The sequence below is a fragment of the Pogonomyrmex barbatus genome, unplaced genomic scaffold (genome assembly GCF_055798465.1).
Source record: "Pogonomyrmex barbatus isolate J1 unplaced genomic scaffold, ASM5579846v1 scaffold14, whole genome shotgun sequence".
In the NCBI taxonomy this organism is placed as follows: domain Eukaryota; kingdom Metazoa; phylum Arthropoda; class Insecta; order Hymenoptera; family Formicidae; genus Pogonomyrmex; species Pogonomyrmex barbatus.
In genome coordinates, this window is record NW_028297110.1 from 7579530 (window position 1) to 7723708 (window position 144179).

At 37.7% G+C, this 144179-nt stretch overlaps 3 protein-coding genes and 1 pseudogene across 11 annotated transcripts in view; 2 read left to right on the forward strand and 2 right to left on the reverse strand.

The window, feature by feature from the left end:
• Positions 1-13608: 13608 nt before the first annotated feature.
• On the reverse strand, positions 13609-15703 carry LOC148937468 (uncharacterized; annotated as a pseudogene).
• Positions 15704-25150: 9447 nt separating this feature from the next.
• Positions 25151-30912, forward strand: LOC105431950 (GTP-binding protein 2). Of its 2 annotated transcripts, none has more exons than XM_011646483.3 (7): positions 25151-25383; positions 26598-26876; positions 26951-27241; positions 27393-27653; positions 27763-28156; positions 28329-28614; positions 28924-30912. In XM_011646483.3, the coding sequence occupies exons 2-7, from the start codon at positions 26600-26602 to the stop codon at positions 29206-29208; spliced, it is 1794 nt and encodes a 597-aa protein (XP_011644785.2). In that variant the 5' UTR covers positions 25151-25383; positions 26598-26599; the 3' UTR covers positions 29209-30912. The 2 variants fall into 2 exon arrangements, with proteins under 2 accessions (XP_011644785.2, XP_088929386.1); XM_089073260.1 differs by lacking the exon at positions 25151-25383 and adding an exon at positions 25487-25734.
• Positions 30913-32008: 1096 nt separating this feature from the next.
• Positions 32009-115118, reverse strand: gukh (NHS actin remodeling regulator GUK-holder). 2 transcript variants are annotated; one of them, XM_089073258.1, is made up of 11 exons: positions 114271-115118; positions 53954-54204; positions 51536-51702; positions 50679-50879; positions 49120-49806; positions 48345-48792; positions 46964-47858; positions 46402-46695; positions 36020-36671; positions 35193-35718; positions 32009-34961 (listed from the first exon to the last, which is right to left on the reverse strand). In XM_089073258.1, the coding sequence occupies exons 1-11, from the start codon at positions 114557-114559 to the stop codon at positions 34125-34127; spliced, it is 5247 nt and encodes a 1748-aa protein (XP_088929384.1). In that variant the 5' UTR covers positions 114560-115118; the 3' UTR covers positions 32009-34124. The 2 variants fall into 2 exon arrangements, with proteins under 2 accessions (XP_088929384.1, XP_088929385.1); XM_089073259.1 differs by lacking the exon at positions 46402-46695.
• Positions 115119-119956: 4838 nt separating this feature from the next.
• Positions 119957-144179, forward strand: part of LOC148937469 (forkhead box protein O-like) — a 78970-nt gene continuing 54747 nt past the window's right edge. Inside the window, exons 1-2 of one of the 7 annotated variants that reach the window (XM_089073244.1) lie at positions 119957-120330; positions 121134-122204. In XM_089073244.1, the coding sequence (XP_088929370.1) occupies positions 121737-122204 (468 nt within the window). In that variant the 5' untranslated portion in view covers positions 119957-120330; positions 121134-121736. Of the gene's footprint in view, positions 122205-129746; positions 138526-144179 lie in introns of those variants that run through there. The other 6 variants (XM_089073245.1, XM_089073246.1, XM_089073243.1 and 3 more) reach the window with 6 other exon arrangements.

A 144179-nucleotide genomic window follows, 5' to 3' on the forward strand; every position in this document is an offset into this window, starting at 1 on the left:
GTGTTGTACGTGAACATCGCGTATGGAATCCATTCATCCCAGTTGGTTTGATCCTCATTTATATAATGCCTTAAGTATTCAATCAGAGTCCTGTGCGATCTCTCCAGGGCTCCGTTGCTTTCAGGATGGTACGCGGTTGTTTGAATTTTCGTTATTTTTAAGAGGGTGCATACATCCTTGAACATTTCACTGACGAAATTCGTTCCTTGATCTGTCAGTACTGTCTCCGGTATTCCGAATTCGCATATTATTTTTGTGGTGAACTCTTTGGCAATCGTGTTTGCTTCCTGATCTGATATCGGTATTGCCTTACTAAATTTTGTTAAGTCGTCTTGAAATGTTAGTAGGTATTTATTTCCTTTCCTGGTGACCGTGAGTGGTCCTACGATGTCCAGGGCGCATTTTTGAAACGGTCTTTCTGCCGTGTCGGTCAGTACTAGAGGCATTTTGGTTTTCTTGCTTAGTTTGTTTTTCTGGCAGTATTCACATTTGGCGATGTATTCTTCCACATCTCGTATTAGTCCGTGCCAATTGTGCATTAGTCGTATTCGATTTACGGTACGTGTTACGCCTTGATGTCCGCCGAGGGGGGCATTATGATATTCGTACATTATTTGCTCCTTGTCTTCTTTGTTATATTCGCGTTCTTCCTTGTCGCGCTCGATGCTGTTTATCTGTGTGTCAGGCGCGATCGGGTTTCTGCTGAGCGCGTCAGCATTTGTATTGCCTTTACCTGCCTTGTGTATCACCTCATAGTCATACTCTTCTAATTTGAGCCTCCATCTGATTAATCGTGAACCAGGATCTGTTATACTAAATAGCCAGATCAATGGCTTGTGATCTGTAATTATTTGAAATTTTGTTCCATAGAGGTATGGTCGAAAATGTTTGACGGCCCATACTATGGCTAGCAATTCTTTCTCCGTTGTATTGTAGTTTTGTTCCGCTTTATTTAGAATTCTGCTTGCGTATGCAATTGGTCGATCTTGGCCTACTGGCCCTTGCGACAATACTGCTCCGATGGCATATCCGGATGCGTCTGTCGTTACTATAAATTGTTTAGTGAAGTCCGGATAAGCTAGAACTGGTGTGGTCGTTAATTTTTCTTTTAATGTTTCGAATGCGTTTTGTTGTTCCGCTGTCCAAACGAACTTCTCATTCTTTTTTGTTAGTTTTGTCAGGGGTTTTGCTATCTTCGAAAAATTCTCAATGAATCTTCTATAATATCCGGCTAATCCTATGAAGGATTGCACATCTTTTACCCGTTTTGGTATTGGAAAGTTTGCTACGGCCGTTATTTTCGCAGGATCTGGTATTATACCGTTTTCGGAGATAATGTGTCCTAAGTATGTCACTTCCTTTCTTAAGAATTCACATTTATTCGGTTGTAGTTTCAGATTGTAGTTTCTCAGTTTTTTGAACACTTCAATTAGTCTTTTGTTATGCTCTTTCAAATTTGGTCCATATATTACGATATCATCTAGATAGACTAGGCATTTGAGGCCTTGTAATCCGGTTAATACGGAATTCATAAGTCTCTGGAATGTTGCGGGCGCATTTTTTAGTCCAAAAGGCATTCTATTAAATTCGTAGTGCCCGTAAGGTGTGGAGAATGCCGTTTTTTGTTTGTGTTCCTCATGCATGGGGATTTGATGGTATCCCGATGCTAAATCCAATGTTGTAAAATATTTCGCGTTTCCTAGTTGATCTAGTATGTCAGTGATATTCGGGAGCGGGAAAGAATCGCCGATTGTTAAGTCATTTAATTTCCGAAAGTCCACAACTATTCGTAATTTTCGCTCTCCAGATGCGTCTATTTTCTTTGGTACTACTAGTAAGGGTGCGTTCCACTGACTCGTGCTGGGACGGATTATCTCGTCGTCCAGCATTTTCGCTATCTGTTTATTTACTTCTGCCTTGTGCTTCTCTGGTAATCTGTATGGTCGGACATTCACCGGCGCGCTATCTGCTCGCGTATTTATTTCATGTGCTACTGCATTAGTGTACGATAGGCGATCGTTTTCTAGGTGGAAGATATCACAGAAATCTTCGCAAATCTGGTGCAAGGTTTTCTTTTCCTCATTATTTAAATGCTCGGTTCGCATTTGTCTGTGCAATTTTTCTTTACGAGCTTGAATGGGCTCGTCGCTTGTTTCGTTATTTGACACCTCCATGGTATACATGTGTGCGGCGTCTTTTGTCCTTATCTCGTCCACCGTGACTAGCGGCGTTGTTATCTCCACTGATTCTCCTGTGGTGTTTATCACACTTATTGGACATACGTTTTCTTCCGGTATGACCAAACAATTTCCTATGAAGATTCCGGGTTTGGTTTCGACTGCATTTACTATTCCAATGCTATTCCTATCGGTTATTGCCTGAATTATGGTTTCACTGCGAGGCGTTAGCATGGTTTTCTTGTACGGATAGAGTTTGAAAGTTGTGTTGCCAATACGGACTTGTTTTTTCCCATGATCGCATTTCGCTTGTTGTTTATTCAAAAAGTCTAGTCCCAGTATCCCTTCATAATTTATTGGGAAGTCATCTCTTACCACGTACATAGTGTGCCGTATCTCTCGGTCTCCTAGCGTTATCGTTGCTCTTATCTTTCCGAGTGTGTGTATCTTGTGGCCCGTAACTCCGGTTAGGGCTAAACGTTCTTCGCGCATTAGTGTGTCTCCCTTTAGATTTCCCACTTTTATTAATGTCAAAGTGGCGCCTGTATCGAGGAGGAAACTTGTTTTTCCCTTTCTTGTCTCTCGCATCGGCAGGGTAATCAAGTCTAACGTGGCGTTTGTGTGAGGCGTATTCACCTGTGTCACTTGATGCTCGCGTACGGTTCGCGTTATCTTTGTTCTCGGTTTCTCTTCTTCTTCGTCGTCGCTACTGCTTGTGAACGATAGGTCATCGCTCTCCCTTTGCTGCTTATTCTTTTTCATTATTACAGCGGTATTTATTTGTCGCTCTTTTTCATTATCCTGTCTCGTGCGTCTCGGTTGCCCCTTTCTCGGGCGGCCATTCAGTGACCAGCATTCGTCGCGCTTATGACCTGCCTTTTTGCAGTACGAGCAGTATTTCTCAATATTATTTACGTTCGTCGGTCGTTCAGCTCGCGGTAGCGGATATTTATTTATGTATCGGCTTGAACGACAGTCGCGCGCCAAATGTCCTAGCCTACCGCATTTGTGGCACTCCAGTTTTTGATTGCGGTTTCTATACGGTTCTTGGTTGCTTCTAGCTTTCTCGTTATTATACATTTTTATAGGTTGGCTACCTTTTAATTTTTCTTCGGCTGTCGCGCCTAGCATCGCGGCTGTTAAATTCGTATAGTTCCTGGATCGTACTATTGTTTGTATCTCGTCGCGTAATCCTAGTTGGAAATTTTCTAGGGCTAATTCTTGTATCGTATCTAGGATTGCCTTTCGTTGTTCCGCGGTGTGCTCGCGTCCTTCTACCATAGATTGGTAGAGTTCCATGGCTAGTTTGTCAACGCGGAGTCCGTATTCTCGCGCGCTTTCCCCGGGTTTTTGACGGGTTATATTAAACTCTCGCTGAATGTGCGTAGTGCTACGCTTTGCCAAATAGCACATTTCGATCTCGCGCTTCAGTTGCATGAACGTGCGTATATCCCTTGTTTGGAAATCGTGCATGGCTTTCCCTGTTAGTTTCGTGCACAGGATCGCTTTTAATAATGATTTTTCGTCGGCAGGATTTATTTCGCTCATCGCGTACGTGCTTGCATTTAAAAATTTTTGAACTTGGTTCCGCGATGATCCGTCCATTTCCGGAATCATATCGCGGGCTTCTTTCAATTTCATAAACGTATGTGCGGGATCTCGCGAATTTCGGACATCGTCTCGTGTACGCCCGTATGTCATTTCTATCGGTTCGTCATTTTCTGCACTCCGATCGTAATTAACGACTTCTAGTTGGCTTATGCGGCCCTGTAGTGCTCGCATGCCTTCTATCAATTCGACCAACATTGCATCTCGCGCGTCGTGCGAAGATTCCGCCGGGTCAGGTTTCCAGTGCGCCTGGCTTAAAGTGGCTCTCATCCTTTTTACTTCGTCGTCCAATTCTTTGTTTACTACTTGTTCTTCCGCGATCGATTTTAACGGTGTGCCCGAGGGTTGATTTGCCATTTCCGCTGAATTTATGTTTCGTGAAGCGGTGTAAAATTCGGTTGGATCGAACACGCTACTATCGTAAGATGTCAATGAGAATTCTCCGCGGCTAGGATTACTTGCGTTTGTGCCGTCGCTATGGTCAGATCTTGCGTCTGTTGGTTGCAATAGAGCGTCGTCGCGTCTCTCACTACTCGGTAGTAGGCTATTATCTATGTCACTAAGCGAAAACACGTGTTCAATTACAATGTTCGGATGTAATTCCGGTTGACTCGTCAGACTATCGTCAGAATAATAATTACTTAAATCGCGGCGTACGTTATCGCGCGGATCGCGTGAATTTTCCGTCTGCTCAAGGCTCGGAGGGCTCGGGCTGAGCGCTCGGCTGGCTGACGCACTATGTAACCACGACGTGTTTCTTTGGGCAGGAGTTTGGTTAACTCCCTCGTTCGACATCTACCTACACGCTTCTCTCGCTATCTAATGCGCTTGGCTTATTTTTCTATGACTTACATTACGCTCGCAATTCGCATGTTTGTGACGCGGCGCTGGCTGTTGCGGTAGGTCGTGGCTTCTCCGGTGTCACTGATATGCTCTGCGTTGTGGCTCTACCGTGGCTCTTTCTCACTGTGGGGATGTCGACTTCTTTTCCGGCCTTTTCCTTGAATTCCGATCGTTTGTTCCTTCCAGATGACTGGGAAACGATCCCACCGCTGCGAAACGATCCCACCGCTGCCACCAGATATGTTGTGCGGGTCGTTTCGAAGGATCGGTCCAGGAGTCGGCGGGGAGGAAGCACTCACCACTTTATAATTTATTTTAATAAATTTTATTAAAACTCAATACAGTTTGTCTTTTCTAATTCGAACCGCGACAGACGGGACGGCACGCGGATCTCGACGAGTCCTCTCCTCATATCGGTCTCCCGTTTTTATCCTGTTCCGGGCGGCCGGTCCTTGTCGTGTCATCAACATGTTCGTCAGCGTTCATGGTATATTTCTGGGTCGCGCGGCGGTTTTCGACGTAAGGGCCGCGCAACTCGGTTAACAGTTGCTTCACGTCGAACGATTTCACAATATTTGCGCGATTAGCACGGTAGCGTTGGTAATCGCTACCGCTTGGTATAATAATAATTTATCGAATAAAGTATCGCTTGCCGCAATCCGCTTTGTCAGCGGTGGGCGCGATTGCATTCTCGGCGCTCGCGACATCCCTCCCCCTGTGATGGAAGGGAACCATGGAGGTTCGGCTTTCATGTGTCCCTTACTTGGCGCTCGCGGCATCCCTCCCCCCCTTCGATGGAAGGTGATCTTACTTGTTAGTTTACATATGTTGTCGCGTGACTGTAATATAATCGTGTGCTTATGACTAATATAACATAGCATCGTCGCGGCGCCTCTGTGCGGTCTCGCTTTTCTTCTGCTTTTTATTTTTGTTTTTGTTTATGCGCCATGTTATTAATCCTATTATAGTTATTATTACTACGCAGGTGCCTGTTCCCATAGAGTATACAGTGTATTTATTTTTGAGTAAATTATAATCGCTATCTTCTAGAGTTTCTCTTATTTCTTCTAGACTTATGCTTAACTTGGTTAAATCTACGGGGTTCTTAATTATTTGTCGTAACGTGTCGGTTTTCGCTAGCTTGTTCTTATCGGTGTCCTTATTTTTTATTTCTAATGTTATATTGTATTCGGGGAGGTAGTTTTGAATATATTTTATTCCCTCAATTTTTCGTGTTTTTAATATTACATTTGGTGTGATTAGCTTGCAATTATCTTTTAGCTTTATTTTTCCGGTTTCTTTTAATATAATTTTCTCTTCTATTTGCTTTTCGCACTTAATGCTAATTTCTTGCTTGTGTGCCGTGGAGTAGAGCTACGCTTGCTCCTCCGTCAATGCTATCCACAACGGTGTGTTAGATATCATATGATTCTTTTCGCAGTAATTGAGCTGTCCCGGTGTATGTGTATATATTTGCACCTCGCATGGCGCTGTTGTTTCCGCATAATATGTCGCGAAGTTCTGTTCGCATGTGTATGTGTTTGCTTCTCGTATGCAGCGTTCTAACTCTACTTCCTCTAGTAATTTGTAGTGGTGATTCTCCTTATCTATAGCTAGCAAGGGATGGTTTATTTTTATGTAGGCGAATACATTCGCATGATCGTGTACTGGTAGCGGTATTGCTTTAACTAATTTAAATGTAGGGTATGCTACTACCGGAAATCGCAAGATTGTGTATATGTATGGACCATCTGAATATGCGCTAAAAGTGATGTATGTGTGTATGGTCTGCCAGTGCTCAATCTGGATTTTAAAAGGAAAGTGTAATCCCATTTGTAATTGTGTAGCCGCTTCTTTGAGGGCTGTTATTATATGTTTGATGGGTAGTAGTCGTGTCGGTATCATTCCGTTTTTCCCGTATGTCAGGTAGTCTATTACATTTTCCGTGTCCTTCGTTAAATCGTTCATTATCGTTGTCAGGATTAGTAAGTGTTCGTCTACGTCTGCCTGTAGTGTTGACTCGGTCAATCGTTGTTCTAGTCGTTTTGTCGCACTCATTATCAGATTTTCATTATAATTTAGAGTATTTTCTAATTCGTCCAAGTGCGCTATTGTGGCGTTGATTACTTTTATTTGGTTTGCTACTGCGTGCTGCAGTACCTTGCCGTTTGTTCGTAACGTTTGCAGTTGTTCGTCTATTAGTTTCTGATCGTCGGCGTCCATCGTTCCGAATAATATTTTGCTGACCGACCCGATCGCATCTAGCAGTCCTCGTCGTTTGTCAGTCGTTTTGTATAGCGTTTCTACTTGTGTCAACAGCGTGATCAGTTTGGTGTTTTTTCTTTCTATTATCCTCATAATGTTTCGGCAACCTAACTGTGCGTTGCCTATTACTTTTCGGCACTGTATTTCGGTTTCCTCCATATAGTCTTGCAATTGCTGATGTCTGATCTCTAATTCTTTTGCGCTCAATTTTATCACTAATTTCCATGCCGATTCAGCCTGTCTCAGCTGACCGATTTCCTCATAGTAGATTCCTGGCTGGTGTGAGAACAATTCCCAGTCAAGATTATGCTGAGAGTCAGGTGTCGCTTGTCCTGCTCTTCTCCACATAAGGAGCATCCTGCAAGTTTAGGTTCAAGTTACTTTTCCGTGAATCCTCGTCGTGCATTTTTTATGCGCTACGTTTAATATTATAAATTGTTCAGTCTGCCGTCGACCGTGGTCTATCGCACGTCGTGGGTGGTTTTTTTGTTTATCAAGTGTTTTTCATCGTATTTTCCGTCATGCAGTGCACTAGGTGCGGGCGGGAACATGTTCCGATAATGTGAGTGTGTAGTGAGTGTGTGCGGCGGTCATACCGTCTGGCGGCCCTACGGGTTGCTGTAAGGATGTCGTCCAGGTGGCCGACTACGGTCGTCTGGACGGGGGAGCGTCGTCCCTGTCCTCAAACGTGCGTGGAGAGGTCTCCTGTGCCCCCTCAACCCGCCTGCGAGGAGCTCTACCCCCGCGACCCGTTGCGGGTGCGGGTTTGTGTTGCCACCAGGCAACGGTTCGTCGCTGTCCTTCGTGACTGGTGAGTCCTGTATATATATATATATATTTTTTTTTTTTTTTTTTTTTTTTCTAATCTATGCTATCTTTGTGATTATTATCTTTATTTTACTGCTTTTGCTTTTTGCTTGTTGCGGGTAATTATTCGTATGCGTTGTTTGCTAATCTTCGATGAATAATTTGAGTCGGTTCGCGTGCACCGTTGTAATTTTTCGTTTCTGTTTAATCCTGTAATTGACATCAGAGGTTTTCTCGATTATCTGATATGGGCCTATCCATGGTGCTTCCAATTTCTTCGATCGTCCTCTGCGCACTGCTTCGTCATGCAGGAGGACCTTATCTCCTACTTTGAAAATTTTAGTATTCGTATTTTTATCTGTATAGTTTTTTGCCTTTTGTTTTGCTTCGCGAATATGTTCTTTTGCTACTTTCTGTGTGGCTCTGAGTCGTTCTCTTAATTCTTGCGCGTAGTTATCGTATGTGTAATATGGTTTCGGCGGCGCTGCCAGGGCTGTAGGTAATGTTGCTTGGTGCCCGTACATCAATTCGAAAGGTGTATAGCCCGTTGCTGTATGCGGTGTTGTGTTGTACGTGAACATCGCGTATGGAATCCATTCATCCCAGTTGGTTTGATCCTCATTTATATAATGCCTTAAGTATTCAATCAGAGTCCTGTGCGATCTCTCCAGGGCTCCGTTGCTTTCAGGATGGTACGCGGTTGTTTGAATTTTCGTTATTTTTAAGAGGGTGCATACATCCTTGAACATTTCACTGACGAAATTCGTTCCTTGATCTGTCAGTACTGTCTCCGGTATTCCGAATTCGCATATTATTTTTGTGGTGAACTCTTTGGCAATCGTGTTTGCTTCCTGATCTGATATCGGTATTGCCTTACTAAATTTTGTTAAGTCGTCTTGAAATGTTAGTAGGTATTTATTTCCTTTCCTGGTGACCGTGAGTGGTCCTACGATGTCCAGGGCGCATTTTTGAAACGGTCTTTCTGCCGTGTCGGTCAGTACTAGAGGCATTTTGGTTTTCTTGCTTAGTTTGTTTTTCTGGCAGTATTCACATTTGGCGATGTATTCTTCCACATCTCGTATTAGTCCGTGCCAATTGTGCATTAGTCGTATTCGATTTACGGTACGTGTTACGCCTTGATGTCCGCCGAGGGGGGCATTATGATATTCGTACATTATTTGCTCCTTGTCTTCTTTGTTATATTCGCGTTCTTCCTTGTCGCGCTCGATGCTGTTTATCTGTGTGTCAGGCGCGATCGGGTTTCTGCTGAGCGCGTCAGCATTTGTATTGCCTTTACCTGCCTTGTGTATCACCTCATAGTCATACTCTTCTAATTTGAGCCTCCATCTGATTAATCGTGAACCAGGATCTGTTATACTAAATAGCCAGATCAATGGCTTGTGATCTGTAATTATTTGAAATTTTGTTCCATAGAGGTATGGTCGAAAATGTTTGACGGCCCATACTATGGCTAGCAATTCTTTCTCCGTTGTATTGTAGTTTTGTTCCGCTTTATTTAGAATTCTGCTTGCGTATGCAATTGGTCGATCTTGGCCTACTGGCCCTTGCGACAATACTGCTCCGATGGCATATCCGGATGCGTCTGTCGTTACTATAAATTGTTTAGTGAAGTCCGGATAAGCTAGAACTGGTGTGGTCGTTAATTTTTCTTTTAATGTTTCGAATGCGTTTTGTTGTTCCGCTGTCCAAACGAACTTCTCATTCTTTTTTGTTAGTTTTGTCAGGGGTTTTGCTATCTTCGAAAAATTCTCAATGAATCTTCTATAATATCCGGCTAATCCTATGAAGGATTGCACATCTTTTACCCGTTTTGGTATTGGAAAGTTTGCTACGGCCGTTATTTTCGCAGGATCTGGTATTATACCGTTTTCGGAGATAATGTGTCCTAAGTATGTCACTTCCTTTCTTAAGAATTCACATTTATTCGGTTGTAGTTTCAGATTGTAGTTTCTCAGTTTTTTGAACACTTCAATTAGTCTTTTGTTATGCTCTTTCAAATTTGGTCCATATATTACGATATCATCTAGATAGACTAGGCATTTGAGGCCTTGTAATCCGGTTAATACGGAATTCATAAGTCTCTGGAATGTTGCGGGCGCATTTTTTAGTCCAAAAGGCATTCTATTAAATTCGTAGTGCCCGTAAGGTGTGGAGAATGCTGTTTTTTGTTTGTGTTCCTCATGCATGGGGATTTGATGGTATCCCGATGCTAAATCCAATGTTGTAAAATATTTCGCGTTTCCTAGTTGATCTAGTATGTCAGTGATATTCGGGAGCGGGAAAGAATCGCCGATTGTTAAGTCATTTAATTTCCGAAAGTCCACAACTATTCGTAATTTTCGCTCTCCAGATGCGTCTATTTTCTTTGGTACTACTAGTAAGGGTGCGTTCCACTGACTCGTGCTGGGACGGATTATCTCGTCGTCCAGCATTTTCGCTATCTGTTTATTTACTTCTGCCTTGTGCTTCTCTGGTAATCTGTATGGTCGGACATTCACCGGCGCGCTATCTGCTCGCGTATTTATTTCATGTGCTACTGCATTAGTGTACGATAGGCGATCGTTTTCTAGGTGGAAGATATCACAGAAATCTTCGCAAATCTGGTGCAAGGTTTTCTTTTCCTCATTATTTAAATGCTCGGTTCGCATTTGTCTGTGCAATTTTTCTTTACGAGCTTGAATGGGCTCGTCGCTTGTTTCGTTATTTGACACCTCCATGGTATACATGTGTGCGGCGTCTTTTGTCCTTATCTCGTCCACCGTGACTAGCGGCGTTGTTATCTCCACTGATTCTCCTGTGGTGTTTATCACACTTATTGGACATACGTTTTCTTCCGGTATGACCAAACAATTTCCTATGAAGATTCCGGGTTTGGTTTCGACTGCATTTACTATTCCAATGCTATTCCTATCGGTTATTGCCTGAATTATGGTTTCACTGCGAGGCGTTAGCATGGTTTTCTTGTACGGATAGAGTTTGAAAGTTGTGTTGCCAATACGGACTTGTTTTTTCCCATGATCGCATTTCGCTTGTTGTTTATTCAAAAAGTCTAGTCCCAGTATCCCTTCATAATTTATTGGGAAGTCATCTCTTACCACGTACATAGTGTGCCGTATCTCTCGGTCTCCTAGCGTTATCGTTGCTCTTATCTTTCCGAGTGTGTGTATCTTGTGGCCCGTAACTCCGGTTAGGGCTAAACGTTCTTCGCGCATTAGTGTGTCTCCCTTTAGATTTCCCACTTTTATTAATGTCAAAGTGGCGCCTGTATCGAGGAGGAAACTTGTTTTTCCCTTTCTTGTCTCTCGCATCGGCAGGGTAATCAAGTCTAACGTGGCGTTTGTGTGAGGCGTATTCACCTGTGTCACTTGATGCTCGCGTACGGTTCGCGTTATCTTTGTTCTCGGTTTCTCTTCTTCTTCGTCGTCGCTACTGCTTGTGAACGATAGGTCATCGCTCTCCCTTTGCTGCTTATTCTTTTTCATTATTACAGCGGTATTTATTTGTCGCTCTTTTTCATTATCCTGTCTCGTGCGTCTCGGTTGCCCCTTTCTCGGGCGGCCATTCAGTGACCAGCATTCGTCGCGCTTATGACCTGCCTTTTTGCAGTACGAGCAGTATTTCTCAATATTATTTACGTTCGTCGGTCGTTCAGCTCGCGGTAGCGGATATTTATTTATGTATCGGCTTGAACGACAGTCGCGCGCCAAATGTCCTAGCCTACCGCATTTGTGGCACTCCAGTTTTTGATTGCGGTTTCTATACGGTTCTTGGTTGCTTCTAGCTTTCTCGTTATTATACATTTTTATAGGTTGGCTACCTTTTAATTTTTCTTCGGCTGTCGCGCCTAGCATCGCGGCTGTTAAATTCGTATAGTTCCTGGATCGTACTATTGTTTGTATCTCGTCGCGTAATCCTAGTTGGAAATTTTCTAGGGCTAATTCTTGTATCGTATCTAGGATTGCCTTTCGTTGTTCCGCGGTGTGCTCGCGTCCTTCTACCATAGATTGGTAGAGTTCCATGGCTAGTTTGTCAACGCGGAGTCCGTATTCTCGCGCGCTTTCCCCGGGTTTTTGACGGGTTATATTAAACTCTCGCTGAATGTGCGTAGTGCTACGCTTTGCCAAATAGCACATTTCGATCTCGCGCTTCAGTTGCATGAACGTGCGTATATCCCTTGTTTGGAAATCGTGCATGGCTTTCCCTGTTAGTTTCGTGCACAGGATCGCTTTTAATAATGATTTTTCGTCGGCAGGATTTATTTCGCTCATCGCGTACGTGCTTGCATTTAAAAATTTTTGAACTTGGTTCCGCGATGATCCGTCCATTTCCGGAATCATATCGCGGGCTTCTTTCAATTTCATAAACGTATGTGCGGGATCTCGCGAATTTCGGACATCGTCTCGTGTACGCCCGTATGTCATTTCTATCGGTTCGTCATTTTCTGCACTCCGATCGTAATTAACGACTTCTAGTTGGCTTATGCGGCCCTGTAGTGCTCGCATGCCTTCTATCAATTCGACCAACATTGCATCTCGCGCGTCGTGCGAAGATTCCGCCGGGTCAGGTTTCCAGTGCGCCTGGCTTAAAGTGGCTCTCATCCTTTTTACTTCGTCGTCCAATTCTTTGTTTACTACTTGTTCTTCCGCGATCGATTTTAACGGTGTGCCCGAGGGTTGATTTGCCATTTCCGCTGAATTTATGTTTCGTGAAGCGGTGTAAAATTCGGTTGGATCGAACACGCTACTATCGTAAGATGTCAATGAGAATTCTCCGCGGCTAGGATTACTTGCGTTTGTGCCATCGCTATGGTCAGATCTTGCGTCTGTTGGTTGCAATAGAGCGTCGTCGCGTCTCTCACTACTCGGTAGTAGGCTATTATCTATGTCACTAAGCGAAAACACGTGTTCAATTACAATGTTCGGATGTAATTCCGGTTGACTCGTCAGACTATCGTCAGAATAATAATTACTTAAATCGCGGCATACGTTATCGCGCGGATCGCGTGAATTTTCCGTCTGCTCAAGGCTCGGAGGGCTCGGGCTGAGCGCTCGGCTGGCTGACGCACTATGTAACCACGACGTGTTTCTTTGGGCAGGAGTTTGGTTAACTCCCTCGTTCGACATCTACCTACACGCTTCTCTCGCTATCTAATGCGCTTGGCTTATTTTTCTATGACTTACATTACGCTCGCAATTCGCATGTTTGTGACGCGGCGCTGGCTGTTGCGGTAGGTCGTGGCTTCTCCGGTGTCACTGATATGCTCTGCGTTGTGGCTCTACCGTGGCTCTTTCTCACTGTGGGGATGTCGACTTCTTTTCCGGCCTTTTCCTTGAATTCCGATCGTTTGTTCCTTCCAGATGACTGGGAAACGATCCCACCGCTGCGAAACGATCCCACCGCTGCCACCAGATATGTTGTGCGGGTCGTTTCGAAGGATCGGTCCAGGAGTCGGCGGGGAGGAAGCACTCACCACTTTATAATTTATTTTAATAAATTTTATTAAAACTCAATACAGTTTGTCTTTTCTAATTCGAACCGCGACAGACGGGACGGCACGCGGATCTCGACGAGTCCTCTCCTCATATCGGTCTCCCGTTTTTATCCTGTTCCGGGCGGCCGGTCCTTGTCGTGTCATCAACATGTTCGTCAGCGTTCATGGTATATTTCTGGGTCGCGCGGCGGTTTTCCACGTAAGGGCCGCGCAACTCGGTTAACAGTTGCTTCACGTCGAACGATTTCACAATATTTGCGCGATTAGCACGGTAGCGTTGGTAATCGCTACCGCTTGGTATAATAATAATTTATCGAATAAAGTATCGCTTGCCGCAATCCGCTTTGTCAGCGGTGGGCGCGATTGCATTCTCGGCGCTCGCGACATCCCTCCCCCTGTGATGGAAGGGAACCATGGAGGTTCGGCTTTCATGTGTCCCTTACTTGGCGCTCGCGGCATCCCTCCCCCCCTTCGATGGAAGGTGATCTTACTTGTTAGTTTACATATGTTGTCGCGTGACTGTAATATAATCGTGTGCTTATGACTAATATAACATAGCATCGTCGCGGCGCCTCTGTGCGGTCTCGCTTTTCTTCTGCTTTTTATTTTTGTTTTTGTTTATGCGCCATGTTATTAATCCTATTATAGTTATTATTACTACGCAGGTGCCTGTTCCCATAGAGTATACAGTGTATTTATTTTTGAGTAAATTATAATCGCTATCTTCTAGAGTTTCTCTTATTTCTTCTAGACTTATGCTTAACTTGGTTAAATCTACGGGGTTCTTAATTATTTGTCGTAACGTGTCGGTTTTCGCTAGCTTGTTCTTATCGGTGTCCTTATTTTTTATTTCTAATGTTATATTGTATTCGGGGAGGTAGTTTTGAATATATTTTATTCCCTCAATTTTTCGTGTTTTTAATATTACATTTGGTGTGATTAGCTTGCAATTATCTTTTAGCTTTATTTTTCCGGTTTCTTTTAATATAATTTTCTCTTCTATTTGCTTTTCGCACTTAATGCTAATTTCTTGCTTGTGTGCCGTGGAGTAGAGCTACGCTTGCTCCTCCGTCAATGCTATCCACAACGGTGTGTTAGATATCATATGATTCTTTTCGCAGTAATTGAGCTGTCCCGGTGTATGTGTATATATTTGCACCTCGCATGGCGCTGTTGTTTCCGCATAATATGTCGCGAAGTTCTGTTCGCATGTGTATGTGTTTGCTTCTCGTATGCAGCGTTCTAACTCTACTTCCTCTAGTAATTTGTAGTGGTGATTCTCCTTATCTATAGCTAGCAAGGGATGGTTTATTTTTATGTAGGCGAATACATTCGCATGATCGTGTACTGGTAGCGGTATTGCTTTAACTAATTTAAATGTAGGGTATGCTACTACCGGAAATCGCAAGATTGTGTATATGTATGGACCATCTGAATATGCGCTAAAAGTGATGTATGTGTGTATGGTCTGCCAGTGCTCAATCTGGATTTTAAAAGGAAAGTGTAATCCCATTTGTAATTGTGTAGCCGCTTCTTTGAGGGCTGTTATTATATGTTTGATGGGTAGTAGTCGTGTCGGTATCATTCCGTTTTTCCCGTATGTCAGGTAGTCTATTACATTTTCCGTGTCCTTCGTTAAATCGTTCATTATCGTTGTCAGGATTAGTAAGTGTTCGTCTACGTCTGCCTGTAGTGTTGACTCGGTCAATCGTTGTTCTAGTCGTTTTGTCGCACTCATTATCAGATTTTCATTATAATTTAGAGTATTTTCTAATTCGTCCAAGTGCGCTATTGTGTGGCGTTGATTACTTTTATTTGGTTTGCTACTGCGTGCTGCAGTACCTTGCCGTTTGTTCGTAACGTTTGCAGTTGTTCGTCTATTAGTTTCTGATCGTCGGCGTCCATCGTTCCGAATAATATTTTGCTGACCGACCCGATCGCATCTAGCAGTCCTCGTCGTTTGTCAGTCGTTTTGTATAGCGTTTCTACTTGTGTCAACAGCGTGATCAGTTTGGTGTTTTTTCTTTCTATTATCCTCATAATGTTTCGGCAACCTAACTGTGCGTTGCCTATTACTTTTCGGCACTGTATTTCGGTTTCCTCCATATAGTCTTGCAATTGCTGATGTCTGATCTCTAATTCTTTTGCGCTCAATTTTATCACTAATTTCCATGCCGATTCAGCCTGTCTCAGCTGACCGATTTCCTCGTAGTAGATTCCTGGCTGGTGTGAGAACAATTCCCAGTCAAGATTATGCTGAGAGTCAGGTGTCGCTTGTCCTGCTCTTCTCCACATAAGGAGCATCCTGCAAGTTTAGGTTCAGGTTACTTTTCCGTGAATCCTCGTCGTGCATTTTTTATGCGCTACGTTTAATATTATAAATTGTTCAGTCTGCCGTCGACCGTGGTCTATCGCACGTCGTGGGTGGTTTTTTTGTTTATCAAGTGTTTTTCATCGTATTTTCCGTCATGCAGTGCACTAGGTGCGGGCGGGAACATGTTCCGATAATGTGAGTGTGTAGTGAGTGTGTGCGGCGGTCATACCGTCTGGCGGCCCTACGGGTTGCTGTAAGGATGTCGTCCAGGTGGCCGACTACGGTCGTCTGGACGGGGGAGCGTCGTCCCTGTCCTCAAACGTGCGTGGAGAGGTCTCCTGTGCCCCCTCAACCCGCCTGCGAGGAGCTCTACCCCCGCGACCCGTTGCGGGTGCGGGTTTGTGTTGCCACCAGGCAACGGTTCGTCGCTGTCCTTCGTGACTGGTGAGTCCTGTATATATATATATATATTTTTTTTTTTTTTTTTTTTTTTTTCTAATCTATGCTATCTTTGTGATTATTATCTTTATTTTACTGCTTTTGCTTTTTGCTTGTTGCGGGTAATTATTCGTATGCGTTGTTTGCTAATCTTCGATGAATAATTTGAGTCGGTTCGCGTGCACCGTTGTAATTTTTCGTTTCTGTTTAATCCTGTAATTGACATCAGAGGTTTTCTCGATTATCTGATATGGGCCTATCCATGGTGCTTCCAATTTCTTCGATCGTCCTCTGCGCACTGCTTCGTCATGCAGGAGGACCTTATCTCCTACTTTGAAAATTTTAGTATTCGTATTTTTATCTGTATAGTTTTTTGCCTTTTGTTTTGCTTCGCGAATATGTTCTTTTGCTACTTTCTGTGTGGCTCTGAGTCGTTCTCTTAATTCTTGCGCGTAGTTATCGTATGTGTAATATGGTTTCGGCGGCGCTGCCAGGGCTGTAGGTAATGTTGCTTGGTGCCCGTACATCAATTCGAAAGGTGTATAGCCCGTTGCTGTATGCGGTGTTGTGTTGTACGTGAACATCGCGTATGGAATCCATTCATCCCAGTTGGTTTGATCCTCATTTATATAATGCCTTAAGTATTCAATCAGAGTCCTGTGCGATCTCTCCAGGGCTCCGTTGCTTTCAGGATGGTACGCGGTTGTTTGAATTTTCGTTATTTTTAAGAGGGTGCATACATCCTTGAACATTTCACTGACGAAATTCGTTCCTTGATCTGTCAGTACTGTCTCCGGTATTCCGAATTCGCATATTATTTTTGTGGTGAACTCTTTGGCAATCGTGTTTGCTTCCTGATCTGATATCGGTATTGCCTTACTAAATTTTGTTAAGTCGTCTTGAAATGTTAGTAGGTATTTATTTCCTTTCCTGGTGACCGTGAGTGGTCCTACGATGTCCAGGGCGCATTTTTGAAACGGTCTTTCTGCCGTGTCGGTCAGTACTAGAGGCATTTTGGTTTTCTTGCTTAGTTTGTTTTTCTGGCAGTATTCACATTTGGCGATGTATTCTTCCACATCTCGTATTAGTCCGTGCCAATTGTGCATTAGTCGTATTCGATTTACGGTACGTGTTACGCCTTGATGTCCGCCGAGGGGGGCATTATGATATTCGTACATTATTTGCTCCTTGTCTTCTTTGTTATATTCGCGTTCTTCCTTGTCGCGCTCGATGCTGTTTATCTGTGTGTCAGGCGCGATCGGGTTTCTGCTGAGCGCGTCAGCATTTGTATTGCCTTTACCTGCCTTGTGTATCACCTCATAGTCATACTCTTCTAATTTGAGCCTCCATCTGATTAATCGTGAACCAGGATCTGTTATACTAAATAGCCAGATCAATGGCTTGTGATCTGTAATTATTTGAAATTTTATTCCATAGAGGTATGGTCGAAAATGTTTGACGGCCCATACTATGGCTAGCAATTCTTTCTCCGTTGTATTGTAGTTTTGTTCCGCTTTATTTAGAATTCTGCTTGCGTATGCAATTGGTCGATCTTGGCCTACTGGCCCTTGCGACAATACTGCTCCGATGGCATATCCGGATGCGTCTGTCGTTACTATAAATTGTTTAGTGAAGTCCGGATAAGCTAGAACTGGTGTGGTCGTTAATTTTTCTTTTAATGTTTCGAATGCGTTTTGTTGTTCCGCTGTCCAAACGAACTTCTCATTCTTTTTTGTTAGTTTTGTCAGGGGTTTTGCTATCTTCGAAAAATTCTCAATGAATCTTCTATAATATCCGGCTAATCCTATGAAGGATTGCACATCTTTTACCCGTTTTGGTATTGGAAAGTTTGCTACGGCCGTTATTTTCGCAGGATCTGGTATTATACCGTTTTCGGAGATAATGTGTCCTAAGTATGTCACTTCCTTTCTTAAGAATTCACATTTATTCGGTTGTAGTTTCAGATTGTAGTTTCTCAGTTTTTTGAACACTTCAATTAGTCTTTTGTTATGCTCTTTCAAATTTGGTCCATATATTACGATATCATCTAGATAGACTAGGCATTTGAGGCCTTGTAATCCGGTTAATACGGAATTCATAAGTCTCTGGAATGTTGCGGGCGCATTTTTTAGTCCAAAAGGCATTCTATTAAATTCGTAGTGCCCGTAAGGTGTGGAGAATGCTGTTTTTTGTTTGTGTTCCTCATGCATGGGGATTTGATGGTATCCCGATGCTAAATCCAATGTTGTAAAATATTTCGCGTTTCCTAGTTGATCTAGTATGTCAGTGATATTCGGGAGCGGGAAAGAATCGCCGATTGTTAAGTCATTTAATTTCCGAAAGTCCACAACTATTCGTAATTTTCGCTCTCCAGATGCGTCTATTTTCTTTGGTACTACTAGTAAGGGTGCGTTCCACTGACTCGTGCTGGGACGGATTATCTCGTCGTCCAGCATTTTCGCTATCTGTTTACTTCTGCCTTGTGCTTCTCTGGTAATCTGTATGGTCGGACATTCACCGGCGCGCTATCTGCTCGCGTATTTATTTCATGTGCTACTGCATTAGTGTACGATAGGCGATCGTTTTCTAGGTGGAAGATATCACAGAAATCTTCGCAAATCTGGTGCAAGGTTTTCTTTTCCTCATTATTTAAATGCTCGGTTCGCATTTGTCTGTGCAATTTTTCTTTACGAGCTTGAATGGGCTCGTCGCTTGTTTCGTTATTTGACACCTCCATGGTATACATGTGTGCGGCGTCTTTTGTCCTTATCTCGTCCACCGTGACTAGCGGCGTTGTTATCTCCACTGATTCTCCTGTGGTGTTTATCACACTTATTGGACATACGTTTACTTCCGGTATGACCAAACAATTTCCTATGAAGATTCTGGGTTTGGTTTCGACTGCATTTACTATTCCAATGCTATTCCTATCGGTTATTGCCTGAATTATGGTTTCACTGCGAGGCGTTAGCATGGTTTTCTTGTACGGATAGAGTTTGAAAGTTGTGTTGCCAATACGGACTTGTTTTTTCCCATGATCGCATTTCGCTTGTTGTTTATTCAAAAAGTCTAGTCCCAGTATCCCTTCATAATTTATTGGGAAGTCATCTCTTACCACGTACATAGTGTGCCGTATCTCTCGGTCTCCTAGCGTTATCGTTGCTCTTATCTTTCCGAGTGTGTGTATCTTGTGGCCCGTAACTCCGGTTAGGGCTAAACGTTCTTCGCGCATTAGTGTGTCTCCCTTTAGATTTCCCACTTTTATTAATGTCAAAGTGGCGCCTGTATCGAGGAGGAAACTTGTTTTTCCCTTTCTTGTCTCTCGCATCGGCAGGGTAATCAAGTCTAACGTGGCGTTTGTGTGAGGCGTATTCACCTGTGTCACTTGATGCTCGCGTACGGTTCGCGTTATCTTTGTTCTCGGTTTCTCTTCTTCTTCGTCGTCGCCACTGCTTGTGAACGATAGGTCATCGCTCTCCCTTTGCTGCTTATTCTTTTTCATTATTACAGCGGTATTTATTTGTCGCTCTTTTTCATTATCCTGTCTCGTGCGTCTCGGTTGCCCCTTTCTCGGGCGGCCATTCAGTGATCAGCATTCGTCGCGCTTATGACCTGCCTTTTTGCAGTACGAGCAGTATTTCTCAATATTATTTACGTTCGTCGGTCGTTCGGCTCGCGGTAGCGGATATTTATTTATGTATCGGCTTGAACGACAGTCGCGCGCCAAATGTCCTAGCCTACCGCATTTGTGGCACTCCAGTTTTTGATTGCGGTTTCTATACGGTTCTTGGTTGCTTCTAGCTTTCTCGTTATTATACATTTTTATAGGTTGGCTACCTTTTAATTTTTCTTCGGCTGTCGCGCCTAGCATCGCGGCTGTTAAATTCGTATAGTTCCTGGATCGTACTATTGTTTGTATCTCGTCGCGTAATCCTAGTTGGAAATTTTCTAGGGCTAATTCTTGTATCGTATCTAGGATTGCCTTTCGTTGTTCCGCGGTGTGCTCGCGTCCTTCTACCATAGATTGGTAGAGTTCCATGGCTAGTTTGTCAACGCGGAGTCCGTATTCTCGCGCGCTTTCCCCGGGTTTTTGACGGGTTATATTAAACTCTCGCTGAATGTGCGTAGTGCTACGCTTTGCCAAATAGCACATTTCGATCTCGCGCTTCAGTTGCATGAACGTGCGTATATCCCTTGTTTGGAAATCGTGCATGACTTTCCCTGTTAGTTTCGTGCACAGGATCGCTTTTAATAATGATTTTTCGTCGGCAGGATTTATTTCGCTCATCGCGTACGTGCTTGCATTTAAAAATTTTTGAACTTGGTTCCGCGATGATCCGTCCATTTCCGGAATCATATCGCGGGCTTCTTTCAATTTCATAAACGTATGTGCGGGATCTCGCGAATTTCGGACATCGTCTCGTGTACGCCCGTATGTCATTTCTATCGGTTCGTCATTTTCTGCACTCCGATCGTAATTAACGACTTCTAGTTGGCTTATGCGGCCCTGTAGTGCTCGCATGCCTTCTATCAATTCGACCAACATTGCATCTCGCGCGTCGTGCGAAGATTCCGCCGGGTCAGGTTTCCAGTGCGCCTGGCTTAAAGTGGCTCTCATCCTTTTTACTTCGTCGTCCAATTCTTTGTTTACTACTTGTTCTTCCGCGATCGATTTTAACGGTGTGCCCGAGGGTTGATTTGCCATTTCCGCTGAATTTATGTTTCGTGAAGCGGTGTAAAATTCGGTTGGATCGAACACGCTACTATCGTAAGATGTCAATGAGAATTCTCCGCGGCTAGGATTACTTGCGTTTGTGCCGTCGCTATGGTCAGATCTTGCGTCTGTTGGTTGCAATAGAGCGTCGTCGCGTCTCTCACTACTCGGTAGTAGGCTATTATCTATGTCACTAAGCGAAAACACGCGTTCAATTACAATGTTCGGATGTAATTCCGGTTGACTCGTCAGACTATCGTCAGAATAATAATTACTTAAATCGCGGCGTACGTTATCGCGCGGATCGCGTGAATTTTCCGTCTGCTCAAGGCTCGGAGGGCTCGGGCTGAGCGCTCGGCTGGCTGACGCACTATGTAGCCACGATGTGTTTCTTTGGGCAGGAGTTTGGTTAACTCCCTCGTTCGACATCTACCTACACGCTTCTCTCGCTATCTAATGCGCTTGGCTTATTTTTCTATGACTTACATTACGCTCGCAATTCGCATGTTTGTGACGCGGCGCTGGCTGTTGCGGTAGGTCGTGGCTTCTCCGGTGTCACTGATATGCTCTGCGTTGTGGCTCTACCGTGGCTCTTTCTCACTGCGGGGATGTCGACTTCTTTTCCGGCCTTTTCCTTGAATTCCGATCGTTTGTTCCTTCCAGATGACTGGGTATAGCTGCGAAACGATCCCACCGCTGCCACCAGATATGTTGTGCGGGTCGTTTCGAAGGATCGGTCCAGGAGTCGGCGGGGAGGAAGCACTCACCACTTTATAATTTATTTTAATAAATTTTATTAAAACTCAATACAGTTTGTCTTTTCTAATTCGAACCGCGACAGACGGGACGGCACGCGGATCTCGACGAGTCCTCTCCTCATATCGGTCTCCCGTTTTTATCCTGTTCCGGGCGGCCGGTCCTTGTCGTGTCATCAACATGTTCGTCAGCGTTCATGGTATATTTCTGGGTCGCGCGGCGGTTTTCCACGTAAGGGCCGCGCAACTCGGTTAACAGTTGCTTCACGTCGAACGATTTCACAATATTTGCGCGATTAGCACGGTAGCGTTGGTAATCGCTACCGCTTGGTATAATAATAATTTATCGAATAAAGTATCGCTTGCCGCAATCCGCTTTGTCAGCGGTGGGCGCGATTGCATTCTCGGCGCTCGCGACAATATATATATATATATATATATCCTATATAATTATATATATTTATATGTATATATAGATTTATGTATATTTATATATATTCTTGCATAAAAAATTTTTACTAGAAATACACTTAAGCAATTAAATAACATTGAATTTAATACCATAACTGTTACAATTATTTTTTTCAGTAACGAATACATAACGATTTTTTATTTTTTTCATAATTATCATTTTGTTTGGATAATGAGAAATAACATAATGATAAAAAATAATATAGATATAATAAAAATATTTTAAATAAAATTATTTATTATTAAATTATAAATATGTGTATTGTGGATTATGAAAAATATAATAGTAAATTATAAAATTAATATTGTATAAGATAACTGTTGAAATTTTAACAGCTATGCAAACCATGGTATAAGGAGACAAGGTGTGCTCGTTAGGTAAACCCAATTTAGATCCTATTGCGCAGATGTGGCGTTGGAACAAGTCACCTTCCATATTGGAAAATAAACAAATTTGTGACTACGTGACATGTGATTTGATAATAGAGAATTTAATAATTATTAATAATAATAGTCACAATAGTGGTTCTCAATTAAATAAATTCAATAATTCCTTATTATACTACATTTTGAATATCGCAAGAAAAATGTTGATTGGCTGATATACTAATATGGCCGGCTACTTGTTCCACCATCCTCGTTGATCCATCTTCATTTTTATGCACACCTTGGGTGCGTTCCTTTATTCACTCCGAGTGCTCATGCTATGACGTAATGGAAATATACTGCGAGTATCGTTCCGTTTTAGTTTCGTGCGCTTTCTAACTGCTTCAAGATTATAAAACGGAACACAGTTGCAGATATGTAGTTTTCAACAGAGACATAATAGACTCAGCATTAGCTATATATATCAGTCCTTGGCAGAACGGTGCGAGAAGCAAAATATAAGGGAAGTTTTTTCTTTCTCTCTGCGCAGATAAGATGCGCGATGATCTATTGACAGGTTATATGATAATCGTGATGGATAGTTATATCGTTCTTTATAGCTTTACTCTATTAAAATTTTTTTTCTCGTATTCAATAAACTTAAAAATATATTATTTCATTTTAAATACAAATATATTGCTATGAATATCAGATGATTCTTGAGTAGGCCATTTTTATTTGTCAATAATGCGCGCGCAGTAAAGGACAGATATTTCCCGATATTTCGCCTCTCTCACCGTTCTGCCAAACCCAACTGATGGTATAGAAGAGTATATGATATGCGGAATCTATGTTATATGTCTATGGTTTTCAAGCTCCAACTGAAAATGCTGGCATATGTAATATTAAAAAAAATATTATTTTATTATATATATTAAATATAATATATATATATATAAAATAATTAATAATAATAAAAAAATTAATAATAATATTAATATCAATAATAATAATAATAATAATAATAATAATAATAATAATAATAATAATAATAATAATAAAATAATTAATAATAATAAATAATTTCATAATATTATATATCATAATAATTTCATTATATTATATTATTTCATATTATACGCTTTATTTTCTTCAGCATCAATCAAAGTTATTTCAGTCTCCATGGAAGCAGCCATCTTTATGCTCTAACTGCTTTACCTCGCTGGTTGCAGTAGCCGCAACAGAAAGTACGTCAAAATCAATGACGTCATAGAATTCAAGGCAGTATTTTCGGAGTGCACTACTCTCTATATCGGAACGCTATTCGTAGTACTGACAATACTCGGAGTGAATAAAGGAACGCATTCCTTGTTTCTTTACACCAGGGGTCGGCAAGTGGGCACTGCTCACGGGCGCCCAATGCCCGCGGGCAACAATCGAGCGTGCTGGGGCTAGCGTTAGTGTCGGTCCACAATAAGTGATTTAAGCTTTAAAAAGTAAGAAATTGATCAATTATAATCGAATATGAAAAGAATACTCGACTATGATTAGTCAATTTCTTACGGCTTAAAGATTAAATACTTATTGTGGACCGACACTTAGGCGGCTAGGCGCAATAAAGTGAGGAGAGGGGATAGCAGGAACGTCTGTTCATTGAACGTGCTGTTCAAAGAATAAAAAAATATTGTGTTGCACAAATTCAGATCCAGAATTAGCATAAATTAATATCTATCTATATTTTAAATAAACAATTCTTACAATAATATTAAATAAACAACTATATAACATTTTATAACATTTAATTAGTATTTGATTCATATTTTTCCGATATTATATACGATATATCAGGTGTTATCGTTTTAACTTAAACGAATTATTGCAAAATTCAAATGTGAATCTGTTAACTTCGCGTAATTGCGATTTATTTAATTTCATAATAGAAAATAATTATTCACATAAATATGTAGAACCGAACATACTTATTATTTTTGCAGCACAAGCATGTAATCGAGGAAAATGTTCTTGAGATATATATGAATAAAATTGTACGATGTCAGTCATTGTATAAAAACAATTTTTAAGAGCAGTGTCACATTTTAAATCTATTAATTCTAATTGTATGCGAGAACAATATTAATATCAACAGTAAAAGGTGTCATAAAAATAAATAAGTCTTCTTCTAAAACATGCATTTCCCTAAACCGACAATCAAATTCATTATAATAATTGAAATGAATTTATATATTCTTCATTTCTATTGCTTATCTTGAATATGCATGGCAACAGATAATAAATTTGAAAAATGCAACAACTATCGAGATTGAAATTGATTGATCCATAAATTAAGTTTCATTTGGAAATGCGGAACTTTATTCCAAGATACTAAAAATATTAGATACGCTCCTGAGATGTGCACAACGGGCGGACACTCGTGGGCGCTCGTGCCCAATTTTAATGTTTTGCCGACCCCTGTTTTACACCATGATGCAAACTTTCATAAGTAACTTTCATAAAGTAGTTTTTTAATCGGAGCTTATCGGTGATTGAACTGATAGACATTAAAAGAGACATTTTTCACAAATACATCCACGAAACATCCAAATCAATATATCGCTTCAGGATTATTAAATATCTCTTTCGAATTTAATATTTATAATATAATAAAATATAACAAAGGCTCTCGATTTAGTACTGAAAATTTATAATATATGTAATCTGAACTATATATTTTTGGTACTGGCAGTGAATGTCGAAATGCAGCCTTAAATAGGAAGATTTGTATTTTATAAACAGAGTTGGTGTCCCTAGGGGAAAAATACAATTCTCTTATTGGACAATAGAACATTTCATTTTGACTGGTGGCTTCGGTCGTTCGTGGAACAAGTTTCTATGTTTCGTTCATGATCAGCCAGAATATGACAGACAGTTTGTGACCTAATTGCATAGAGGACGGAGAAAAAGAAGAGGCTGGCAGTAAAGTGTTGACACTTTTATCATGCCCCGCGACTTGTATGGCACTGCTAACTTAAACGCACGATTCCGACTGGATGATCTCGATTTTTGAACCTGGAACCTGGAACCTGGAACTTGGAATCAGGAATCAGAAAGATGCGGTAAGAGATTATACATTTCTGACGTATGAAAAGTTACTTCTCGCGAGTCCTTTCTTTTATTCGCTGTCACTTTTACTTTCGAAACAGCTGTTCGTCAACACGGCCAATTGATTTTATTTTCTCTCTCAAAATCGACGAACCCTGCGCCTCATCTGCATGCCTTATCTGCATTGATACTGGCACTGTGTTTGTTCTAGCGCAGTGTATCGTAATATAACATGTACCTACATCTGTCAGATCTCTCGATGCAGGCATATATCTATATATGTATATATACACACACATACACACATCTGTATTTACGCGGGCATCTCCGAAAGTACGTCATTTTCTGAAGAAGCACTGACAAAAGTAATGTTTAATAAACTTTCCTTACTGATAAGACTTAATAGATGAAAAAAAATAATGACGATTATCTTTTTTTAAAAAAAAAATAGTGATAAATTCTTTCCCTTTTGGAGATTGCATCATCTTTTGCGAAGAAATTTGTGACAGGAGTTTATTTTAAATATTTTAAATTTAGTCCAATAAGAAGTTTAGTTTAAAGCAGAAAATTGTTTTTGAAAGTTTCTTATTTCTCTTGATATTTTTATCAAGAATAAAGATGGAAAATAATTTTAAAATTCAAGTCGCGAATTGCATAATTGTGATGCGATTTCTATTTCATATGATGTCACATTGTGTAATGTGACAAGATTTCATGCCTATTTCCTATTTATTCTCTCTCGAAGATCACATTATTTGTTCTGAAGAAAAGTTTGTGATAAGAATTCACTCAAAGTTCAGTCTAATAAGAAGTCCAGTTTAAAGCAAACTTTATTTTGGAGATGAAAGTTTTTCTATTTCGATATTTTTATTAAGGAATAGATAGAATAAAAAATTTTCAAAAGTTTTTGAAAATTTAAATTGTGAGTTGTGAGATTGTATAATTGTGATGCAATTTCTATTTTATGTGATGTTATGCTGTATAATATGTTACATTGTGTAATATGAAATAATTTCATGCTTCCTATTTACATAATCATATTAATTTTTTTTAATATATTTGTTGAATATTCATGTTTATAAATAATAAATTTATAGAAATAATGTATATAAAATTAAGAACAATAGAAATATTTTTTGAATTTATTATATACATATTTTTTAATTTTTTAATTTTTAATTTTTAATTTTTTTTTTATAAAAATGATAATTATGATTAACCATTGCAGATATGGAGTCATTTTTACAACTTTTTGATCCACAAAACGATAAGGATCTGAGGAAAAGGCAATGGGTTGATTCTGAGAATGAAGGAAATGGATTATCAGACTGCGAGACTTCTAGTGCTGATGAGGATCAAGAAGACCGACTACCACCTGAACCAGAACAAGGAAACATAGAGTACAAATTAAAATTGATAAATCCATCTAGTCAACGTTTTGAACATCTTGTCACCCAGATGAAATGGAGGCTAAGAGAAGGACATGGAGAAGCGATTTATCAAATTGGTATAAATAAATTACAATTGCAATTTTACAATAATTCCTTTTTGCTTATTTCTCAATACATCATACGTATGTAGGAGTGGAGGATAATGGACGATTGGCGGGTTTAACAAAAGAGGAAATGAAAGCGTCCTTAAAGACGCTGAAGGACATGGCTTCCAGACTAGGTGCTACTATAAGAGTATTACGCGAGCGAATAGCCACGAGTAAAACCTTAACATTGCAAAATAATAATAAGGAGGAGAAGAAAGTCGCTGAAGTACTGGTAAAAAAATTACGGAAAGACGACAGAGAGGACCAGGATAGTATTATAGACTTGAGACTGGCGGTCACCGGAGCGCAGGATGCTGGAAAGTCGACTCTCTTAGGTGAGAGGATTAGCAGAGGATATTTAAGGTAGAGAAATGACACTGACAGTCTACATTATATTTTGCTATTTGACTGCCCGCGGTCTACCTTATATACATGTATCGAAAATATAATTATGAAGATTGTAAGTGAATCTCGATGTATACGTAGGAGTACTGACGCAGGGTGAGTTGGATAATGGAAGAGGTAGAGCAAGACTCAACATGTTACGTCATCTGCATGAAATAAAGACTGGTCGTACATCTTCGATATCCCATGAAATTATTGGATTTGATAGTGCAGGTCACGTTTTGAATTACGCTGAAATGGCAACAGCAGAAGAGATATGCGAACACGCGTCGAAGGTTGTTACGTTCATTGACTTAGCTGGACATCGGAAATACCTGAGGACGACGGTACTTGGACTTACGGGTATATAGCTTTTAAATTTTCGATCATTATATTACATAATAAACGATTTTCTCATAATTGAAGGCTAAATATAATAAATCATTATTTGGGAATATTTATATTTTCTTAGGATATTCGCCCCATCATGTTATGCTAGTAATAGCACCGCCTTTGAACGATGCGTCACAGGAACACATGGCTCTCTGTTTAGCGTTAAAACTTCCATTCTTTATTGTCGTAAATAAAATCGATTTGGGATTTTGCGACATGTCTGAAACGCTAGCTCAACTCGGAAACGCTATGGTGACGCAAGGTTATCCCAAGCAATTAGTACTGTTCAGCAATAACGATATACCGTCATGGGACTACACATCCGATGTGATACCAGTATTTAGTGTTAGTTGCGTTACCGGTGACGGTCTAGAAGATTTGACTATATTTATAAAAAATTTGGCACCTTACGAGATGAATTCGATCGACTCGGATCCAGAATCCTGTCTATTTCAAATTGACGAAACATTTAGGTATGTACAATTAGTTTCTGTATATTTTTTAAATATTTTACGACTAAAGCTAACATAATGAATTTTTTATAGTTTATGAATAATTATTAATTTCTATATATTTAATATTTTATAGAAGAATTTTTATAAATGTTTCATAAACAATAGAAAAAAAATATTTTATTTTATATAGGGTAGCAGGTTTAACACAACCAGTTTTAGGAGGGTTACTTGTTAAAGGGGCAATTGCACCGGGTACTCGTTTATTAGTAGGACCTTTGCCGGATGGAGAATTTAGTCCAGTGAAAGTAGTTAGTCTGCATCGTAATAAAGCTCCGTGTTGTTTAGTTAGAGCGTCTCAGAGTGCCAGTCTGACTCTAGCACCACCGACGAATCGTAGCCCTCCCCTACCACATCTTCGTCCGGGGATGGTTTTAGTCTCTTTACGGGATCGACCGCACGCAACACACTTCTTTCAGGTGTGTAGAGAAATTTTGAACATATAGAACATATAGAACACATATAGAACATATAGAACAACTAGTAACTTTGAATATTTTTATTGTTAATAGACAGCAAGAATTCATATTCAAATTCATATTTTGATCAATTCAAGAAACATCTATGAGTCTATTATAAACAAACTTATACTTATATTTTTATTTATATTTATATTTATATTTTATTTTACTTATATTTTTCTACATGTTTTTTTTTGTGATCTTTTCTAAAATACAAATTTTATTTCCTGTCAATGAGAATATATAAGAGTTAATATTATGTTTCAGGCAACTGTATTAATATTATATCACGCAACCGCGATATTCCCCGGGTTTCAAACGACGGTACACGTGGGCAATGTGAGACAGACTTGCGTTATTGAGGGAATAATGGATGCAAATGACAGAGGGTTGCAGACGAATGACACCGCTTCTGTGTTGTTTAGATTCGTCAGTCATCCAGAATATCTCTCTGTCGGGATGCGACTTTTATTCAGAGAGGGACGTACTAAGGGGATTGGCAAGATCACGCAAATCTTTCCCATGATTAGGTCGCAGAACTCGATCAAGTGAAAGAAATTATGACCCAATGTAAAATAATATCAGAAATATGCCATTTTCAAAGAATTTATGTATATGAAATTTTAAAAAAGAAGGACAAATGCAATGAAATGAATATTTTATAAAAGTAGAATATCTCTGACATTGGCAGTGTATTAATATAGTTCTTTTTCTTCATTTATATACGTTGCTCAAAATAATTAGAGAATCACTTTTTAGGATATAGTTTCTTAACTTTCTACAAAATATTTATAACGAATTTTGAAAATTGATTTTTTTTTATAATTATATCTTGATTTTCATTAAATGTATTTATATAAATCAGAGGATTTTTAGTTTGGACCTATTTCATTGTTGATGCTTATTTTCTTTTAAAACTCTTACAAAAGAATTTTGCTCACTATCTGAGTATATCAGATGTGTGTAAAGAAATGCATATTTCATATTTCTCTAAATTGTTTACTATATATGTTGAAATTGTAATTCCTCTGAATAATATCAATCAACTGGAATTTTTCTTTTTCCGAATAATTTTTCATTAATAATTATAAAAAAAAATATATAATATAAAATTAGTAAAAGTTATATTGATTTTACACACACACACACACACACACACACACACACACACACACACACACACACACACACACATATATATATATATAATCAATATAGTTACTAATTTTATATTTTGTGCGTGTGTGCGTGCGTGCGCGCGCGCGCACATACACTTGTGTGTGTATATGTATTATATGTATATATGTATAATGAATGTTCTTGTGAATGAAGTATTATATACTTGTTTACACGCATCTGATAGCTTATTGCTAAGAAACGAACGAAAAGAGATTTGTATGAGCGTTAACAATAATTTCGATTCGAAATGTAATTAAATTCCAACTTCAATGTAAATGTGTTTATAATCTTAGTTTCTTTTATCATCAATAAATTTGATGTAATCTATAGGATTGCTTAAAAGTGATTTCGTTTTGTTTTGAGCAGTGTATTAACATATTACAAAGAAAGAATTTAGTTTCGTGTGTTACAAAAATAGTTAGGAATTTAATTAGGATATATCTAAAATAGTCGAAAGAAATAATCGAGATGTTTTAGTATGGAAGCATAGTTAGGAAATTTTGTTTTTGGTTCATAGATATTCTCTATTGTTTTGTGCAATATATTGACGTCTCAAAAAAAGAAATTATTTATTTTCTGTGTGTTGTAGAAGAAATTAAAGATTTTGAATATATCTAAAAAAAAAAAGAAAAAAACAAAATAAGCTATACGTTTTTGTACAAGAGCGTAGTTTATTGGTCCGGAGAAAAGTTATATATAGCAGATCTACGTAAGGATAAAACTGTTTTCAGAATGATCTTCTTTTGCTGCTGTATATATCTCTGAAACATATAACATATTAAAACATGTATAGAAAAAGTATATGTAAACATTATAACGCGTACCTTAAAAAAAAAATGTAATGGTTGTATCGTTTTAATTATTTAAATAATAATTATTAGTATATATATATATATTATATATATTATAATTATGAGTATCGTAAAAAACCGGGATTTGTGTAAAAATTTTTAATCAATGATCCCGGAAAAGAACTTTCTTTCGTTATATGCTTTATTATAAGTTTTGATGATAAACAATATCGGATATAAATTTGATATATGACAATTTTATTTATTAAAAACTTTCTGCACAATTTTTTATGTATACTCTGTACAAATTACTTTGACTTTCGGGTTTCAAACTCGATATTCAAAAAGCAGCATTACTTAGAAAAGTACGAATATATATATATATATATATATATATATATATATATACGTACAAAAATTTCGATTAAAAAGAAGTCTTATCATTGAAGATAGCTGATCTTATTTATAGATTTTTATGATTATCAATCGAGAAAGTATTTGTTAGAAAATTTTGATGTTATATTTTATTTCCAAGTCATAACACAAAACACCTGTTTATTGTGTGTGTGTGTGTGTGTGTGTGTGTGTGTGTGTGTGTGTGTGGGGGGGGGGGGGGTGTACATATCAAAATTTTCTAACAAATAGTTTCCTGATTGATAATCATGAAAATCTATAAATAAGGCCAGCTGTCTTTAATGATAAGACTTTTTTTTAATCGAAATTTTTGTACATCATTCATCTTTCCTTTTTTTTTCTCTCTGTATTAGAAAGAAAAAGAAGAAAAATAGTATAAGATATTTAACTAAAAAAACAGGCTCAACATTTGTGATAAAATTAAGAACTTTTGAAATACGACGATTTAAATCCGACTAATTACGGGTTGCGTCCGACCGCGTTCGTCAGTCGCGCGTAGTTCAATAGTACTTTAATTCAGTTAATCGATATTGAAAGATTATTCGGCGACGATCCGATATTTTCGCGTACCATATATCTCAGCCACATCGTAAAAGAGATAAATGCATAATCTTTCGATTAATTAATTTCGGAGATTGAAAACGTTCTAATTGGATTTTAAAAAAATCAGTATAAAATGTATTCCAGGAGAGATGCCTTCTTCCGTAGCATCTTTTAAAAAATAACGACTGCGAGACACAGATGCAGTTGAACGAAAATATAATTTTTGCTACGCTTATTTAATAATAATAATAATAATAATAATAATAATAATTAAATTCTGAGAATGTTTTTCTATGATATAAAATTTGTTGTTCAGCGTTAGCGACATTACCACACTCTTTTTCATTAACTCGTCACTTTTGAAAATTGTGACAAGTTAATTGCATGCGCAAAGCATGAGGTGCGACGAGGACAACTTCATGAAATTGGTTCATGAAATATTTTCGTTTATTCTGAGCAAAGTACAAAACACGTTTTCAGCTTAAGATCTAGTGGGTTACATTTGCAAAATTACTTCCATCCCTTGCGCGATCGTGAGTAATCGGTAAATGCATCATTGACAATCGCTTGACGCAACTTGAAATAATTTAATTAAGGCAACTCTGTTGTGTTATGCTATATATATCATTCTCATCCTCGCGTACATATATTTTTGTATATTTATTCCATTCGCCATTCGATAATCGTACAAAACCGATTCGATAAGTTACATACGTGATTAACGGCACTTTTCCGCCCAAAAAATCTCCAAAACGAGGTGTGTGTGTATATATGTATGTATGTATATATATATATATATGTTTTTTTTTTAGTTTATTTTATATATATGTATATACTAAATTCTATCCCGACTAGACTAGCAAGCGATCGAGACTTAAAATCGGTTTACGATTACGCTGCGTACGACTTATGTACAATTTTCGTCGAAGTGAACTTAGAGTAAGAATTGGGCTGTTGTCGAACTCCACAAATAAATTAATATCTTACTATTAAATTCCCGATTTGGCTATCCAGGTCTGCTAATACACAAGCCTTATCACGAGCCTCGCACGGCAAACAATAAATCGTACGCTCAGCTAAAATTTTTATCTTCATTTTTTTAAATAAAAGAAATTTATGACAAGATGATTCAGTATCCAATATTAATAATCCAAGAATAATTATTTTGCCAACAATTCTGAGAATTTTAATAATAATTCCACGATCAACCCATTCGACTTTTATAATGAGCGATTCATGATTTGTCGTGCTTAATTTTCACGCGCCGCTACTACGTTCTTCTTAATTCTCGTGAAATAAATTAATAATACATACATACCCCAAGTGATTAAAATACTTATTTCGATTTGAATGAAGGTACGATAAGAGTCTTATTAAGTTATGAAAGAACTTCAGTTAGATTCGCGAATGCGAAAATTCACTGCATCAATAACGCAAAAAATGTATCGCATTTATATCGTTTATATTTAAAAATTTATTGAGACGAGATTATAGTATTAATTTCATCTTTTTTGTTTTAAGAATTTTTGATCGTCGTGATCGCGTGTGAGAAAATTGTTTTCTTCATTATGAAAACGATTGCTCATCGTAGCATAAAAAATAAGAAAATATTGAATATATTGTATCTATACATATTAACTCGAGACTAAACTGGTAATATTATACACACGTGAAACGCTTCCTTATAAAACGATTATATGAAATAGGCACTCGATTGAGATTAGCGTCGAGAATATCCTATTTATATTGCTTATTACTCGATTGAATTATGTACATGAGATTTAACAGAGTTATTTGAATTACGTAACATAACGTTACGTGCCATCAAATCCATTTTATATTTGATCGATAAAGTGTGATTAATAGTTAGATCGAAACGACGTTTTCGCGCCGAACGTTTTTGTTTACTTTATGCAAGAAGTCTTGCAATACACTAAATAATACTAATTTCCCCATCGTTATCATATCACGATAATAAATTATTGTCTCTTAGCAGCTACAAGCTGCAATTACGGCAAAATATTCAATTTGAACCGGTCATGATTAAATACATCGCGTAAAATGCCGAGTAGATTCAAATGTTCGCGAAACTTATCCTTGCTATTAACTCTTCATTAATGTGTTAGATAAGATATTGTTATAGAGAAAATTCCAACTTGCGTTAGCTTGTTTTCTCGATGAAAAATTGTAGAAAAATTGTAGAAAAAAATTGGGAACGGTATTTATAACACAATTAAGATATTACGCAGTTTTTACAGACATAATCGTAATATATATATATATATATATATATATATATATATATATATATATATATATATGTACATATATGTATATTTAAATCAGTTTTAATATTTAACATATTTAACAAACTTGTATATAAATATTTTATCTACAATTTATTATATAATTTATTAAGGTGTCGCTATTTTTTTTTCTTAAATAGAGCAAATATATACATTATGCATCACAATAATGAAGAGCTAAATTCTTATACGCTTCTGCAAGGCTGTTGTTTCTGAATATCGATATATTTACGAATCACAGAGCGGTTTCGAGGGTAGGAGCACTCGGGCTGCGCTCGGGCGGTGCAACGTTTTGCGTCACCGCGTGTCGCGGAGATTCCGATCGCGCTCTGAACCTCTTGCTGAAATAGAGATTTTGCGACGGGTTAGTGCTCGTTGGTGTGCTGGCCAGGAACTGAGCTCTCGCCAGTTGGTTACTGATCCTCCTTGACTCGAGAGCACTCACGGGATCCTGACTTTTGGATTCGACCGAGCCCTTCGAATACCGTATCGTCGTACTGACGATATCGTTTCGAGGTATCAAGAACGAATCCTGGTTGGTTATTGCAGGATCGTTAGATATGTTTGTGATTAATTCTCGTATTTGGTTGTTTTGATTCAGCGATTTGATCGCAGGATCGATGTTATGAAATTCGTTCATTAATGTCTTGTCTGTCGTTAATCTATCATTGTTGATTTTGTCCTTGTGATCGGTAGCATGCAAGTGATTTGGTAAATCGCTGCAAAGATCTAGCTGTCGTCTGGAATTCATTCTTGAAAGATGTATTGGAGATGTATTTTCCGGTGAGGGCTTCATAGCCTTCTCCTCCGCCGCGGTATCCTCGATTATGGTGGACGAAAGGACGTCGGTTCTTGGAGTTTGGAATCTCCAGACTGAGCGTGGACTCAAAACTTTGGCTAAAGGACTCTGATGAGCGTTGGGCGACGATTGCTGTTGCTGTTGACACTGATGGCGCGATAGTTTTAGCTGTTCTGCAGCCGATAATCGCATGGGATTAGCTTTTACACTCTGTTGAAGAAGCAAACGTTTGAAATCCATCCGCGATGTAGGCGACTGCACCGTAGTCGGTATCTGAAATGGATTGAGCAAAATTAATGACAGAAATGAATTATAGCAAAATTTTTAAACGTAAAATTGTTTTTTAAATTAGAGATATTAATTTATGTTATTAAATCAAATAAACAAGTGTTTATTCTTTAATTTTAAATAAAATAACAAAAAGATGATGGCCAATTTTTTTGTTTGATAGAATTGAATACGATTTGTCTTTATATTTCTGATTTTCGTTATCAGTGCAATTACCTCTGAAGAAACTTTTTGAGATTCCGGACTCCAACTGTGCCTGGTGCCAGCCGGTGTCTTCAACAAGGAATTCATCGATCCATACGGCGACACATTCTCATTGTCATTCTCATTTAGCTTGATATTGAGTCTTTTTTTAGATTTATGAATCGCGGCGAATAGCTCTTCGTTGGACATGGTACTTTTGGTAGGCGACAGGACCAAATTGGTCGGTGTCGTCCTACCGGAAGAAGTCTGGATAGGAGTGCTTCTACCTGAGGAGCTACTCGTCGGTATCGGTGACGAGCAATTATTGCCGCCGGCGGTGGTCAGAGCTAGACGTTCCGCCACAGTTGGCATCGATCGTCCGTAATGGTTGGTGGGAGTGGACGACTTGAAACCATTTCCATAACCGCCGTGGCCGATCGGCGAAATTGGATTATTCCTCAAAATGTCCGCGTTAGGAGACTTTATAAGAGGATCGTTGGCAGGAGAAGATGCGAAGAATCGATAGCCGAGTGCAGCTAGATTTAGAGGCGTTGCGAACCTGCATAAGACAATAAAGCATTTGAAATATGAGGAATAATAATTATCGCAATAGATTAGATGATTTATTTTTAAATGATTTATCTTTTTTTTATCGGTCTTGATATAATAAAGATAAAGATTTTAATAACTAGTACGACCAATTATGATATTATGATATTGACAATAATTTTATTAATTTTTAATCTTCTGACACATGCATGCTAAATAATTTACATCTTAATTGATTTAAGAGTGAAATTGTGTAACAAAAAAAGATTTGACTCTTCTATTTTTCCATTAATTCTTCTTGCGATTCTTACCTATTTCTGACATCCACGACCGATTGTGGTTGACTCTGCACGAATCTGCTTTTTGTCTCTGCTTGTTCTAAATTTCTTCTCTCCGCATCTATATGAGGAATATGTTGAACTTGTTCCATTTTCTCCACGATCGTGACTTTCTGTTGACCCTGTTTCGCTAGCATATGCATGCTGCTGAGAGAACCACGTCCTAGGCCTCTGGTGATGTCCGGTGTAACGCTACGAGGTGGTTCGATCTCTCGTTGAGGCCTTCTCGTCGGCAGCGTGTAAAACTGCTGTTGATTAATATCTCTGGTCGGCGAACAGAGTTGCTGGTTTCTCGCATTGTGCATATGCACCGTCTGATAGTTGCAAGTTCGTTGCTGATACTCGTAGTTCGACATCTTTTGCTGATCGAGGAGATTTCTGCGATTGTCATATTGCTGGATATTTCGATGAACATCATAGATATCTTGCTTTTGATCCTGCCCAATCGGTTGCTCATTTTCGGAATAGGTTCGCAGATTTGGTAGTTTCGTATCTTTTAAGATCTTTTCTTGATATTTCTGCGACTTTTGCCGATCTTCGGGCTTCGGTGGGGCAATATAGGGTGGTGGTTGAACGATCGCCTGAGGTGGTATGGATTCCGGAGGTAAAGTCAATAAAGTATTGTCTGTAACAATTAAAAAAATGTCTTTATATGTTTTGTAGGTAATAAAATGATAATAAATATTCTTAGATTAGTACAATCATTTTCCTTAGATTGATAAAATTCCATATGGAAATTATTGTCTTCTAAATAATCTTTGAATATGAATTTTTTGAAAGTTTGTTAGATTTTAAATCATGCCTATAATATGTTACAATTGTGATAAACTTTACTATACTATAATACTATACTATACTATAATATTTATCTCTTACTGCATTACAATTGTTTAGAGATATTATGATTAGAAATCACATAAGAGAAAGATTTATATGGTTATGAATCTTATGTGTTAAGTACAGTATGTGTTATGTACAGACTTAAATATATGTTAAAATTAAAAATATTTACATGAAGATTATTATTAAAATTGCAATTGATTAGCTAAAGCAAAGCGACCACATTGCAAAAGCACACAAACACAAACATGCAGCGAACAAAAACATATGAATGTCATTATACAGCGCACGAGTCTGTCAATTTTTATATGAGCTATTTAATTTAGTAAATTAAATTTTAATATTCAATTAAAAAATTAATCAAGTATTTAATAAAATTGAATAAAATTTGCTAAGATAATATATCACGTTTAATATATTAAGTCACATATACAGATTTTATATTTTAAGATATTTTATATAAAACTTACATAATGTGCAATTTAATATATTTTAAAGGAAGATATTCAAGAATTATTAAATTATTATTTACAAAAAATTACGTTTATCTTTATATCAAACTTGTGCTCAATACCTACCAAAATTAAAAAAAAAAAAACATACTCACCAAGTACATGGAGCATGGAACTATGATATGTGGGTGAATTACTAGTGAGGGGTGCCACACGCGCATGAGGTGCATTTTTTTTCTAAAACTATATAGTAGCCACATATAGAAATAAAAATAAAACAAAAAATAATAAACAAAAAAAACAGGCGGGAACTTAGGATGGTGCAATATTTACAATCTCAAAGGTGCGTATGATGTGCACATGGGAGATGAGACGATAGAGAAAAAGACAGAGAAAAAAAATGACAAAATGCAAATGCTTTCCAAAAAGAATAACGTCTATTCATATACATTTCTAAATTGTTAAAATGACATCGTTTCGTCGGCAATAGTAATATTTTAATTTTTATGTACAAGACAGGATGCGATGGCGCATCGGATGAACTAGGAGAAAGAAAAATGTACATGTCTATAATAATAAACGTATGCTTACGAAACGGCGGGTGTAGGTCTCTTAACGTTCTACACATATATACACATACGGTACACGCTGATAGCGCATGCTCCTCTGCCCAGGTTGTAAGTACGTCCTCGTGATATTAGTTGCAAGCTGATTAATTAACGCTGCTACGTCAGAGTAACACCGTGCGGCGGTAAAATGCGACTCGAGTCCCGTTGCTCCGCGATTTCAATTAACGCGTATGCAACACGTTTTACGACCGGTGTACTATTATCCCGCATACTATTATCCTTCAAGTAAGCGGCACGAAATCGCGTACATATACGATGCTATCGCGCTAACTAAACGCTAGCGAGGTCGACGTGATAACTATCGTGTAGATTATAGGCGCGGCATATACCTATTACAAGAACGGCATTATATCGTCAATAAGGGAAGTAATCGTTTCGAACACGTTAATCCTCCGTGAAATTTGCTTAATATTCTCTAAAATGCAATTTTGTTACATCGAAATAATCCATTTCCACATTCCATTGCGGATTAAATTTCTGTCACAATCTGATATCGTATATCGATGTATATTGTGACAAAAGTTTAATGATGTATTACTAATCTTAAAAAAACTAAAAAATCTAAAAAAAACTTTCAACAAAACATATACATTTTTAGCAACCAAGATCCTGCTTGCCGAGAAATTGGCTGATTCTTTCAGTTGTTTTATTAACATGTCCTCCTCCTCAGTCCTATTTTGCTCGTGTCCGAGCGTGGTGATCTCTCTCTCTCTGTCTCTCTCTCTCTCTCTCTCTCTCTCTCTCTCTCTCTCTCTCTCTCTCTCTCTCTCTCTCTTCCTCTCTCATATACCTGTGGTGCACACGATGATTATATGATGATTATACACAGGTATATGGGACCTACAGTTTAACGCTGAACGCTTTCGAACGGTAAATTCTTGGTAGAGAGACATGCTGCTCATGTGACAAAGTTACTCTCGATGGTTTGCTATTGCCAATGTAAATATTTTGGCTCTGCCGGGAATCGAACCCGGGATCTCTGACATAATAGACCAATGCGCTGTCTACTATGCCACGCTTGCTCTCGGCACATGTACTATTAACATGTACTCGGCGTATATTAATGTAATATCTATTTTTTTCAATACCTTTCACGATCGCAAAAAACGATCGTATAAATGGCAAACACGATGTCACCCTGATTGAGACCCACAGTTGCAGCTAAGGTGGTCTATGTACCCACAGTTAGTTCTTGTTAGTTAGTGGTAGACGCTACTTACAACGAGAGGCGAGCACGCATCTCGAGCAAACATGCGATACTGCAAGTTAAGGCACATTTATGAGGGTTTCACAAGCATGCCGGAACACAAATTGTCCTTATCTCGTTTATAGGAGACGACGGTTGTTCATCAGGATATTTAATAGTGATCAACTAATCATCAGACGTGAAAATCCTAACACATTTTCAATCGGATGGACGGTTAATTTTGTGTCATCAAATTACCAAGTCATCATAAATCAATTACATTTCAAGTAAAACATAATATTTATATATGATTTAGAGTAACAAATATAATAACAAATATATATCATATCTAAAGCTCAAGAATAATTTTAATGGAAATTTTTTTAAATTTCACAGTAATTTCTAATTATAATAATAGGCGAAAGATAATTAGCAAAATGTAAAGGTAACTTAGATATAAAAATATGATTTTCGTATCATTTATATGCAGATGAAGGTCAATAACTTAATTTTACACGAAGTGCTGTTTATCTACCAATGGTGAATAGAGTACAAGGGAAATTAAGGACATCGTAACTCCGTTACATTCACGCTTATTACATTCACGCTTATTACATTCACGCATACATCATACATGACGCGTACGCATCAAAAGCATGATTTTCTCTTACTGCTATCAACGCGAAAGAAATCACGTTCATACGTCATTGTGATCATTATTTTCTACCCTCGTTCTGGACTTATCGCTCGCAAAGGCGAAATAAAGAGCGAGCTGCGACGAATTACGCATTTATCGCGAATAGATAGCAATTTTATAGGCTATGACTAATCCTTTCTTGATCTTTTCACAGATTTATTTTCATGGTATATGATTTATTTATGCTGCGTCGCAAGAAACAGTCGCAGAAGCTGCGCAAATCAACAACGATAACAGACTCATTAACTTCATCGTGAGAATCGTCATAACTGCTTCTAGCGACGCAACAAAATATTTTTATGTGCGTAAAATAAACAATAACATTAATAAAATACGGATATTATTGGTAGCAAACACAATTTGGTATAATTCCTCATCAGAGAATATGCTGGTAATAAATATAGTTACTATAAATATACGACAGATTGAACCTTGTTTAAATTGGCTATATAAGAAACATGTTGCTGTATATTTCCTCAATAAGATGACTTAGTGCTCGTTCCATGTAAAAGCCAAAAATCGAAATAACATAAATTATTTATGTTTTGTGTCACTGGCCATACGCGTTATGATTATACAAATGAATGCAGGTTAATGTAATATTTTCAATTAAACAGCTAATTATATATTCAATTAAACAGCTAATTATATAAATTATATTTAAACTTAATATTTTGCGTATATAATTACACTTGTCTTTAACATAAATAACGTAAAAATCGTGCTTACAGCCGATTTCGCAACGATGTATACTTATTTGTATCGCATCGGCACGATTTCTTTGTACATCTAAATTGGACGGATTTGTTCTTGTTACATCTCGCACTTCAGCATATATATTATATTCTGCAACTGAAAATAATTAACGAGAAGATAAAGATTATCTGCATACTGTGGAATCAAATTCGATGCCAAGAAATTTACGCGTGTTCTCTCTCTCTCTCTCTCTCTCTCTCAACAACACAAATTATCTGCGAGTTAACCATTATTGAATTTCACTTACGATTTTACGCAATAGTTTCGCTCATTTCAAGGTCTTCAAAAATTTCAAGGCATCACAGGTCGTCCAAGACTTTGATTATCATACAGTTTTTTTTATCTCGTCCGATGTATATATATATACATATATATATATATGCGCGTTGATTGACAACAACGCGCTAATATTATTGTTTATACATTTTGGAAGATCATGTACGTTACGCGTCTTGAATAAAAGTCCGCTTTTGTGATAAGCACGCATGCGGCGCGCGATTTGTTGTGCATTCGTTCGTCAAGTTGGAACTATCGCAACAGGAGCAAATTACTGGCGAGAATCGACTTTTTCATCCCTCTCATTTTTTCTTTAAAAATCTCTTGTTTTCAATATACGATACTTTCCACTGAAATTCTTTGCTTTTCGCTGTCTCTCTCTCTCTCTCTCTCTCTCTCTCTCTCTCTCTCTCTCTCTCTCTCTCTCTTTCTCTCTCTCTCTGTCTATATAAAATTTCTTTATAATCATGCGCCAGTTTTGCAATACCGATAACAACGCGCGGTCACTCACGCGATGCCGACACTTGATGCTCTTCAATGATGTCACTGTCATAATCACGGACAGACAAATTAATGTTCCATTTGCCTATTTGTGTTTCAAACATTTAATGAAATAGAGATAGCGCATCGATAGCGCAAAAAGAGAAAAGAAAAAATAATTTTGTCGCCGTAAAATATCTTAATTTTTTTTCTACATAAAAAGAGAAAATAAATCGGAAATATAATGAATATAAATATAACATATAATAAAATTTATTCTCTAATATATACGAAAATTAAAAATTATTAGCCAAAGATATATGCTTAAAATTTATTATGACTGTTATGAAAGTATTATAGTATAAAATTTTTAACAAATGTTATTTAAAATATATTATAAATATGTTATTTAAAATATTTCCAAGTCCAAAATCTGACAAATCTATAGCGTCTCAAAATAGAATTTGTATAAAAAAATGATTTGTATATCAGTGAATATTTTTTTCGTATGTTCAAAATTATCAGCTTATGTAACGGATATAAATAAACCTTTTTTGCACGAGTTTCGCGTTATTATACAAAATATTTTGGCTTCAAGATTAACGTATTTAAAGAGGAAATAATCAAGTTCGGAGCAAACATATACAACACGCATATGTATACGATAACATTTCCTCTCTAATTACAAGCGATTGATTTAAACTGTCGTCAGAGAAAATTTAGGGAAATTTCCAAAACGACAGAAACTTGTCGGCACAAAGAATAAAGCATAATCGAATCGACATGTTAATAAAAATATAAAGATGTATTCATAAATTTCAATCTCTTCTTCATATTTATGATACAACAACTTTAATCTAGATGTCACAACAAATTTATTTATCAAGTTTATTATTTCTCTATAGATAAGTAAAATTAAAAACTTTATTAAACATAAAAATTTATTATTTAAGAATGAATTCTCAAATCTTTATACATTTATTAATTATTTGAAGTTAAACAATTTTATTTTTCAATTCAACAATTTTATTAATCAATTTTAAACATTATTTGGAGTAATGCAATTAAAATGATATTTATAATAAATTGAAGCACTATGACAAATTATATTTCCAGGTAGAAAATTTTCTTCAAATATAAAAAAAAAAAATGAAAAATTGAAGACAACTCTAATGATAGTGACAAATTGGACTGGAGTTAAATTTGCAATTTATAAGGATACATCTTATATTTAAATGCAAATGCAAATTGCAAATTAATGATTGTGAAGCGACGCGATATTTTTTAATATCTTTTGATATTTAACTTACGAGGGGGTCGCCTGGTCGCGATGAAGAGCAGATGTCTCGCCAGCATGTTGAAGCGTTGCCCGGCGACTGATCGAGCCGGGAATCGTGAATCGACTTACGACCGCGCTGCTCCGTCTATCAGTAGTATTGCTTCGGCGACTGTCTGTCTAGCGACAAGGTTTCCTCCTCGTTTTTATACCGATAATGTATCTTATCATCGCGCCACATTAAAAATCCGATTTCGTTCTGTATTCGAATCATCCGATTAATATACTTGTGAAGCTTTCAAAGACTTTCCGAAAGTGATTTCCTCGAACTCACGGGTCGTCACAATTCATGGACAGTCGAGAGTTTAAGGATAACAATCACAAAAAATAAAAGAAAAAAACCAATGATCTAGGAAGAACGTGATTAGACGCGATAATGATTTAAAGAGATGTGATTTCGCATGTTTGTGAGAATACAAGTTGATTTTCTGCGAAAACCCATTTTATTAATTGGAATCGCGATTTCCGGAATAGATCGAGACGAGAGAGGCGAACTTTACGGACGAAGAACGAACGGTTCTGCGATTTGTTCGACCGAATCAAAGCACACTGAAAGCGTCGGGGCGCGTACGAAAGTATTTCAATCCTCGCGGTGGGGATTTTTGTTTATCGACACCCCGGCCATTATCGTGCCGGGATAAATATCACGTCTGATGCAATTCGCGTTGCTTGTTGAGCCAGCGGCTAATGACGCTGATAAGGGTTAACAAAGTGACTATTTAACTGAGAACTTCGTGGGAGTTTTCCAGTGGCTTGCTAAAGCGGAAGATTGCTTTACTCGCCACCCTAATGCGATAATTTCCTGTTTCCCCCGGCCAGACAAAGTTTCAGACGTTTGGCAATTTAATGTTATTTTATTTAATCTAGATCGAGTAATACGAATATAAGTTTAATTAATTAGTTCTAATCCAGTGCAATCGGTTCATTCAATTTTGGATATTAAGACTCCGATTTTAAAGAAGATTATTATATTATTTTTAATATTTTCAATGTTTTTTTTTTAACTTTACGCATGACAACTATAAATAAAAAAATCTTGAAAGTTTATCGTACATGAAAAATACAAAGTTTGGGAAGAACAAGTTTGTTCAATAAAAGAAGATATAAAAATTAATTGTTATCGGCCATCCTATTAATTTACTTTTTTTATATACACTCTCGAATGTATTCGGCTTATCGATAAAACTAACGAGCTCTAAAATATTCCGCCTATAAGAACGGAATATTGTCATTAGATAATAAAACTTTGGATTTATCTCCTCATAAGTATTAAACACACCGCGGGGATCGTCGGCCGACTCGCAGCTGGAAAGATCGGACACGAGTGTCAGATAAGAGAAAACGTGACCGGTATGCGTGTTTCTCTGTCTTATAGCTTTGTTTGTATGTGAAAAAAATTGATCGATCTCGCTCTCGTGACCGTCGAACTGTTCGTTCGCTGGTCTCTGCTCCCGTCGATTCGCGAGAATGACACTGTCCCGATGATTCCGACTTTTACGTAACGCGTTGCAATCCGCTGCGCGCCGATATCTCCCTTGCGACTTCTCGCTCCAATTATATCTGATTAGACCTTGATGATTCCTGCCCATCATCCGATCTATTTTATGCGATGATCTTACCATTATTTATTTAACGTCGAGATATCAAAGTCTCAATGCATCAAAACCATTCTCCGCAGAATTATCGCGCCGGCAAGAACTCCGCCAGCAAAAATTCCGATTTTCGAGAAATCGCGATTTTTGTTGCACAAAAGCTTAGAATCTTTTCAGTCTTGAGAAAGCATATTCTATTTTAAAATAATTTTAACTTGTTCTTCAAAGCATTCTCTTTGAAGACATTGTTTTACAAATGTTGAAATAAAATAGAAATGTTAAGAAATATAAAAATCTTTCTTTGGAGAGAAAAAAAATATTAATTTTAAAATTAATAAAAATCTTGCTTTATAAAAACAAATTATGTCCTGTTATAATCTTTTTTAATTTTGACTTTTTAAATGTCAATCAACAATTACTAAGATTTAAAAACACAATTTAATTGTAAATTATTTTTCAAGACAATTTTGTATTTATATATTTGTATTTATAATATTTTTATGACTCACTTACTGAGCACACAATTATTAATTACTAATACTATCGAGAAAAATGTCTGGTTGAATTTCTGGTTGAAAAGGGACAAATCCAAATTTTCTGCTTAAATCTATTAAAATTTTAGTTGAGATAACCGGATTTCTAATTGATATAATCAGAATCTTCTGATTTGTCCACTTTCAACCAAACATTTTTCTCAGTATACAATTAGAAGTATTCTCATTAAAAAAAAAAAAACAGAAAATCTTCCGAAAAATATTCTAGTACAGATGCACTCGATGCCTTTGACCATAAGATATTTTATCACGTATTATCACTCTTCAAGCATGTAATGATATGGTTATTCTCGATGGAACCCACGTCCATCTATTTTTCTAATCGTGACCCGGCTTATGTCAGAACTTGCAGTCACACGCATTATCTCATCATTCCCGCTTCTTATCGGCATTGCAAAACTAAGGTTGTCGCTTCGCATACTAATGCAATATTCTTTATCAAATCTCAAATGCCATTAGTGGAATATTTAGACATATCTTAGTCACGTCCAGATCCAGAATTTTTATAGAATTATTATTAATATTGATAAGATGAAAGGATCTCATTTTAAATATTGTAATTTTTGTATTAGTATTATTTTGATAATTAAAGAGACATTCTTTACCAGATTTCTGTGTCGGTACTAGAATATTTGAGTACCTTAGCTGGTTCGAGGTCCAAAGCCCTCGGTCTAGGACTAGTCGGCATCGATTGGATAGAGGCCATCAGATTGTTATTGAAAATTACGTTGTTATTAATTCGCGGTTCCGGAATAATAGAAACCGTCTCAGGATAATTGATTCTCTCTCTCAATAATTCCTCCTGTAATTCTTCGGAGGGCGTCCTACAAATTTTTGATGATTTCTCTTGATTACTCGCGGAGAACTTTTTGATAAACATGATCGGACTGTTTGCCATGCGATAACTTTCGCTACGTTTCACCTTGCGATCCACTCTGCCGCTATGTATCGAATCAGAATTTTTTGCGGTTTGATTATCTAATTCCGTGCAATCGATAGTCGTATTCTTGTCGCTGATATCGCAATCATTGAGCGCTGTATTAGCCTCGACTGTACTTTGACCATCGGAATTAGGCTTTTTCCTACAAAAGTTTGGAGTATCGAGGTCCGAAACTAAGAGCTTCCTACATAACTTGGGCGTGTTCCCGGTTGCTTTCAAGATCTTTGGATAGAGGCCTGACTTTTCAAAGTGTAATCGTGAGTTCGCGGAATTAAGACTAACAGGATTATGATTGATCTTGGACGAAGCTATCGCGCGAACGCTCGTCTCGACAGCATCGCCGTTAATTATCGGCGGATGATTCTCGTCGCGGTCGAGTTTGCGCTTCGCTTGCCTGTCTATCGCCTGCGAGCCCTGGCAGATTCTGGCTTTGTCTACGGGTCTCTCCCCCGGCTCTTGGAGCTTGTTGCTCGGTGCTAAAGCGAGAGTCGGATTGCCGGAAGACTGCTGTCTAGATTCGTCCTTAGAGTGTGACGGAGCGGTTACGGTGCGTGATGTCTCTAATCTACCGGTGCGGCCAGTGCAATCGCGGTGCTCGTCAGTGCTGGACGTCTTACCTTCGTCGCCTTGCACGTTGACGTAAGCCCCGCGGACCTGTCTGTGAGGACTGATCGGACTCGTGGGACTGACCACGGTTGCTGGCGTGCGCACGTAATCCGGACTGATGGCGCGATCCGGACTTCGCGCCGCCCGAATGATTAGCTTGCCCAACTGAGGCGATGTCGGCGGGATGGTTCTGATGTTTGATGCATCCACCGTGTCGACGCTCTTTGTGACAGCGCGGATGTTCGGCATAGCGCGATGAAGTAACGGCGATGGACTTGGTGATATGCCTTCCCTCACGAAAGGACCTGAATATTGTGTCGTATAAAAACCCGAGTTTTTTTTGCAATGCAAGAATCAATTAAAGACTACCGGGGTCTGATAATTGACTTTGTCATTTGATCAGTTTCATTTCCTCTAAGTGATTGAAATTTATTGATTGCAACCAAAAAGTGATACTATTCACTTTGCCAAATTGGGACTCATGTGGAAAACAAATTTGCATTGTCATCGCGTTAATCAAAAAGGCAATGTTAAATATTTAATCTAAATAATAATAAATAATAATCAACATACCTGGATTAAATGTGGTATGCGCTCCCTTTCTTCTCTTCAAACTGTCAGACGAGTAAACGACTTTGCCTTCAGAATCTAGGGTGACTCGAGCACCCTGCCGTTTTCTTTCTAATGATGAATCTGGTTTCTTCGGCAATTCGCTCAAACTCACATACTCTGCATCTTTCTTGAAGATATCGGAATTGGCGTAGGTGACGGTAGGTTGGACGGTAGTCATGCCCGATGACGATGACGATGACGATGACGACGACGATGACGAGGGTGGATCCGCGGGGCGTTTGTCGTTGTTGTTTCTCACGTCGGCTATGGTCACATAGTCGCCGGAGTCTGCATTCGACAGTTCCTGCACAGCACCGTTCTTCGTTGCGTGCTTCTTGCCCGGAAGCACGCCGCGAAGTTTGTCCAGGACTCCGCTCAATGGACTGATTTTAATCGATAACGATGATTGGCCTATCGTAATCGATCTGTCGTTATTGGTGGCTGCTGGCAACACTTGCACAGTGGCGTACAGGTTCTTGTCTTGGCCGTTGATCACCTCCATCTTGGAAGTGCCAACGGTAGCAGACATCAGCACCGACCTGCCGCTCTGAAGTTCAGTTCTCCTTGTCGACTCGTTCGTTTTCTTCTCGTTTTGCTCTGTCTCTCTTGCGTGTTCATCGTCAGACACCGGTGGCGTGATCACGCACATTGAAGGAATCCGACTGGTCGTGATCGCTGTTTTCGAACGAATTCTCTCGATTCTCTCGCAACCTTCCAAATCGCTGGATTCCGAGTACTCAAACTCAGAGCAAGAACGGCCGGTACAGGCTGGACTCGAAGCAGATTCAACGGGAGATGAAGATGTGTTATGACCGCTGTCGGGCGATTCTCCGCCGTTTTGATTTTGACCGTGAACCTAGAAAATTAATTGATACAATGAAGATATCAAATACAGATGTTTACAGATGTTTAACAATGTAACAACTTTTTACAAATAGTAAAGTTTGTTAAAGTAATGTTTAATAATTCTATTAATTGCTAAAAATTAATTTTTATTATAATATTATAAATATTTTATAGAGAGAAGTTAATGCTAGTTTTTTAAATAAAAAGTAAGTTTTAAAAACTCACTTATTTTGAAAGCTAGAGAAATGAAAGTTAATTAAAATCTAGTATTTGTATATACCCATAAGATACTGGCATCGTATTATAAAAAATTAATATATTCATCGTTCATCATCATTGATCATTTTCTCGCTTAAAATTTAGATATTTATTCTAGTTTATCTTTAACTTATTCTATTCTTTCCATACTTTTCCAAAATAAATAAATATTCAGTTTAATTGCCAATTTCATTCTACTATTTCTTATCACAGTGAGAATATTAAAGCTTGAATTTACCATAGCAACAACCGTGAGGCTAGATTTGCGTTCAGGAGGCAGTGGGGCCATAAGCGCGGTGCAAACCGTTCCAGCCGAGCTGGTCGTCGTAGAAGTCGATCCTCTACCAAATAATTCGTATTCATTTTCGATAATTGGCGAGATAGGATCCGAACTGATATCGTTGGTTTTGGTCAAAGGATTCTGGGGCATGAGTTCCTCCTCTCTAAGAGTTTTCAGGCCTGAATCCATATGAAACGAAGTATAATATCCCTCAGTGTCACAAGAGTACACTGATGATGTTTCACCGTCATCGGAAAAGGGCACCACAGTGATGTCCTGAATAATGTCCGGTGTTAAAGTGCCCTCAGAGGTTACTGAGGATGAGGCTGAGGTGTCCCTTCCCTTGAGTCGCCTCATATGACTTAGAGAAGTAGAAGACGTGCCGATCGAAGCTGTCGTTGTGGATCTGAAATAATATATTCCAATATTAAATAAATTTTTCTTTAGAATAGTTTCTTTTTAATCTCTAGTTCAAAAAATTTGGATAAATTTCAGTTTCCTGGAATGATTAAAATTTAATTGAATTTCATCCTAAGATTAAATAATTTCTTTTTAAAATTATATCATATTCTGTAACATCATCTAGAATTCATCTTAAAGATATTATAATTCCCATTAAATTATTGATCATGTTAAAAAATATATAATTCGTCGTACAGTCAGTAAAGTTTAAAAAGATTTCAAGATGTTCCCTTAACATTGAGACAATCTCTATTCCGTTTCTTCCTCTTACCTGGGCTGATGCGTGGTAGTGGTGGTCTCGCTGCCGATGCTAGCCCTTCCGCTCTCGGACGAGGCGCTCCAGTTTCCGGAGCTCGAATGCGGTGCATCGTCGCGGTTACTGCCCTTCCGTCGTTCTCGCCTCTGGGCGGCGCTCTCGCGCAATTTCACGCTCGGCTGTTTATTGTCTGTACTCGGTACCGATACCGGTATGCTGGCCGTGCTCTTGCCACTCGAACTCGATGAGCTCGGCTTCCTCTCGTGCGATTTGTCCCTCCTGCGCTTCGTAGTCACCGTCTCATAGATATTAATCTCCTCAGGCGATCTCGTCTGCCCTTGAACCTGCTCGCTTCTCTCCGCGTTGATTACCGTCGGTTCCTGCTGCTGCTGTTGTTGCCGCTGCTGCCGCTGCTGCTGCTGCTGCTGCTGCTGCTGCTGCTGCTGCTGTTGCTGCTGCTGCTGCTGCTGCTGCTGCTGCTGCTGCTGCTGCTGCTGCTGCTGCTGTTGCTGCTGTTGGCTCGATTTCGGACTGATTAGTTTCAGTCTAGACATGCCCCATGCTTTCAGCGTGTTGAAGTGCGATTTCTTTTCCGTAGGCGAATCTTTTTTCGTGGAATCCAGAACATCCGTACTCGCTGAACGATGCGCTCTCGGTGTGGCGCTTGGCAGCGTCTCCTCGGGCTCCTCGCCAGTCGTTTCCCTACAGCAATAAATAACCTTAATGACGTGAACACGATGCGAAATGCTGTACCGAGCGCGATTTGCATAGCGCTTTAAGAAGCAATAAGGATCACGCGCGAGCATGATTAATTGGGTAAATAACGCGACAATGATTTTGTTACGGACTTATTATTCATGTATACTTCATACTTCGATACACGAGTTGGATTGTTGAATCTCGTGGGAGGTCCTGCGTGCAACACCGTACAATGATACAAAGATGGTCTGAAACTATTATCACAGCAATGGGAGTACAAAGATAGAGTAAGGGAGATTCTTCGTGCTTGGACGACTGCGAAAATATGAGCGCACTTTATCGAGCGTGACAAATCGCCGACTATTTTCGAGGTATAGATCTCCGGAGTCGCGTCTTTATAGTAACAGAACTGCTGCGATAAGATGTATCCGAGCAAAATGCATATTTCTTACTTACACGAGTATATTTATTATGTCGTAAAAGTTGAAAGGATTGAGCATTCAATGAATGGTCCATGAATCTCTTTAATAATAACATTTCTTAGTAATCCTTTTTAAACAATAAAAAATTATCACAATAATTTTTATATTTTCTTGTATAAATCGAACAATATTAAGACGGTTACCTTGAAACGATATATCGTAAAACGAGAATTAAAAAAATAATTAACTTTTATTAATTCCAGAGTCTAAATAGCGTATTTTATAAACCAGAATTATAATTATATAAATTTGGAATACAAAATATGAGATAAAAAGAGATTGTTATGTAAAATCTAAAATGGTAGCAACTAAAAAAATAGAAAACAACGCTAGTGGAGTCTTCAAAATTCTTCGATTAAGATTAAAAGGGTTGAAGGAACTGTGAACACTAACCCTCCAATAGCTTGTCGAATCTCCTTCTGATCGGTACCGGCGATCGTGTTTCGTCTCTTCCCCCTCGGCCTGCGCGGTCGTGATCTCCTCTTCACCGCCGTTTCCTGAGTTTCTGGCCCTGACAGCAAGGACCTCCTCCTCATCGACATTCTTTCGAAACCTCGTCCGCTCACATCCACCGCTACGATTTCCGCCGGGAATCTACGATGAAAAGCATGCATTTCAGGATCACAATAGGAAGCTTGTCGGTCTGTCATTGATACAAAACTGAATAGAATAGATGTAGAAGAAAGAACACATCAAGTCACGTAACAGGAAGCTGTGCGACAGACTTTTGACTTGTACACGCTTAATTTTCATTAGTTTTCATATACGTATATTATATATAACAAATTGTAATAATCTGATTGTAAGCTCTCCATAAACTACTTCAAAAATTAGCAATTTTCATTCAAAACTCAACTTTTTGGCAATTTTTTAATTATTAATCGTGTTTTCTTTCTCATAATTTTTTAATCAATAATAAAATAAAATCTATATTAATCAAATGTCGAACGTAGTAATTTCTTAAACAAAATCAATAAATCAATTACATTTTTATATTTCATCGATCTTCTCCAAATTAAATGATTTACTATGAAAATCTGACAACAGTAAAGAAACTTGTCGAAAAATTTAAAAAGTAGGTTGAAAGTAGGTTGAAAGGTTTTTGATACTTTATTAAGATTATCAAATCATCGATTATATTTTTTTCAATGGTATAAAGATTTTCCTGTCTCTATGTGTCTACGCGCGGCAGTTTCTACAGTTTCCCGTTCTATCGGCAATCAAGCGACGTATTGAGATAAACCGCTTACTTGAGCGCGATAGCCTGAACCTGTTCCTCGGGGCTAGGTAGCTTGTGATCGACGGCATCGTCGCTGGTCGTGTCGCCCAGTATCCTGGACGAGCAGTCCGGCGGAACGGTGACGTCGCCGAGCGCTTCGGCAGATGTCCATCTTCGAAGATCCTCGATAGCAGCCGGCTGCAACGGAGTAATCATATGCACAATAAAGTCACCGTCCCATTTATAAGACGACTCTTTTTATACGTTTTGCGTTATTGCCTGTACTCACCACTTTTATTTCCGAGAGAACACGAACGAAAGATGTATGTATTTATAAAATTTCAATATTGATCAAAAATATTGCATCAGTTATGAAAGCACGAATGTCATTACTTTGAAATGAAAAAAATATACATAAATATCAAATTTTATTTTACAATTATTTTATGGTTTCGTATCGTTAAAATTCAAAATTAAAATAAGTGATAATAGAAATTTTATGTATATATTTAATATAACAAATATCTAAAATAACACATATTTATTAAGAAATATTCAATACATCTAATATTATGTAAAAGAATATAAAATAATATTTTTTATGTAATTTTATTTCTCTTTGTTAATTTCTTTCATGATGGAATCTTAGAAATGAATCTGCTATTACAAAATTAAAGAAAAGTTGCTTGAACAGTAAAAATATAGTGAATACTTAAGGAAGCGATGCGTTTCTCCTGCAATGTAAAAGAATTGTACCATCTTATATGCGTGTGTTTATTTGGTATTTTTACGCGACCCGGTCTCAGGGAATGTAACAAATGACTCGTTTTTTTTTTCTTCCGCGGGATCTGGGAGCTCCGTAACAAGAGAATCGCCTCCTGTTCACTCCGCGGGAAACTCGACGCCGCGGTAAAGGAAGAAGAGTGAACGACATGTTTTACGCGCTGCGGCATTCGCGTGGGTGTTAACCATTGTCGGGATGTCATCTCGCCGACCAAGCGGGTTTCACGCGCGGGATACGGAACGGATTGGGTTCCAACCCGAGTCTGCTAACTTTTTCACGTGATACACTAGTCGTTGTTCGCGACTCGTCCGTGAAAACGGCTGAATTAAGCCATTGTATTGAATCTTAATTTCGTGTATTCAAAAAACAGAAGGTTCTAAGCAAAGATAACTTTTAAAATTTTTAAGAAAATTTAAAAAATTTTTTAAATATTTTAAAAAGATTTCAAAAATATTCAGATTTGATTGCTTAAATCAGCTTTGTATATTACAAAAACTCCTCCAAATACATCTGGAAGAATAGTTTAATCTATTCGTATTTTGTAAAATAATGGCTGTTAAAATAAACATTAAAACTCCATATTGTTTATACAAATTCGATTCATATCGGATTATATGATGCAAATACATATTTGTGTCCACGTTCAATCAATTCTTAAATGTCATCTTTGATGTTGAATCTTTAACAAAAAGATAATCTGTTGAATTTATATTTTTCCGCCTGTCAAGTATTACTGCCATATCGCAATCGTATGTCACGAATAACAATCACCGTTTGATATAAATCGGTTTAACGTTGATTCAAGTGCAGAGAAAATACGAGTTAATCACGAGATATTTGATGTCAATTGGAGGGGAAATGTTGCTCGGCGAAATTACCGAGGTTGTTTCGAAGAAATTTGGGATTCGATCCTATGAACTCTCCAATTATACGGTGAAAGTTAATTACGTCGAATTAAGTAGGCAAAGAGGTCAGATTTAATTCGGTCTGGCATTTGAGAGTTAATGTCTCGAGTCGCAAATTATTGAGTCATGCACTGTGATCTCTGCGTTCGGTTACTCTGTACTCGGTACCAATCGAGTGTCTGAACTCAATATTTAGTTTCTTCCGTGATTCGTGAAATCAATGGGAACAGTGTAATCACAGCAATGAATCGAGCAACGTTAACTCTCTTACGTAACTCATTGAGAAACATGTATGAATGCGCTGCCTGTGCAACTTTCTCATTCGACAAAAAGATTTTGTTATGCGTGACTGGCAAGAAATGATTAGATTAGAGATAATCGCATGGCAGAATTCCAACATCAAAATTACAGATTCTAGCAAAACATGAATATTCTTGTCTCTAAATAAATATTAAATTTAGAAATCTGTTTCTATCTGATGCTGAATAATATTAGTGTATTCTATGAATTTAAAAAATCCATAAATCTCCTAATATAACTAGATATATTTTTTAATTCAAAGTATTAGAATCAATATAAAGGATTTTTTACAACATGGAATTTTACAGAATTATCCTCTATATTAAACATAATAAAATTAAAAGGAGATGTCGATTGAGGCTGTCTAAAAGGTTATTTGAATTTGGATCACGAAGAAAAATATCAATTGGTGGGAATCGTGTCCTGACATTTTCACAGACAATGAAAGAGAAATACTTACGACTCGAGACTCGATATCGAGACTGTGGTCTCGTCTCCTTTTTCCAAGGACCGGCGTGCATAGGAACATATCCATCGAGCTGCCATCCCTCCTCAAGGAATCCAAACTTCGTACGGCGACTATGGCAGCGAGCTCGTACAACTCCCTCAGGGCCTTCGGCCTCGTGTCCGCCGTGAACAATCCCGTCGATGGTTTATTCGTGACGTGAAAATGCTCCGTCCTCGTCGCGAAAGTACAGATATTCGATTCCGCTGTAACACGAGAGATACGAGGCGCTTTAACGATCGTCCTGTCGCCTAAGAGACTGTAGTCAAACTGTTACACGTAGAGCCGCGTGTTTATCTAATTTTCATCACTTATTCTAAGATATCGCACGTAACGATAACATCATAATAAATTTCTTCCGAGATAATTCCACCTCGTGGCATACCGTTATATCATTTTCTAAAGATGCCATTTTTTACAACAATTATAATATATAAAAGTATAGAGTGAACAGAGTTATAAATATTACAATTTCTGAAGATCTTTTTTTTTCAGTTCTATTCAAATATCATAAATATACATATAAGCATATTGAAATATTAATTAAATAAAACATTCTTAATAAAAAATTTAAATTAAATTTTAGATTAAAAATAATTGACAACAAATATATTCGTGTATAAGGTATTTGTAAATGTATATGGAAATCTCTAAAAGAAGAGAAAGAGAAAGATTTATTGCGATATAAAGAGAAGTTTAGTAATTAAAAAAAAAGATTGTCTCGCGCCTCATATTAAATTTAAGAAGTGCTCACGTCCTTTTTTTCTTTACGGTCACTCTATAATGTGGCATTTCAGCTCCATAATATACTTTTTGTCGGTCATATGTGGCGGGCGGATATCACGCCGCTGATATATCTTAACTGTAAACATGTTCCATTCACGGTTTCTTGCACCGCAACGTATACAGGCTCCGGCATAAAATCAGTAAAAAAACCTAACTCATGCCACCCGTGCTCGAGGGGCACGCTTGATTCGACGTTTCCGGTTGTTTTCAGAAACGATTTCTTCCGTGACGAAAGAGATGGGGCCTTAATCTCTGACAACGAGGTCCATCCTAACATTTTCAATTATAACTAGGAAGGGGCAATAATCTTGTAATGCACTTGAATTATAAAATAAAATTTCACTTACAAAAATATTATACATAAATTATTTATAATATTATAAATATAATAAATAATTAAAAATATTATGAAATAAATAATAAAGTAATTCTATAATTGTAATGTGTGCACACCTCAAATCTTGACAATTTTTTTTTAATATAAAACAAGAATTGTCTAAGACGATTTTATTATTAATTAATAAGAACAAGCACAATTTGATCATTAAGTTTGTTTGTTATTTTTATTAGTCACTTAGCTTCTGGATCTGATTTTTTAACGATATTATTTTATTTTAGGAAAATAAACAAGGATTTTAAAATATATTAATGCTTTTATCTAAAGCTCCGCTTGTATGGAATACAAAATCATGCCGACTCACTCTCTCCCGGTACACACACACACACACACACACACACACACACACACACACACACACACACACACACACACACACACACACACGCACGCACGCACGCACGCACGCACGCACGCACGCACGCACGCACGCACGCACGCACGCACGCACGCACGCACGCACGCACGCACGCACGCACGCACGCACGCACGCACGCACGCACGCACACGCATGTAAAAGATGTGAACTGACGGATGAGTCATAACGTTTGATTCGTATTTTTATTGGCAACGTGACTGGCGGACAATAAAGCCTGTAAACACCTCTGCGCTTACGGACAATTAGTTCCGTTATTCAAAGAGATCCTTAATTGCCGACTTTTTTAAATCAACAATACATAGCGCACATACGTTTCGCAGCGTTATGAAGTGCTTTCATTATCGCGTGCTTCTTGTGTTTTCTCTCGTTGTTCGCCTTTTGTTTCGTACAATACCACGGAGGGTTAATCACTACAGGTCCGACACGATAGGGTTCGTATTCTCCATTAGAACTTCTACGTCCTCGCCGCATTCAATAACGCTTACGTTCGATTCGCATGCTCGATTTGTTCTTTGACGCTATGACGGAAAAGTTGTATTGTGAAATATTTCGTCTAAGAAATATTTCCCTGTCTAGAAAGCCAAGTTTAGCTAATGAATTTACAATTTATGAATCTCAAAATCAAATTACAATTTTATAATCTCAATTTATTAAAGATTGAGGAAATTTAAGGAAACTGAAATATTTTACAATCCTAATTTATTAAGATCTAGAATCTATAAGAATCTCACATTTAATTTATTGCAATTAATAAATTTAAAAAATAATATTTATAATTCTAACTTATGAAAGTTCGTAACCTTTTCACAAGTCTAAAAATTTTGTAAAATTTTTGAATTCTCTATTCTTCACTATACTGATTCTTTGACGTCTACACTCTAATTGACTTCTGGAATACTTCGGTATTAAGAGTTACGCTAACGGTTCATTACGAAAGAAGGTAGTAATATCGCACGACTGCCCCGGGCATTTATGCCATAATATATAAACAGAGCGATGCGTGTACGTGCGGGCCGCAAGCGAGAAAGACTCGCCAGTGTTCCGCCGAGCTGCAGTCCGATTCGATACAATCGTCCGTGGAATATTTCTTACTAACCGTCTGTAACCTCGGAAGCTGATGCACATAACTACACAGCCGGTACAACCTTCTGCGCGAACGAGCGGGGATCGACTTTCCTCCGTGATGTTCTGCAATCTCATCACGCGCACGAATAATCGAGAAACTGGAACCGAACCCCTGTTCTAGCATTCAGATTTTTCTCAAAAATTATCATCTTCTTGCGAACGTTACTTTTTATCATTTTCAAGCAATTGGTTGGTGAAATTACTGATTTTATTTTAACTGCAGCTATCAAACCTACCTAACTTTATTTTATTTTCGGAGAGGGTGATAACTGTATATATGTAAAAATAATTTTGGTATTGAAAGAAAGACCTTATTTTCCTATCGGTTTAAATTTCTTTACAGGTAAAAATGGAAAATATATAATGTTAGGGGGAAATATTAATGTTAGTGATGATATGACGAAGCCGACAATCGCATTTACAATACACACAATATTAATAAAAATTTTTTTATTTAATAATTAAAAAAAATACCTAGCAAATTTGAATTGTATATCAGCGGAGAATATGCGCTTGGCTACATTTCGAAGCGCATTGCAGAACCGAGTTCTCGTCTCGATAAATGCGCGACGAGTAACATTAAGTGCGACACGGCTGTTAGTAAAAGAGGGCTGGACTCTGAGAGATTTTTTACAGACGCCAGAAGAGAGCGAGTTATGAGTCAAGGCCGGCTGCACAGGTTGCTCGGTCATGAGAATAGAAATATGAGCAGGTAAGCATGGCTGTGTTCGTAATAGTTGCACACCTGAGTAAGCACTGGTCCCGCGCGCGCATGCATCCCGATCTTACAATAATAGGCTTCGAGCTATTCGCAATCGTTTCTCACAAATCAGCACGATCCACTGTAACCGCGGCCGGCATGAGCTAATTATAATAGTAGCTTGGCAGCGACGTATGAGGTCCGGGAAGTAATGATAGAACCGCTTCAATGCACTTAACTCCAGGAACGTGACGTAGAATTTATTTTGTAAGGAATAAACACGGGATCTCTCGATGTCCTCTATTGCGATTCTGAACGACGAGTGTTGCTCTTAAAATTAGAGGATATCCATTTACGATTTTCTCACACTTGTGAGAAACGTTATCCTGAGAATTTATGCAGTTTCAAGTTTATATTTTATTTTAATAAATTTTTAGTTTGTATATGATTATGAGAGACAAAATATTGAACATAAAAAAATGCGTTTCGCTTCTTAAAAGAGAAACGGATTCTGAATCTTGATCAAGAAATTCATAGAAAATTAATTCGAGAGACACACCATCACATGTGAAAAAGAATATGAGAAAGATATTCTATTTATTTTTTTCATTCTGCTTTTCGCCACATTCTCTTTCGTCTTATTTTCCATTAACGTCTATCCGAATCCGGCGTGCACTTTCAACTGTCCAATCTCGCCTATGCGAGAGTCACGCCGGGGTTTCGCAACATCCGGTGGATCTCTCTCGACTCGCTCGTCTCACTCGACTCACCGCCAGCGAAAGCGTGGAATCGTCGTCGATCGGATGGCACGAAGCGAGCGGTTCGACGAATCGAGAAACCGGCGCAAGACAGGTCGAAGGAGGACAGCGAGAGAGAAGAGAAACACGCAGAGAGCGGGCAAGTAAACGACGAAGAAGAAGACGAAGAAGAAGATCAAGAAGAGGAGGATGAAGAGGAGGAGCAGGCAGATTCTCGATGGTGAAGAGCCGGTCGGCCCGTGGGAGGTCCGCTGTAGTCGATGAGCCTCGGCTGTGCAAAGTGCCCCGAAGGGCCGCTCGCGCGGCCCTTCAGAGAGACCGACAGACGGCTTACCGGTTGCTCCGGCCTCCTCGCAGATCGGGGCTCAAACCAAGATATCAAGAAAGCGCGTAATTCATGGTTGTTTCTCTCGGAGAGTGGAGCAGAGAGAGAGCGCGCGTAGTAGAGTACATCTTGGCGCTTGGATTAGCCCCTTTGTCAAGAATGCCTAGAATTCGTTTTGGACTTGGTAGACTTTCCGCGTATGCCGCGTTTTTCTTGTGAATTGATTTCTTCAGAACAAATCAGAAAGATTCGATTGATCCTTTCAAAGGTCTAGATAATTTTAGACACTGTACTATTAATAAAAAATTGATTCCTTTTGAGTACGAGATATCTCTTTATTATCCTCATCCAGAACTGATCGAATTATTTTTTAGAAATTTAGAAATAGTCTATATGTACTCTATATGTACTGTCTACTCGTGATCTCTGTAAATTTGAAATGTACGATGCAATATTGATCCTTGTGATAAACCTTCAGGTCACTTCCTTCTATATTACTTTGAGTAGAATGTTGAAGAGATTTCATGTATGACCCTTTCGCAAATTCTGACCAAGGAGGCTGCGAATAACGCGATGCGAGTGCGAGCATTGATCTGTGCTGATGATAAATCGACGGAGATGGTATCACGGATCGAAGTGGGTATAAGGTGGAATACTATCACGCACGAGATGATGTATTACGTGATGATCTTAACGAGCAACATAATTGTTACATAGGAAGAAACTCGCTGCAATGATAATTGGGAACGTAATCGCCGTAAACGATTACTCATCATTACGTCAACCCCAAACGCATCTCTTCGTCGTGCTAATTGTACACGTCGACATGCGTATACGCTGCAGCGTGACCAAGAGTTGACGATTGACAGATGCGATCTATCGGGCCTCTAATTACGACATGTACCAGCATCACAAGGCTCGCGTGATACGAGAGAGAGAGAGAAAGAGAGGTCCGCGTGCAGTCGATCTTCTCGACAAAAACCCGGAATCTCCGGAGTGGCGAATCTGCAGAGAGGTGGGAACCTGGTCGTCACGTAACGCTCGTATTCGAATACCAAAGGGGTCCCCCAAAGGGGTTTTATCTCTCTTTTCCTCCCTTCTCTTCCTCGCCCCGTCGTACTCACGAGGCCTCTGACGGATAACGCACATTCAGGTAGGACTTTCGCGGCCGGGTAAACACGGTCCCGCGGCAGGTTGGGGACTCCGTGTAATCGCGAGCAAAACAAGTTCACGCGCGAAGCCCGCTGGATACGTGTTTCGGAACCTGAATCCTCTTTTGTCCGCCACGTTTGTCAGAACGGGAGGGAGAGAGAGAGAGAGAGAGAGAGAGAGAGAGAGAGAGAGAGAGAGAAGAGAGAGAGAACGAAACGATGAAAAAAGAGAGAAAGAAAGAGCTGAAAAAAAACACTGTTTTTTTTATGTAATATTTTTGTATTTGGAAAATAAATAAGCTCTGGGATTACGTCTTTCTATGATTTATGATGGTATAAGAAATGCTGGTCAATGTTTATATAAGGAGTATATATCGTTCATAGTGCTACCGGCATATAAAAATAGCATATAAAAATTTTTTATCAATGAAACTTATGGCAACTATGAAACTTATTTTTTTAGATAATGTACATTTTTATTTGTCATAAAGTTCGATTTTGTTGTTCAATGCAGAGAATAAAAAAAATTATAGAAATTATTAGAAATACATGAAAAGTACAATTCACTGATATAAATAAAAAAATTTATTAATACACGATTGATCTTCATAAAGCAATAAATTAAAAATTGAAGTAACAAAATCCAAATAGTTATCATTGAAAAAAAAAATCGAAAAGATTTCACTCAAGAAAGAAATAGGAGAGGAACAAAGAAAGGAAACTGATGAGGAGGAGAGAAAGATTGAATAGATGCGCTGAAGAGGAGCGAGAAGGAATGAGAAGGAAAAGAGATAAGGAGCGAGAGAAAGAAGAGAGAGAAGGTAGTCGGTGAGGCACAAGGAGACTGAGAGGATCGTGCGAGAGGCAAGATGAGGTAAGGTGGAATGTGGTTACGGTAGATCGCGGACCAGTCCTCGTACAAGTCCTGCAAGGCCCGACGAGGCTCACGAAAAAGAACAACGAGAACGACGAGTATCCCGCCGCCGGTTCCATCGGACCACGAAGATCACCGCCGCCGCCGCCGCCGCCATTCACTATCGGGCTCGCGTGTGCGCGCTTGTGTTGGCTGGCCCAATAAATTTCCGTCGTTTTATAACACCAACCTGTGCGACCCTGTGCGGCCTATCTACGACTACCGAGATTACTCGTAGGACTCGCACCTGATTCCCCCGCCGAAGAAAATAGAGAACCCAATTGTTCTGGAAAACCACAACACGATAGCGCAATCATGCGACCGATAAGATTTGGCAAATTTTCTCGGAATCAAATGTCCATTGAGATCGCAAACAGTTTACGTTTATATTTGTTACACTACTTTAGGATTTCTCTAATATTATCTATTTCTATCTATTATCTATTATCTATTATCTATTATCTATTATCTATTATCTATTTCTCACTCATAACTGGATCAAAATTCACATGAAATTATAACGAAGCATAGAAAATGCTCACTAATATAAGCACGTTCAGTTATGATAATTATGGATTAAATATTCGTCTTCTCGAAGAAGATTCTCGTAAAAAGTCACGAAAATATCTGGAATTATTACAAAGAGAGATAAAGTAGAATGGCTTATTGTGCACACTGTGGAAGAATCGATGCACTTTTTTATCATTGCTTTTTACGAGTGACCACACGTGCAATAATGGCGACTGAGGATAATATTTCAACGTAACCGCAGCCGCTCACTATGATTCACTTTCGCCGTGAAATAAATTTGGCTTTCCGCAGAGAAGCACGAGTAATGTTTCAACGAGGTTGCAAGATCTCTCTCTTCAGACGCATACTCATTTCTCAGGATTGGGGCTCGTCAGAATGCGGTGGGAGTTTCCGATTGCTTGCCAGGACATCACTCCTGAGGAAAGGGTGACGCATTCCCCTGCCAGAATCCTGCCGCCGTCTCGCCGATCCCATTAACTTCTTCAAATTGCTTGGCACAGCGAGAGTGCGAAAAATATTTCGCAAATCCGATTTCGTCTCAATCTTTATTCAATATTATATCAAATAACGAAACTAGAAATGGTCTTTTTAATTTGGAATCATTTAAAAATATTTTATTCATATCACAATTTCAGAAAACAAATATAATATTATTGATTACTTAATTTAAAATGTGAAATAAAAAAACTGAATTTTTTTCTTTATTTATTTTAATTTTATACTTTACATTTTGTAACTTTTTATTTACTTTGTTATATTAAATTCGTATCTTAAATTTTTTGATTTTTAATTTAAAAAAATGAAGTGATTATTATTTGAAATTATTTTTCTCTTGTTTCATCATGTGCGTTTTGTGAGAGCGATCGTGTTTGCAGAATGAATCGAGTCTTGAATATGAGACGCGGAGTTGCGAGAGTTTATTGAATGCTTGTATTATGACGTAAAGGAGGGACCTCGTTAATGCCAAACTGAAACGGGAGTTTATGACTGGCAAGGACATTATGTAGAATTTGATCGGCTCAAACACGATGACGAAAAGAATTTATTGAACACAGCAAAAGGCATGCAATTAATATCAGGATTCTAATTACACACACACACACACACACACACACACACACACACACACACACACACACACACACACACACACACACACACACACACATGTGTACGTAACACATATATATGTGTATATATATATATACAAAATGAATATGTATGTATATATATATATATACATACATATTCATTTTGTAGTAAATCACCAATATGTTGGAGAGATATAAAAATTATTGTAGTATTTTTATTAAATGTACAGAGTAGTAATAAAAGAAATCAAACTAGATAGATAGATATATTTTCTGATTGATCTAGAGTTTATTTTTTTAAATAAAAACTTTATTGTATGCTGCAGATACACAAAATCTTTCAAAATAAACTTTATCGAGTTTATTCGAGTATTCAATAAAGAATAAAGCTTTTTCAAGTATATTTTTCTTTTTAGAATTTCATTTACGAAAAGTTTATTTTTGATTTTGAAATTACTTATCTCACAAAAAATAAATTTCAAATTATCCTACAAAAATTTAACCACCTATTTTGGATTGCATTGAAAGATTTTTATGAGATTAGATTGCAATCCGAAAAAAAATTAAATTGTACTACTACGTGATACAAAGAGATTGTAGGGTTCTATCAGATTGTCTGCCAGAGTCAAGAAAGAACTGGCACGGCTGGAAAACTAAGATCAAACCGATAACTTCAGAACAAAATAGATTCGAGGAACGTAGATCCTTAAATCTGAAGAAAAAGACAAACTCCATTCCTATTTGCTGCTAAATCCTAATGTTTCAATTAATGTTGCATGGCAGATTCGACGAGCCAATATTTTTTACATCTTGATAAGAGATTTTCATTATAGATTAAAGCACGGTGCATGCATGCAAATTGCAGAATATATATGATACATAATTGATATATGTAGATTTTATTTTGCGATATATGTCCAATTGCTTTTTATATAATTCTTTATATGGCTATTGATTTTGTTGCATAGCAACTTATCATTTGAATAAAATAAATATTTTCTTGCCTCTGTGAAATTAAATTAATGCGTATTACAAATGACAAATAAAATGTATATGTATGACGTAAACTGTGATAAGACAATGTATGAAAGCTTATAAAAATACTATTCCTCTAATTCATTTTCTGTGAGATGACGCACAGAAACGCGCGTAAATGACCTAACAACTTCAAAAAACAAAACTATCCGCACGACTTGTCCTGACGGGACATCCAGGCAATGTGCGAAGGATGCTCGCCAGAGCGAAAGACGGATGACCGTAATTTGATTCACATGTGTCCTCGAATTGCCTAAGAATGAAAACGTGAGATAGAGGCATCCGGTACCGGCGCAAACCCGTCCAACGACTTTGAGCGTCATGACGACGCTTACCTCGGGGAGCGGGTGTACCTTTGTGTGTCGCATCGAAAGCGAGGATTTTTTGTCGACTTTTTTCTCTTCCTCTCTCTCTCATCTGTACGAACAAGGAACCAAGGATATTCGTTAACAAGTCTCTTCTTCCTCTCTCAAATTATGAATTATTCAATGATTCACGGCCCAAAGATGGCGGATTACTCCATCATGAATCGATGGAGCTGTTGACGCGATATGTGAATGACAGTTGGATTTAAGACCCACTTGATATCAAGTGTCGTGGCAAATTGCGGTCTCGATACGTCGTACTATTCGTTTTTGTTGTCACATCGAGATACAGCCACATCGTTTCACTTTTCGTCTTTACTTTCATGTGTCATGACAGCAAATATTGTGGCATAATATCGCATGAAAGCGGATCTCTCAAGGACCTGTCAGTTCCACATAGTAAGATGAAAAGTGGAGTTATTTTCAAATAATTCTTTTTTTTTCTCATTGAAGCATTGAAAGATTTAAAAATCTCGGATTATTTTTTTTTTTTTTAAAGAGCAATGAATCCTACATTCCCACTTAATAAAGATATTAAATGCAAATCTATGAATTTAATGATTATTATTATTATTATTGTCACTGAATATTCATTTCTCATACGTATCTTATAAGCAAGTTTATAGTAACGCGATCTGTCAAAAAATATATATAAGACGATAATATGATAAAGAGGAATATTCCGATGACATATTAATAAATTTCTACATATTAATTGGCATCTTACTAGGCGACATGACGGTTTCCCGATAACACGTCTCATTGCTAAAGAAACCGGATTAGCAAACATCGGATTAAATTATAACGTGCGGTCGACGCTCATCTAATTCTGTCAATCAAACTATCATTTTTCCAGTCCTATGCGTTGCCTGCGGTGAGACCGCACGACAGATTGCCATAATGATGCTTCGTTTAATTAATTTCTTTTTGCATATATTTCGTTTCGTATCTCAACAGAAAGAAAAGATAATAAAGATGGACCATAACAAGACCCTATTATAGAAATAGCGATAGATATTATCTCTGCTTTCATCATAGATTTATTATGAGCCTTTGTTCGCATTTTTTCCACATTTTCCACAATTATAATCATTAATACGTAACCAACTGGGGCTGCTGTTAAAATTTTTTATAATCGGTAAATAAATATTGCAATGTACACTTTTGTTGTCGTGTACATCTTCAGCATCAGAAAACTGGATCAATCTTGCTTTATTACCGTTATCGGCATTGCACTAAGTTTTGTTTAATTAACAGCGAATAATTGAATTGCCATTGCGAATAATGGAATTAATTTACGGACTTCTATTCATTAATAATTATTTTCTTTTCAGTGATGATCATTTCTCGCAGTCAACATTCATTTAAACATTCATTTTAAACTTGCGTCTTTTACATTCATAAATATTAACGAAATCTTATTTCACGCGCGTTATAATTTTTACTTTATTCTGTATAAGATAAGAGCTTACGCATACGACATACAAGACTTTTTCTTTGCATTCCGCATAAGATAAATACTCAACTCTCGTTTCCTGACGCAGCAAACACGCAGAGACTCCGTTCGCGTGACGCAAGAATTATTTCATAATTTCCGGTACACGAGATGCACTCGTCAGCGGACGAGTGACCTAATTTTTCATTTCCTGAGCAAGATGTTTGTCCGCGACAAACAGGATAACAGGCTTTCTTTTATTTTTTTTCTCACGGTCATCGTACTTCTCACATGACTTTTCATTATATTGAGATTTCAAATTGCTTTGCTTTCGAATTTTTTAGTTGAAATTGAAAGAAGAGACGATCTTTATGAGTTTCATAACATAAAGTTAAATAAAAATTGTGGGCTCCTTTAACATTACACAGGATGCGCACCTGTGAAATCCTTATCTCTGCCAAGAGATGGTAAGCGAGCTGTATCTCCACGTGATGCATCCTGTGCTAAAGTAGCCCGCAATTTTAATTTAACTTTAATTATGTTATAAAACTCATAAAGACCTCATCTCTTCTTTCAATTTTGACAAAAAAATTCGAAAGCAAAACAATTTCAAATTTCAACGTAAAAATGGCGATAATTCAAAGTCAATGCATTTTCGGATCTACTAGTTCATATTAACTTTCTCTCTTGTTTTTGGGTCTTTTTATTATTCATCTCTCGAGTAATCGGCCTCGACGGCCTTTACGGGACATTCTGTATATTATCCTCTAAAAAATTTGAGTGCAAAAATTAATACATTTAGGATTAGAATATTACGGAAAACGAATATTATTCTATCGGATTCCGCGGCTGTGATAAAAGCAGGCGTTGCCAGATGTAAAAAGACGCGGTGTTGTTCTCCACCTGTGCCGTCGAATGTTTGCGCTTCGCCGAGCGCCATTATCGGCATATAGTATACGCTCAATGTCGCGCGCGCTCGTCCGCCGGGGCCGTAAAGTAGCGACAGACAAAGAATCGTTTAAACGGTTACGCCGCCATTTTCCGCGAACCGCTCGTTAATCTTTGTGGTCTCGAGGCACGAAACAGAGAGGGTGCCTCTCCTCCTTGAATGCAATCTCGTCCGTACTGAATACACAACGCGATACACGGCGGTGCGCTCGGCTGCACCGGGCGCAGTCCAGCGCAGCGCGGCGCGGGGTCACTGCACTGTGTAGGCCGCCCGACTAAAAGTCGCACGCGTTGCGACGTATAGGTGTGCACTGCCATAATACGTGGAAGACCGTATTTCATCGGAAAAAAAAGAGAAAGCTGCGAGCGCGCGCGTGCTTGAACTCGCAAGCCGATCTGCATCCCATTAGCCGCTAAGCGCGACTTTCTCCGTTGCTCGGAGAGTCTGCATAGTGGAAAGATCATATTCGACCCGAGAAGAGAGGAGGAAAGTCTCGGTCTGCTACTCCCGAAAAAGAAGCGCTATAAAAATGGGTCATTCCGTATAACGGCACTTGCCGTTAAGTATTTCTTCCCTTTTTTATTTTATTATTCTTATTTCTGCCCGACGGTGAATTTGTAATATTCCGCGATATTCCACCTTGCGATTTTGTCAGTCTGTAATTGTTGGCTCAATAATACGGCTTGAGTTCCGCGAAATTGTTGCCGTTAACCGGGTGAGGGTTAATTTTCGTCAATGGGACGCGCAAAATTCGGTAGCCGGCCGGCAATTTCGCCCGTAACGACGCGTCGTTCTCCCTGCGGGAAATCGAGCCGAGCGCGCGCGAGATCGAAGAGAAGATTAACAACTCCGACGACGATGAGCGATGGGAGGCACGTTCGATCCGGACGGTAATTAATGCCGGCGGCGATCGCGATTCCGAGGGCGGTACCAAAAGGAAAAACGGACACGAGAAGCCCTTTGAGGCGGCGCGTAGGCCGCGGATTGCGCCGCGATGCATCGCACTGCAGTGCACCGATGGAAGCTGCGCCGCCAGCAGGAAGTGCATTGTGCCATTAGCTCTATTTAGACTTCAACTAATTGAAGATAAGAGCTGTGAGCTCTCTTTTCTCGATCTCCTCCGGAGAAAAAGGATGTTTACAGTGGTCGCTTTAGCTTTAGTAGCAAATTTATCCGAGTTATAAAATTTTAAAAAATAATTGTTACGAATAACTATGCGATTTTATCAGAGATTGATTTTCATAACCTTAGACATTCATAATTGTTTTTTTATTAATCTGATGTGTGTTAAAAGGTAATATATCTTAATAAACGCTAAACAAAATCGAAATTAAACTACAATTAAAAATCCAAATCACTATATTAATTAAATTTATTATATTTTTTATTTTTAATATGTATATTTTTCCATTAATACCGCATGATTTTTCATATATATAATTGTAATTATTAAAAATAAAATTAGTAAAAATAAAAGATTATATATATGTAATGCTTTAATATATAATAATAAAAATAATTCAACTAGTAAATATGTCATGATAAAAAATGAGAACGATTGAGAGATTAAAAATCAGTTTGCGAGCGAAAAGTTTATCGATCGTCCCGCGATGTTTTACGTATCACGAGATGCGCTATAAAACTTGCAAACGTTCGCAGTGTCACGATTTGATCATTTGCCGACTGATTCTAATCGATCGGGTGATTGCTTGGCACGATCCGAGGGAGATACGGCACGTCTGTCATGGGCTACATACTTTGTCTTGCATGTCCGAACATTTCCACATCGCCTACCAGATGATTCCTTTTTCACGCCAAGTGACAATTAAAAAGCATAAGCGCGCCGCTCGCACGAAACAATCCGTTCTGCGAGTATTTCATCGGCACGCCAAGACTTCATAAATCTTGCGAGTCTATTTTTGATGAAGCAAAACGCTGTTTTGCATTTTAGTTTGAAAAAAATAAAGAGCAAGCGTGTTTGTGAAGTTGGCACGACGTTTTAAGAATTTTTAAGAAATAACGACAGTTTCAGTAACACTTTTCATAATTTTACAATTCTTAAGAAGTATTACAACAAAGTTCGCATGTTTCGCATTTTTAACATTTAAAAATCAAAAATAAAAGATGTTGTGCCAGAGACATCTTGTACTGTAGGAGAGGATATGCCGTGCTGGAATGTAAAATTAACATATTTTTCATTTTTTTGTTAAAAATGCGGAATTTTAAAAGTGCTGTTAAAATTATTTTTATTTTTTAGAAATTAGTAAAATATTGTACCAATTTCACAACTATCACAATTAATTACATTTAAAAATAGCGCAATATAAAAAGTTAATAAAATTTTTGTGTTTCAATATACTTTTTGTATTTCTAATTTTCAATTCTATTAATAAGTAAAATAAAAAAAACTATACTATATACTATGTATTTCATGATTTATTATTCTAGATAAGAAAAATTTATCCAATGTGCAAGAATTCTTATTTGCATTTATAATTTAAATAATATAATATAATAATAATATTATATTTAATATAATAAGGAATCTAGAAAAATCGTTTCTCTACGTATAACCGACACGACTTACATTATTCAATCAAGAGTATAGATCATAAAACTGTTTATACATTTGTAGATGTAAACTTTGCTTAATCAAGCAAGGTTGATTGGCGGGGAAATGCAATCAGCTTTTAATTACAGACTATTAAGAAGTTTCAGCTTCATATTGACTCAAGGACCAGCCACGTCACGATACTTTATTCTGCCTTTATTCTGCCTGGCGATATCATCATGCTCACCAGAGTGGTTTTGTATGCACATTGAACGGATCTTATTGCTCGATCCCGTCGATCGATCATGTCACGAATGAAACTGGCGCCGTGAATGGCACTTATCTCCGTGGCAGACAAAGGGATAAAAGACGAGGACACTTACTAGTTAAACTCAAATGAGATTAGTACCAATTGCTCTGACAGGAGACATTCAGAATGCTTGACAGTCGCTTCCTGGCAACATCGTAGACATGGGACAAAGCTTTGTCATTATATTACACACATACCAGGCATTACACATTTCACGCTCAATAAAAAAAATTGCACTCTTAGCGTAAGACGTGTAATGGCGATTATAATTGTTATTTCCCGCTATCTTATTGACAACTGAACCACCAGCGATTTCCATCTATTCCATTTCTCCTATTTCAATTAACGATCTCTCTCACATCCTCACTTCTATTTATCACAGTGTCGCCATTGTCGGCAGACGCAATTACGGTAATTACACTCGTAATCTAGGCGCACGATCAATCAATATATAGGCAGATAAACGGGGAGGGGGAGAGGGGGGGGGGAGAGCTCGTTAGAGGCCCGAAAATTGACCGTCTTGTTTATTCGCCGGCGTAATTGGCGTGATGCGTCCGGAGAAGGAAGGTCCGTCAATCGATAGCCGTCGCGCTTTTTTTCCCGCGTGGGTGAGCGGCTCATCAGGGCGACGCGAGCATTGACGAGAGAGAGGAGCATCGGACGTGCATTGTGCTGTTGGACAAGCTGCACGGCGCGCCGGACAAACGGCCGCGCCATGCACCATGGATGGATGGATAGACCCGGTCGTTGACAATTACAATGAATCATACACGAGTACGTCAGTCTCGAGACTCGTGCTCGGTCACGCTAGAGCACGTTTCCTCGGTCACCGTCCCTTCTCCCTCGGTCCAGTGACTTGTATTCGCGCTGCTTACATCGCGCAGCTACGCAAATCATTGCCGTCTGGTTTAGGCCCGATGATCGATACGAGTTGCAATGGAGCCTGTAATAAGTAATCTATCCGGCGACACTTTGTGTAACATTAAACCGGCGGCATTAATGTCTCCACTAGTTTGCGCTCTGCCTTGCGATCCTTTGAAATCCTTTGAAATTTGTCGCGCTAAGAAAAGAATTATTTTTAAAATAGTCTTAGAATCAGACAGATTTTCGAGCATAAGCATTCGAATATAATGCGATGCAAATCATATTGTAGCGAAGATGATATAATTTTCTGAAATTGTTTAGCAAATACTTGATGCAACCTTGGATAATTAGGTACATGTGGAATAACATTGAAAATGGATTATTTAATTGACGTTGTTGTAATTTAAATAAATAGCAGAGATTGAGTGTGTGATGCAATGTATACATAATGAGCTCATAATTGGCTGTACGGCTTTGTCGCTGATTTTTCACATTCTCGAGCTCATGAGGCTTCCCTTCCCTTAGTCTTTCTTCTTCGCTTACATATTCGCGATCGTACGTCCTGTAAATCATCCCCAGCTCTTGTAAATCACGTCATAGTCGCGAATAAATGATACACTTTAGCGCGCACAAGGTTACTGGCACGCGATGTCATAAACTCTCCGTACGAGTTACCGTGCTACTATATCTGCATAAACCAATCACGTTATACAAAGATGTAGATGACATTGAAAAACACTGAAAACCGAGTCTGCTTATGTTGTTCTTTTATAAGGAAATTCAAAAAATGGCACGTGTAACAATTGTGTTAGTGAAGATATTCTCATATCCGGTTCATTCTTAGCAAACTGACTTTATTTTTTTATATAATTTTAATATTCAAACATTGTTATTCATTATTATTATTTTATATCTTGTGTTTTTATTAACATTTTCTTTTTTATTATTTCGAATTCCAAAAGTTTCCAACCGTTCTATCGTTATCGATGTAGATTTCCGATCCCAAGTGTCTCTTTATCAAAGTTTGCTTTTCAATAAACTCGTCGTTTCTCACACGGAATCTATGGGTATCATAGGAGATAGAATATCAGGATGGCGCGATAAGCGACGTATCACTTTTCTTTCAAGCTGCAAGAGTGCCGTTTTAGTCGGCCTGGTCGATAAAGATTTTCACAACCCTCATCTTTCACGGATTACTGCAGTTACCGTGCGGTCGATTTGAAAAAAGTGATATATATGTCGAGTCGGGTAGAGAATTTCTTCACGGAAAAAAGTTTGCTCCCGCACGTGGAACCGTTTTAGTCTTTCCACAATTCGGTCTTTTCTAAGAAATGGCTGCGAACTCGGAGCTCGCTCCTTAAAACGAACGTCATCGAATGACTTAATGTAACGTGATATATTGCTTCCTATGCCATGTGATCACCATTCCTATCATGGATACCATCTCGGAATACTATGGCGAACTATCATTATTACATGTGAAATGTCACGCGATAAATTGCAAACAACACCCAAATATACCATGTTGCATAAACAAGTTATATTTATTTATTTCTATAGAGATAACAAACTGTATTCTCAAATTCGAAAAAGGAAAATAAATACTATAAATTCGAGTTTTTAAAACATAAAAACTTTGTACTTGTTTTTTTTTCAAATTACAAGACGAAAGCACGAAAGAATTTTACGAGCAACATACATAGTGAGGACGAAAACCAGGTTATATCGTCACGGTTTACGAAGAGAGACTCTCGGCTATTGCCCAATTCTCCGGGGCCAAAGTGGCGCTCTCCCTTTCTAATCTAATGGCCCGGTTTTCTAAAGTAGATGACGATCTAATATGATGAGCTCTGTAAGTGTGTGAGGCAACCGTGAGATATGATATCGCGCTCATTCCGTGATACATATATGATGTCTCTCACCCATGTCGATTCGCCCATCACACGTGCCTCGGAACGAACTCTCGCTCGCGTACGTGGGCAGATTGTGCCTCAGGCCTGTTTGCCCACACACCCAGGCAGTTCTCGCGAGCGGATATGTGGTGAACTCCTTGCGGATGGTTGTGAGACTGGTGGATGTCGATTGTTATGTTTATGATAACGGACCGTCATATCGCGGCGACGATCGGAATCGCTTCCGCAGATTTTTTATGGAGACCATATGGGGATATTTGGAACGTTTCCACTTTATTGGGGATTCCATTTTTTGTTTTCGAGTAAAATCAAGAAAAGGACGTTGTATGAATAAAATCGTATAATATATAAAAATCGTATAATATATAAAAAGATGACAAAAAGAAAGAAAAAAAATGGATCTTTGTAGATCTTAAAAAAAATGTAAAAAATTCTTTTTATATCAATGATTACTTCACATAAAAAAGACAGGTTTATCATTTTATAAAATTCTCTGTGAATTGTAAACAAAATACAGGCAAAAATTTAAATTTTTTAAACTCTCTGTGTGTGTTTCTCAGTTGAAACGAAAGGATACAAGCTGATAAAAGGATACAAGTTTGAAAATACGATAGGAAAAGGTAATCTTGCAAGAGACAATAATTCAAGGGAAGACAAGAATTCGGCGGACTTGCTATAAATTTGGTCTGCACGCGCCATTATTTCCTAGTCGCCCGGTCTAGTTATTTTGGGCGGATACGGTCGATAGGTCGATTTACATAACAAGAGCCTAAACTCACGTAATTTACATTTCCTTTCCACCTCTCTGTCTTCTCGTCAGCCACTGTACGTACACGTATGCGGAAGAATTGAAATGGCGCAACACGAAAATCGATAACGCATAGCGCGATTTCTCGTTACGTTACGAGCAAAGCGAATTAAATGAACTGTAACCCTTGAAATACTAAAGTACTTTTGTTATATAAAGTATTAAAACGGATTATTAAAAAATATCTATCTAGAAGTAGATTTAATATAAATATATTTTATAACATTTAACACGCAGGAGTATCTGTGATTAAATTTATATTAAAGTAATAATTGTTAGAAAACAAATTGCATTGACAAAACGTTTTTGCAGTTAAAAAGAATATAAGGATTATTGAATATGATATCGTTTCCTTAGTATTTTGAGAAATGAGTTTTATCTCTAAATAAATCATAAAAAGTGAAATATTTACTTTTGTTATCATATGAAGGCATCTCTTTAAAAGTACAGTTAAATATATATGCGCATGAGAGCATTCTAAATCTCGGGCGCGTTCGTTTTGATACAGAGAAAAAACAAAACGAGGAAGGAGGTTGTTGCACCGTGACTACTGATGCTTCCGTTTGAAACAGCATCGCCATAGACGAAAACTGGTCGGCGGAATAAAAGTTCCAACATGCCGGAAGTAACAGCCGTTACGCTATTATCTATTTTGTTTTCCATTCACATAAATGAAAATGTAGATGTGGGCTTAAATGTGGGTATGACCCTGATACAAAATGCCTATGAATAATGATTGCGTATGGTTCTAAAATAATAAAAAATTTTCTTTCCCAAAAAGACTGAAATTTTCAAGCAAAATTTCATTTTTCCAAATTTTATAAAATAACATGCCATCATCTTTTATATCAGTAAAAATTTATATGTGAAATTGTAGAAATTCATTGTAATGCGCACATATTTGTATATATAATTAAAATATACTATATTCAAATAGACTCGGTTAAATTGAAATCTCTGCATATTCTATTCTATATGTTATTCAAATAATATTACAAGCGTATTTGTTGTAACTATATCGAGCCGAAACTGAAGCACCCTTTACAAGAGTAAACGTTACACCCTCGAGTATAAGAGTTCGATACATCATGCAGGAAACCATAGAAAATAAGTACTTGGAAAGGAAATATGTAGCGTCGAAGGGGATGCGCTTCGTCATAAGCGAAAGGGCTTCTTTGTACGAAAATCCGTTATGGAGGAATTCATGAATCCAGTATCTACAAATTTATATTAACTGTAAATTTAAATTTATCCTGCATATGTAACATTGGACCTTTCCCTATGGCAATAATAAAATTTTTAGGAAATTTTTATTAATTCGTCGTCGTTAATTTATTAATTTCGTTTCTCTAATTTTTATTTTATTATTGGAAAATGTTGCATGTTACCAAATTTATGTTGTCATGATTTTTCCGACTGATTCACGTGATTCGAGTTATCATCACGCAAAGATTATTGATGTTCACGCATTTCAACGATCTGTCGAAATAGTCATTTCCTCCTGTCCCTATAACGAATGTGCATCCGCCTCTCCTGTCAAAGGGTGCATACAATCGGATGCTTTTACCCATCCCAATTGAGGTCGCACGCTCTTATTGAAGTGTCGAGCGATTAATGACTGGTGTAGCAATGTGCACTATGACCTTGTATAAATTTACGTCGACTTATTCACGCCTGTTTCCTTTGAGTCCCGATGCGTCCATCACATCGCTTATCCAAACAACAGTAGAGACCAAAATCTTAATTTATGATACTCGTTGTCGCTGTATGAGATTAAACCAGCGCGCAGATGTGCAAAAAAGATATGCGACGGACCAATTAATCTGGGGATAATTTAATTCTTCAAGATGTTGCTGATCTTTTTTAGCAAATATAAAAAGTAAAATTTAGTAGTAATTAAATTTAATCTTTCGTTTTTTTTTTTGGAAGTAAAATCTAGAAAATTATGAAAATCTTTACGATTAGATTAAAGCAACGATTAGATTTAAGCAATGTCAGTGAAATTGATTGTAAGATTATTTTGTTGCGTTTCACTCTCAAATTTGCTTTTGCAAATTTTGTTGCTGTGACAAAAATACGATTCTAACAAATATATTTTCTTTGTGATCGCTCCAACTTTCGCTTTGATACCGCGAAGACTGCGACGCGTGGGTGTTTAAAAGTTACGTGCCATTCTTGTACAACGCGAACTCCGACCTCGGCTCGCTTGTCCCCAATTTCGAAACTTAACCTCTCGACGAGGTACTGTGCTAAGTGCTACCTAAGTTAATCGCTTAATTAATTCCCCCCGGTCGTTCGCATCGCTTTCACCCAATTAACTGCTGCCCCACTCTCTTCACCTCTTATCTTGTCGCGAATTTGAGATGAAGTGTCGAGAGCATAGGGTGTAGAGGAAATTAGGCCTTGTATTATGGGCACACGTCCTCCGTGGAGTACGAGGATAATTATTTAAATGGATAATTGTCCGCTAGACAAGAATTGAAGAAAGAGGGTGTCTGCTGCGGCACGAACAGACAATCTTGCCTAATTATCCTGAATGTTGAAAGAAGGCAATTCAACTTATTTGTATTGCGTGCGTGAGCCACAAGATGTTTCTCGATCTGATATTACAGATAATTTTTAAACAATGTGTAGAGAATATTGACTTGAGCCGGCTTTAATGAAAATGATAATTTTAAATATAAACTCTGTTTAAGATAGTATTTAAATAATATGACATGATATTTTATATTATATGTTTAATATATTTATATATTAAACTAATTATATATTGTATATGTATTTTATATTTTAATTTAATGTGATATTGCATCGTAAATATTAATTAATTTTTCTGTTAATTTTATTTTAATTTTATTAGAAGACTACGTAATTTATTTTTGTATTTTAAATACAAAAAATATTTTTAAACAACGTCATTAATTATTTGTATTATTTTTCATCATTATTAGTAAGATTAGTTTTTTTGCATTTTTAATTATAACACTTCAAGAAACTCTTGAGTTTGTATGTAATGATCAAAGTATGTAATGATAAATTATTACATTTTGATTACATTTGTATTGCCTTTATTTTACTTTGCGCAATCAAAATTCACAGCGTCTCGTTAAGAACTGGAAGGTACCTCGGAGGTCAGTGAATCAGGAAAGATGACGGAAAAAGATTTACGGGAAAATGAGAGGAAAATGAGAGAAGAGTTCACAGTTGCTTGTGCCTCAAGGCTACTCGAGAGCATAGCGTCTCAGTTTCCATACGACGTATCACTTTCAGACCTTTCGAAACCGTTCTCTAATTCCATGTTGTTGTCTACGATAATAACGGGTTTTCTGGCCGGGCGACGGCAATATCGGCCTAAAAATCAACTCGAGTATTAAGCAAGCGAGATGAATTTCTTAATGAATTAAAGTGTAATCATCAAAAAGATATTTTGTTGAAATGAAACTGAAATCAACCTTTCAATTATACAGAAATGTGAACAATTTAAATAACATTCAAAATAGACGAAAATAAAATTATTGTAAAAGTTAATACAGCCAATTACTTATAATAATATTGAAACTGTCTTTTTCTGTATCTGCCAAAATGACACAGCACCCAGCATTTAGCATTTAGCATTTAGCATTTAGCATTTAATTACAGATACTGATCGCGTGAGAAATAATTATTAAGGCCAGATACGAATATTACGATGCTCGGTGATGATAAGCGGCAGGTTAAACGGAGAGAAAGTCTCGCGGGATGCGAAATTATGTTTGCGCTTCGGCTCGCCTCCAACTTCCTCCTAGTACACGAATTTATACATCGTCGTGTCGCGATACCGTACGCTCCCCGAGTTTACCTGCGCGTGCAATCATAAATCGTAAACGCCACGAAATTCAGCCTCCCGCTAGCGCACGGCGACCGCCATGAATTATAGAGTGATAGTATCACAGGTAACATCATGGGTCACGTTACGTCACTGTAAAAATTTCAGTCCGTGAAATGGTGACCGTGAGACACGTCCGTGACTATTGCGCGAGCCTTAACAGTGTTCACAAAAATGTTTTACATCGTTCGTGTATTTCTTGTAACTGGAAACTAACCATTTTTGAGATTTATATTTTTCAAGATTTATTCTCTTATGTTGCTCTTCATACTCCTCACGTTCTTTTAATTAAGAAAGGGAGAATATACAATTAAGATGAACAAAGTGCAGAGTGTTTAATTTCTTGACTTTAAATTAAAGAATTTTTGTGCAATTTTTTTATCTTAATAATTACGAGTATTATTCATTTTCAAGAAATAAATACATCTTGGAAAATATAATTATAAATTGTAAATTTTCTCGGCGGTTGTTGCACCGAATCTGATGTGTGAACCAGAGAACGCTTATCGACGTCTCTATAAAAGGATTAAGCTTTCTGGGTGCGGTATTATCGTTCAATCACTTTGATATTTACGCAGTTCCTCAACGAACAAATTATAAAATCTTGCTCCCTCTTTCTCTCTCTCTCCCTCTTTCTTTTATTATGTTGAATTGATTGTACATCTTTATGTATTTCTTTTACTCGAATACGTGATAAGATATCGAGAGAGAGAGAGAGAGAGAGAGAGAGAGAGAGAGAGAGAGAGAGAGAGAGAGACTTTGCAATAGAATCGATAAGAATCATCGACATCAATACATTTATTATTTTCAGAAGAAGCACGGAAATTCAAGTAGAATAATAAAATAGTTCTTATTATTTTATCAAATTCATACGGAGATCAGATAGACGTGGCGAAATGCGTATTACTGCAAAAATCGTGCGTCGTTCTCGCTTATAACATTCGATCATAAGCGGGGGGGCGTGAAATCGAACGCCGCGTCAAGTAAATTGTCCGAGCTAACGAGCCACGCGCGTTCGTTTTCGCCCTGACGACATTCCGCAGTGCGTAAATGTAGATGGTGGCCCGCGGAATGGAAGAGGTGTAATTTACACTAACATACGATACGTGATAACGTCGATGGACGATGGACTCACCGTACGCAGAATCCGCTGATTCACACACATCAGCCGAGAGGTGCGTCGAACTCTCCGTTGAGACCTGCGCCTATATTAAGCGGCCCTTGACACTGTCAAACGCGCTACCAAGTGCAAGCGAGCGTTAGACGCATTTAGACGAGGCTTCCCGAGACAAAGCTCGAGACTTACCAGCGTCTCTCATGCAGTGATCTGTTCACGGCAGTTTGTGCATGAAAGTGTTTATATGTATGTGTGTTTAGGGGAGACCGACTTAAATATAACTGGCAAGGGTGGCACTCTCCGCGATATATATTCTCTCTCTCTCTCTCTCTCTCTCTCTCTCTCTCTCTCTCTCTCTCTCTCTCTCTCTCTCTCTCTCTCTCTCTCGGCAACCACTAAATCCTGAAATAGCTCTCGCCCGTCTCGGACTCTCTATTCGAGTGTAGACATTATCGTGTTTATATAGCCCTCCGAATAACAGATTATAAAATCCCGCCGGCGAACCTCAAAGTCCGGCTAGCAACGTTTGACACGCCATTGAGAGCCGAAGAGGTTTTTGTATAGACTGATATTTTCATGTATTAGATATTTCTCGAATATTTGTTTTTTAGTGTTTCGCACTCGTAGCTTATAACTAAACTAAACTTAACTAAGAAATAAGATTTGCTATAATAAAGAATAATTTAATGATAGAAAAGATAGATAGTTTAGAAAAATATGTCTTTTAATGTTTCTTTTATCAATCAATTTCAATTATCATTATTATTTCTTTCTCTCTTTTTCTCTTTCATTAATAATGTGCATTCGTGAATCAGCTGGTTCATTCTCATCGACGCGTTTTAAATTATGGGTCACTTGCAGACTCCGAGTTTGTTGACGCTAATTTATTACATGACACGAATCCTTTACGACGCGCGCGAATATAAAATCATGGCTGACCGGATGTTGCTCGGCCAAGATGGGGACTCGCAGCATCTCGCGGCCATTCCATCGCGTGTCTGGGAAAAGTAAAAAGGTAAAGCGCCGACGAAGGGAGACACGACGGCCGGGACAGGCAATTAGCTTGCAGAAATAACTACTTTCCATTTCTCCATCACCATGAAATCCGTCTGGCTCTCCTAGAGCTATCACTTTGGCGTGAATTTCTCGAATTACATCAAACAGAACAAGTAATACTCCGTCCAGAAGGATTTGTTATATTCAAAATATATATTCAAAAATATATAATTACCTTGATATCTTTATCTTCATTTTAAAACAAATTCGAAAGATGCAAATATCTTTAATCATCACGTTAAATCTTCATTCATCACAGTGATAAAAATTCAAAGCCGTTGCGTGATCTAGATTCGATAGATTCTGTTTTAAATAATAACAGGTTTCACCGTATTTCCCATCGATCGAAACGTACGCGAGATACCATTATATCGCCCGGTCTATCGCATCCCTTTATTTCCCCTTGTTCATTCGCGGCCCGCCGTTCGCAACGAATCCGCTTTGGCATTATATAAATACTCGTAATCTCGCGAATGGATCTCGACACGTCGATGCTCGAGAGATGAGTATGCTTAACCCGAAGCGTGACCCGCACGTTTAAAGGATTCCGCTATTTGCACCGTTCGAAATACCCCGCTAATGAAATGCTAATGAGAGGCCGTGTCACCTTGCCAGGCGGATCGTGCGAATATCGGAGACGTATAGCAAAATATGCCGAATGCGTGAATATTAAAAGTAATCTCGAGTGAATCTTAACCTTCGGCACAACTGGGTCTTTGAAGACTCGAATTTGATTTTGAATTATTCAATTAACGGTAAACAAAAAAAATCGCTTTCCCTCTAAAAAAGTTGTTGACAGTGATGTCTTGTCGACCAAGTGATGTCATATCTCGTCAATCATGTTTTGTAAAACAACAAGTCAAACTTGAGTCTCCAGCGTCCCATTATGTTGGTGAAATTTGGTGAATTTTGTCAAAGTATGTGAATCATGTTTTTGCTATTTTTAACCTTTATTTTGATATATAATGTAAATGAAAAATTAGTTTTATTATAATAGATATAGAAATTCAGAAGAGATCAACAGATATTCAAAATGGAACGCTCTACAGAAGACATTGTTTGGTTTATGTGAGCTTGCTTTACAAAAAATAAATTTTTTCCTGTAGGAAACGGAAAAATTAATGAAAGCAACTGGGATTCAAACTTGGGATTCTTCCTTTACGAATTGCAACTTTAATCTACATGATCGCAATGGTTTCTCGCCGATAATTATTTATATTCCGATATTTATTTATATTATTTATATCTCCTTTCACTTAAAGATCGCTTACAGCCATTTAATTGCCTGCATTCCCTTTACCTTTTTCTCTATTTTTTATAAACAAAAATTATTAATTTTCAGGTTATCAAATAATTAATTTTTTAAAGCAAGTATCATTACACATCACACTATTTTTTTCTCGTAAGTACTAACCTTGGGTTATTTGAAGCTAAAAGAATTTTTTTATACACTGCATAAAAAAATTATTAATTTTCTATTGCAATTTTGCATTTTGCCGAGCCTCAAATTCGGACTTGTACAAATAAAGTAAAAAATGCTTTGGATCAACTGTACAATTGTATTCTTAAATACTGAAAAGATATATTACAATTTTTTCAGATCTTTTACAGTCCAAAAAGCTTTTGAAAAACACAATCGCCTTCAGTTATTCCAACTAAGCGGTGAAAAATTTATCGTGCCTCGGAGGATTAAAATACCAATCCGATTTTACTGGATCATTTCCTTTTCGCTCGCGTCCCCATATGTTTTTAATGCTTCAGATTCAAATTCACAGCACGAACTCGCACATTTGGAACACACGTTCAAGGAATGTCTTCCGTTTTTAGTTTTACGACACTTTACGCAGCTTCGATCTTCCCGACGTTACTTAGCCGTACTTTACGACTTGGCATTTTCAGCCTTGACGATGTTTATACGTACGTTTATACGTATCGACTGTATTCAAATCGGCTTACGCCGGCACCGCCGCGGCCAAACACCCCCGATTCTATTCAAATTTCTTCCAGGATTGATCGTCACTTCGATGGGAGAGGAGAAAGCGCGGTTCTCGCGCGATCGCATAATTCCCGATTCTTCCTCCCGTCTCGTTCTCGCTTTTGACGCTTCTCGTCTCCGTCTTTCTTCCCGCTCACCACGGGTTTCCGCGTTAGAGCGTCGTTGGTGGGCCGCCGATTGCATTCACATACGAACGTTGGCCGGCAATCTCATCGCAATGCAGACGAGGAGCCTATCCTCTGTACGCGTAAAGCCGGTGGCGCGGGTAAATTTATGATACCGGCATACATTAGAGCGATGCAGGCGCGGATCATCGGTCCACGTGGAATCCGTGGGAATACGAGAATTTAATTGATTAAAACAGCAGTGAGCTTTAAGCTGCTCCTTCTCATTCGATGCAACACAATATCGATTTCCTTTCTATGCAGAAGAAGTAAGAAATTATGTTCCAACAAGCATAATCATTATTGCGATGTAATAAAAAATTACGATCTTTTATTACGCAATCTCTTTTGCAAATTGCCAATAAAAAGGTCAGTTTCTCAGACAATCTCAAATGAAGAGTGTAATAACACTTATAATTTAGAGGTTTATTAAAATATATTGTGTTGTAAAATAATAAATAATTGCAAGAAGAATACCGAACCTTAGATATATAAGAAAAAAATTGACAAACGGCAATGAAATTTAATACTGCGCTTTCTCTATGTTTTGTACAGTAAGAGTTTCCCATCAGAGATAGGTACTTCCGGTTTTTCCGATGTTAACAAAGATTTAATGATATGCGTTACCTTACATCGATGCCAAAAGATGGAATTATCTAAATATGGGATACGTACCTGAAACAAAAAAAATGCAAATTTAAAATGGAAATGGAATATAAAAATGGAAAATATATTCAATTAAAATAATTGTAAAACTAATGATTACTCTACCATATTTTAAAATTTTCCGGCTAATATTCGTCGAAAAGAAAAAGAATTGTTCCCTGATTAAACTCCAACGAAATTTATTCCTGCGGGAAAGTTAAATTCATTTGGATTTTGTCCAGCGATAAACTCGTCGCGTAGTTGTACGACTAGTTACATTCTTCCGACCTTGCTTTCCTAAATTGGTCGTTATCTTTTAACTGTTGGATTGTAGCCAGTGTTATTTTTATATCGCTTTTGCCTTTCTCTTCACTCCATTATTCAATGTAATGATATTTTTATATTTGTTATATTTAAATCGCAAATTATTTAAATTTTTATAAACTTGTACTAATTTTGTCACCAATTCACTAATAAAATTGTAAAATTGAGTTATATTAAAAACAAATTAAAAAGAATAAAAGGCGATGAAAGTCACGCACTATTGATAATGCGCAAAGTTAAAAAAAGTTTTATTAGTCTAAATTATTATAAATATTTTATCATCTAGTTTTTTCTTTTGTTTGAATGCTTCTTATAACAAAATGTAATACAAAATTGATGTATTTTATATATTAGATTTTATTGGATTTTCGATTATTTATTCTTGTTTCGCTGCGATCTGCTTGCGTAATCTTAACCGACGTGATGCGATTAGATAAGAGTTCTGCACCGTAAAGGAGAAAATATCGCGGTTGCAACAGGCAATCTATTGCCTCTCTACAGGTTTATGGCCGTATATTATGTGTGTGTGTGTGTGTGTGTGTGTGTGTGTGTGTGTGTGTGTGTGTGTACATGCGACAAAGTCCCAAAAATGATTTCACAATTGCCATAAAAGCCCGGACTAGAGAGTCATTGTTGCAAAAGGAGTTTGCAAAAGGCGTGTTGCATATTTATGCGACGCCCACATCGCATCGCGAAACGCATCGCGTCGGTTATTAAAGGGATAATAAAGTGCATTATCTTGAAGGGTGCACGCGCAGTCTTCCTCGCGGTCGTAAATGCCGTCGTGTACGTGAATTGTTGGCGAAAGTAGTTAGGGATTTACAATCCGAACACTCTTGTATGCATGGAAGAGATAATTAACATCTTAAGCATCAAATTGACGTTTCAAACGGACGTGAAAAATATTTACATCTTTCTTAACTTAATAATCTGTTCAAATTTTTTAACATCTATTCGTTAAACAATAAAGCTCATAATCTGAAATTAATAATAAAAATTAGAAATATGAAATAAAAACATTGTTTTATTAGGCGTATTGAAATCTTTTAAAGAAAATAATAATTTCTTGAAATTTAAATGAATAGAACAACGAAGCTAAATAATTCCAAGTACAATTTCTAAATAATTATCACAATTATCTATTTGTTGAGAAATATTTTTAATTAATGCAAATTTCTCTTAACATTATATCGTCCACTTTAAATGGGGATAAAATAACTTTTGCATATCTTAACGACCATCGACGCGATAAACGACCGGAAAGCTCCGAAGCGGTCGAACCTCTAGAGTGAATGCCATAAAAAAGCTAACGCCGCCCCTATATATACGCGCGATATCACCCACGAGAGAACTTGGCCGAGAGAGTATCCTCTCGAGCTTTTATACCGCGACATCAGTTGGGATCTTCGTACCGATTGCTCGCGAGAGAAAAAAATTCACGGCAAGATAAGCTCCCCTTCTTTGGCGGTGGAGTCGTTAAGAAGAGTACTACCTTTTGCGTTTTCCTCGAACTTGCTGTGTGAGAAATATCCGTACTTTTACGATTCTTAAATTGGCAACTCCCCGTTATCCCCACGCGCGAGGTGCTTTTATTTGCTCGGTTGCGCATTCCTGAACAACCCTTCGGATGTACCGCGTATCGCGTCGACTCCGTTGCGTCGACTCGTTCTCACGATTTGCGTTATCGAGAGGAGTCTCGAGACCGCGATAAGATAAAGAGACGATTAAGGAAATGTACGTCGCGACGAATTCATAGCGCACTAAACGTAGGTGTTTCGTTAATTTTATTAATATCGAGAACATAATTTTTAGGTGAGATAAAACTTCATACTTTTGATTAATATCCATAGGAATAATTGAAAAAAAGAAATTAATAAATTTGATTTTATGTATTGTACATATATTTTTTTATTCATATTATACACACATGAGGTTTTCCATTTACTTCTCTTTGTGCGTATCCGTTACGGCTATCTAAAAGTTATATATGGGAGGTACGCTAACGAAGAATTCCGCACTCCGTTAATCCATGAACATTCGTTGCGGACCTCCCACGTGTTCTACCTGATAAATGTACCGGGGAGGATGAAGAAGCGATATCGGAATGCACGCGAATGATTGTGCACAAAGGTCATTGGATGCATGCCAGATCTGCATTTCCTTTCTCATGAGATGAATACGTCGGAGACTAAGATGGATCGCGTAGTTTTTCCCGTCGCGCTGACAGATGCAATTTGCATAAAAAACGACCCTTTGCATCATCGCTTATTCGAACGTCCTGCCATATTCGAACGTCGCGCGATATCCGTGCTACGGTAAAAATAAATAATCATACAGAATTAAAGAATATCTTGATTGACTTAAAAATCTATTGTATTTTATTAAAAAGACATGAATTCTTACTCAGAAGAAACCATTTTTATTAATCAATTAAATAACTATTTTTAAATAATATCAGATCTGAATACAAGTACTGTTTTACCGTGCGAAAAAGTAAGTCCAAATATTTTTCTTTAATGAAGTTCTCATCGGGATGACGGTGCAGTACAATACGACTAAAAATTTCTAAGGTATATGATGACTATAAGATTCTCGCGAATGGAAATGCGATACTATATCTCATATTCTCATTCGCAAGAAGATCCAATTTGCAATTTATTATTATCACGTGATCGTGACAATGTACTTGAACTATTCATCACATCGATACTGTCCTCTTTTCGCTACGAAAATCGCGTCATGAACTACGAGAAAAGACTCAATGTGAGCACTGAGAGAAAGTTCATAACTTTCATTTACGATATTTTCATCATAATAAAACATGGTTCGTTTGATGCGTATCACCGTGGCAGTTATTTTGACCGAACAGTAACCCCTCGGTTGTTTCTTCGTTTCTATCGTGTCGATCGTAAAGCTCGAATTTCAATCACAATTTCCATTCCGATTCGTTCTGAAATTTATAAACTCTTTCTTACTTACTTTGAATGTTTCTCACGCAAGATTGCCATGTAATTTTTCCAAATCTCAAATTCCACCGCTGAAGGAATCATATATTTCCCTTAATTAAATTCCAAATAATATATTTCACAAGGAAATAAGGGTACCGGTCCCTGCGAGTGCAAATACAATTCTGCAGAACAGTCACATAAAGAGAAAGAAAAAAAAATTTATCATAAACTTCGCAATAGCAAGGCTTATTTCTATGCAGAAATTTTTGCTCTCCGTGCCTCGCGACCTATCTGCGCGATCTAAACGCGGGTTATCCTGGATCTAAAGTCTCGCAAACGATCTACACGAATCGCAGGATTATTCCCGCGCGCGTCGCACACACAATCGATAACACCTACCCACCGTGGACGCGTGCAATTTTGCATGTGCGTGCACGGTGTACCTGACAAACTGGTTCGCCCACCCAACCTAGTTCGCAAGAATCCTGCGCTCGGGGCTGCTTTTGCCCTCGCGAATGAATCGATTTTCGAAATTGGAAGGCGGCCGACGGCCGACGGCCGTCCGTTCATTCGGAAAAATAGTTATGCGCCGCTTCGTCTAGAAATCGCCCCTCGCACACTCCGTAATGGCAGACCCACGGTGATGGCGTAAGCGAGGCACAATCGAGGAATCGGTTTTGAGAGAGAGAGAGAGAGAGAGAGAGAGAGAGAGAGAGAGAGAGAGAGAGAGAGAGAGAGAGAGTTATGATTGAGTTACGGGCTCTATAAATTATAAACTGTCGAAGAAGACACCGTTATCGCGTCTCTTCATGTCAGCGGGATTTTAGAAAGTGGACATTCGCTAAAATTGTGATTCTAATAGAATGTAATTATATATGATGTAGTTTTACGTAATGATACGACACACGTAATTGCCTCATAATTTGCACGCAAAAATAAATTTATGTTATATAAATTATTACATATTGTATTCATATTGTATAATATTACATACTAATTTTTATATTTGTCATTGCAAATTCCATATTATGTGATTTAAATCACATATAGATAATTTGACAAATTTTAAATATCTCAATATAAATTATAAACTCAACTGACGCAGAAAATATCAATTACCTCTAGAGATTTTTGTTGTTAACAAATAGCATATCATTAAATTTCTCTTTAAATTGATTAATAATTAATTTAATTACTTTAATATAAGAATTTTCGCGTCGAGTATCTTGCAATAATGTATTTTATAATAAAGAAACATCCGCGAATGCGGAAGAGATTCGCATGTTCTCGCTTAATATTGCAATTTCTTTGCTTTTTACTTCTTTCGCCTGCATGCCGGTGTCCTGTTGACCACCTTAACAATGTGCGCTCGTAGATTCTGATTAGGATCTCGCAGCGGCACGCGGCAATATTGCAGAATATCGTTAAATCTACTTTCGTCGCTTAATTAGATCCCTTTCTTCGCGTGGCGTTCCTTCCTTGAATCACTTGGGCAAAGAAACTTGTTTTGTGTGTGTGCGTGCGTGCGTGCGTGCGTGCGTGCGTGCGTGCGTGCATGTTGGTCTTTCCTTTGCATTACTTTTTATAGTCTTCTTATTGTTACGCGTGATTTCATTCTGCTATATATAATCCTTAATTACAATTTGTTGGACTCATAAACCCTCCCCAATCTCTTTTAAGTGAGATAAATACCGTTGTGACGCGAAACAAGATCGTTTCATCGATGAGTAATTGTCAAGTTACAATATTTAGTTTTCGAGACGGCAAAAGAGGGAGAGTTACATCCATTGAGATCTGAGTATCTTATGTAAAGGCGAAGAAAGACAGAAAGAGACATCAGATCCCGCTTCGAGGGAATTACTCCGAATACTGGGCCTGAGGATTACGTCACGTCTCGTATCGCGGATAGTACGGAGGCAAAGAAGAAGCATTTCACTGCCGCGGAAAATATGTAGAACTTGACGCGCGCGGACGTTTGCTCTCGCGGAGAGCAATTAGGAACGCGCGCGACTCTTCCAAGATTTTCTTCCTCCTCCTCTTCCTCCTCTTCGTCTTCCTTGCCGCTGCCGTCCCGCGGACGGTCGACGAACCCGGGTTCATCGGTCATCCCCCGGGCTCTCTCCGGTTTGCGCACTTGTATCGCGAGCGGCGATTCCCTTATTCGGAGCATGCCCTTCGCCGAACCCGCCGGTTCGGCCTACAAAAGAAACGAGGTGTCCCGCGATTACATCTCGTTTCAGATAGGTATATCTATGTAAAATATACTCACACGGAAAGTGTCTGCCACATTATTGAGTTATGTTAACGATAAGTTTTTGAAAGAAATTAAAAATTAATTCATTTCAGATTTTTTTCTAAAATTAATTCATTTTAGATTTGATTATCGATTTATTAAGGAGAAAAGAGTCCGGATATAGTTTGAGCGGGCTACGTTGCAAATTCGTTGTAAGTTAATGACACATGGTTCGCGATATAAGCATTTGCCTTGAATTTATATATTTATATATTAATTACAACGAAAAAAAATTATTCGATACTAAGCCTTGTCAGCCGATTAATACCATCAATCATGATTTGATTATTTTAAAAATTAATTTTTTCTTAAAATGATTTTAATTATTTATTTATTTTGAAACACATCAACTGATACACACAAACATCTTGGAAAACTTATCGGATAAATATTAAACAGATTGGAACATCTAGTATAAAATAAAAAAAATCTAATAAAACGCAAGTAATGCGAGTTATCTAAACTAAAACTTCGATTAATCACCATGAGCGGAACAACGTTTTAAGTTACGGTCATACCTCAATATTTTCGATAGAGTTACGATAGAAAATTTGCTCTCACTCGAGGGGAAGAAGTCGCGGCAGCACGAGATACAAAGAGAGGGAGAGGGAAGGAGGGAAGGAGGGGGAGAGAGAGAGAGAGAGAGAGAGAGAGAGAGAGAGAGAGAGAGAGAAAGCAACGAGAGCGTGAATATATGTGAATCTGTGTGCCTGGACCTGCCGTTGCATTTGCACGTGCAACGGCTGCCGCGCTGCGGAATTTATTACATGCTACATACATCGCGCGGGACTCTACTCTTGCAATGCAGATCTCGTCGATGCGTCATAATTTTCGGAGGAATTGTTCGGGGCCGCTCGTAAAAATATACTACGACCGTGAACGCCGTGTACGAATTTTATATACAAAGTCGTGTATGCAGTAGAACTTTTCCAGATTAGAGAATAAATTTTATTTTAGTTAATAAAATTTTATCTTATACATGTAAATTTAATTAAGAAAAAGTACAAAGCATCTGTCTACCATGCAATGTCATCTATTATTCTATTTTAGTTTATTTTAGTTTAATTTTAATTCGGAAATGTTTTGTACAATTTATATCGAATATTCGTAACAAGATATCTAAGAAAACTTTAATAACTTTAATATAATGATAGAGTAACTTTATTTATTTAATTTTTATCTTTACGTAAACTTTACAAATTTTGTGCTGTACTTATATTTCTTCTTTTCCATTAATATCTTTCTTGATAAATTTAAAGTCACATGTCTAAACATTTTAAATGCACTGGACTAGACAAACGCGTAAAATAGTTTAGCAAATATCGGAATTTTCTACGTGTCGCTGAATTCCTATTTGAGTTTATCGGACATTCCGTATAAAGAGTCGAGCATCGGGGGTTAGAATCGCTGAGGCAAATGTAATTAACGTGAGGGATGGTCGAGCAATAGTGCCCTCGCGAGCCACTTCAACCCTTTCAACCGAAGGACCGTAACGTGCGCAACGATTTTGCGTGGCACGGATGGACCGGATGGGAGCAGCTGACCATTATGAGGGGTTGGTCGGCACTGTCTGCTCCCGTCCGCCCTTGCCAGCGGATCGGATTAAAAATAATGTAGAAGAATAAAACCGGACGGCAGATGGGTTGTTTAGGGTTGGCCATGCAGGACGAGCGAGATTCATTGTTATCGTGAGGTAGAGTAGATCTAGCTGATTTCCTTCACCTTTCCTCAGACCTCGATGCAAGTCTGTCGACAGATTTAGTGATATGCATCTTGTACTCGTAAACGTAACGCATTAAACTTTTATGCGACTGGACTAAAGTGTAAGGAATAATAAGTAACTGTGGAGTGATAAGTAACAATGGAGGCTTAGAAAAAAAAAAACAGAATAAAAATCTTTTTTATTAGAAATAATTGTTTCCCTTTTAGAAATAGATATTATATATAGGACGACATAAACTTTTCATCAACAGGATATTGTAACTTAATATTTTCTTAATGTTTCACACATTTTACCTTTAAGAAATATTTATTATCTTTCACTTTTCTCGATAGTAAAATTTAAATGTGGCGGTCTTTTTATCCTTTTCATGAAATTAAATCGGACATATGAGATAATAGGAAAATCATTTATTCCAACTATATTACTACAACCGTCTCGCAATTTCAGCGCACAACCAATTAATAGTGGCTACCAGAACATGTCTAACACCGACGTAGGAAACAATCTCTTTTACGCGGTTATAATTTAATCTCCAACACCATGAGCGTTGCGACACGCCAAAGAACGATTACCGTCTCGAAGTTAATGGTGAGCCACTTTCCCAAGGACTTTTAATCAAACGAGCCGTTACTCGCGAATTCAGAGGCTCCTTGAAATTCGCCGGCTTGTTGCGCAAAGTTCAGGGGCGGATTCAAATAACAATAATTGCCTTGAAATCTCCATCTCTAAATTATTTTTAGCAAAATATATTCCAAAATATTTTCCTTGCAAGAAGACTACAAACTTTCCTTAGATTTCATAGCAAATGGAAAGGATTAAATCCAAAATTATCGATCGAGACATTTTTATTTTCATTGCGATGAAAAATAAATTTTAAAAATAAATTTTAAATTGAAACAAATGAAATAAAAAATACAAGATAAAATAAATCAAAGTGCTATTTTCAAATACATTAATATATCCGATTGGATTTTCAATTAGATTTTGAAGTTACGTATTTCGACAAGTACAGATTTATATCACGGATATTTCAGAGGAAAAGTCTAAAATTGAGAGATATCTATTTGTCTCTCTTCCGAAGATTAAATCCGCCCCTGATTGTTGTGGTGAGAACCTTTCGTTCGACATCGTCTAGATGGTCGCCGGTGCTGAGAAACGGTACGGACAGGTCGCCATATACGGCTGGCATTTATGCGAGTTGGCGTTGGCTTTTTAGACGCCAGCTTTGAGGCTATATCAACGAATTGCGTAACATTTTTGCAGTCGTGATGCTCGCGCGAGCATAACCGCACCGCGCCATATAACTACATCACCTGTGCGATGGATCGTTGGGAGCGAAAAGCTAAGCTTCCAGTGTCCAGTTTTTCCGAGGAGACGACTTTTTCATGAGCAACGACGACGACGACGACGACGACGACGACGACGACGACGACGACGACGACGACGACGACGGCTCGTTGCCAATAATCACACTGCGTTTTATAAGTACGACTAACAAAGCTCACGTTCAAGAGATGTAAAGCTTTAATCTTCCTGTTTTCCTCTAAACGAAGCGAGAGATTGCAACAAAAGTTGCAATTAAATAAACGTCTGAATAATTTTAACATATTGCAGCTCCTAGTATAATAACTTAACGCGCGGTTTCATTTCCCCCATTTTCACGAACGCATTAATTTCGCAAATTTGTTTCCGCGAGTAACATTACCCACCGAAATTATTCCCTCACGTTAATTCAATCCTCCCATTAATTTCGCTATTAAATCGTTATTTCCGCCACGTAACTATTAAAGGGGAGACAGAGTTTTAAATTCGAGCGCACACGCGATATCTCTCCCGTTCCCATAAGATACCGGCGACGACAGTTAATAGCTCGCGTTAAATACAAGTCACACTAACTAGCGATAAGTGTAAATTGCTACAAGCGCGAGCGCGTGTCCAGATCTTAAACGGATTCGCGTTTCGTGTGCGCACGTCGCGCATACGTTTTGGAAACAAGCGATAGCCGATGCATCGTGGTTTGCTTCGCCCCGTGTCCGGCACTCCGCGCGCAACGCCACATCACGCCGCGCCGAGCCTCGGTCGCGGAGGGCCGTAAAACGCATCGGCCGGTGAAACCTTTGACGCGATCTCTCTCCGCGAGAGCAAGCTGCGAACATGCAGTCGCGGCCGAAAGGGTAGAGCGAAGCGTAAAATATAAAACATACATACACACCGACGAGATTGTTCTAACGGCCGGCTTTCTGCGCCGCGCGGCTACAAACGCTCGCTCGCCCTTTCTCAAAATAAACGTCCGGCACCGTTTAACGAAGTGGCGTGTAAATTATGTATCGCTGTCTGTCCACACACGCTGTCGTGCCGCGCATTTACAGCGCGACATTATTTTAAAACACGTCGGTACGATAAAACCACAGGAATTACGAATATCGTAATTCGCGATAATAGAAGAAAGACGGATGGACGACGGATAAAGAAATAATAAAGAATTGATAAAGTTCATAAACGATAAATTGATACGTGTAAAATTTATATCATTTTCTATTCACTTTCAATTTATCTGTGCAGCTAAACTTTCCGTTTCTTTATTTTATAATTTAGCAACTTTAAAATTGTTGCATCTTTTGGCAATATCTTTTTTATTGGAAAAAGAAAAAAAACAGATAAATGAAATATACATTCAATGAAATATTCAAATATTTTAAATAACAGAATAGACATTTCGATATTTCTGCATCGTGGAACAGTGCGCTCTTTCAGAGTGAGCAATATAAGATTAGCGTGGGCGATAAACTATATTTTATACGATTGCTAAACTTGTTCGTGAAAAGAAACTTTTGCGTTGGAGGCGCGATTATCACGTATTGCGCATGTGGTAATCAGCAACAGCAACCTTGCGACAAACACACCGCCAGGCAAAACTACTATTTACCGACATTTAATCTCTTTGAGTTCAGATTGCAGAATCTGAATCGTAAGCATGGACAGGCTTATCGGAGAATTCATGAGTAATCCGATTAAAATTAAAACCGGCGGAAGTTGTGGACGAGGGAGAGAGGCATCAGTTTATTCTCTCCCCGTAATTTAATCCTCGTCAGAAGGATCACGCAAATGCGTCGCAATCTTCATTGCAAACTATGCGCATTTTTTTCGCGGCTGTCGAAGAGTACCGGTTCTAACTTTATATCCCGTGGCGCAACATAATACTCGCGAATATTTTATCACTGGTCGATTCTTATTTTTATAACAAAAGATTTTCAACACTTTCAACGTAGCTTTCCAAAAAATTCTGGAACATCTTTATGTAAAAATTATGAAAATTAAAAAATATAAAAAATAAAACTTATAAAATATATTAATTTATAAACTATGTATTATATTTACTATGTATTATTTTGTTATTATTTATGTATTATATTTTATAATTTATAAAATATATTACATTTTATTAGATATCGTATATTTCGTTATATTTGTGATTATATTACTTACTATACTTATAAATTATAAAATTCCGTTATAATAATGATGATAATCGACGATAACCAAAGTGTAACTACGTCTCTCGTCCATCTATTCGTGACAGCTGTCCATCAAACACCGTTACCATTCATCGTGCCATCCGTTATTCCAGATTTGCATGCCATTTGCAACGAGATTCGACCGAAGCGAGGTTGCACGGTCTTTGAGCAAGGGTTACCGAGTCTCATCAGCACTCTCGTAGTAAGAATGCTCGCCATGACATGACGCGTATTCAGTTTATGAAGCATCGGCGACCGGTAATGCTACGAACAGCAACTTCACTCGTTGAGAAATTTCGCTGGAAAAACTGCCCGACTGGTTTTTAGCATTCTTCGAAGGGCTATTTGAAATGCCGCATCGAGAGAACGCGCAAAAAAAGATACCGCCTCTTTATCAATGATTAAACATCTCTGTCGAGAAAGGTATGCCTCTCGACTACAAATACACCTAATCGTCTAGTCTCACTATTGGAAATTTTAGTCAGTCGCATTTAACGATCTTCGGCGTTTTTTTCTCGTTTCAAATTAACGCACAAATAATAATCTTTGCAATAGATAGCTTTATTTAATAATACTTTTACTATATATATATATATATATATATATAGTGATGACATATATAGCTTATTATATAAATATATAAAACTATATAAATTATATAAAATATATATAAATTTTATGTATTTTTATAAAAATTTAATATATATTATTGCATATTTTTTTACAGTAAGAAATAGAGTTCTATAAATTAGATTCAAAGTAAGATATCTAGAATTCGATCATGCTCGTTCCTGTATCATGGAGCAAAGGAGTATTTCATAATAATCGACCTTAATTGAAAATTAGATTGTACGCCGTTAGCTGTATCCCTGAGGCTAACACGGCATTCGCGGTATACTCCGTCGTGAATTAGTTTCCACCCGACCGTTAATCGAACGCGAACTGATTCAATTTAGCCTGAGTCGACTTGGTGAACACTCGACGTCTCTGATCCCGAGCTCTCGAGTTCGTCTCATCTCTCAGGTTCTGCAGGAATAGGCAATGACGAGAATACGTGCGAAGGTGGCGAAAGAGAGGATGCGAGAGTTGTGGGAGCTCACGATCCTCTGTACGTGCTTTGTAACCGAGATACTGGCGGCGTTTAACTTCTCTCGCACACTGGCGAGTCAGTTGCTCGTCGATGATGATACATAGAGCCGAAATAACGAAAGAAGTGAGTGGTTTAAAAAGTACGTCAGCCACGGACGATTTATTTTCATTTGTCGCCGTTCGAAGTGTAACAAATTCGCAACAGCTGCCGCTAAATGCGGAATGCAGAAATCGAAAAACATGTATGTTGCGAAATAAATCATTTATTACTACTGACAAATGTAATGGCAATTCCCTATGTACGGTCTAATGAAATATAAATGTAGATTCGACGTAACGTATTATAAATTTTGATTGCTACGTTTGATTAATTGTATATTACATTCATAATTATTTTTTTCAGAAAATATTCATCAAGATATTGTAATACTTCGAAATATTAAGCGAAATATTAAGCGCGTGTAAAATAAATTGCGTGCTCACAATGTATGCGAAAGTTGAACAAAGCCAATATTGTGCACTGTAATGAAGAAAATATTTCACCTGTCGAGATCGAGATATATCGCTCGGCAGCGGTAATCATTTATTTACGATCTGAACTCTGGAGTCTCTTCGATTGAACATCGACGACTACTGCATTATGGGAATGGAATGAAGAGGCGGGTACACATGTGCAGTGGGATACACATGCACTTCGATCCCGGAGAGAGAAGCCGTAGAGCTTCCCACTAGGCAGAAATACGAGCTCGATCGTTGACGTCGATAAAAAAAAGGACAGCCAGCAGTTTTGGTTACAATAATGCGGATAATTAGATGACCGGCAAACGAACCGTTACGTTAATAAACATCGAATGGTTCACCAAAGAAGGGTAGGGTATTAAATTTCTTGAAATTAAAGCAACGATGAAATATAATACATGTCTGCCTGCATAATCTGTAATGGACGCACTATAATTACTGCACTACACTAAAAACGAAAAACTACGAAAACAATTTTGCATATATTTACAATATTTATCTTAATGCATACAAATTTATCTTAACTGAAAGAGAAAGAGTGGAAGGACGAAATCGAAGACGACACTTTCTCCATGACGCATTTCCGTATCGCGTTTCTCGCGGCGGACAACGTTAATGATCCGCGGCGCGGTCGATGTAACTTAATGGATGGCAAGAGATTGCGGAGCGAAGGCGTGATCACCATTAGCACGATATCTGCGAAATTAATCTGGTACGCGTTCCAGAATAACTTCTATGTTTACCGACATTTGTATGCAGAAACGCCGGGCGATAAGCCGGGTCGGTCTCTGCAAAGCGTGCCTATTACGCCGCGCGTATTAAGTGTCACGTCTCGTCTGCGAGTTAGAGAATATTATGGAAGCAAGATGCTACCGTCCGCAATGCCGGTAAATACGGATAACATGGCATAATATGACGTATGTGTGTAACAAATTGGCTGACGTACTCGCGCTTCGTCTGCACCAGCAGATGATGACGGTGATGATCTGCACGTATAAATATGTGCGTTTATGTCTATGATCTCTCATGAGAGTGTTTAATCCATAATGCGATACGCGAAACGTTATCGTGCCATAACTTTTGTTAAGATTAAGAACTTTTATCTTGACAAAGAGGACTTTCCTTTTCTTTCTAGAGTAAATTCTTCTGGATACCGTCCAAGGGTGATATTTTCGGTGGCATGAGACCGAGTGGCCCATTCTTCAAATACTATTTCCTATTACTCTATTCATAGTTTGGCCACAATCTAACATTAGCGTTGTATCGTCCGAAATATCCTCTTAGCGTGTACAGGTTTATAATAATTGTTACGTAACACAAACTTTATACATCTCCAAATTTTATTCAATTTTCATTCAATTCAATTCAATGCAGATATTTAAATAATGAAAATATTTTCCATGTACGCTGTATATAAAATTGTTTTCTCTGAGATACATTGTTTTTTGTATACAGGCAAGGAACCATTCCAGACAAAAGGCAACGGTTCCATTACCCTTAATTCTGTTATCACTTTCACGCGCACGTTAGAAAAAACGGATAAAGGTCCCATTTGAGTCGTAGAAGAAAGGAGGTTCCCCATACGAACGTGGTAAGTCCGATTAGGATGGTTCTTCTCTAATCCTCTTAAGACTTCCTAATTTACGCTCACGACAATCCTGATTTATAAATCCAGTCATTGGATGCTTGTTTGCCGTGAAAGCAGGGTTGCAGGAGCTAGATAGATGCTTTTTATTGTATATCATTATTTGCTATTGCGGAAATTTTTCGTGATTATATTACAATATTAAGAAGTCGATTTTTTTCTCTTTTATAACTAACCAGTAACAATTATTGAAATTATCTATGTATAAACAGAAAACTAAGAAAATATTTTTCGGAATACCAATGCAACGCGCACTTAAACATATTTGCATAAAAAGTATTTTGTGTAGTGTAATTTATTTTACCCTTATATTAAATCTAAACATTTTTTAATTATATTTTATCAATTTGTTATTTTTTTATCAATATTTTAATAATTAATTTCGGAGTTATTTTTCTATGTTGCAATGTTCATTATTCATGAAAATATTATCCATGAAAATTTAAAAATTAACAATAATAGTGCATTATAAAATGAAAATTTTCTGTGCAAAAGAGAGAATCTACTTACACGAAATGTCAGAATATCATCAAAATGGTATGCGATATTCTGTGCGATATATGTCATATCAGTCGCACTAGATCAAATTTTGCACGTTTCCTTCATTATTTTTCTGCTTTCTGCGCAATCTAATTTGCATTTTGTTATATATGGATGCGCAATGCCGGTAGGAAAATCTTTTTCTATCCTGTTTGCAATATCATTCGAGCTTTAAAATGATGGGAAATGATTTGTTCTTTTGCCTCTAACTCGACTTCAATTCTATCGAAATGTACATGATTTCACGACGAGACTTTCGTTTCTTAAACGACTTGCGATTTTGAGCAAGGTTATAGCTTTTAAAAAGATAAAAAATTATTTATCATCTAAGATTCATCTTGCAGTGATCAGTGTTTAATCATTAAGATGTGCTGTAATCTGAAAAGTTATTTTTTACAATTTGATTGCATTTAAAACAAGTAACATTCTGTCTATCGTCTAGTATTAGATAAATAATACGAGAGACGTTAATTAATATACTTTCGATTAAATAACTCTTATCAGTGCTCTCATAAATAGTTAATTAAAATATTATCTAAATAGTAATAATTATTAAATAACCATCGCTAATTAAAACCAGTTGTGTTGACTTTAAATAAATTAAATTATTTATGATTGAACAAATATAATTATATAATAAGCATACATCATTAATATTATTTATAATTGTATAATGTATATGATGATGATGATGATGATGATGATGATGATGATGATGATGATAATAATAATACATGTCTATCGCATACAAACAGTCCTATTAATGTATATGTAATTTTATTGCAATAATAAATAATAATCACTTAAATTCAATTATATGAAAATGTCAAATAGGCGCATTATTGCACATTCATGCCATTTGCGCGAGAAAATGTGGCGACGGGAGCGCGGTCCAGAATGCATAAAACGTTCTTTATGCGCGAACGGCGAATTAAATTCTTCCAGCAAATATCGAGCGATTGCAGTTTCCGGGGGAAACAAAAACGGCGGGATATAATTCGACGTCCATTCATCGGCAATTTGGTGCCCTTTCACGCGAGCGCTCCTTTGCCCCCGAAACCGCAACTGTGCGCTTTCGGCCCACAGTCGAACTGCCATCGACATTTCAAACGAACTACATTCAACATCTGTCTGTGTTTTGCTACCTGAATAGCCGTGCATAATGCGCAAGTGCGATGCATATATGCCGAGGGCGATCTCGCATAATGCGCGCGTATCCATCGCGGAGTGCACGTTCGGATAATGCAGTTCCTCCGCTTCTTTTTTTTTACAGGACATGCGTTTGGCAACACCCGTTGAGATGACCCTTTACGCTTCATTGCGTGTAAATGTTTACAGATTTTTACTATTGTTACTTGGTAATAACTTTGCTATTAACTTATCATTATTTATTTGTTGTATATAAAACATGTATTTTAGAATTAATAAAAATTAATTTTTTAAACAGCAATAATTAGAATTGGAGAAAAGAAAAGTATATTAAAAAGTATATTAAAAAGTATATTAAAATTAATACAACATTAATAGAAGAATATTTTCGACTAAGTCTCCAGATTTAATAAGTTTAGCTCAAGCTAGATTAAATGGATCTAATTTTTATGTGAAGATAATGAAAAGATAAATTTAATGCGAAAGGTAAATTAAATGTAAATTTGATCATCTCTTTTAGAGATATCCATGCGCGATAGGACAGTTGCTGTAATTTTAAACATATGCGAATAGATATGGGAATAGATGAACCCTCGTTGACAGGCTGGAGAATATCTACTCATACGTACTGTTCTGTTTTCGGTGCGTTCGACCCAACGTCATACATCTATCCTGAGGGTCGAGACAGAATGCATTTAATACGTTGAAAATGCGAGGGCAAGTTTGGCTACCCTAATCCTAACCCTGGAACTACACATGCAGTATATAATACAGCCGGTGGCATCCCACGTGATTGCATTGATATCAAAATACGGGGTAACCGTTCGTATAGATACAAACGAGTTCAATAGCGCTGCACTTGAAACGATTCTGCGACATGTGGCGTGCCGCATGGTGCACGGATGTACTATAAGTTGCCGTACACTTTTGTGTACGAACAGCTCCATAAGAAATTTACATGAAATTTTAAAAGAAAAGACACGATGGAAAGAGACTTCGATGGAATAGAAATTGCTGCCATTTTTAATGGAGACATATTTTTGATATTATTATATATTAAACATTAAATCGTAATTGATCTACTGGTAGTTCAATTTTAGTATTTCAACTAAAGTAAAGAAAATTTAAATTACGCAAGCATGACTGTGGATTTTTTTTAGTATTCCAATTTGTATATCAGGCCTACAAGCTATTGAATTATAATTATAAAAATAAATATTTTTCCAAAACACGTCCAAAAATTTTCGATGTTTGTTTTAATAATACACACTTTGTATTTTTCAAGTCTACAACTCTCAGTCGATTATTCTTAAATCAACTACGATGCGCAGTCATTTGCGGAATTCGTTGAATCCAGATTCGTTAATTGTACCAACGGGCCAGATGTGGCGAACTGTGTGAACGAGTGCACGTGACAATCACGATGCTTTGTCGACGCGATGTTGTATGTGCTCTGAAAAGTAAAGAGTTGTGTGTGTTATGCTTCGATGAATTCTGTGACAAGAGCTTCGGGAAGGCCCCTCGAGGGAAACTTGGACCAAGAGGGGCGTGGTCGACAGGCTCGCGATACGAAATTTCGGGCACGTAGAAATGTCTCGGGCACTCGCCGTAAGGGAACGATATTCGCGAGCTGGCGGAATACGGTAATCGTCAATCGAGATTTACGACCCAGCTACGTTAAGTTCAAAATTGCGTATCCAGTGCAAAAATCATTTTGATTCGCCGCAGCTGTATCCTGTTCCACGTATTTTCCACATTCGATGAGGGAACACGGCGCGGTATATATCACATTTTCCTCTAATGTAAATTTAACTTCTCCCTTTCTACGAATGTATATAAATGACTATGTTAAAATTCCGTGATACTTAAATATCCACATTGCAATGGGAAACAAACTAGATTGTCAATTCTGATATCTACGGACTTATCTAAGAGGGATTTGGAGAGTTCAAATCCCCTCCCCCCCCAAATTTAAAAAAAAAGTTAAAGCAAAGTTAAAGTCATGATTTATAAAACGTAATATTTTCCAAACAATAAAATAATAGAGGCATTGCTCGGCAAGATTGGATCTTCTAGAGCAAGATATCCTAATTTTTCACTTTTCTTAATTGAATTTATATATAAATTCAGAATAATTGCTTCTATTGCAAACTATGTTTCATTACTATTAACAGATTTTTAACGCAGTCCAAAGTCATATTTCTAATTGATAATCAAACCTGAAAATTGATTACTTCCCTTATTTAAAATCAAGAATAAGGATATTTTAAGCTCTAAAATATCCACAAATTTATTATTATTTCATTTATTTTTAACTTATTTTTTTAATACTACAAAATTTGCTTTATTTTTTTATATGATCATCAACCAAATTCTTTATGTACAATCTGATGTCATGGTATCAACATTTGCACCTGCGCAGAATTTTTCGACGACACGTATATATGCATAATTCACTGATTATTCATCGAAAGTGGAACGTGGCGAATGTGGGTCGGCATGTGCAGTAATTGTGCGTCTGCCTAAGTATTATACGTACCCCTCTCTCGATCGAGGAGGCGATGCAAAGGGGAAGGGAGTAGTTCGAGGGGGCGAGTGAGAACTGTCGCGAATGAATTTGGGACGCTTCGCATCGTAAGCGCATTGTCGCGGTTAAAGACACTTCATTTATTGCAAATTAGAGTCATGATCCCAGGGGAAAGGGATGGAGGCGTATTTCGGCGACATTCAATCCTTCATCGTCCGCGGACAATGCGCTACTCCCCTGTGACGCCTTGTGCTCACTCGCTCCTCGTTTAAACTCACTGCAACTCTCTCACGTTGAGAGCCGATTCGCCCCTCCTGACTTACTCTCACTCGCTTTAACTTACTTCGCTGACTCTCCCGTTCACCGGAAAATGATTCCTTTATTCCTAATCAACTCTATTTCCGGGATGCGAATCTGCTCTTTCAGCTCCATTCATTCGTTATCGTCACATTCACTCACTACAAATTTGACAAGTCAATTTTTAGTTAATACTTATTTTTAAAGAATTCCCATTTCTTTTTTAAATTTAAAGTTCAATGTTTATCTAAATTTAAATTTTAGCATATTTTTAATAAATATACATGCAGTATGAGTATTGCCTTATAAAAAAGATAAGAATGTATAAACATTTTGGGCATTGAAATATTTTAAAGAAATAATAATATATACATATATTTAAAAAACATATTTATATATATATTATCAATATTTTTCTTGAGAATATTTTGATGTACAATAGACTTTGTAATATTAATTTGTGGTATTAAAATAATTAATGACATTAGCGTGAACCTCTTCTTCGAATTTTTCCTGTGACCCGGCGTTTCCACCGAGTCGACCCTCCTCGGTTCGATCGCACGAGTGGTCAGACAAGCTTCTGCTGTACATGTATAAACGAACGTTGCCGCGAACCGAGGGTGGCCGAAGGGTAGCTGGATGGGCCGAAAGAGGGACTGGCGGGAGGCAGGTTTGATCACGCGACGACTACGACGGCGACGACGAAGGCGAAGGTTATTGACATCTTGGCGTAGTCTGCATGCGCGCGGCATTACGCGCCGATTTTGCCTTTACTTTTCTCTTTTTCCATAAATTGCCCCGTGTCATCTTTCTGCGTTCGATCATCTTACTTCATGATCCAAATTACGAAAATTGCCGAGAGTAGTTTTTCATAATGCTTCCTAGTTGTAACCGGCGTAATGAAATTCCGCGATGTTTTCAAGCTATCATCTTTTTTGCATTCAGAATGAATAGATCTACCATAATTGATGATATACATTATGAATAAAGCGTATCCTTTGACGTGAATGCTAGACTCCATATTCGTTGTTATTAATTATAAATGATTATGTTATGTACACAAGTCTATTCAACCATCGTGATTGATATGAATAGCTCAACTGTGATTGAAATTATGACAAGAATTGTACATAGAATTAGTGTGGTTAATTACAGAAATTATAATTATAATTATAATTATAATTTTATCTAATTATAATTATAATTATGATTAGATAGAAATTATAATTATAATTATAATTATAATTATAATTAGATTAGAATTTCATATAGAAATTTATATTTAACCATATACTTATACTTTACGCTAGAAATAATCATTACTTTGTGCCGTTTCCAAAAAAATTTTTTTATTGTCAAATTTCGATGAAAAATTTTTTCTCGTACGGATCGAGAAACAATGAATCAAATCGCCACGTCTCGCATTCTTTATGCTCACCATTAGCTCGGTTTGCGGTAAACGCCACTTAGTTCCACTTTGCATAACAGCTTCGTAAGGCCGCCGACGAAATCCGAGTGTGAGCCAGAGTGCTCGGAGAACGTTGACTTCGTTCCCCGCTTACCTGGCAGCAGGTGCATTTAGTCCGTTGCTTGTGGGAAACACCTGATAACTCGCGCGCATGTAGTTACGTGCATCTGCGTGTGCGGTTCCCGTCCGTTGCTGATACAGTCACCTGCGGCCTCGCGTTCACTCGTAACATTCTCCTCGCGATCGATTTTCAACGCGCAACAGATTTTTCCATAGCGCAATACGTATACAGAGTGTTTCGTAAGTCGAGGTCAATCATTCGGGAGATGAATAAGGAAACAAGAAAAACAAGAAAAACAAAAAAACAAGAAAAAAAGTTGATATAAACATAGATTCGAAAATGCATTGTTTTCGAGTTATCGTCATTTTTGAACGTTGAAATTTGAAATTGTTTTGCTTTCGAATTTTTTTGTTAAAATTAAAAGAAGAGATGAGTTCTTTATGAGTTTTATAACATATTTGAAGTCAAATAAAAATTTCGGCTTGTTTTAGCTTGTTTTATTCAGGATGCATAACTGTAAAGTTCTGATCTCTGCCAAGAGATGTTAAATGAGTTGTATTTCTATTCAGGTTGATGCATCTTGTGTATTGCTAAACAGCCCACAACTTTTATTTAACTTTTATTATATAATAAAACTCATAAAAACCATCTCTTCTTTTAACTTTCATAAAAAAATTCGAAAGCAAAACAACTTGAAATTTCAACATAAAAATGGCAATAATTTAAAAATAATGCATTTCCGGATTTATGTTTATACTTAATGTTTTTTCTTGTTTCTCCAGTTACCTCTCCCAAGCATTTGATCTTTTGAAACACTTTGTATATTCGTCAAAATTAATATCTAAAATTAAAGGAATATCTCTAAATATATTCAAAAGTTATCATAAGTTTTCTAATGAAAGTTTAAATCTTTTGAAATAATTAAATAACAGGTTTTTCAATAATAAAAAAGTTACGAATAAACAGAAAATCTGAAGAGACATGCGATCTTTGGATGCACCTGGCGCTGCAGGCTTTTTTAAAGAGCATAAAAGACAAAAGGTATCAAACGCCACATAATAAACCACGTTTTCGCGAACTCAATAATTCACACGTTGATAATTTTGAATCCGTTATAGAATAATAATGAAATTATATCAAATAGAAATACATTTCAGATTAAATTTACATTTAAATAACAATTTGTGTAAAAGGGATTAATAAACATGTCACGTGAATTTATAATTTATAATACAAAATATGCAAAATAAATGTACCTTTACTCATAAATATTTTCTTTCAGTTTTGTTAACATCATTAATATATTTTCAGTAGTAATTTAATATTTATATTTCTTTCAATATAAATGCATGTTTTCCATAAAGTAATTAAATTTACAGTTCATTGCAATTATGAAAGTTCGAATGAAAGTCAAATCTCAATTTCGACAACAGCATTATCACCCACGCACTATCGCGTGCTGCATCTGGAGAAAAAATTTAAATTAAGATTACTCATCTTCATCGATTGCTCCACCCTACACTGCGATCACAATCATATCCATAGCCGCTGGATACGTCCATTGTTACCTTAAGAAAGCAACAACTCATTTATCATAGCGTTCGTTTAATTACACTGCGTATCGATCTTATCTCTTTCTAAAAAAAAATTCGTCATATCTTCCTAGACAAAAGCCCATTCAGAAAAAATTCTCTTGCAATGAAAATTTCCTGTCACCATTCTCACGGAGCTTAATTACCTGTTACAAGTATGCGGCAAGAAATAACTCTAATGAGTATAAAATCGGATAAAGATAATCCTAACAAATGTATATGTAGCAAGCTGCGATTACTATGCTTTGACGATATGGAAATAGAAAGTATTGAGAGGGGGGGGGGGAGAAAGAGAGAGAGAGAATGAAAAAAAAACGTTCGAGTGTATGTTCGAGTTGTGCAGAATGCAGTTACAAATCTCCATTCACAGTTCGAACATGCGTGCGCGCGCGCGCGCGCGCGTGTGTGTGTATGTGTGTGTATTCGTGTGGGAAAGATGCATATAACCAGATAATTGCAGAAGAATCAATGACAATTATGTAATTGCCTAGTAATTAAATTGACGTTATGTGCTTCCGCGTGGGCAAATGTGGGGTGACAGAAATACGCGTGTGTTTGATGTAAATTGTGCGTAATTGATCGTGATAGTACGATATGGTCATGGTTCAAATATGTGATGAATTAATAATGAAAAACCTACTTTCTAAATATAATAAAAGATCTCAAATTAATAATATGAATTTTAATTAATTATATAATGGTGGCTTTTGTAAATCATACTATAATAAAATCTTCAAACATTAGTAACAAGCCGTTTTAAATTTGTACTTCAAAATCAAGATTAATATCGTAATTTTATCGGAAAATTTGAAATATAAAAATTATAAATTTTTATATATTTTCTATTTCATAAAAATATAAATTTCGAAAAGATTTTTTGAAAACTCAATGAATGATTAAATTATAATAAAATATAATAATATATTTAATAATAAATAATAAATATAAAAATAGAAAATCATAAATAATAATAAAATAAAATATTTAAATCAAATTGTTATAAGGATCACCATGATTGAAACGTCCGCGTAAATTAATTCTAAACAAAATCGCGCTCGATTGCCGGAAATAAATGCAATAAAGCCACGTTCTAATTAACGTGTGTCTAATTACAGAGCGTAGCCGCCAAGCGATATTTACCGTAACAGAACTCGCCGCGGAACAGAGTTCCGCATTTGATGGCTACGTCGGTTATAGTTTCGGAGTTAAGTCGCGATAAGTCGGTTAGCGTGACCACGTTAAACGGTTCGTTCGCGAACTTTTCTCTTCTCGAAGCGGAGCCATCGCAGCGGAGACAAAGGCGAGGTCTTTTAACGGCACTGTAAAGTTATTCGGAGAGATACGGTGAGACACGGTCTTTGAAACGTCAGTCAGTACCGCGCCCAAGGACTCGAGACGTGGTCCCAGCCAGATTCTGTATTGTTCACATCGTGTCTCAATGGCCTCGGCACTTCGACTCATCGACCGAGCGACCGACCGACCGACCGACCAACTGACGTTTTTAAACCGAGTCCGAGTCGGGCAATCAACCTCTCGAGAACATAACAAATGATGTGCGGAAATGCATCCCGAGGGAAACGGAAAAAAAGACGTTTTCATATACGAGGTGTGCACTCGTTAGAAAATAATATTGATTGCAACTATACGGCTTGCAACTGACCAATCTCATTGCCTTCCGAGGAATATAAGGAAAGGAAACGAAAAAAGAAACATAAAGAACATTTATTATTTACTGACGTCTAGAACAATTGTCTATCAATTAATAATTATGAATAATATAATTATGAAAAATAATGAAAGATAAGGTAATAATTATGAAAGATTTGTAATTACAAAGTTTATTCCAATATTCTACTTATTCACTGAAAAAAATGTTTCGTTGGCCCAGTTAAAATCCTAAATCCTAAATGTTAAAATGTATCATTGTTTATCATATTTGTTAAAAAATTATCGTCGTAGAATTTATAGTAGCAACATTTAATAATATGTGCAAGAAGATTTAGGTCTCATAATCAAATCACATAGTTTTATAAGAAGTGTGACCGACTATTATCTGACTGGACGCCACGGAGAGACTTTTTTACTAAATTTGACAAATTGTTCAGATATAAACTCCATCTCTATCATTTATATCGTTTAGATGCAAAACGTACGCAATATCTTATTTGCTTATTAATCATTTATCCAATTTAGCTTTTGCATCTAGATAATTTTCGCTATGAAACTGCAAAACCATATTTTTCAGTATTTAATTGCTGAAAAATCGCTGACATATTTTCCTTCCGAATGAGCTCGGTTTAGTGTCAATCCTCTCATTTCCGAGATCCGAGACGAGAAAGATTTACGACGTTAATCGGATTATCGGAGGAGGCTAACTCGCTAATCATGATCGCACGAGTGCATCGAGTGCGAAGAGTGCAGTTAGGTGCAGTTTAACACTGGGACGAGGTGAGAAGCCAGCCAATTATCGAGGCGAGAAGCGAGCCGCGAAGCGAGATCGCGATTTGCGGCAGATATCGCGAACGACACTGTAAATCGTACAGTGCCAGCCCGGCCAGCCGCCACAGTCGCGAGCGAATCCGTGAAATGCAATAAATCGATCAGCGGGCGATGCGATTGGATGATATAGCCGGGGAGCGACGCGGCGAAGGGATAAATGAGAGCCTCGATCACGACGATGTCGGATAAATGGCGAGATATTGTGTTTCACCGTGCAGATAATGGTGACCGAAGTGCCCTCGATTCTTCCCTTCGTCGGACGGATCGTCGATCCTTTAACAACGAACCATAAATCTTTTCGCTTACATCGTGGAACTCGCATTTACATTTTTTTTTAATCCCAAGCGAAAATGATTATAAATTAATGCCGGTAACACGATTGGTAACACGATCTTTCGAATTGTCTTCCTCTTGATTTTTTAAATAGATGCATCCAATAATACAATAGCAGCATCGCCGGAATGATAAAAAAAATTGAAAGACATGCATGCGCCCGTTGAAAAGCGCAGTCGACATAACAATAAGTGATAGGATAACGATGAATAACAGTATTGTATAGTATACCCTGTAATATTTGCATTTGCATTGTCGAGCACGATATAAGATACAACAAAAGGTTATCAACCTTTTTTGTGTAATATATAATGCAAGTTTGCGAAACTAGCACAATAAAGACGCGCGGTTGCGTTGAGCATTTGATGGCTACGCTTCAACAGAAACGTCACGTTGCGTACTTCATTTCCATACTGCGATCTGCAGAAATCGTTGCGCAGATAGCGAGCGAACGATCGCGAAGGAGAATGATTATCTGGTATGAACGATCGAGTGTCGGTCATAATACTTGATGCAATCAGCATCTCGTTCGACGACGCGGTGCGACGTCGTTTCTGAAGGACAAAACTGGTGCATTCAATGCTAGAGGTTTCCTGGTGGAAATGTCTGAGTGTTCCATATCCGCGTTGCGTAAGCAATAATTGTATCGCATCACGCGACGCATTCTAACAATCGCACGAGTTGCTTGTTAACGATCACTTAACTGCATTCGCAAGACGCGAATCGACTTGATATGCTAAACGCATGCTATCTTTCAATTTCCGCTTAAAGAATTCTCCGACTTCGCGATCTCCGGAATATAATTTTTTATAATTTTTAAATTAGGAGTTATAAAAAAAAAAAAATTCAATCAATTTTTCATAATTATCAAATATTATGGTACAAAGAGATAAAAAAATCTAAATATAAAATCTGAATCGTGTTAAAATTAGTTTGCCGCGACTTTGAACTTAAATGTATTAAATATTATCTTATAAATAATTGATATATTTTCGTATGACGCGAAGATAAAATAAGATTTAAATCAAATGCGTCAAAGTAGTCGGTAAGACTTTCAAAGCACCGCCCTAAGTGTTTTAAAGTGTTTAGATTGAAAGGGTAAACTTCTACCTATCATTTAAGTGCAATCAACAATCAATGAAGCGATCCATAATAAGTTCAGTTCACTTTGACGTCCTTAACATCGACTTCTTCATGCTATTCACTTACGAGTGAAGTTACGTCTAAAGATCCTTCTCCGTTCGTTTAGTTTAGTAGACCGTTTATAATCACTACCATTCAATCGTTCAATGCTTTCTCGCGGTAGGATAAACGATAAGAAATATCCATTGGCAACATTTCTGTCACAACAACGTTATCCATTGGCAACATTTCTGTCACAACAAAAATATAAATCAAGTCATTAATGAATTTAAGAAAATTAATTATTTATTCTTATAAATATCACATTAAAAATTTAAAGATCTAATATAAAGACGTAAAATAAATTATAAATAAAATTGTAAAAAATATAAATATAGAAATATTTATCTGTAAAAAAGTTTTCAGGCCAAATAATTTTCATGAAAATTCTGTCTCATTATAAAATGAATATATTTTCCAGAAAATATTTACATTTTCATATAGAAATTTTATTGTTCGATGGAAATGTTTTTTCATGGAAAATTCAATGCAAGAAAATTCTTGTAAAAGATCTAAGATGAATAGAAATATCATTTCCTCTTGGAATTTGTATAAAAATCTTGCGACAATTTCTATAGAATTTCTATATCTTTACAAAACTGTCGATGCATTCCCTACGCAAAGCTTAATGTAAACGCACTCATCGGCTTTTCAGTGAAACGCAACGTTATCATCGGCGCGTACGTGAACAGAATCGTAAACAGAAACGTTTGAATAACGGGGTCGTTACTCTCCCGCGGGATAATCGTACGATAACGTAACGTCTATGGAGTGGCATTTCAATCGAAACGCAGACGATGGGTGCTAGAAATTCCTCTTTCTATCACGTGAACATGCTTACGAATAAAAAGCAGTAAAGTAAGAAACCGTTAAGAGTACAACACGTGTGTGATTTTGCATAAATAATTTAAATTTATTCAAATTTCTAATTTTAAATTTTAAAAAACCTAATCAAAAAATTTTTCAATATAGTCTATTGCATAAAAAAATCAATCTTTTACATTAATTAATTAATCAAATTCATTTAGTCCAATTTTATAGAGAAATATTTATTTTTTTGCTCCAAAATTTCTTTTTTGTTTTCATTTTATATAATTATGTTATGTAGAATTCTTGATATAATTAATATTTCAAACATCAAATTGACATTACGACGTTATATTCGAATTATAGAAGTCCCAAGATTGATATCATAATTGTGACAGAAATGTGAAAATAAAATGGACGATCAAGCGGAATTTACAGACTGCTAACTGTACATTAGAGCTCCCTCTGTTCCTTCTATCTTTTATTTAAGACAGGAGTCAAAGGTCGTGAAAGGATTTGACAGGTAGATATAGGCGAGTAATGGTACTTAATAATAGGTTCGTAACGCACGAGGGCAGGTGTGCGAATCGCAATGATTAATTAACCAATGATAGGTTTAACTCCTCCTCGTGGCTTTTCTACCAGCTCTTTTCTCTCCAGCTCCTTACGCGACTGATTGATGATTACACGGATCACGGATGCATTGCAGGCTGTGTTGCATTTGTACGCGCGTAGAATCGCGGAAACATCGAGAAATAGCGGCTAGATTGCGACGTCAATAATTTCATTCCCCGAATTCCTCGGAAACGTCGACGGAGAACGATCGGGTCGTTCGATGAGCATACCTGGGCACGCCAAAGGTCGTTCAAAACCGGTATTCGAGTTGTGAAATTGGGTATAGAATGGACGATAGAAATGGGGAGAAAAATCCAGAAAAATCCATTACGAAATCGTGCGTGATTAATTCAAGTATCGAATTTCGGAAGAACGTAACAAGAGTTATTACTTAGATGTTAATTATTCCACTATGAGTTTTTGTAAATCTGTTCTTTTTCGAAGTTCTCGTTCAACATTCTCGGAATCGCGAAAAAAATTCTACAGCTGTGAGAAAATCTCAAGGTGGAGACTCGTTTGGTAGTTTGCGTTTAGTCCCTTGCTCGTTCCCAAGACAGAAATCGTGACCACCGAAAATACTCCGCGATCATCAAGGGGCATCTGTTCCCGTCTTACGAGCACGTGGTGTAAGATGAGGAGGGTTAAAGTGGCTGCTCGAGGAAATATACTATCTCCGTAAGGAAAAAAAGGAAAAGAATAACATGAGCCTGAAAGAGAAATTCCTCGCATTCGTGAGTTGTGCTCATTATTTCTCCGAGAGTTGTTGTCTTTTACGGTTACTACCGTGAGAAAAATAACCGCAATTAAGAATCATCGGTTATAGCGACACACGCGTCGTATCTTCGTATGTCGTAAGGGTACTATCATTATACTCGTTAGAAACATTATTAATTTAAAGGTTATATTTAGTATCTTCTTCATTTACTTTCAATGAATGCGATTATTAAATATATTCATGAAATATTCTGTGAAGAAAAAAAAAATCAAAATTTAGTTTAATTATATTATTTAATTTAGTAAATACATTTGCATATAATAATTTAAATAGATATTAATTAATAATGTATAAAGATATTAATAAAATTAATAATATATATATATATATATATATATATATATATATATATATCAAATGTTTAATAATATATTCAGTCTTTTAATATATTCAGTTTGTATATAGTTTATTTGGAGATAATGTATTCAAAAACTTTTCGAGATAATACTTCACTGTGGATTCTTCACACTTCACTAACATCTAAGCGAACATACCTTATCGTTAGGGATAAACTTTTTTCATTGTATTCTAACGCGGTAAAGAGCAGTTTTATTCGTAGCACGTGCCTCGGTGTCAAGCCAGCTAAAATTAAGCGGGAAAGTCCCTCTGTTCGGGTGTCTGCCACTTCCGTGCTTGCATCACCCCTCGATGAACCCCCTCTTGCTCTTCGATGCCAGCTGGCAACCGGAAGTAAGAGTAAGAAGCCGAGCAAGGAAATAAAGAAAGGAACGAGGGGTGATGAAAAACCCCCCCGGAGACGGGGTTATAACCGACGACCGTTGCGCCTGATGCAGCCCACTTTTATTTCCGTCCTCGTCGTTATTATTCGTACATGGAGGTCCATGTCTGACATCCACAACAGGGTTCACGGGGGATGGTATGGAAACGTGTGTAAAAATTCTAAACTGACTAAACAGCTGACGCGGGAAACTCTTTGATTAAAATAGTAGGTAAACTTTTACGTTGAACAAGAATCATATAACGATCATAAAACTCTGAAAAAATTTGATAAAAATTTTGAAATGTTTATTCATTAATAATTGTTTACAAAAATGCTTGTTTCTTTATTTTATAAGATATATGTTTTTATAATAATTTTTGAATATTATTATTTTAAAATTCAGAGAAAACTCCAAAAATTATCGGATTCATTCTGGATATTTTGTATTTAATTTGCACATAATAAATTGTATCAATCTCTTATGGAAAACCTTAAACATGAACCATATGTCCTTTTATAAACGCCGCAGTCATAAAATTTCCATATTTCATCATAAATTTGAAAGAGGAAACACTGCAAAACACGCTTGTAAATTAATGCCGCCATAAAAATATGCTTATTTAAGGTAGCGAAGGCTCAATTACAAGAATCTCGTATATTTGCCTAAAGGGGCAACAGTAAATTTGAAATACCAGTGTATTTATCCAGGGGAAAGCAAGCGGCAAGCGGAGTTTCGAGTTTACTAGATGAAAAACTGGCTAATAACGTGTGAAAGTAAACTTTATTCAAGTTCATTTTGAAGTACATCAACTTCGGGAAAAACATTAATATAACAAATAATTATATCTTTGAATGCAGCATTAAAAAAATGAATGAGGATACATCTACTCAAAAGAATGCGATATAATTCCAATAATAAATAACGCCTCTCTACGCAATGAAAAAATTCTTCTACAAGATGTAAGAAACAAAGACAAGAAACAGCTGTTTCTTGCTGTCAACACAGCGAATCGGAAGAAGAGTGTTTTTTCGCAAGGCCGGATATTCGATGGGAAGCCCATCAAACTATAACCGCTCGTTCGTAGTTTGAAACACTGGTGAACCTGCTCGACCAGGTCGAACCACATCCTGTGTATGGTATGTCATTTCCGCAGAAGCCGGTCGACTGCTATCCTCTCGTGCGCTCGATGCGACATTACAGAACCGCATTAACAATATTAGATTTCCAAAGTCAATATTGTGATCCTATGTTTGTCTAAGGGGTTATTCACACGAGTCCCATAGTGTGACATGATATGAACAATTTGTCCGTTTAAATAAAGGAAAGTTTCCATTAATTTTTAAATTTAATTAATTTATTGAATTTTGATTTCTATAAAATTGTGTTACACTCGGTATTATTATTTATGTATATTATTTATGTGTAACAAAAATATAATTTTTCTGATAATCTGATTTTAACTCGTTTCTTTTTAATCAAGTAGAGTCTCATATATTTACGAGTAATTTTTTAATGAATCCAGGATTAAATATAATTTGTAAAACTTTTTAATAAAATAACGCGTGAAGTAATAATGCGAGGAAATATTTATGTCAATATTTTCTTTCTTTATGTCTCCCTTTCATTTTTTTCTTTTGTATTTCGACCTCGGTGTCTCTCCGAAGAACGTAAATTCTGATTTCACCAGGATCCGTGATATCCCTGGCGAGATACTTGAGGATACCTGAAGGTTCAAGGCTAAATACATACTTTCAACCGCGTTGCTCGCGGCTTTCGTGTAGCTTCGGGAGAAGTTAAATGTCGGCGCATAGGAATATTATCTAGCGAATGTAATAAATTATTATCGTGCTGCAACGATGTCTTAATAATCTACTCGGTACATGTAATCCAAAGACAAATGATAAGTCACACGTAAAAATACGTTAATTTGACCATCCTAGCAAGTTGCGTTTTATTGAAACACAATGAAAGAACGAAGCTCGGAGAAATGCTTTTGAAAATAAATAAACGAGTAACGCTCCCCTTCCCCTCTTTATCCCCTCAAATCGAATATACTCGAGACGCATAAACGCGTATACCGGCATTAAATTACACCCGGCAGACGTTATTTTATCTGTTCCTTCCCGGCAGCACCGAAGCCTGTTTCACTCTTGGGAATTAAAATTCCCTCCGACCCGAAGAGAAGAATCTGAGACCCGGCGCCGTTTGTGCCGCCGATTACCTGAGTCAGCTGTCTCAGCGAGCAGCGTCTTTGCAGGATTCAGGACGGTACGAGAGGACCGCTGGAAAAAAGCGCGGGTTCTTTCCTATAGGCGTTTGCAATGTCAAACGAGCGATCCCCCTAAGGATGAAAGACGCTTTTTCTCTCGAAACCTGGAGGGAGAAAGAAGCCTCAGCTATTTGCCAATAGAAATTATGGAATGAACATCCACCTTGAATGCAATATTTTGCAGCATTCATGAAAACATAACGATTTTCGATTTTAGACGAAAATTGGGAACAAATTTAATTATTTAATTATTAAATCGTAATTATCTTAAGTCAAAGAAATTTATTTCTGTAATTATCAGTTTCTAACTTGATATAAATTATAGCAAATTAATCTAAAAAATAAGTTTATTTAAATTTAGAAACCAATATAAGAAAAGCGTGATGAATAAAAACGTAATTTTCAAATTTAAATAAATAAGAATAGAAGATAGAAAAAGTACATGTTTCTTCTTTTTTCACTTTATATTGCAAGAATTTATAACAAAGAAAATAATTAAGATCAATATATGTTTACGTAGATACGTATCAATACGTTTTCGAGAAATCAATATTAATATCAGAAAAAGCGGATCGGAGAAAGAATTGATCTCGGAAAGAAGAGCCAAGAAGAGCGCATTGTTGTTTTCGTAGCAAAGTCGCACAGTGATAAATCGTAATTTTCTCTTTACGACTATTCGGAAATAACGGAGATCGAAAAAAGTGGCTTCAAGTCAAACCTGACGTTAATTTTCCACGGGCGGCGCCCGATGATACTTAAACTGAAGCTAAAGCGATTTCGGTCGGTGGCAACTTTTTCCTTCGACTTTTCAATTGCCCTCTTCAATCGCTGCCGCATTCAGGCATGACTGGAATTTGTATCTAATCCTTTCTAACATTAAATTCAATGAAAAGAATGACAATAAACTGGTTCACCAACTTTTAAATTTTCATTATCTTTTTCGGTAATTTTTAAAATATATAAATAAGAACATTCACAACTAATGTACAACTAATTTTAAATTTCAATTTTAAATTTTTAGATGCCTATATACATTACATTTAAAAATGTATTAGTCCATAAATATTTCCTTTAAAACATTTGTCATTAGCTTACGAATTGCCTATTTTTAATTATATCTTCAGAGATCTTCCAAAACTTCGAATATGAATAGCTTTGAATAGCTTCGACATCTTCAAATGATTCCTTAACGATCTTTGCAACTTCGTTTTCAGGTCTCTTGTTACTTGTCCATAAGATAAATCTTTAGAATTAGAAAATAAGGGGCTCTTTATACTTCTACTGGTAGGAGTTATATACCCTGCTCTTTGCTGAAACTTAGGTGAGACATCTTGCAATCTGTTTCCCACGGTGAAGACCAGGTAGCTTAGAATGTTTTCCTCATAAAATAGGATTCTTTATTTTTCTTTTCTCTCTTTTGAGTTTCTGTCTTTTTCATTTTCATTTTTTTACCTTTTTTATCTTTTTTATTATATTTTTTTTATTTCATCTCCACGATGTATTATAAAATTAAATAAAGATGTTTTATAGATAAAATTGGGAATCATAAGAGAGTTTGCATTAATAATCTCATAAAAAGAAGATGCTTTTATTAAATTATTGCTAAAAGAAAATGTGGGAGAATACAGAAAAAATAGAAGCCAAAGTTTTATGATTCGAATGTCTCTCGAAGCAAGTCTGAAAACGATTACTTCAATGTATCAAAGTGTAAACATTACGAGAGTTGCCTCGAGTTTTGCGCGCGACGTAGAAAAATATCGAGAGAGTTATCGAGAGAGCTGTTTTACGAAATTGGAGCAAATTAAACGTGAGTGAGCGCCTCACGTCAGTTTTCTTCGCGTGCGTTACAATGTCTATTCCCTCTCCGAGGTAATTTACTTAGTTTCTAACTTTATTCAATGGTAGTACTTTGAAGCAACGTTTCCATGGTCACGCTATAAGCATGACAATAACTGTTTCGAACTTTTTGTATTCTCAAGTAGTTTAAACTTTGCGCTCCGAAAATCGTTTGTTGAAGAAATTACTAACATAGCAGCAATAATTGCATATCAGGCCGATTAGATTTGTGGTCTCCATGTGAATTTATCGCGAGATCAATCTGAAGAATTAATCTAATAGATAACGTAAATATCAGTGAATTCGAATACTCACGGACAGGTATCTTCTTGGGATCAACAGTGCTGAGGCGCTTTTCGACCTTGTCGATCTTGCGACGTAAATGTCCGCTTCTTTCGGCGATCTGGGCCAGCTCGGCGGTGAGGCCCGCGAAAATATCCTCCGCGACGGTCAGGAGGGAGGCCAATTGCTTGAGGGAGGTGGTGAGGGCGCCGTTCGCCACCGCCTCGAGCTCGGCGCCCACCGGCCAGCCCGGATGCGAGCCCGCCGGCATGTGGCCGCGGCACACGTGCCGCGGCTCCACTTTCCGCATCACAAACGGCATCACGATGATGATGCCGGCGGCTTGCTGCTGGATAGCGTACTTCTGATCGGCCCCACTCGCGCATAACACACTTTAGCGTCGGTTTTCCCTTATCACCGGAACACCGCATCGCCGCGCGCCGATCCACGAAACTGGCCGAATTTCGTGGATCCTCCGTGCCGCCGGCACGACTTCATGCCGCACGACCTCGGCCTCTTTCTTTCCGTCACTATCAAATCAAATCGTATATCCTTTTATCGCGTCAGAGCGGCTTGTTTCTTTTTTTTTTTCTATCCTTCCAACACTTTCACTTCGCACTCCCGAGCCATGAGAGATTGAGAAACACGCGGCACGTTACTAATTAACGTTCGAATTTCAGGGGTCGTACATGTATGACATTGCAGTGAATCCTTCGAAAATGTTGTTACTTACGAGATCTTTTCGCGCGGATGTTTTTTTCGGGATGGAAGTTAAATTGGAAAGGAACGCGGAAAGTACGCGAAACGACGGCGAACGTCAATGCAAACGTACCGCACGCCGCGACGATGGTACGCGAAGTGCCGGCCGGTCAGGCAACCACTCGTCGACCAACCGGCTGGTTCTCCCATTCAAGCGGGTATTGAAAAGGCGCCCTTGCCAGCAGTCCGGTTGTCAGATAAGCAACTATCGCCATCTAACGACTAATAGAATGTATGATAGTACCTGCTGTTGTTATACTAAACTTTTTATTTTAAAAATATATAATAATAATATAAATAAATGTAACAATAAATATAAATTTTAATAAAACGTAATAATATAATAAATACTAATATAAAAAACGAGCGTGCAAAATTTCTATATCGATTGATCAGTGTCGATTTGATCAACAATAAATAATGTAGGAATCAGAAAACCTTCGGAAGTTAAAAGAACACGTAGTTTTGAAACTATGTGTTCTACAAGTTGAAGCTAAGAAAAGGAAGCGAATATAAACATATTATCTTCTGTGATATTATATTCTGTAACGCTATATGTATCAATAATAAACAAATAAAAACTAATTAAAAAACAAAGTGTAACAATTAAAAAATCAAACTATTCTTAACAAAGAATTAAGAAGAATTAAGAAAAACTAGCTTATCGTGCTCCTTATGAAAAGAAATTCAAAAAGGAATAGATATAACAAAGAAATAGAAATTATTTTAATAAATAAAATTAATATTTTACTAAATACTGGAAATCAAAATTAATATTCTTCAATCAAAGATTAAATAGATTATTACTAAATAAATAATTTTTCTTATGTTTTTAATTGTAAAATATGTAATATATATATTTAATATAAGCCACTGGAAATGCTATTTTTTATATAAACCAATATGAGCAAAATGGACGATTAAATGTTGGAACTTTAACGCGTCAACAGTCTGTGACACTACTATATATATATATATATATATATATATATATATATACATATATATGACACAGGAAATTGATAATATAAAATCCCGACACGATAAAAACTTTAATGTCTAACATAAGTGGCATTTTTCGCGATATACTGTTTTAGATTAAACCGGATATTCCCATCAATAGCTGTGAAATGCGGCATTATAATACGCTTACAAGAAACAAAATGGTTGAAAAGTACCGTGTAATTTCTTCATAATTTCTTCTTTTAATTACTAATATTAATTATAGAATGATATACAAATAAACACACACAAACACACAATACACACACGCATGCGCGCGCGCGCGCGCGCGCACACACACACACACACACACACAACGATCCAATTACGTGTTCATCCTCATGGAAACTTCATAGACGACTGCACTATCCTAACTTAGCAACGCGAGATGCGCGCTGCATACGCGAACTATCGATCCGTGATAGCCGCCGATCGAGTTAACGAATGTCGTAATTCACGTTTATTTTCATAGTCAACTAAACAAAAAGTTACACATAGCGGCAGTAGCTCGACGAGTGCAACGCTCGTTAGCGTAACAAATTTAGCAGACAATACGGCCGGATTCGATTCGGAGTAAAGTAAGCTCCCGAATTGGGCTGATGTAATTGATAGTCCGAACTTATCTTTGCCCTTCTTTTCCTCTCTCTTTTCCTCTTTCGGGGAATCTAATGGCCGAGGGTTATCGGTAGCCAGCGTTTTTGCTTCGCCTTAATTTTCTTCGCATGTGCAATTTCACACGATAAAGTCTCGCGCCTGGATCGTCGGAATGATTCCCCTCGTCCCGAAAAGGTCCACACGAAGAACCGATTGCCCGTAAAGCATGCCATCCTAATTTTATAGAATGTGGAAAATTTCTAAAGATATTAGTACGATCGAAATAACTGATCTCATAGATTTCGAAGAACATCTACATATCTTATATTTTGAAAGGCATTTAAATTAATTTTCGAGACGCCATCGAATGACCATATTCATGCTACATTCGATGGCCAAATATAACCATCTAATTTTGAATTTTATTTATGTATTCGCGCATTACGTGTAACGTGATTTAACGTTACCATGAGACGAAAACCAGATAAACGCGCTTAGCGATTCCTGCGAGTATGAAACTAGAAATCTGTGATATCTGTGCGTCGGAAATTGCATAAAATCCATCAATCAAGTTGGATAAAACTCAAAATCGATTGCCTGTGTTTGATGTGCATTCGAATGAAAAGTATTCGATAAGATTACGTGTGCCGTGATGCAGCAGTTTAAAAAGATTTAAAAGACTAAATTATATGCTGTTTCCGAAGTAAACAGCTTGTATGTTTCTTATGTGGCTTTTTAGGCACAGGCTTTAATCGGGGGATGGTACTTGAAAATGATTAGGTGGCGGACTATTTAAGGATGCTAAAATCGTGTTCTTTAGTTCTTTATTATCCAGCGCATATCTCAGTTCTGTGCGAAGGAGATGCATGCTTAGGGATCGGCGGATGAATCGAAGGGATCCCATGAAAGTACAGTCGAAATAAAAACCAAGGAACAAGTCCGAAATTTTCGTACGTTTCATAATTTTTACTTATTCGTCATTATTATGTGATACTCTCTTTCGAAATTCTTTTAAAAATCCCATTAAAGTAAAGTAAGTTGTGATAAGCAGATATATAGGTCGACAGATCTAAAATTTTATTATTGTACTAATTGCTTCTTTATATCTTTTTTATCATTAATCACATCGTTAAATTTTAATTTTTATCAATTGCATACTATTATTATCAACTATATATATTATCTTATCATTAATTATTAACAATAATTATCATATAATTAGTCGAAGTAAATTTAGATAAAGTAGTCATAAAGATGAATAAATTGAAAATTTTATTATACTAAATACAATTTTACAATTACAATTTTTCTGAATTTTTAACGTTAACCGCGCGTCAATGTGTTATTTGAATTTTCTTCTTAAATCTTCGTGCTATTAATTATATTATTACTAAACACGTACCACCAACAGCAATTTCTCAATTTCGGCTTTTCTCCGGATTTACGTATTCAAGGATTGCAACAATTTATCGTCGGTATAAATCAAACAAATTTAAATTGACGCAGTCAATTACATAAGTGCAGTTTACAATCGTCGTTGACTGTGGTAGTTGAAATTGTTTACACAATTACTCGATCAGGTAGTCCTTAAGTATCCATTCATCTTCTATATTTAGCCACGCGGCGTGTTCGCGCCATTATATGTACACGAACCGAGTGAGCTACGGCGCGCTGTTTTTAGCTCGCGCGCAAACAACATTGAGCAATGGGTGCATCGGGGATATCCGCCGGACAATCGAAAGTTCAGAGTGCATAATTACGTACGGTGACAGTGCCCCTTAAGTTAGCCGGGACTGGCCGCACAGGACGACAAGAGTACGTACGTGCGCGTACATACGTATCCGTGCGTGTTTGGCCGTCACCCACCGCGTCGTTTCTTGTTTCAACCGGGTTGCAATGGTCGGATTTACCTGCCCTTTTCTGCGACACTGCCGGTCGACTTCTTTTTATGGACGGAGGATATCTTCTGTGCGTGTGGGGTTTACATCAACAAGACCTCGGACAATGGCCGAATTGAAGATAGATACGATAGAGGGTTTCGAAGTTATTCGGCTCGACAACATCGGGCATCGGTGAATAATTAAGAGCGCGCAAAAAGTATCTAAGAATCTGTTGTGACAGAAAGTGCGTTTAATCGAGGGCGGGTAAACAACTCTTTTAGGTACTTCAAGGTACGGCCTCGGTGGAACACGCTGGTCGAAAATAACTATGTACGAAGTTAGAAAAAGTTACAGCTACTTGTGTATGCGCACCTTAACCGTCTTCTGTATCTATTTTTAAATCTCAACTTTTAAAAAGAGATAAACGTCTTCAAAAATCACTAAAATATTATATACGCGTCCAAACATAATTTAAAAAATTTTTTGCAGAACTCTTTGAGATTTAAATTTATTCAGATGTGAATGTGTTCAATTCAATTAAGTTATTTACATTGATTGCGTAATTCGACAATTGGCTCAAGTAAATATTGCAATTTTTTAAATTTTGAGGAATTTTGAAGAAATATATTCTGCATTTAAAATTCTTTTTCTCTCCTTCAATACGCGCAATCCGGAATGTAGAGGACAACGTGAGAAAAACATTTTTGACGTAAAAAAGGATCATTCAGAACGTTATGCGATTCCAAGCGTGAAAAAAACGGACTCTGCTTCAATTTTTGTCGCTTCAAATATTTCGATGAAGAATCCGCGTCCGATCGCCACCGCCTCTGCCGTCGCGGTGCAACAATGTTCGCAAACGTTATTCAGGAATGTGTTCCACGGGGTTTTCGGAGGACGCTGTACCATTCGATAGGCACGCAGACCGAAAACAACAGGCCGAGTTATTTCGATCGGCCGTTGGGAATCTTCGGATTCTACAAGTATCGCAGAGTAGCGATACGAAAAACTACCGGAAGGGTTGCCGCAAAATCGAGCCGAGAGGAACGTAGGACGATCCGCGACGGAATGGCGAGAGGAGAAACGGGGATTGGGAAGAGAGATGGAGCAGGGAGGAACGAGCGGGAGCGAGAGGATGGAAGAGAAAGAGGAGAGGTAGAGAGGAGAGAGAGATGCATGCCGCGTGCGAATTCCCTCCTCGCGGGTTCTGCGCGCAGTGGATGCCTAACCCTGGGGGCACAGCGTATACCCCTTTTCCCGCCCACCCGTTAGATCCGACGAGCACGCTGCACTCCTTCCATCGCGCGTCCTCTCATCCCTCTCTTTTCTCCGTCACGTAACTCCGCGACTGTCCGTCTTTTTCCCTCGTTCATCTCCCACTCCTTTCTACGTTGCACAAAGTTGCAATTTACAGTTGTCTCTCTCTTCCCCATTCGTCCTTCTCTTCTTCCCCCACCGGTGCACTTCCCACTCCGACTTTCTTATCCCCACCGTAGAGGCCGCCGAGCCACCCACCAGCTACGCCACTCTGGAGCACTCTCTGTGCATCTTCGTCTTGCTCTCCGAGAGCACTCACTCGGCGATCTTCCTCGTTCTTCTCCCACCCTTTCTCTGTCGTTGTCTCTCTCCCTCTCACATGCCACGCCGTCGGGGGCGATCGGCGCGCCGAAGTGCGGCGACAGGCGTCGCAAATTCGCTTCTCGCAACTTCGGCTCCGCTCGGTCGGTTCCGAGCGCCGGCCAGAGGAATTCGTCAGTATGCGCCGCGCTGCCTTGCCGGCAAGTTGTACGTAGTGAATAGATTCTTTCTTTTCTGAGACTAGAGATACTTGTGCGAGTTGTCGTTTCTCACGAGTCACGAGGCAAGCGATATCATTTTGCATACGCGGATCTCGCATCCTTTTCTGCGTCGATCGGAGAAATGCACGATAGATATCGACCGACGACAGCGCATCTAGAAAATTCACGGTCGATCACGTAGATCGAGAGGCGCGATCGAGAGGAAGGAATCCCGGTCACGAGGACGGAAAGAACTCGCGCGCGTGAAGCGACAGCGCGGAGTAACCGAGGGTATCGATGAGAGATATCAGGGGGAACGGTCTCCCAAGGGCAACGAGGGCACCAAAGGTCACTATCGCGCCGTCGACGATCTCTACCGAAAATCGCACCATCAGCCGGCCGTACCGAAGGAAAGAACTGTTCGCCGCGCGAATCACGCCGCGACAACGCGACAGGCAGCCATCGTTGGCGCGACGACATAGAGCGTAGATCCATCCGCTCATGCGGCGGGCCAAGTTCCTATCAAAACATGGCCACGTGACCCCCGAACGGCACGACTTGTAAACACAGAGTTTGACCACGTGGTCTGCTCCCTCTCTCCGCCGCACCGAGCGCCTATCTGTTTCTCTCTCTCTCTCTCTCTTTCTCTTTCTCTCTCTCTCTTTCTCTTCTTTTTTCTCTCTTTGCTTTGACGCGCTTCGTACTCCGCGACTTCATCTCTCTCTTTCTCTCTCTCTCTCTCTCTCTCTCTCTCTCTCTCTCTCTCTCTCTCTCTCGCTCGCTCGCTCGCTCGCTCGCTCGCTCCTTCCTTCCTCCTTCCTCCCCCTCGTCGCTACCGCTCTTCTTCTACACTTCTCTCGCTCGCGCGCGCTCTTTCGGCACGCAGAACGGCTCCCGTCGGAATCCTCAGTTGGTTCAACGCCGTCACCAGTCGCACGCGAGCGTACGATCGTAGCCGATACGTTTCTCGCGAACCCGCCGTCGAACGTCGCTCAAGCACGGAGCCTCGTCTCCCGGCGTGCGTGAGCGTCGATTCGCGCCTCGCCTGGCATCGCTCGGTTCGATCCCTTGTGCCTCGATCGAGTATCAGTTTGATGGTGAATGTGTCGAGGAACCGCAGTGTTCTCCAGAAAGGGTGAAAGGACAGCAGCAGCAGCACACTGACTCAAATTCGGCGTGAACCGCTGCGAACATTCGCTGAGCGAGGACATACGGACACGATAGACACGCATACATTCACGCAAATACACACACACATACATACATACACACACACACACACACATATTTTATATATATATATATATATGTAACACGTGCACGATCAGTGATAGTGCGAAGCGCAATCCGGCTCGTTCTTCTCGATTGCGCGCGAACGAAGTTTGGTGCTTACCTCGATCGGCGGTCACCGATCTTCGCCGACGGAGTTACGCGTGCGATCCCGCTCGATCGCGAATTTCGCCCAAGTTCGCAGGGCGGTACGGCGAACATGATGGATTCCGTGCCGGTCACGGCGTCGGGGTCGTTGACCCCGTCGCAGCAGCAGCAGCAGCAGCAACAGCAACAGCAGGCGCAGAAGAAGGGAGTCTCGTTCGAGTTTTCGACCTCGCCCGATCTGGAGACCGGCTTCGAGCCGCAGACTCGAGCGCGGTCCAATACATGGCCGCTACCACGGCCGGAAGAGTACGTGGAAGGTAACGCACCGGTCGCGAAGGAAGGTGCCGAGGGCGGCACGCCGCCCCATCAGGCGCAGCTCGCTCAGGGTCTTCTCCCGGTGAAGAAGAATTCGTCGAGGAGGAACGCCTGGGGGAACTTGAGCTATGCCGATCTGATCACTCAGGCGATCACCAGCGCGCCCGATCAGCGGCTCACCCTCTCGCAGATTTACGAATGGATGGTCCAGAACGTGTCCTACTTCAAGGACAAGGGTGACAACAACAGCAGCGCCGGTTGGAAGGTAAAGTGAATTTTCGCGTCGCTCTCTACCTCTCGAGTTCTCGCGTTTAGCGAACTCCTGCCTCCGAGGCAGACCGAGATCGGGTTTGCCAAGATCTAATTTAAGTCACAACATTGAGATGCTTTTCCGACGAAACGTGTCTTCAGATCAGGGACGTGAACCGCAACGAGGAAACGTGTGCGCGATCATTTTAACGTTAAATCTCGCGGTTTCTCAAAGAGGCACTTTCGAGAGATGCACAGCGCAGAAACGCGCACGTGTGATTAAAGATAATGATTAAAAGCGATATCGGACGATGAAAGATCCGGGATGTCGGATGTTTAATTCTATTTTAATGATCTCGTGTCTCCAAGTAATTTATTATCGTTATATCAATTCACCAAGATGGAGTATCGAAATTTTTTTTTTTTTAATTGCATAAAAATGTATATATCGTGTATATATCGAGTATATACATGTATATATCGAGGATTGCGCAATTTATATATACATATAGTGATTTTCGTAAATTCGATGATTCACGTGAAAACCGCCAAACGCGCTGTCCACGTTCTCAAAGTGTGGTCGGTCAGAGTTTCATTTAATGCAAGAATCGCGCGATTTTTTATCACGGGACGAGGGAGTCGGGTAACTGAGTTCGAGGTAAAATACGCGGCATGAATGCGAGCCCAAGTCACACTCGGAGTCACGTTTACAGCGATATGAAGACTTCCGTTTCGTATGGAAACAATTGTGACACGCGACAGTGCGAAGGTTAGACGCGAGAATTCATCCGGCTGGAATTCGTGCGCACGTAACGACATTTTTTGATGATTCACGTTACGCGATTACATTACGGACGGACGTTTCAGACAGACGCCTGAGAAGAGCTTCTATTTCGTAATTGAAGCATTTTTAAACTTTTAGTAATATATTAAGCCTTTCTTCGGTAATATAACAGAAAATGAGAAAATATATTTATAAGTTTTTTTCTAATCGATTAATTTTTAATTTATGATAATCGATTCCGATTTAAATTTGATTAAAGTTTATATAACAAGCTGATTTTGAAAAAAGAAAAAAATTAACGCATGTTACGTGATTAATTCTTGTTCAGTTTAGTGTACTTTATTTCTAATCTCGACTTCAATTAATATTAGTTCAGTTAGTAAGAAGAAACGCGTGCGATATCTTGTCTTTGCAACAATGTAATTTTTACATTATTCGTTGATTGTAGAAATATATATTACTTATGTTCTCTTATGTTACACTTTTTTTAATTAATGGAAACGACTTTATCTTGAGTAGTTTGAAATTACGTGTTTTTCTTGATAAGGACAAGCTTATCAGAACGATAAAGAAGATTATACATTAAACGCTTCTTTCTTCTGCAACTGAACTTATTTACATAGATTACATGTTGTACGCGTTATAAGTTTTAAAATTGCGACATTGTATTTTTATTACGGCACAATCTTTTTTGAAAGATAAAGTAATAAGTCCATAATTATTACCGCAAAAATAATGAAATCGAAAAGAAATAACTGATTACGCTTGAAACAGAATTTTAAATCAATATGATAGTCCCATAAGTTATTAATTGCTAATTAATAACAAAATAGCTCGTATAAAACGACAGTTGATCTTTTAATGAAATTAAACGAATGTAACGCAAATACGAGTAGAACAAAATGTTAGAACTGCAAAGCGAGTGTTTATGTTGAACTATTTAGCGCGGCACGCATAATTAAAACGTTAATAATGCATTATAGTGTTTATAATTATAAAGCTCGAAGCTTCTGGCTCGACGAACTCGACGTTACGCATTGCGTACGACCGACGAAATGTTTTACGTATTTCGTTACAGTATGCTGCTAATTGGCTGCCAAATTCGAAATAATTCGATCTTGGAAGCTTGGAGTTACGCGTAATGCGTAATGGTTAATATAATGGTTATCCTTGATCAATTATGTTTATCGTGTGTAATCTACTTTGTTTAGATAGTACCTCAAATTATGACAAAAGTAAAAAGAAATTCCTCTAAAACGAAAGAGTATTTTTTCGTCGTTTGTTTAATTTGACATTTATATTTCGTTTCTTATAAGCATTCTTCAACTATTCAATGACGATATTTGATATGGTAGATTTAATTCATTTCCCAAATTCTAAGATTTTAACAGTCCCAAGAATTGTCGAACTCGCGTGTTCTCCTTTCGGAATAAAAATAAAGGAAAATAAATAAAATAATAAAAATTTTTTTTCAATAAATTTAAGTAAATAAGATAATAGGAATTATACACAAATGTTGTATCATTTTTTACCATATAGATAATGTTTTACGATAATTTTTAACTCGACAAAGCTACATATTTGTCAACTAATATTTTCTTAAATAAAAAGTGCATTGTAAATGTAAAACTTTTGGCTTTATCACTGCTCAATTATTACAGTCCAAATAATATAAAGTAACGAAGTAATTAATATTTATTTACTTAATTACGCTACTATATTAATAATCTACTTAATTATTTATTTGGATTTTAAATTTATTTTATTGCAACTTTGATGTGAAGTGCGAAAAGATTACGAAGAAATGAAGAAAAACATTTTTTTTCCGTGTTAAACTTGCAGCTTTTGGCACTTATACTGTTTTTAATCCTAATTTATTATCTATATTCGGAGACACTTGGAAGATATTTCAAAGAAAAAAATCGATACTACTGCCGAGTCGTGACAATAACAATTAAAGTTAAATAAAGTTGTTTTGACATAGTTGAGCATCGGAGGAAGTTATTGCCGATTCACAGGTATCTAGGGTTAATAGCTTAGGTATAAGGGCCTTTTATACCTCTTCAGCGCCTAATGTGTCAGTTGACAAATGTGCTTTTTACGTTTCCCTCATCTCCGTTATTTAAATGAAATATTAGAAATGGCCGGTTAAGCACCTACGGCACTTAGCCGCTCAATTATCGTGTATTGAGTCGACGCGTCAAACTCGCGGCAAGAATTCGCGCTAAAAATCCACGGGAGGCGGGGACCATAGTAGTTAGTAGCCGCAGCTGCGAACTTGCGGATGCAAGTCGCGCAGAGTAGCAGCGGTAACGACGACAACGACGACAACGACGATGACGACGACGACGACGACGACGACGACGACGACGACGACGACGACGACGACGACGACGACGACAACGACGGCGCGACGGTGGCGTGCAGTCACGTGGCGCAGTCGCGCCGAAAGAGAGAGAAAATATATCTGTATCTTCTCCTGCGTGTTTCCCGCGAGCTCGCGAGCTCGCGAATGCATACCGACGCAAAATACAGCACGGAGAGTTTAAGGTCCGTTCATCGCAGTGCTGCGCCGTGTCGTACTATTGTCGTTGTCGTCGTCGCCGCCGGTGCGGTCATCATCATCGACGTCACGTCGGGTCGAAGTACACGCATAAATCGATGCCACCGGACAGACAATCGTCGTCACTCATTTTGCTCTCTCAAACGATGTACGACGCGCATTATTTATGCACGGTTTGCGCCGCACGCGAATGCGCCTCACGAAAGTTCAGGGATACGTTCCGAGAACTCGCGGAGGAGAAACGGAAATTCCTGCGTGAGCGTTTAACGGCTCGTTTCATTCAGAAACGCTCCCCGAGGGTCCTCGACGTCCCATCAGTCATCGGCGGATCGTGACGTCACGGAAATGAGGAAATCGAAGGATCGCACGCAAAGCTCGCCTGTTGTAGCTGAATATTCTTTCAGTAAAATGTTTATTAAATTTTATATGGAAACATTAATCGATATTAACGATCTAGACGTTATGAATATAAGCTGAGCTTATTTGAGAAGCGTTCCTTATTTCCTTTCATCATTTTTTCCTAGGATGTAGATGCGGTTATTATACCGTCAATTATATCGCAAAAAGTTACAGTATTTATGGTATTTATGGTAACATGCAATTCGAGTAACGCGTTGCGAGCACAATAATTGCTTCCTCCGACGTGCAATCGCGCCTTGCTCATTGGAGGAATTTTATTAGGCCGTCCACGATACATTTGAGAGATGCATTTCATCGGCGCGGTATGAATTATCCTTTACGCGTGAATCGGTCAGACTCCATAAATGGAAGGAAGACCGGCTTGCCAGGTCTGGGACATCTTGTCGCAGCGAATATGATTGTATCTCGCAATTTTTAACAGTTCGCAAGCTCGCCGAGAGAGAGAGAGAGAGAGAGAGAGAGGAGAGAGAGAGAGAGAGAGAGAGAGAGAGAGGGAGGGAGGGAGGGGAGGGTGGGAGAGGGAGAGGGAGAGGGGGGAGAGAGAGAGAGAGAGAGAGAGAGAGAGAGAGAGAGAGAGAGAGAGAGAGAGGAGAGAGAGAGAGAGAGAGAGAGAGAGAGAGAGGGAGGGAGGGAGGGAGGGAGGGAGGTGGAGAGGGGAGAGGGAGAGGGAGAGAGAGAGAGAGAGAGAGAGAGAGAGAGAGAGAGAGAGAGAGAGAGGAGAGAGAGAGAGAGAGAGAGAGAGAGAGAGAGAGAGAGAGAGAGAGAGAGAGAGAGAGAGAGAGAGAGAGAGAGAGAGAGAGAGAGAGAGGTCAGATTAATGACGACATTAAAGTATCCGATTCATTTTATAAATTACCGCTAGATTTACGAGCGAGAGGCATCGCAGCAACGAATCTCTCATTGCGAAGAATTTCATCGCGCAATTTGGCGTCTAATGGTAGTCTGTAACGAATAATACCGCATGCTATAATGATCAGGTATTCGTGGTTATTCGCATTCTCGCGAAGAAACGCGCGAAGGGCGCTCTTAAGCCATCGCGCCGTGAACGGGGCTCTCTTTCTCTTTCGTATGATGTTAGAGAGAAGAGATGTCGAGGATCCATGAAACTCTGGCCAAAAGGTCACTCATCCGTCTGGTTTTAAGATAGCGCCGTGACCTGCCGGCGCCTGTCATTACAAAGCTTTCCCTCCGTTCTCCTTCGGCCACTATCCTGTCATGACGATTAGAGGCGGTCCGCGCCTCTTTAATGACCGAGAGAGAACTCGATTGAATGTCCAGCCGTCTCTTCATGGTATCTTTGCGCTGTTACGGCATGGTAGATACTGGAACACTACCGGTCAGTGAAATCGGCGGTGCTGCCTGTGAATGCCTGAATCTTTCTGCGAGGTCTTTATTCACCGGATTATCTCCGGCTTCTTGGGGAAAGAGGAATTAGCCGGCATATCTCCTAGAAGTCGCGACTTTATCTTTAATGATAAAAAATTCATTGATAATTAAGATTATCGTCGATCATTAAATTTAAGGTATGGGCTTCTGAAACAGTCTGTGAAATATCGAGATTATTCGTGTGTCGAGACGATTCTATTCTAAGTAGCGAGTATTATATAAAAGAGTAGTAATGCAGTGTACGTGAAGGGAAGATTTTACTACAAGTTTTTATATAACTAATAATATTATTTTTTAACGTTTGATAAGGAATGCCATTGTCAAGAAAAATTGTTACGTTATAATTAGGAATTTTCAAGGAAGCCACATATAATCTAATTGATATTTTAAACAGAACCAATTATGGTGGCGATCTGTAAGTCTAGAAAAATTATAAATGTACTTAGATAACTTCATGGTGTTCTGATTTCTCTGAACAGCATTTGCGTGACACCATCTCTCATGCGGAGTTACCTTGTAATTCTGACGTCGTTATTTCGATTAGCGCGATAAGCACACGTCGACACGGAACGCAGTGATATATCGTACGAATATAAAAGAGAGAGGCGATTACAATCTTCAAATAAAATAGGAATCTGCTTGTCAGAAGGCGATTGAGATCTGTATTCATCTAGATTTCGAGACAGTTATCGATTTCGAGTTCCGATAGAATTTTTGCTCTCATAATTTTTGCCTTCATAATAAGCTCATGCACACATTTCAAATTTTACGTAAAATCTATAGATTTGTATCCGCGGGGTAACATTAACAACAAAACAGTTTTGCGCGGAGCGATAGGCGGGATCGCAAATGTATCGATTCCGCGTTACATTGAAGGTAATTAATGGTAAGCGATGATGGAACAAACTGATAGTATTGGACAACGTAAAACAGCTATGACTGGCGCTATAGTCTTCGGCTCTACTGCTCTACGATTTGATTTGATAGTTACGACGGCGATATGGATTGAGTATATTAAAACGGGACATAAAGGCAGTAATCGACCATATAAACTTTTAACGAGACATCATCGACTTAATGAAAAGCAGTCGCTGCTTCTTAATATTTCCGTCGAGCCGACTCGAAGGATTGATTGCGAGTCATCCTATGGAACAGAGCACATACTAGACTTTTGCGTATTATCTGATATACAGAATAATTAAAAAAAAGTTAATCTCGTAAAGTAACGTACTATTTCCGCAATAAATTGCATAAAAAATGGAGTAGTAATAATTACTTAATTAACTATTGCATGCCATTGTTAATTAATGGAGGAAGTTAGAATCAAAATAAAAACAACAATTAAAGCTTGTCTTGTCTTTATAAAATAAGATATGGAGTAAAAAGTAAAATTAAAAGAGAGATATCTATTACTGAAAAAGTTATATTCTGAAGCATATTTATAATGTTGTGTTGTGTTCCAAAACGCGATTAGAAAAGTTTTTTTCCCATTAAGATAAATGTATAGCACGTGATCGGATAATCGTAAATAAAATTCTTCATTGCGAGGCACTTAGGTTGATTCGGGATGCATGTCTCGTCTAATCTCCCCCGCGTGAATGAATTAGCGGAAGCGTAAATCATGCAAAATCACAAGCGAGCACAAAGTGCTATAACCGACGGAGCGAAAAACTCGTTCGCAGCTCGAGTTTTTCCACGGAAAAGCGCACGTTTTACCGCGCAGTCATTAAGCAAGGGTTAACGGCGCAATTAGCGTGAATCACCGGCGGGCAGTCCAACATATTTCGAAAATGACTTCTACTGTACGCATCCGCGTCATACAATATGTAACCGGATCAGAGGATCAAAATTTGCAAATGTAGATTTTCAAAAATTCGGACTCGATTTTTGCTCAGTAAAAATTCAATCAGTTCTTATTTCTTTTTTGTAAGTTCGTCAAATATTTTAATATCACATCATGTTTTAAGCTAAAATTTACAAAAATAATTCGTTATTAAAAAATTAAAATGCGAAATAAATTATCTCTCTATAATTACCTCTTTGCATCCTTAAATAATTTGAGGAATTCCTATAAGCTTTCATTCGCAATCTTTTGAGTTGGGAACAAAAGTTTTTCCACGTCTTGTGAGGATTCTTCCACATTTTCGAACATTTAACGCAGTTTCAAGATTCCTTTTGTCTACTTTGTCACATTCTCTATATGCCACGTTGTATTTTCAGTTGCGTTCGGTTGAGTTTAAGGAGGCTTCCCGCGTTATTTTTGCACGAAACTACAACGACCGCGTCGTTGCCGCGTCTCTCCTTCGCCAATCATTCTCTCTCTTCCAGTTACTCTCTCCTCGAACTTCTCATCTCTCTTCTTCTCTTTTTCTCTTTAACTTTCTTTCTTTTCTTTTTTGCTTCAGCCTTCGCGTAGGACCCTGCAACGCTACCACGTTGCCAATATCGTCATCTCGAGATCATCTGCTCCTCCGCCCACTGTTGGGGTCCGGTGCGATCGAGACCGGTAAAAGTTGCCATCGGAATTCTTCCATTTGTCAATTTCTCAAACCGTCTTTCAATGCTATGTTTGACTCCCACGAACTTGCTATTTCGTCACTCTTTTATGTTTAGGAAATTTTTTTTTTTTCGGGAGGAACGGGAAACGATATTTTTATCTCGGAAATATGGCCCTAACGAAAGGCGTGTTAGAACTTAAAATTAATTTTAAGTTTTTAAATAAAAAGATTATAACAAATGCACTATATATTTTTGAATTTCTAAATTTGATTAACAGAATTTTTTTTAAAACATAAAAGGAACTTGAAAATTCTTGTGAAGAAAACCAGAATTTTATTTCATTTATATTAAAATTAAATATTTGCAGTATTACCTGAACAATCGTTATATAGTAATTTTCATGATAAAACGAATGAGCGATATACGAATATTCGTGTATTATAAATTATATTGCGATTTTGAATATCTGCGTATTGGGATTATCGAACATTTGATTCGTAATTTCAGAGTTTAGATAGCGATGTTTTTAAGCAGCCAGAATGTAGATTTAATGCTAGTTAATATTTTATTGCGTATAATATTTTATTGCGTATAATATTTTAGCATAAAAATTCTGCAGAATTACTTTAAAATATTCAAATAATGACATCCTACGTTAGAAGCATTAAATAATTTTCTTTTATTCGCAATAATAGGTCATTAGGTAAAAAGATGGTGATTCTAAAAGGTTAAAGACAAGTCTTTGTTTTATATTATGTGCAATTAAATCGAAGAAAGAGTGTGGTACGTACAGCTGTAATTATGCAGGATGTATCAAAAGTCACGCACTTTCTCGTCTCGTCTACGCATGAAGAAATTTGACATTAAAGTTATTATCATAGCTTCTAATAAAGTATTTCTTGAGCAAGTAGAGGTTCAATAATTCCAATAATTAAGTTCCAATAATTAAATCAAACTGGAAACCGAAACTTTTTTTTATCGAGAAACGATAATTTTATGAGATTTTTTTCAATTACTGTTAAATTTAAAATTCTAATGAAAGAGCTAATTGATAATTTTAGTATGTTTTAAATAATAATACAAGATTATTGTGATTTAAAAAAAATAATGCTGAATATATTATATTAACAATAAGTAGTCCTTCTTATTTACAGAGGTGCATGTCTTGAAGAATTAGAAATTACATAAATGGTACATATCTGGAAAGTATGTTTGGAGAGTGGAATCAAACTTATTAGATCGTTTAAAATAAAATATGACAGACCTCTCGTCAAATTTATCGATATATTTATAAGCGAGAGAAAACGCATGACTTTATGATGTATAGACCTTATAGACCGGCTGGACTTGCCGTATCGAAAGTATATCCGTCTTCCTCTTTTAAAATGCACTCTGTCAGCTGTCAGTCCCCCAGGCTTCGTGGTCAACACTCTACTTACCTTGCCTGGAGCAAGGCTACGATTTCCTCGCCGTAAATTGCGACAGAATCATGCCGGCTGCGCTTTATAGCCGCGCTTCTCGATTCGCTCTTCTGTGTACGGCGCACGACATCGCACCGAGTCCGCCTTTCTCCCGATAGAATTTCTCGCCCGAAGCGATTTTCTCGGTGACTCTCAGTGAGCGTTTCGTTCAAGCGCAAGACGGCTCCTTACAATTTGAATTCCACCGACCGAGCCGGTTCGCGGCCGTCTCCTCGAGAAATCAATCCCAAAATCAGCGAAAAAGTGGCTGGCGGTCGGTGGACGGCGGATATACGTGACGAATCCACACCCGCACATTTGCGATCTCTCGCAGATCTTTGCGTGCCAAAAATTTTTTTTCCTAACTCAACCCAAAGATCTATTTAAACGAGGATAATCCCTCGAGATTCGAGATGGTGTTTTCAATGGAAGAATAAAATTTAATCGACTTGCCTTTCGACTCTCTCTTTGACATTTAAAATGCTCTCACAAATGCTCTCTCTGTTAAAAGAAGCTAAATAATAAAATATCTTTTCTCTACCGGATCTTAATTTCAATTTTGAATTGTAATTCCCAAAAATCAAACTTTTTTCTAATTTCCTCATAGTTCAATAATAAGCACTGGTACCTTGACATTTCATCATTGATACAGGAAAACTTGAGAGTCCAAATTAAATTACAAAAAAAATTATACTTTAATTTAAATCTTTGTTGCTATGATATTTAAATGTCGAATATTCAAAGGTCGCTAGAAATGATGATGTACCACACAACATTCTTGAATAAGGATTTTCGTCTCAAATTTAAATGATGAAACCCGTCCTCGACATTTCATAAGCGAGCCTTCGCAAGGATCATTCCGTATGCGACGTCGTCGCCGACGTCGCCTATTCTCTCGCTCCGTTGTTCCGGTGGCGCTTCTACACGCTCTTTTCTTCTTACGACGAAGAGCAGTCGCGTGTTGCATGCGCGTCGATCGCGCGGCGCTCGCGCGTTTCGCGGTGATGTAACGCGCGCCAGACACACGCGCGGCGTATAACCGCACTCTTCACGTAACGTACCCTTGACTCTCCTAATGAGTATCGCACATTCGTTACGTATGTTGCGCTTCGCGGAACGGATATACGTACGTACCAGCAAGCGAGCGAGCGAGATGCGGCCAGCGTCGCGAGTTAGCGAGAACGCGACAAATAATATTCACATGCACCTCGCGGCACATGATCCGGCGAGTGGTAAAGATCATCGACATATATCATCCTGTCATCGCAGCGGATGGAAGTAACAAATAATGATGCATCGATCACAGTACAGCTCTGAAATTAAAATTATAGTAGAGTAGTTAAGAGATACGAGAAATATTAAAACAGAGATATGATGGCATCGTTCGGTAGACAGAATCTTAGGTCTTATACATTTCTTTTTTTTTTTTTTTAATTTGAATTTATATCTATAAATTCGGGACAATTGCTTAATGTTGTGAACTACGTACTGTTACTAACGGACTTCCGACATAAGAGCTCGAAGCTTTAATCTTAAATCGATGATCAAACTCGAAAATCGATTACATCCCTATACATCCCGCCCTCCCCTTTCTCTAAACGAAATTCTTATTATGAAAAATATCACCTCAGGAATCGAACTTGGATCACCCACTTTCCGTGCGGTATCTTATTCTTCGACTATTGAGGCATGTGGTAACTTTTATCGTAAAAGATATTACATTTATTTCGTTATCATGTTAGAATAACAATCTGAGACTCAGTTACCTATAAATATTAAAAAAAGATCGTTTTTTTCGTTTGGAAATAAATGGAAAAGGACGTTGAAGAGGCTTTGGAAGACACTGTAGAAGCTTGACCAAAGTGGAGGAAGGGAGATTCAGAATGGGAATGTTGCTACTTTGCGATGTAATTAACGTACTTCTTTGTGTGCATGTACTGAGAGCATGCACTGATCACTTTATAACTATCTTGTTATACCTTCACGCACTTGACTTAATCTCTTCATCTTATTTCCGCTAGTACACATACGATACGCATACTTGCCACGCTAAGACCCGATTATTATGCTAAGCGGCCGCTGCCTTCTATACATCTAAAACGCAACGGAGCTTATGACGTTTCACGTTTTAATATTCCAAGCAATAGTTATCAGCCTAATACAGAGTATAATTATAATCTCTCGCGATGAGGAACCCCCGCGAGATCATCGGTACAGGTCACGTCATCGCGGCTGGTCACGAGAGTTCGCGGTGTCAAACTTGAGATAATCATGGCGAATAAACATCCCGACCAATGGAGATGCCCGATGCGAGCTGTGAAGAGATATGTGACAGTTTATGATAACTGTGTCAATAACATCATGCGTCCGAACGCGATATGCCGGATAAGTCGAATCAATCTATATATTCATGCATATTTTTGTGGCTCATTTTTGCGACAATTATAAAAGCGTCTTGCAGGAGTTCACGGACAAAAATAGAGAACCGAACCGTAAAATTACGTAAGGCGGAGACTTCTCACAGTCACACGGTTTTGCCCTGTCATAAAAAAAAAAAAACGATACTAATTCCTTATGGCGTTTCTATAATCGATAGCGATAGAAGAACGAGCGTAAATCGAGATCGCGATTATGTGAATCGTAATTCGTAGAAGAGGTGTTTAATTTTATTGCAATTATCACACGCGATGTCTCTTTCAATCGAAGATGATTACGATAATTTATACGAATGATTGTATTAAAGAGAAAAAGAGATTTAATGTGCATAACGTGCATAACGAGTTAATAGAATTCCTTGGCTAAGTAATTGACGAATAAAGAATGAGCAAAGCAAATATATGAGCAGTAAGTTACGTAACTAACGTTAAAGTTTTAATGATGGCATCTTTCAAAGTTTATTTATTTCATGTACTGTACTTTATTTCATATTTTCTTTTAAATTCGACATAACTAGATATGTGATCCTAACGAACAATGAAATTTTTTTTAAATATATACACAGAACGAAAGATAATTAATTATAACTGAAGTATCATAATCATGCTTCACAAGAAAATAGATTTTTTTTTACTATGAAAAGATCTTTCTTTCTTTCTCTCTTCTAACAATATTCTCTCTTATAAAAATATTTCTCCAAAGAACGCACCTTCGTTTTTTTTATTTTATTTTATAAAATATTTGAAAAATAGCTTTACCTATCTATATTTTAGAAAATCGAGGACCTTTTTTTAAAAGCCACTCTCTGCAAATTCTACTTTATAAATGTCATTATATCAATAGGATTTAATTCTCAAGTTCTCGCTTAACGCAAAAATTTACTTCTCGCTTATTTTCACGTATAAATCTCCATCTCTATCAAATGTAGAAACTTCATTTTATCGTTACTGCGATGAAGATAAGGAAAAGCGTGGTGGTCGGAGGAGAGAATGCTCGAGCGTCATGAACGGCCCGTTCCGACGTTTCAGACTTCCACGATGCATCTGTACCAATTGGGGCCCAGCCCCCGATTCGAGGCACTGACCTCTCGTGCCATTTAATCGCCCTTCTCCTCCAAACTTCTCCCTCCTCGCGCGGCAACGATGTCCAGCATCGTCATCTTCGTCGTTCCTGCACCCGACGTGTCCCTAATTTTTTTGATCCGATCCGAGTGCCATGTCGACAGCTTTTGTCTTTTTCTCTAACGCGTAACAGCAGCGCACGCATTGTCCATACGTTGGATGATACGCTCGTTATTACATGGTTGCACACGTGTTTCGAGAATTTGCGCGAGTGTGATAGGTAGAGAAAGATAAATTTTCCAATACGAATCTTTTTTGCTGTAAAAGCTTAATTATTTGACAATGTAAAATAATAATTATTTTGATTTCCACGAAATTTTTATTTAGTATTTATTGCATATTCTGTTATTTGTGATATAATACGAGTATTGTATGTTTTTATTGTCATTTGTAAAAATAACTCTTTTTAGTTGATAAATGGCAACATCGTGTAATAATATCGTATTAATTTACATATATACATAACCATTTATGAAAGTTTTATTGACATGTATAGAAAAATTTTATTATGAATGAGATAGTAAACTAACTCCGATTAGCATCACAGTTCAACTTGAGAATAAACTATTCTTTTATTAGCCTACATGTAAAAAATTTCAATGTTAATTAAAAATATTCTTTTTTATTAAAGTTTTCTCAACGCATTAAGGTAACAATTGATAATGGATTACTTAAGAAAACATAATATTTAGAATAATTAAAAAAATTTTAAAAATTGTAGTAGTCTCTCGATGCAAAAACCATGATGATAATGTGTTAATTTTCAAAGTTGTAGCTCATTTCACTAAGATATGGGCGTGTCTTATTCCGCTGTACTAATAAAGGATCGTCTACTTGGCGCAATATTATATCTATGGCCACGTGTGGTCAGATCGGAGCTAGACAAACGTGTCACGTGCTCGAATTACACGTCGTGCAATTGATATCTGAGAACCTGCTCCTTCTATTTTCACGATTTATTCCTCGAGATAGTCGCGTACGAGACGGAACATACGAACGAACTGCATCTTAATTAATTTTCCGATGCGTCCTTTCATCATGATGAGTACAAGTGTATAATGTTGGAGATCGACGCGTCGTTTCTCTACGCACGGTTGTACATTTAAGAGCAAATCGAGAAAAAAAAAGGAAAATGCCTGGGGGAAGTCTGCAATATTTTGAATAAATGCAGTTTATATAATGACGTGCAAACGTGTGCAAAATCACCTTTGCTATTTTGCGTATTTCCGCGAGAGAGGTATTATAACCGTAGGGCTTGTATGCACTTTCCGCGTCATTCTAATTAAACCTCTCCTTGTGTTTCTCACCTGGCGCAAAAAAAAAACACATTTTTCCTTGCATCTCCTAGGATACTTTTATCTTTTGGAAGAAAAACGAGTAGATGAAGACTTTCAGTAATAAATTTAAATTAATAATTAATTAGCAAATCAGGCAAAATGTGAAAATCAAACGCATTGAAATATCGTAGAAAACATATACATATATATTAGATATTAGATGTGTGATATAATATTTTTACAATATTTATAATATTACAATTTATAATAGCACAACACCATTTTGAAGTTGAGTATAGTGTAATAATACATATAATACATCTGGCGCTGCTTGCAATAAAATGTTTTCTAGCATAAAACAGTATATGTAACGGGAACGAATATAGTTTGATAATTACGAAAAATTGTTACTTTTTACACTAATTGTGGTGTGGGACTTGATAACGAATGGATGTGATGAACATGAAAAGAGCTGAATATCAGCCGAATCCTTTCATTCCTACTCCCCTTTTTCATTCAGATGTTACCGTGCTGTTGAATCTTCAGTTTCAAAAAATGGATATATATATATCCAGATACATTCGTTTCTTTTTTTGCTCATCTCCCGTATATACTATGCAAACGAATGGTACCCATATGATTTTTCGAGTGAGCGACAGTGACGTTAATATGGACAAAGCTATTATCGGTTTACTAGACTAGGTAGACTGTTCAGAAAATACAAAAGATTAATTAATTTAATTAATTAACCTTTTGTGCTTGATGTTTTCTTTACGCGAAATTATTTTTTTTTGTATTTGGGTGATTTGCAACTTATACCTAATAATAAACAGAAGGATATGCTTCAGCGCTCAATTATATAATTACGTTTAAAAATGGCCTTATATTGAATTTTTAATTTTAATGAAAAATATGAAAAAATGACAGTTAAATTTTTTTATATTGTTTATATGGTTTTATATTGCTTGAAAGGAAAATTGAAAGAAAAACAATGAAATCGAATATGTCTTTAAACATTTTCGTAAACGATAAGCTACACACCTTTCAAGTTCATTCTGACCATTCAAATTATATTTAAATATCCCACCAAAGTGCATCATAATAAAAATCTTCGACTTTCGTCTATTTACTCGCTTTGGTTTCTGTAAAAAGAATAGACATTGGCGAATCGGAAGATCCGCTTATCTCTAAACCATATTGAAACCCTATATCGCTGCAGTTGAGGAAGAAACTTCGCGAAAGATTCTGATAAGGAATTTTGGCCAAATTTTGGCGAAAGAATTATTGAGAACATTGTTCTGTCGCAAATCCATATATTCAGAATATCGAGATATCATCTCAAGAGGCGAGCTGAACTTTGGAAACGAGATTTCGCTTGAACATCGTTTTATTTCTTGAGCATGTAATAAAGTGTACAACGATAAAATATCGATGCTGAAGTGAGTTTTTAAATTTTTGATGCAAATCTGCGTAAAAGGATAATGGGATAATAACCTTCCTGAATAGTTGGAAAATTTAACTGAATCTTAATACGATTAAGATTAAGCGTACGGAGTAATTATACATTTGGAAGATTTATCATAAGGCGTATGGTTTTTTACGCGAATAAATATATTATAGTATCTAATTATATAGTATATAATATAATTATGTAGTTATAAGTTTTTATTTTTAAAACATTTTTTATTTTTCAAAAATTATGTTTGACTGGCTTTTATTTTTATGTCTTTCAGGCGAACTAATATAAGTTTAAAATTGAATTAGAATTGAAAAAAACGATATCAAACGAATTCGTATGATAGAAATAGTTAAATGATTTCGTTGTTCAATATTGGAAAGTTTATTTATTAAACGGAAGTATGAAGTTTAATGACCATCAGAATCTCATCTGTATCATGAATTATAAATTACCTTTGTTTTATTTCATCAATAACAATTGACAAATAATGTAATTGTATGTATTACGAAATTTCTCTCTCTCTCTTCCCTCCCTTTCTCTCTCTCATTTAATAATATTCCATAATAATTTTGTCTTATTGAATGTCTTGATGTGCAAAATGAAATCAATGAACATATTTTGCGTTGCAATTTGCTGAATTGTATATTAGCAGTCATGTAAAATAAAACTTCTCAAAGATATCACGGTCGGCGTTAGATTTCGATTGACTTTTCTTACTCTTTCGTTTTTCTTCGAAGTTTTTCTGATTTTGATGGGATCTGTCTGATCTTAAAAGCATTACTGGATCTCTTTAGATACGTAGCGTGATGTCAAAATAAATAAATTATTGTCTCCTCCTTGATGACTAACTGTCTGCTAGCGAGACGAGAAGTTTCAATTTCTTTGCGATCTCTTGTGTTCTCATTTAACAACTTTTCAATGGAAAAAAAGAAGTTTTGTATACACAATGTAAAAGTGGTTTCGCAGTGCAAGAAACAACTGTACAAACATGGTTAAATGTTGATTTTGGGATGTCTGCGTTGCGCTTATCGCATCATGCGATTTTACCGTGTTCTGGGAGATGTCACTTGCTACAAGCTCTTTTAGCTGATCGATTTTGAAAAGTTCACCTTTTGTAAACCCGAATAAACCCGTGTGTAAGGAAACTAATATTTATAAGTTTAACGCCGCTAACAAATAATTAACGGAATTGATATACTCATACTAGAAAAAATTCATGAAGAGAGAAAAGATATAATTTTTATTAGTTTGAAATGTGTGAATAAAAAATTATTTATGTATATTATTTTTTTAGATAACTATATATATTGTTTTTTATATTACTATTATAAATATTATTTATCCAAGATAAAGTCATAAAATTACAATTTTAAGCTAATTAGATATGACAATGTAAAGACAAACAGTAACATAAAGTTCTGCATCTGTGTGTGGTGGGAAATCTTTCTTTATCATATAAATATATCATTGAATAATATCAAATCTTAGATTTCTGAATCTACACTTATTGAAACATATCAAATAAAAAATCGCGAGCTTAATCAAAAGAATCGTTTATCTTGATTCATATCGCAGAGAGCAAATTACCGATATGAAGTGTCTCATCCGTTTTCCTCATTCGTATAGACAATTGCGTTGGAAAATAATTTTGTTTCCCTGCTAAACTATTGCAGTAATTATTCAAAGATCTTTTTTTTATTCCCCTTTGTATATATATATATATATATATATATATATATATATATATATAAAATACACATACGTGTAGTTTATATTCTTATTCAGGTATCAAAAATGTAAAAACTTATTCTTTGGGGCGATACAAAAAAAAATTGTCGGAAGAAAGAACGTAGTAGATTAATCGAAGCGAAGAACAGGTGTATAATGAGACAATAAACACTTAGGGCACTCTAGGCTACATAAATCGACATCATCCTCGACACGCGTTCGGCGCATTAAACGCGCACGGGTCTACACGCGACAAATATTAGCGATTTGTTATTCGCGCGGATAATAAATGAACTCAAGATGCGGAGGAGGCGTAAACAATGAGGCGCCACCGCGGAGGACAGGAGTAGACAGGAAAGGCGCAGAGAAGGCGCATTTCCTCATTGCATATTTCTTTTCGCGCGGGAAGCGTTTGCGGGCACAGAATGCGCAATTACGTTATCTCGCTGCATTCGCACGTACGAGCGCCTAAGTGCTACAGATGTAGATGCAGCCCACAAACTCGATTACCGTATATTTAGTTCTTCATATTTCATTATACACAAATTTCTTATTTATAATGAGGTAATCTGAATTATTTTGCATCTTTTTTTTATTTAGAACTGGTCATATTTGCAACGTCAGTAATTTGCAAAATTTTGAAAGTTAAAAACAAACCGTATATTATTTACAATCTTTTTATTCCTGATTGAGATGTATCTATGTTTTTTAGATTTCTTTTTATAATGTTTGTGTTCTTTTTTATAATGTTTATGTTTGTCTTAAAATCATATGTTTTTAGTTATATAAAATATCACTATATCATTATATGTCTTCCGTGTTTCGTTTTTTTTTCTTTTTTTTAATTATATCGTGTTATTTTTCATTTTAATTTCATTTTAATTTGTGTTATTTTTATGTAAAGAGATTAAAAAAAAATCGTTCGTGGTTCAGGATGTGAAATGGTAATTCGTGTATCATGTCCGAATTCTTCTCCGGTTTTTATGCATAAGGAACATTCCGATCGTCTTCCTTAATTAGCAGTAGTCACGAGAGCTGGCATGCAACTTCGCGTCAGTCGCGCGAGTAGTCGAACTACTTGCCAAGACTGTACGTAACGTGCCCGACGTTGGTGCGCAGTATGTTGACTGCTACTACAGCAGCAGCAGCAGCAGCAACCGACGACGACGACGACGACGACGGCGACGACGGCGACGACGACGACGGCGACGACGGCGACGACGACGACGACGACGACGACGACGACGACGACGACGACGACGACGACGACGACGACGACGACGACGGCGGCGGCAACGGCGACGGGGACACACACGAAGTGGTGGACCAATCGTCGCGTGCGACGCGAGGGGCACGACTCTCAGGCTGATTCGCACGTCGCAATTCCGTCGTGCACACGCGCTCACACGCTCGTTCGCTCACGCGCGCCTCCGCTTGCCTCTTTATCTCGCCTCTCGCTTTCTCTTTTCCTCCACGACATCGCCAATCGCGCCTTCGTGACGTCCGCGCGCTCGACGTCTCCCCGGGGTCAAAGTCAACCGCAGACATAATCTCGTTCATGGAGGCTTCGCGAGAATGCGAAGACGAAAAGGTGGTTTCTCTTCTCGGTGACAAGAAGAGGCGCGGGCGAGACGCGGCGTGAAAGACTTTTTTCGGTGTCGAGAACCGCATATCCGCTCGCGCCGAAGTCGGAGATTCGCACGTTCTCCCGCCGGCCGTTCTCTGAATACAAAATCAGCAGAACGAAACTATGATGTATACCTCGTATTAACTTCTACAAATTCTATTCTTAAATCTATAATTAAAATTTTTTGTGGTGTACCATGTAAGATCAGTATGCTAAAAACTTAATTTAATAGCATACGTTAATACTATAATGGATAATTTCAGTAGAGAAAAAAAATGATATATACAGGGTGTTTCAAAAGTGGAGATCAATCGCTCGGGAAGTGATTAGAAATTCAAAAACAAGAAAAAAATTGATATAAATGTAGATTCGGAAATGTATTGTTTTTAAGTTATCGCTATTTTTATATTGAAATTTCAAATTGCTTTGCTTTCGAATTTTTATGTTAAAGTTGAAAGGAGAGATGGTCTTTAGGAGGCTTTATAATATAATTAAAGGCAAATAGAAGTTGCGGGCTGCTTTAGCACTATTCAGGACACACAACTGTGGAGTCCTGATCTCCGCCAAGAGATGCTAAGCGGGCTGTATCTCCTATATTATCCTGTGTAGTACTAAAAGCAGCCCTTTTATTTGACTTTAATTATATTATAAAACTCATAAAGACCATCCTTCAATTTTCACAAATTTCAATGTAAAAATGACGATAACTTGAGAGCAACGAATCGGACGTTCGTATCAACTTTCTTTCTCATTTTGAGTCCTTATTTATCTCCCAAGTGATTTCGTCTTACGGAACACCCTGTATACAATATTTCTATTATCTCTGAAATTTTCTTATCTGAGACACCGGTATATGAACGAAAATAAGCAGACGTTACCTGCTGAACGGAAAGTATCTCGTGCATACCGATGGCGATTATGCTTGCGATACGAGGAGAGCCGCGGTCGCTCTCGTGTCGGTCCCGCGTCCTCGAAGTAGTTGAACGCGCGCGCGCGCGCGCACGTTCGTGATTTCGTTATCCAACAAGTGTCGGACGTGCGAAGGCGACGACGACGGCGACGACGATGGCGACCGTATCGTCGCGCTCTAAACTTAGCCTCGTTGCTCGTAAGAACCGTGTCGCGTCGCGCCGCCGTATGGCTTGCATAATCGCTCGGTAATTTTTAATACGGCCGTGTCACGAGAGAGATGCAGATGCTGATAGGCGGGGTATATCATCTGATAACCGCTATCACGCGTTCGAATTCGAGCGGGTTACGTAAGGACGTCATCATCATCGCTGTTGTCATTGTCGTCAAGTTGGCTGACTGGTTGGTTCCCTGATTGACTGAGATGATGGAAACGTAACGAGAAAAAGCGTGACTTGGATGCTCCCGTTTCTAACGATTGATGAAATTTTTATAGTTGGATAGTTAGATATACATTTACGCTTATCAAAAAACTTAATTTATCAAAATTTAATTTATCATTTACTTAAAACAAATAAATTAGATTAATATAAATTTTACATTGTCTATTATTATAAAAAATTAGAAATAATGTTTATTTTTTATATAACATAAAACTTTCAAAATTCTTGCATTTTTGCCACATATATTATTATAGAGTTTGGATATAGGATAGGATATACAAGAATTTGTATAAAAAGTTATAAATAATGCTTATAAATAAGACGTAAAGTGACACAATAACTTTTCAAATGTGTTTACAAAGCTTATTAAGAAATAGAAATTATAACAAATTATAACAGTTATAGTATAAATGAAAATTACATATAAAAATTACATATAAAATATATTACAATGCATAATCTTTTTTTATTATCAAAATAAATTCGTTGCATCTAAATATGAGTAAAAACATACGGTTTACACATATGACACATATAACAATTTTAAATCTATAATATCTAATTTAATTTCTAAAGCAGCTTTTTTTATAATAACATTTTGATTTCATAAATCTGTGACAGTTTTCAAGATTTTCTTATGTCCAAGAATTCGGTCTAGAGTATTATTATTAATAATCTATTATTATTATTTTATGAATTTTTAACATTTTTTGCATATTGTTGCAAATGCAGATATTGAAAAGATTAAACTGTGTAAATAGTATACAAGTAGATACTCTACATAGACACAAATTAACAAAGTGTCTATGTATCGCGGTATAAAACCTACATGTTAAAAATGCTGTATATCTCAAACAGATGGAAGACATTAAGCTGAATAAGAAAATAAAACAACTAAGCATTTATATTTTGCTGATACTCCTTCATCATCCCTCTATATTCTCATGAAATAATCACTAAACTTTTCAGTTATTTTACGTAAGAAATTGTAATACTGACTACTTATTACATTGACAACTCGATTCAACTCATAATGGTTTTGTTAATATTAATAATAAAAAGTCGAAATCGCAACTCAATACTAACATAACATAAAAATATATAACGTAGAATAGTTGCGTGCAAGTTATTCTCACTCCTTCTATTTTTTCTGACTTCTGCGGCGTAAATACCGGATTTACCCTATTACGAGATCGTTCATTGTGGGAGTTTATTGCTTGTCGTTCGTCATTAAATCGATAACGCTTATTTTTGGCTTCTTTTTTTCTTTTTTCTATTATTATTTAGAAACTGCAAGTCAGAACAGTTCTACCTTTAATGATAAATAAAAAATATTTGAGTAATTAATACAAATCTGTTTTATGATATAATATAAATTCGTTCCAAGAAAATTTCTTTTTATTTAGGGATCTTTTTAATTGTTTCATAAATCTTTCTTTCCTTTTTTCAAGTTTTTCCAAGTGCTCTTTTGATATTTATTTTCTTGAATATTTGGAATGAATATATTTAAAACAAATGCACATGAATGTAAATTGAATTTTTAAAATACATGTTCTATTATGTAAGAAATGTTTTCATACATGAATTTCTCAACTGTCTCGAGAAATCGCGAGAATTATCATACTATTAACGTGATACTAAGTGATTTTGATATTTTTAAACGGAAATAGAACGGGAATAGAACACTGAATTACCTCGATAAGGAATATTAATAAGTGTTATGGCAAGAATATCAATAAATATTATTGCTGTTTGCTTATTTTTAGCGCGTTCCGAGTGGCACTGGCTTTTTCTTTGCGCCGTCGCGCAGTCTAAGGCTCGGGAATTACGAAGCTGCACTTAAACGGAAATAACACGCGCGTGATATAAATATTTCATT

Bases quoted from the DNA above. Each gene is read 5' to 3' on its own strand.
- LOC105431950 (XM_011646483.3), top strand. From the start codon at position 26,600: ATGGAGTCATTTTTACAACTTTTTGATCCACAAAACGATAAGGATCTG. The intron at 27,242-27,392 runs GTGAGAGGATTA...ATGTATACGTAG, and splicing joins TGGAAAGTCGACTCTCTTAG to GAGTACTGACGCAGGGTGAG. The intron at 28,615-28,923 runs GTGTGTAGAGAA...ATTATGTTTCAG, and splicing joins ACGCAACACACTTCTTTCAG to GCAACTGTATTAATATTATA.
- gukh (XM_089073258.1), bottom strand. From the start codon at position 114,559: ATGCCGTTTGTGATGCGGAAAGTGGAGCCGCGGCACGTGTGCCGCGGC. The intron at 49,807-50,678 runs GTTAGTGTTCAC...TTATTGCTGTAG, and splicing joins ATTCGACAAGCTATTGGAGG to GGAAACGACTGGCGAGGAGC. The intron at 48,793-49,119 runs GTAAGAGGAAGA...ATATTATTTCAG, and splicing joins ACTACCACGCATCAGCCCAG to ATCCACAACGACAGCTTCGA.